Source organism: Sciurus vulgaris (assembly GCF_902686455.1).
Source record: "Sciurus vulgaris genome assembly, chromosome: X".
Classification (NCBI taxonomy): domain Eukaryota; kingdom Metazoa; phylum Chordata; class Mammalia; order Rodentia; family Sciuridae; genus Sciurus; species Sciurus vulgaris.
The window spans coordinates 32,331,947-32,475,282 of record NC_136471.1 but is presented as its reverse complement, the minus strand read 5'-3'; the positions used below and the strand labels follow the sequence as shown (position 1 = coordinate 32,475,282).

Genomic DNA, 143,336 nt, shown 5'->3' with positions numbered 1-143,336 from the left:
CCTCTTATACTCTATTTCCTCATCTGTAAAAATGTAGAATGAGGATAATAGTATCTACCTCATGTTGGCTGTTACTTTATGAAGCAAATTTCACCTTATTTTCCTCTGACTCACAGAGAGTGCTTTGTATAAGGATTGAGGAGTTAAAATAGTTGCTTGACTTTAGTTCTGATTGCAGGGAGGGAAGGGTCTTTCCATGTAAAGTAACATGTTCACTGCTGTCAGAAAAGGAAAAGTAGAAATCATTACAGATTATTCTAATATGGTGATTATAAGATTCAGTCCATTTCAATTCTGTATTCTTGCAATTAGAGAAATATGGGATGTGAAAACACTTGTTTTAATAACAGAGTATGCCATTCTGCAAATAAAGTACATGGTACATCTTTGATGGGAGCAGAATTCTCACATTCTCTCTTTTAAACTTTTTCAGGGTTTGGAGAACATTGATTAAGGAAGCATTTTCCCGATTGATGGAAAAAACTCAGTATGGTCATCTACCCCTGCTAGAACATTATTTGATATACTATGTAGCATGCAGTGTGTTATGTAATACATAATCAAAATAAAATGAAAACCAAAATAAAATAAAATGAAAAAGAAAAATCAAAGGCATTTCTTTCTTTAAAATATACTATATACTATACAAATTCAAGCAGTCTACCCAGTGTAGCTTTATTACTGTTAAAAAAACTAAGAAGTGGGCTAGGGTTGTAGCTTAGTGGTAGAGCACTCGCCTAGTATGTGTGAGGCACTGGGTTCGATTTTCAGCATCACATAAAAAAATAAGTAAAATAAAGATATTGTGTCCATCTACAGCTAAAAATAAAAAATAAAAACTAAGAAGCAACCAAGGCTTGTATAATTATAGAAATAATGTATACCAAGCACTATATCTGTGCTTAGAACCCAATACTTCATGAATGGTATCACAATTACCATTGTAATAGGTATTAATATATATTTTTAAAAAAATTTCTTCAAAGATTGCTAGGATAATACAGACAAAAAAAGTTTTTTTCCTAGTTCCTTTTCTGGGTGGGTCCTACAGTGTTTAAAATTTTATTTAGGTGGCTGGGGATGTAGCTCAGTGGTAGATCACTCGTTTGCAAGTGCAAGGCGCTAGGTTCTATCCTTTGCATGGCAATAAAATAAAATTAGGGTAGGTTGAAACTGATAGTGCACCTTCAACTTTTATGCATTTTGTATGGTATCTAACAGTAATATGCTTAAGTGTTGATTTTTGTTTTAGGATAGAACAGTATCAATAATCATTTGGTTTATTCAGATGAGTGTATTGATCCCTTGAAATAAAGAGTTGCATGTTTTAACATTAAATGGAATCAAATAATATAAAGATCTGACACAGTGAAGACAATGCTTCTCTTCATGTATACAAAAACACAGGTGATATCGGGACTTCTAGGTGAGAACACCAGTTCTTTCTTCATTTTTTGGTGGTGCTGAGGATGGAACCCAGGGCCTTGTGCATGCTAGGCAAGTGCTCTATCACTGAGCCACATCCCCAGCTCACTAAATTGTTTTTTGCCCTGACCTTTCATCCACTTATCCACTCTGATCTGATGATGATTTTATTTTTTATTATTATTATTTTTTTTTTGAGATGGGAGGATCTTGCTGAGTTGCCCATACTAGCCTCAAATTTGTGATCCTCCTGCCTCAGCCTCCTGAGTCACGGATTATAGGTGTATACCAGGGTGTCTGGTTTGAGGTGATCTTAAACACACCTATGCTGTGTAATAGCTACTGACCTCATTTTACAGGGCAGGAGTTGCAGAAGGAAGGAGGTGTCATTCACACTTGGTCTATATTGTGTTACCTTGTGGTAGTACAAGTGACCTTTTACAGTTCAAGGAAAGCCCCCATCCTAATGACAAATTTAATGTAACTGCTAGTCATTATTTAGTGTCTCACAGGCCCCATTTGATTGGCTGTTGTGATAGCTATTGCTGGAAAGGAAGAAAGAGGACAGGTAGTACAGATAGGGTGTTGCGGATGTTAAAGATTTAAAGCATTATTAAATCAGTTATTTTTCCATTTTGCCTCTGGGTGGGGATCATCCACTAAATATATCTCCTTAGGGGCTACAAAATGAAAAACGGGTTGTTCAGATTCAGTGTTAGAATCCAAATTTTTACCTCCTTTTTTGGAAGTGTCTTCTGTGAAGTTGGGTTTTATTTATTTATTTGTTTATAGTACTGGAAATTGAACCCAGTGCCTCACACATGGTAGGCAAATACTCTACCATTGATATACATTTCAGCCCTGAACTTTAGTTTTATATTTTACTACCATGGAATGAACTAGATTAAAACAGAAGCTAGATTATTAGATTTTGCTCAATTCTCTTTTTTTCCAGTGCTGGTGATTAAACTCAGGGCCTCGTGACATGTGAGTCAAGAGCTCTACCGCTGAGCAACACCCCCAGTCCTTTTTTATGGTACTTTGAATTGAATCCAGGGGCATGTAACCACTGAGCTACATCCCCAGCCCTTTATATTTTGTTTTATTGTTTTGGTACTGGGGATTGAACCCAGTGGTGCTTAACCACTGAGCAACATCCCCAGTCCTTTTTTATTTTTAATTTTGAGACGGGGTCTTGCCAAGTTGCTTAGGGCCTTGCTAAGTTGCTGAGGCTGGCTTTGAACTCGTGATTCTCCTGCCTCAGCCTCCCATGCCTCTGGGATTATAGGCATGTGCCACCATTCCTGGCTCCTTTTTATTTTTTATTTTGAGATGACGTCTCACTAAGTTGCTGAGGATCTTGCTAAATTGCTGAGACTGGCCTCAAACTTGGGATTCTCTTGCCTTAATCTCCCAAATTGTAGGGATTACAGGCATGAACCACTGCACCTACCTCCCCAGTCCTTTTCTAAATTTATTTTTTAGATAAGTTCTCACTAAGTTACCTAAGCTGGCCTCAAATATTCCTGCTTCAGTCTCCTGAGTAACTGGGACTGCAGCCACTACACCCAACTTGATTCTTTTCACATATAGTTAAAAGGGTTTTCTGATAGCCATTTTGACAGTTGTGGCCTGGCTGCTAATCACAGATCCATCTGTCACCTGCTGTTATGACATGTTGAAATGCTGCATTGGAAATGATGTCATTTGTTTTTATTCACTATCCCTAATTTTTAAAAATTAAATGCCATATTCACATAGTTTAAAAAGTCCAGTGATATAAGATATGCAGTGAAAAGACTTGTTTTAATTTCCTTCCCAGCACCTGCCCAATCAACACACTACCCTAAAAATAAATACATTTGTATGCCATGGTAGTATCTCACTTCATGCCACTTGTTCTGAGGAATGCTGCTTGTTTTACATTACAGCTGCTAAACTGTCATAGTATAATTATTTCTAGGGTCAAATGAAATAGTCAATAGGAAAAGACTTTGAAAAACCATAGAAGAAGCTATATACATCCAGAAGAGAGGAAGGGAATGGCCTTGCCCTTCGGGAAATGTGTTTTTGTTTTGTTTTGTTTTGGTACTGGGGGTTGAACTCAGGTGCTTAACCACTGAGCCACATCCCAGCCTTTTTTAGTTTTTACTTTGAGACAGGGTCTTGCTAAGTTGCTGAAGCTGGTCTTGAACTTACTCCTGCTTTAGCCCCACAAGTTAATGGGATTATAGGTGTGCACCACTGCATCTGGCTGGGAATTTTTTGGAGGGGAGCAGGTACTCGGGATTGAACTCAGGGACACTCCACAGCTGAGCCACATCCCCAGCCCTGTTTTGTATTTTGTTTAGAGACAGGGTCTCACTGAGTTGCTTAGTACCTCGCTTTTACTGAGGTTGACTTTGAACTCAAAATCCTCCTGTCTCAGTCCCCAAGACACTGGGATTACAGGCGTGTGCCACCATGCCCAGCTCTGGCTGGGAAATGTTTTAAAATAAGATGTGGAAAAGAAAATTATATAATCAACAATTCAAGCTTAGAAGGACCTGTTAGATACTTATTTAGTCTGAACTGATTCCTCAGATGAGGAAACAAACATTCAGGGATGCAAAGTGATTGATTAGCCAGTGGCAGAACTGGGACTGGGATTCTTTTTTTTAACAGAAGTTTTTATTTGTTCATTTCTTACATTTGAAGTACTCTCGGATTACATCCTTGTGATTCTTTGCCAATGGTCCTCAACCGCTACACAACTGCAAACAACCACTTTATGGGTTTTCTCTTGGGGTCAGTTTTACAGAGGCCTACCCTTTCCCCTAGTTTCTTCTTGTCATCAACTTTAATTAGGTTGATTTGGGGCTTAGCACAAAAGGCCTTCACCAACCTGAATACACAGGCTCATCACAGTTGGATGCAAGCACACAAAGATGGGCTTGGCCCTTGTCTAAGGCTTTGGCAGCTTTGCAAATTCCATGTGCTTAGGTCATGGTGGTGGGTTATGGGTGAAGCTGACTGCAGCAGCAAGGGAAGATAATTGATTTTTTTTCTTTTTTATCTTTCAAGCTTTTATTTAAGTGCAACAATCCAGGATGGATTTTAGATCTTGTTAAAAGCAGCCACGTCCATGGACTGCACATAGTCCTCAAAAGCGGTGATCTGTTCCTCCAGCATATCTGTTCCAACTTTATCATCTTCAATTACACACTGTATTTGAAGTTTTTTAATACCATATCCCACTGGAACTAGTTTAGAGGAACCCCAGACCAAGCCATCCACTTGAATGCTCCTGAAGTACTCCTCTAATTTTGCCATATCCTTATCATTCCAAGGTTTCACATCTAGTAAGGTGGAAGACTTGGCAACAAGTGTAGGTTTTTTGGCTTTCTTTGACTCAAACTGTGCAAGGCGTTCTTCCCTTAGCCTCTTTGCGTCTTCACTTTCCTCCTCCTCATCAGATCCAAAGAGATCAATGTCATCATCATCTCTGTTATCTGTAGCTCCACTCCCTGTGGTGTCTTCCACATTTGCAGGGCCATACTTGCCCAAAGCTTTCTTCACTCCTGGAATGCTGGCCATTTCCTTTTCATAAGACTTGACATGATTATACCAACGTAGGGCATGGCACAAGTCCACAGGTGGTGGGTCAGAGACTGCTTCAAATACTGCCACATCTGCTTCTGATGGCACATACCCCTCATTGTAGCTCTTGTCCGCCAGGTAATCATTGAGCACCTGGAGGCCAGCGGGGCTTTTCAGGTCTCTGAAACCCATGGCCTCATCTGAATCTGGTAGCTGAACAGCAGCGGAGGAAAAGAGCCAATTCTAATGTTTTGACTCCCAACCTGGTGTCTTTTTAGCTCTTCTCTGTGGTTCACATCAATAAACATTGATTGAATAAGCGCTACATGCCAGGCACTGTGCCTCATATTTGAATGGCACGATCCTACCCTCTAGGAGCAACATAGGGGTATGAAGGATAAGAATTGAGACAGAAATGTGCAGAATTTGCTCTGGGGGCATGGAGGTGGGGCATGAACCAACCTTGGGTTGGGAGGAAACGAAAGGCTTAGGGTAAGTATACTAAGCCAATTTTTAAAAATTAGAGCTTTATAGTTATACATAGTAGCTGAGTTCATCCCAACAAACTCATACATGCATGGAAATTTATTTCAATTCATGATCCTTCCCTTTTTCATCCCCTTTTTTCTCCAGTCCTCTCTTCTCTTTCCCATTGTCCTTCCTCTACTGTATTACACTTCCTTTCACTTGTATATTAATTTATATTTGATTGGTTCTTTATTATTATCCTATCCTTCCTTCCCCCTTTCCTTTATTTTGCACTAACTTCCCACATATGAGAGAAAACATTCAAACTTTGAGTTTGAGTTTGGCTTATTTCACTTAGTATGATATTCTCCATTTCTATCCATTTAACAGCAAATGCCATAATTTCTTTTTTATGGCTGAATAGATCTCCATTGTGTGTGTGTGTGTGAGACAAGTTCTTAATCCATTCATCTATTGATTGTTTTTTCTAATTCTGTGAAGAATATCACCAGTATTTTGATGGGGATTACATTGAATCTGTATATTGCTTTTGGTAGAATGGTCATTTTAACAATATTGATTCTGCCTATCCAAGAACATAGGATGTCTTTCCATCTTCTAAGGTCTTTAATTTCTGGGTTGATTCCATAGCTTAGCTATTGTGGATTGTGTTGCTATAAACACTGATGTGGCTGTATTGCTGTAGTATGTTGATTTTAGATCTTTTGGGAAAATACCCAGGAGTGGCATAGCTGAGTCATATGGTGGGTCTATCCCTGGCTTTTGAGGAATTTCTATACTTTTTCCAGATTTGTTATTCTAGTCTGTGATCCCACCAACATTTCCCCAACAACCTTGCCAGCATTAATTATCTTTTTTATTCATGAGCATTGCCATTCTGATTGGAGTGAGATGAAATCTTAGTGTAGTTTTGATTTGCATTCCGGATTGCTAGAGGTATTGAACATTTTTTCATATATTTATTGGCCACTTGTATTTCTTCTTTTGAGAATTTTCAATTTTCTTTTTAGTTCTTTTGCCTATTTATTGATTGGGTTATTTGTGATTTTTTGGTGTTATTTTCAATTCTTTGTAAAGATACTAATACCTTTTGGAGGAGTAGCTGGCCAAGATTTTGTCTGATTCTGTAGGTTCTCTCTTCATGCTCTTAATCATTTCCTTTGCTCTGCAGAAGCTCTTCAGTTTGATGGTATCTCACTTATTGATTCTTGATTTTATTTCTTGTGCTTTAGGGGTCTTGTTAAGGAACTCAGTGCCAGCATCTATGTGATAGATTACTGACTGCATGTTTTCTTTTAGAAGTTGTAAAGTTTCTGGTCTAATTCCTAATTCTTTAATTTGAGTTTTGTGCAGGGTGAGAGATAGGGATCTAGTTTCATTTTTCTACATATAGCTATCCAGTTTCCCTGGCACTATTTTTCAAAAAGGCTGTCTTTCCTCTAAAATATATTTTGGGACCTTTTCAAATATTAGATGTCTGTAGGCATGTGGTTTTATCTCTGTGATTTATCTTCTATTCTGTTCCATTGGTTATCATGTCTATTCTGAAGCCAATACTATGCTGGTTTTGTTACTACAACTCTGGATTATAATTTCAGATCAGGTATTGCGATGCCTCCTGCTTCACTTTTCTTGCTTATTATTTCTTTGGCTATTCTGGGTGTCTTATTCTTTCAAATGAATTTAAGAATTGTTTTTTTCTAATTCTATGAAGATGTCACTGGTATTTTAATGGAGATTGCATTGAATCTGTATATTGCTTTTGGTAGAATGGCCATTTTGACAATATTGATTCTGCCTATTCAAGAACATGGGAGGTCTTTCCATCTTCTAAGGTCTTCAATTTCTTTCTTCAGTGTTCTATAATTTTCAATGTAGAGTTCTATTACCTCCTTGGTTAGATTAATTCCCACATATTCAATTTTTTTAGGTTATTGTGAATGGGATGGTTTTCCTGATTTCTCTCTTGGCTGAATTACTGTTGAAGTATAGGAAAGCTGTGGGTGTTGATCTTGTATCCTGCTACTTTGCTAAGCTCATTTATAAGCTCCAGAAGTCTTCTGGTGGAATTTTTTAGGTATTCAAGATATAGGATCATGTTGTTAGCACACAGATAGTTTGACTCTTTCTTTTCCTATTTGTATCCATTTGATTTCCTTTTCTTGCCTGATCTGGCTAATGTTTTGAGGACTATATTGAACAGGAGTGGTGAGAGTGGACAGCCTTGACTTGTTCCTGATTTTAGAGGAAATGCTTTTAGTTTTTCTCCATTTAGCATGATGTTGTAAACCAAATCCTGGGGTTGGGTAGGGTTTAGAAGACATAACTCAGGGAAAACATTCCAAGCAAAGGGAAGAGCAATGAGGCTGGGGACAGAAACTAGTGCAGCTGTGTGGGAAAGCTCTACCAGCAATTTTGCAGAGCGAGGCAGAGTGTAAGGCAAGGAGAGGCACAGGGACTGGAGAGGTTGGCAGGGCTGCAACAGGAAGGACTTTTGTGTCTCCTTCAAGATGTTGGAATTTCTGAGGGCCCCTGGAAGGCTACGCAGAGCAGAATAGTCTTCCAGGCTGCTCTGCACAGGTTCGATTTAAAGCAGTGGTTCTTGGACACAGTGGCACCCACCTGTAATCCCAGCAAGTGGGGAGGCTGAGTAAGGAGGATTGCAAGTTCAAGGCAGCCTTAGCAACTTGGTGAGGCCCTAATGAACTTAGCAAGACCCTGTCTCAAAATAAAAAGGGCTGGGGATGTGGTTAAGTGGTTAAGCACCCCTGGGTTCAATTTCCAATACTAATTCAATCAAGCAATCAAGCAGTGACTCTCAGCAGGACCAATTTGCCCCCCAGGTCACACTCAGAATATCTGAAGATCTAAAGGCAGTCTGTATAGGAGTTTAGAGGAGGAGGTATTGCTGACATCTAGTGGTAGAAACCCATGATGCTTCTAAACATCCTACAATGCACAGGACACCACCCTGTCCCATGACAAAGTTTCTAGTGGCTCAAAATGTGTTGAGGTTAAGAAACCCTGAAAACAGGGCTGGGGATATAGCTCAGTTGGTAGAGTGCTTGCCTTGCAATTAGGCCCTGGGTTCAATCCCCAGCACTACAAACCGCCCCCCTCCAGAAAAAAAAAAAAAAAAAACAAAACCAAAACAAATAACCTGAAAGCAGTAGTAGAGACTCCACTAAAAAGGAAGTGGTTTTTGTTTTGTTTTGCAATAGATGGCAGTGTTCTTTTATTTTTCCCTTACATTTTCAATAAAAGTACAAACATACACATGGTAAAAAAATGCATGTAGTACAGAATGATCTCAAATAATAAGTAAATATCCTTTTCCTATAACATGGCAGATCTGATGTCTCCAAAATCCTTTAAGAGTCATGTGAGTAACACACCAACTAAGTCTTTTCAGGCCTTTGGAACGGTGTTGTCTGTCTCCTATAACACCTCTGCTACAGAGGAAACATGCGGTCTTCTCCTTCATACAGAAAATTTAAAGGGCAACATGCACACTCTGCTCAGAGACAGCAAAATCCAGGTAGCACCTCAGACACCACTGGGTCTAGTGTAGTTGTGGCTCCTGAGAGTCCCAGGTAACATCCAGAGACACTGTTGCAGGAGCTCAACCAAGTCCTTCCTCAATGCTGCAGATCCTTCTGGCCAGCTGCACATCCTTGGGGAAGAGAGTGACTCGCCCAGGGTGGAAGGAGAGGAGGTAGGCATCCTCAAAGAGGTGAACTAAAGATGCTTCTGCCACCTCTTGAAGGACCAGCAGGGCCTGGGCTTGCCAATTGAAGTCTACCCCACGTGTGAATTTCATACATATTTCTCTTGTCAGGCGGCCGGATGGGTATTGTGCTCTTCTGCAGTATTTTGACCTGCTTAAGCCAGACATTTCTCTGCCGCTTCGAGAAAGAACCTAGGGAGGCTCCCCACGGGGTATGGGGTGTCTCATTGGGGCCTCAAGCTTGCGGCTCCGGGTGGCCCGGGGCCCATGGCTCTTGGGTGAAATTCCCAGGCCCCCGGGGTACAGCTCAGGTAGGGACCCGGAGAAAATCTCGCGTGGCCCCGGCTGCCCAGGGTCTTTATAGGCCGGAATGGGCGGGGGTCCTGCTGAGTGACAGGTGGATGTTAAGGGTCAGTGGAATTTTCTAGCCCACTTGATAGGTCACCATTTGGTGCGCTGCCCTTTGACTCAGTTGCTCCGCTCTGCCCCCTACAGTCACCCAAATTCAGACCTAACATCCCGACCTTTTTGGTGATATGGGGTGCCGGAGTGCATCTGGCTACTTCCTGCATGTTAGGAGGCGTCATGGGAAAAAAGGTTCTGGTTCTAGGTCTGGTTCTAGGCGGCTATAAGAGTGTAGGAGCATCTGGTTGTGTGTCACCCTGGCAACCTCACTCATGCGGTTCCGGGCAAACCTGAGAAGACAGGGAGCATTCATTAGCAGAAATCCTATCACAAATATGGGAGTAAGGATAGGGGTCAGCCAGGTGACAAGAGTGGAGTTCAGCCATCCTGGCCAGGGGTCATTTGATTCTTCTTGCTTCAGCCTTTCATTTAGACGTCCGAGAGTTTCGGCATTTTTTCCATTAGACCGGTTTCATTGATGCAGCAACAACATTCTTCTCTTAGGAAGAGGCGTGTTCCCCCTTTGTCAGACCCAGTGCTGACAGTTCTGCAAGGAGACTTGAGCAATAAGTGTTATTCATCTTTGCAGGGATGTCAGGGGGCAGCAGATGCCTCTACTGCCTTCTGGAGTTGCTGTTCTAGCTTTTGGGTGGCAGTGACTGCATAACCAAGTCCTCTTGTTGGCATAACCTGTGTTTAGTAGAGATCTCTATATTTCTGTGACTTAGGGCTAGCTAATCATACTAGCATGCATAGGTTAAGCCTACCTATGTATCTTAGGAGGATCTGTAGGCCTTACACTGACCAAAAGCTCCTGATTCTGGCAGTTTCTCTTGATAGTTAGCAGGTACATCTGCCTAAGAATCTCTCTCTTGTAGCTTCCAGTCTTTATTTATTCTAGGGGGATTAACACAAGTGTACATCTTAGGTTGCATTTAACTATTGTTTCTTTTAAATGCCCAAGAATGGCTATATTTCGGTATTAACTGTTTCGCTAGGTGTCTAAGATCAAGCTGGTCAAATTGACCTGTTACTGGCTTTTCTTGACTTCTGTATTTAGTCTCAATCTCTAAATTTGATCTTAACCATCCAGCAAGCCAGTCTCACCAGTCATAAAGTAAGTGCTGGGCTTTAACTTCAATGTCTATGACCTTACAGTTATTCACCATCTTTTATTTAATTGGGGTTTACATTATCTGTCCTATAGGTGATGGCTTACTATTTCAAGTTAATTTACAGTGTTTGCTCTTGAAGCAGTACTTCTGCAAAAAAAAAAAATAATAATAATTAGGCAACAGTTATAGAGTTTACAAGGAAAATACAAAATGGAGTAACCAACAGTAAAACATGCAATAGCTATCTTGAATTTTGGCTGAGTTATTCATTATTTCCCCTGTGTGAGATCACAGTAATCTTTACAACAAACATCAAACTTTTGAACACAACTTGAAATGTATTAAAGTCTGGCTTACTTTGGAGCCATTCTAACATGCAGCAGGGTTGTGGCAGAGCCTTATTTCAGATAAGGCGGGGCTGTTCACAAAACATAGATTGTGAAGATTAAGCTGAGATCAGATGGAGCTCTGTTCTCCGATGGAAATGCAGTTCTAAAGAGTTACGTCAGCAATCTTTATATATGTCTTATTATCAGGTTAAAGATTATGTAAGCATTATTCTTTGTTTTCAGGAAAGTTACAGAGACTAGGATATCTATGTAACTTTTTCACAGCTGCAAAGTGCAATGGTAGGAGCTCTGTGTAGCTCTCAAGAAAGTCCACTGTCCAAAGTTACTGTAAGGCAGGCAGGAACCAGAGAAGGGAGCCGAGGAAACACTGGTTATCTGGCAAAAGAATTCCTTCCTGCCCAAGAGCTGTGTGCCTGAGATCAATGTCAGAGCTGATAGGACTCTTGCACAGAGCCTCCCCAGGGAGGGTAATGCCACAGCAGTTAGGCATCTTGTGCCCCTGCAGAGGAACACTCCCAGGCACCAGGCATGCCACAGCCATGAGGTCATCAGAGACCAAAATCTCAGTCACTGTTGTCCCATTTTTTTGCTATTGCGCATTACACTCTTTCTTAAATGTCATTTTAAGAAGCTTATAAAGAATAAAACCTAACAGATACAATGTCATTTTAACATATAGATTATCAGTACTTTAGTATTTGACCTTAGGGAAAATCTTAAACAGCTTTAACTGATTGTCTCACATATATATAACCAACTTAGTTATATGCAAACCTGTTGAAATTTTCCCTTTACTTACACAGACTTTCTAAGCACTTACTTTGACCCTCATATATTCCATCACACAAGAATTTTCTTACTTAGAAACATTCTTTTTCCTTCTACTGAATACATTCTCATACTTAGAACCTTCTGTTTTTCTTTCCTATCTGGTGAGTACTTCGTGGTGAAAAATCCACACTCCTTCCATATAGCCCAATGTGAGTGAGCAATCAAGAAGGCATATTTGGAATCTGTGTAGATGTTGACGTGTTTACCTTTGGATGGAATTAGAGCCCTGATCAGAGCAAAGAGTTTGGCCTTTTGGGAAGTGGTCCCTTCTGGGAGGCATTGGCTTCCGGAACTGAGGTAGTGGTGAACACTGCGTAAGCGGCGCTACAGCATCCATCAGGACCCAGCACGGAACTGCCATCTACAAAAATGGTTAGGTGAGGTGAGGGGAGTGGGTGATTGAAGAGGCCTTCACAAGGTGAACGTAGCGCCTCCAGCACCTGTGGGGGTGGAAGGGGTTTATGGTTTAAGAGGTGCTGCAGTCGATGGGTGGAAAACAGTTACTGGTTGAAGTAGGGTGAGTTTTAGAGCTTCCTTAGTTAATTCAGCTGCTGTCGCCAGTGCTCGGGAGACATGGTAGCCACCCACGAACCATGGAATCAAGCTGCTTGGAGAGAGATGCCACCGGTCTGTAAGAAGGTCCAGTTGGTTGTGCGAGGAGGCCGGTGGCAACACCCTGTTTTTCATCCATGAGGAGGTGGAAAGGATGGTTAGGGTTGGGGAGAGACAGCAGGGGAGGACGTGAGAGCTCCCTGAGCTTGTAAAAAGAGTTAGCTATCATCTCGGGGGAGGTAAGGGGCCCACGTGCAGTCTCCTTTCCTGCCTGATACAGGGGTTTGGCAAGAAGTGCAAAATCAGGGACCCAGTGTCTGAAAAAAACAGCCAAACTCAGGAAGGAGAGAATGTAATCTGCCATTTCTGGCAGTTTACGTACTGGCAGTATGGGGCATTACAAGGGAAGTCAGTAGGGATAAGGAGTTCCTGAGTAAGCAACTGGTCTATAATGGGTTTAAGTCCTTCCCTGTGAGTACGGGAAATTGGAAACTGGGGACGTGAAGGAAACTTAGCTTGAGATCTCAGTTGGATAAGGACTGGCTTGTGGTGGGAGGCTATGACTTGCTTGGAAGTGTCCCAGACTCGGAGGTTGACCAGGTCTGGGGGCAACAGTAGGGTAGGTGGTGTGGGGGCAGTAGAGAATGTATAAAACAGAGGTAGAAGAAGGTGAGCACTAGCAGTGTGCCTGGGAAGAAGCTGTAGGGTGGATCCTAGGGGTTGGAGAACATCTCTTCCTAGGAGGGGGACTGGACAGGAGGGGATGACTAGAAACAAGTGTGTAAAAGGATGTCCCTCCAGGGCACAGGCTAATCTAGCTGTTCTGCTTGGGAAGGAGGGTTTTCCTTCAATTCCCATAACCGAAACCTGGGAAGGAAATAAAGGCCCAGAGTGGGCAGGCAAGACAGAATAGATAGCCCCCCGTGTCCACAAGGAAAATTATGGACTTACCTGCTACCTGGAGCTTTACCCTGGACTTGGCAAGGGTGATGGGATTCCTTGAGTTCGGGCTCCTTCAGTCTTCTGCAAATCCCAAAAGCTCATGGGAAGGGACCACCTGGCTGACCACACCCCTGTGTAGAGATGCTGGGGAGGGACCGGCCATAGGGCAGTCACTCTTCCAGTGTCCTGCTTGTTTGCAGGTAGGACACAGCCTGGTGGGGACTGGTGGGTTTGGACATTGACAAGCCCAGTGACCTTCGCATCTGCTCTTGAAGCAAGCCCCTGGTGGAGAGGGTTGCTGGTTCCCCTTTGAAGCTCTCGCTGGAGCTGCAGGCCGCAGGGCAGCTACCAAGGCTTGGGATTGGAGTGTCTGTCACCTTTTTCTGTAAATGAACTTGCCTGGCCAATTTGGCTGATTCCTCTCGGGCATTATAGACGTTAAAAGCCATTTTCACCAGATCTCGGATAGGGGTTTGAGGGCCCTCCTCAGCTCGTTTGAGCTTTTTTCTTATATCAGGGGCTGATTGAGAAATGAAGTGGGTTGCTAGCACTGTAGCCCCAGAGGGAGATTCAGGGTCCAGTTTAGTATATCTAGTAAGGGCCTCGGTAAGGCGGTTAAGAAACAAGCTGGATTCTCATCTAGATTCTGGGTCATTTCCCTCAGTTTATCAGTTTACCACCTTATTGGAGACTGCTTGCATGCCTGCTGTGAGACATTGGACCATGCGAGCATACTAATGGTGGTTTTGCTGGCCTTCCTGAGAGTTCCAGTTTGGTTCAGTTATTGGAACCGCTGCCGCCCCTGTGGGTAAAGTTATGTCTGTTAAATGGGCTTGGTCAGCGTGGTCCTGTGCTGCCTGTTGGATACGGGGAATGGAAGAAAGAACAACATGAACATCATGCCAGGTGAGACTAAAAGTTTGGGAAAGATATTTAAATTCCTTAATATAAGTAGAGGAGTCAGCAGAGAAAGACCCCAAATGTTTCTCAATCTGGGAAAGATCCTGGCTCCTGCACCAGCTACCTCCAGAGAGGACAAAGAAGCTTTGTGTTAGGCAGTGGGAGGGTCTGATGAGATCGCCTGTGCGCTAACAGGGGAGGAGGGAACAGACTGGGCGGAGGAACATTCTGGAGGAGGAGAAGGAGGGGAGGTGGGAGGGCTCTGAGGAGGAAGCGGAGGAGGAGCTGCATCCGCAGGAGGAGGGGCGGGTTTGCAGGAGGACAGGAAGAGGAGGCGGCATTCTGGCCAGAGCATGGAGGGGGCGGGGTTTGGGACCAGCCCGAGAAGAACTTGGGTGGAGGAACAGGTAGAAGAACGGGCAGGGCGAGCACCAAATTCCAAAAAGAAAGCTCGCGTATGGTTGTGAGTGCCCTTTGGTGGCCATCTTGAGATCTAAAACATACTGAGGCTTGGCCACGGTCAAATAAAAAATTAGCCGCCTTTCTGCCTTGGGGCAATGGTTGCCTAAGTCGGTGAGAATTTGAAAGTCAAGAGTGCCCTTTGGTGGCCATCTTGAGCCATTATCTAGAATATACTGAGGCCAGGCTACAGTCGAATAAAAAACTTGCCATTTACAGCTTAAGTCTTGGGGAAGTCCCAGGTTAGTGAAATTACAGCGGAGACAGCCCAAAGGAGATTTGGGGCCCAATGAGCTCCCGGTATTTCCCATTAGCCGTCCAACTTTACCCAGCTAGGTATGAGGAAGCCAAAAAAGGCGTCCCGATTTCAGCTCGTGCACACCAGAAAAACGGCGTACGGGCCAAAAGCCAAAACGTCTTTCCACTTTTGGGGTCCGGAACAGAATAAACGGGGGGCTAACTGGAGGCCTGTACGTCTCTGTGGTGACCAGAGCCGAAATGTAACTGGTGGGGGGTCTGTGGCACGTGCGAATGGACAGATCCCTTGAGGAACAGAGGGTAAAAATGGGATCGGCAAATAGGAAAAAAACCCTTGGGAACTTACCCCAATCTGATGCCGGATAAAGAGAAGCGGAAGGGAGCAGAACGGAGCGGAGCTGAGCGGAACGGAAGGGAGTCTCCTGGTTCTTCTGAGGAGGGGGTGGGCCTCAACCCTGATGGGGGAAGCCCAAAACCCTCCCGGGTTCGGCACCAAATGTAAGCTCGGGGGCACGGTTAGCGGCCAAATAAAATCGGACAGAGAGCGGCTGAAGCAAGCTTTATTGGAACTTGGCTCTCAGGCGAAATTCCCAGCCCCCCAGGGGTACAGGTCAGGTAGGGAACTGGAGAAAATCGCACATGGCCCCGACTGCCCAGGGTCTTTATAGGCCGGAATGGGCGGGGGTCCTGCTGAGTGACAGGTGGATGTTAAGGGTCAGTGGAGTTTGCCTGTCCACTTGATTGGTCACCGTTTGGCGCGCTGCACTTTGTCTCAGCTGCTCTGCTCTGCCCCCTACAGTCGCCTAAATTCCGACCTAACAGTAAGAACTTCAATGATGAGACTAATTGTTCTAAAGTTTTTTTCTGAAAGCAGAAATAAAAATGCAGTTTAATGCTCCTGTGAGAACTGCATGCCTGTTTACCCTTCTTGGCTCTTGCTGCTTGCTCTGTTCTAAGGGAAAGTGGGTGAGTGGATGGGGTTGAAGCTGGCTATCCTTACTAGGAAGCTTCTAGATAGGGGTAACAGGTGGGGGTGAGAATTAAGCATCACTTAGTGTTCAGGAGTCCATATCACTTTGATTTTTTTTGTGGGGGGTACCCAGGATTGAACCCAGGAGTGCTTAACCACTGAACCACATCCCCAGCCCTTTTTAAAAATATTTATTTAGAGACAGGCTCTCACTGAGTTGCTTAGTACCTTGCTAAATTGCTGAGGCTGGCTTTGAACTTGCAGTCCTCTGACCTCAGCCTCCTGAGTCGCTGGGATTACAGATGTGTGCCACCATGCCCGGCTCACTTTGATATTTTTATGACCTGAGAACTCAAATTATTCTTTTGTACCTTTGTGAGAAACAAGACACATGGAACAGTTAGTTTTGTCTGTGCTAAGTATATAGATACAGATTTTAGGTAGCTAAGGAAAATGACATTTAGCTTATTGGTTTGGGTCTGTGTGTGTTTGTGTAATCTCCCCCGCAACACACACCTTGTCCACCCTTTACCCTCCTGGTCAAATATTTCATCTATGAGGTTTGCATGCTCCGAAATATTCTTTTTGGGTATTTATTTTCTAAGAGAAGCCTGAGCAGATCTTTGTAGCCTACAGCTTACTGGGGTTGAGAATCTTCTAATAACCTTCACATTTTGATGTATTTTTGATAAAAGAAGGAAATTCCTGTAAAGAATAAATCCTATGCTACGTCTTCATAATCTTTACTTGTTAAAGGTTTCTTCTGTGTATTTGTGTACCCCTCTGTGTCTTGTGCTGTGGATTGCAGTGTATCTTTCCCCACCTCAAAGACTATTCTGCATTGAGGATCCAAATTATTGCTTTGGGGATGTCCATAAATCTTTTTTTTTTTTTTTTCAGGTGCTGGGGATCAAACCCAGGGCCTTGTGCTTACAAGGCAAGCACTCTACCGACTGAGCTATCTCCCCAGCCCCTCCATAAATCTTGATTCAGGATTAGAGTCATAATTGTTCTGTTCAGGGCATCACTGAGAAGATGGCCTAGCACTTCTTGTGTAAACTCATGTAAGTGTTGCTTTATTAGTCTGAAAATATTTTGTACCATCTGTTGATTTGTTTCTTGGTAGGTACCTTACTCAGTTCTAGAAAACATGGAGAAGCCAATTATATTTGGGTTATAAAGTAATTAATCAGGTAATAGGACTTACAAATATGTAATTTTGACTATGACCCCAAAGAACTAAAACCTCAAAGGTAACAGAAAGAAGGTAAGGAAGACCTGGAGAATGCTGAGCATTATTGCCCCCAAGGAAACAAAAACTATTTTCCATGTGCTTAAGAGTTTTTTTTTTGTGTGTGGTGCTAGGGTTTGAATGCGGGGCTTCATGAGTGATGCTGCCAGCCCAAGAGTGTTTTTGGTATATTGTGCTTATCCCCTTGTGTGTCACTATTATGTGGTTGTGGAGTGTCTCACCTCTAAGAACTTAGTATTTGGGGTAGAGTTGTTAAGGTCTCTAGGGCAACCCTGGAGTTTCCATTGGGTGCTTATAAGAGCTGACTACTATATTTATAACTGTGGGCTGGAATATCAAAACATCACCATCAGAATTTGGTTAGTCAAGAATGTCTTTGCCATAGTACCTTCCTTCTGAAAATGTTTTAGCCAGCTTTTTCACTGCTGTGACTAAATGACCTGACCAACACAATTATAGAGGAGGAAAGGTTTATTTGGGGGCTCACGGTTTCAGAGGTCTTTGTCCATAGAAGGCCAGCTTCATTCACTTGCATCATCGGGAAGGGGAGGGAGAAGGAGAGGGAGAGGGAGAGAAAGAGGTTGGGTGGGGGGAGAGTGAGTTTACTCTCCAGATACAAAATATATACCCCATAGCCATGCCCCAATTCCCACCAATTCCCACCTCCTCCAGGAGGGCCTACCACTTCAATTAATTCCATCAGGGATTAATTCACTGACTAGGTTAAGATCATTAACCAATCATTTCTCCTCTGAACCTTCCTGCATTGTCTCACCTGTGAGCTTTGGGGGACACCTCACATCCAAACCATAACAGAGAAATGAGACACTTGTACTCAAGGATGGTCAGACTATTCTGAGAAGGGCACCATGGTATCCTCTCAGGGGCGCCTCCAGCAGGGTCTCAATAGCACAGTAGTCTGGTCTATGGGCTTTACTGTTGGAGGATGGGCCTCAGCTTGGGAAAGGCCCTGGGATCCTATCACCTTCTCTCCCTTCCCAGGGCAGTCTGGTGGACTTTTAGACTTAAAATGACTTCACTCAGCCACACTTGTTTAGAGCCTGCCCAAATCTAACATGCCTCATGTTTTGGGCCAGGAAGCATTTCACTGTCCCCTATTTTGACTCACTAGTTATCTTTTCATGGTAGCACATCTTTTTTTTGTGGTGGTGGGTACTTGAACCCAGAGCCTTGTGCTTATGAGGCAAGCATTCTACCAACTGAGCTATCTCCCCAGCCCAGCACATCTTTCTTCCAACTACACTATGAGTTCTTGAGGGTGGGTGCCATGTCTTAGCTTTACTTCTCCACAATTTCTGTTACCTGTGTACTTTACAGGTACTTAAATATATGTAATGGCTGCCTGGATTCATGTGAAAAGAAGAGAATGTCAACATTTGGTCTGGACTTCATTGCTGGCAATCATGAGAGTCATCAACCTTGCTAGGCACAGGCAGGAGAGGAAGGAGAAGGGAAAAGAGTAAGAAGATAGATAGGGAAGGGTGTGGGGGGCTGAGGATGACAGTGTAGGGTAAAGAGGGAAGAAACTTGTGGGGAGTGAAAATGCTGGAATTACACAGGTGGAAAAGAAAAGAATTTGAGGTCTAGGATGTGGAGTTCTGAAGAAAGGTCCATGGTGTTGGAGCTCTATCAACTCTTCCTTGTGCTCTGGCATACACCACCGCTGCCTAAGGCCCTCTCCCTGGATTTTCCTCAATTCAGGAAGAAGCTAACAGAGTGGGGACCTACAAGTGTCTCCAAAGCAACTCTCAGTAGTGAGCACAATATCCTTGATTCAAATTATCCCCACTTCCCACAAGTGGGGCAAGTGAGGCACTGGCCTCTCTCTGTGCTGGCATTGTGTCTAGCTCCAGGCAGTCCTGCCTGTTAGGTCCTGGGGATCCAACAGTATGCAAACTCACCTTGGCCTGACAGGCCATCAGCAAAGTCAGCTTCTCTCAGAATGATCTGGAAGGGCCCTTTGAACTTCTGGGGCATGATGTCTTTGTGCACAGGCTGTACTCAGGCAAATGTGGACATATGGCTGCATCCCCAGACCGTAAGCCAGCAGATGCACACCTCCAGCATGGTCCGGGACAGGAATGGGGGCCTAGGGTTCTGGGGAGACTGGATAACCTGATGCTTTGAGGCTCATGGGGTTGGGGGAAGGTGGAAAGGTGGGAGTTTGGGCTTGGGGCCTCACAGACAGCCAAGGGTGAGCTGGCAATCCTCTAGCTATCTCCTCTGTCTCACCTGCTGCTCTCACCACCGCTCTCCATCTTGTGCTTCTGTGCCACTTTGCCATACTTACCTGCACTAGTGTCTGAGGAGGGTGCAGTTTGGAAGAATCTGTTCCCAGCACTGCATGAGAATTCCAAAGTTTCCAGTCTGGAGAGCCCTGGAGGTAAGATGGTCCAGAATTTGTTGGTGTCTTGGCTGGGGATAGGGGGTAAAGTTTCAGCTATGAATTTAACACCTGCTTCAAAGAAGGATCCTTTTCAATCTGCTGGAAAATCTTTCCTTCTTCCTCCCACCCACTTACCCTCCCATCCAAAGCATTTTGCCTGCAAGGAGTCTCTTGTCACTTGCTGGCATGGCAATTAAGAGTCCAACTCTCCTGCCTCCACACCAGGTCCTCACCATGTGCTACTCACCAAGTGGACCCAGGGCTTCCAAGACCTTATTGCCCACCAAAGCTTGGCACCAAGGAAGTAAGAGTTCTGCCATTTTGGAATGTACTAATGTGGGGTTTGGCGATCCAGGCTGTGGTTCCCAGCATGCTGTGCACTAGAAGGTTCATAACATTTGGTCTAATGAGATCTACAGAGGCATGAGACCGATGGATAGGACTGAGGTCAGTTATTTTCATTGATAGTACTTGTAGTCCTGGAACTGGTGTACTCACTAGTGACAGTAACTACAGGATTCTCCCTAGCTTGGCTACTGGGCATTTTTCCCTAGTGCATGAGAGCTCAAATACAAGTTCCCAGCTTCAGGGCAATGGCACACTCTTTCTGTCTCCTCTGCTTTTTATTCTGTGATGGTTAGCCTCTTCCTCCTCATGATTGAGGTAAGTAATATTTATTGAGCACTTGCAATATGCCTGCCCTTGTTCAGAGTGCTCTGTATGAATCACTGCATTTCATTCTCTTCCTAATCCCATGTACTAAGACCCCCATTGTACACACGAGGCTCAGAGAGGTAGAAGGAACTGCCTGAATTCACAATGCCAGTGTGTGGCAGAGCTGGGATTTGAATCCCTTCTGTGTTCAGTCTGTGTTCTTCTTACACTATCCCTGACACTTTTCCCTGGCCACTCCCACTTGCCTATGTCACCACACCATCTCAGCAATGCCATCTGTGTGCAGAATCTCAAAATATGTGGTGTCTTCCAAGCAGAGAGCTCAGTATTTCCTCTGAATAAAGAGGACACCTAAAGCATTTTTCTTCCTTTGCTGGGATTGAGATCAATTGCCTCATGGTGAGCAACCTCTCCATATACATAGCATAATTGAGGGCAGGCATTCTGAGACTTGGGAATTTCATGGACTAATAAAATAAAAACAGGAGCTGGACATGGTGGCGCACTCCTGTAATCCCAGTGGCTTGGGAGGCTGAGGCAGGAGGATTGCAAGTTCAAAGCCAGTCTCAGCAACTTGGTGAGGTCCTAAATAACTTAGTGTGATCCTCTCTCTAAAACAAAAAGAGCCGGGAATGTGACTCAGTGGTAAAGTACCCTTGGGTTCAATCCCTGGTACCAAAAAATATAAAATAAAGTAAAATAAAACTGGGTCCTGATACAGTGTCATCAACTTGTTATTTCATTATTTTAAGGCCATTTAAGAGAATACCATTTATAATACACCTACTATTAATAATAACAGTAGGAGTAGTATCTAACCATTATAGAGTTTTTGATGTACCAGGCATTGTTCTCAGTCTTCACATTATCTGATTTAATCCTCACTAAAAAAAAAAAAGCCTAACTGGGAATGTAGCTCAGTGGTAGAGTACTTGCCTAGCATGCATGAGGCCCTGGGTTCCATCCCCAGCACCGTGAAGAAAAAAATGAAAGATTTTTCTGCCCATGGATGAAGAACCATTAAAGTCTCTTTTCCCAATGCTGTCATGTCTCCTAAAGAGCCCAAACAACTGCAAAGGCTCTTCATCAAAGGACTGAGCTTTGAAACAACTTATGAGAACCTGAGAAGCCATTCTGAGCCATGGGGAACACTCATGGACTATGTGGTAATGAGAGATCTAAACACCAAGTACTCCAGGGGTTGTCACTGAAGCCACTGCAGAGGAAGTGGATGCAGTCATGTATGCAAGGCCATGCAAGGTGGATGGCAGAGTTGTGGAACAAAAGAACTGTCTAAAGAGAAGATTCTAAAAGAATAGGGGCCTACTTATCTGTGAAAAAGAACTTTGTGGCAGTAAAAAAGATGCAGATGAACATCACCTATAGAAAAATGGAAGTGACTGAACTCATGTGAGTCAGCAAAAAGAAGAGGGGCTTTGCTTTTGTAGCCTTGGACAACCATGACTCTGTGGATAAGACTGTCATTCACAGATACTGTACTATAAATGGCACACTGGGAAGTGAGAAAAACCCTGTCAAAGCAAGAGATGGCTAGTGCTTCATTTAGGCATAGAGGTCAAAGTGGTTCTGGAAACTGGTAGTAGTCATAGAGGTGGTTTTTGGTGGCAATGACAATTTTGGTCATGGAGGAAACTTTAGTGGCTGTGGAGGCTTTGGTGGCAGCTTTGGGGATGGTAGATGTGGTGGCAACAGAGATGGCTACAATAGATTTGGTAATGATAGAAACAGTTTTCTTTTCTTTCTTTTTTTTTTTTTTTCTTTCTTTTTTTTTTTTGGTACCAAGGATTAAACCCAGGGGTGCTTAAATACTGATCCACATCCTCAGTCACTTTAATTTTTTATTTTGCTAAGTTGCTGAGGCTGGCTTTGAACTTAAGATCCTGACTCAGCCTCCCAAGCAACTAGGATTATAGGTGAGTGCCATTGTGCTTGGCTGGAAACAGTTTGGGAGGTGGTGGAAGCGACAAGGATTTTGGCAATTACAACAATCAGTCTTCAAATTTGGGACCCATGAAAGGAGGAAACTTTAAAGGCAGAAGCTCTGGCTCCTGTAGTGGTGGAAGTCAATACATTGCCAAACCACAAAACCAAGGCAACTAGGGCAGTTCCAACAGCAGCAGTATCTATGGCAGTGAGAGAAAGAAGATTTTTAACTACTGCCAGGAAACAAAGCTTAATAGGAGAGGAGGGCCAGAGAGGTAACAGGGAAGCTATAGGTTATAGTAGACAGGTCAATTCAACCAGTGGTGGCAGGGTCTATCTGTTATAAAGAAACCATATTCTAGACAGTATTCATGTGTATGGGCAAAAAAAGGAAAACCCTTGAGGACTATATTTGTGACTAATTGTATAACAGGTTATTTTAGTTTCAGTTCTATGGAAAGTGTAAAGCATTCCAACAAAGGGTTTTAATATAGACTTTTTTTTTGCACCCATATTGTTGATTGTTAAGTGTATTAGTGTGATCATGACACTGAATAAGTGTCTCTTTTTAAAAAAATATTTGTTTAGTTGTTGATAGACCTTTATTTTATTCATTTTACTTATATGTGGTGCTGAGAATCAAACCCATGCCTCACACATGCAAGACAAGTGTTCTACCACTGAGCCACAACCCCAGTCTCTAAATGTATTTCTTAAAAGACAAAAAAAGACATTCCAGCTGGGCATGGTGGCTCACTCCTATAATCCCAGAAACTAGGGAAGCTGAGGCAGGAGGATCACAAGTTCAAAGGCAGCCTCAGTAACTTAGTGAGGCCTAAGCAACTTAGTGAAACCCTGCCTCATAACAAAATATAGAAAGGCTGGGGATGTGGCTCAGTGGTTAAGTGCCTCTGAGTTTAATGCCTGGTACCAAAAACAAAACAACAACAACCAAACATACAGATGAACGATGACAAATAAAACCCACTCCGAAATCCTATTCTTTTTTAAAAAATGTTTTGGTTGTTGATGGACCTTTATTTATTTATATGTGGTGGTGAGAATCAGACCCAGTACCTCACACATGCTAGGTGAGTGCTCTACCACTGAGCCACAACCCTAGCCGTAAAATCCTATTCTTTAGGCATTATCATCATCCCCATTTTATAGATAAGGAAACTGAGAAAGATAAGTGTTAAGTAAATTGTTCCTGACTTTGTGCTGATAACCATTATAGTATACTCTCTCTCTCATCCTTGATTCACAAAAGACTTTTTTTGCAGTGCTGGGGATGGAACCCAGGGCCTCACACAGGCTAGGCAAGCACTCTACCATTGAACCACATTCCCAGTCCAAAAAAACATCCTTAAAAATCGTCAACTGCATAGGGGAAGTTCGATCCTTAGAATTTGGAAATGAAAAAATAAAACCTTGGTCAATGAAGCAGGCAGCTCTGGGTTTCAGTTTGGATAATTTATTTAACACTCTGGGCCTTGGTTTGTTTAATTATAAAATAAAAGTACAGATACCTGTCTCACGATGCTGTTGTGAGGTGTATGTGATTTATCGCTAAAAGGTTTAACACTGTGACAGGCACATCATCAGGATGTCCAATGCATACCAGCTGAGAGACGCAACATTTCTAGTCCTCCTGACACCATCCTGCAAGCTCATCTCCCGCAGGGAAGAAGTGGGTATGGCTTCTCTGTCTTTGTCCTGTTATGTGACTGGCCTTCCTCCTCCTCCCCTCTCTCACTCTTTATCTTCCTCTTTTATTAACAGAAGCAGCCAGAAACACGTGGATTTTCTTCTCATTGGTTAAAACTGGTGTTGCCTTGACAGCATTTGTAAACATTCCGTCTCTGAATCTTGGGGAAAAGCTGTTGAGAAATTCCTTCTAAGATTTCTCCAGCTACTGCTGCTATTGCTTCAAACAAAGATCTGCTTACTCAGGTATGGGGTTTCTTAAGGGGTGGGAGAGTCCATGAAAAGGACTTGCAATGATTCTCCCTATTCGTCACCTAGACCCTGTACTTGATCACACCCCCATTCCTTCCCACTCATCCTGCTCACCTTGCCTCTTATTAGGAAAGAAAAGAAAAAGAAAAGAATTAGAAGAAGCCAGTGGGAGGGATGGTCAAGAATGATATACAGATGTGTGAGGATAAAAACTGAACTTCTTCCTGGGTCCTGCTCCCCAGTTGCCCCCTTCTGTTGGAGCACATGGCTTCCTGGGGAAGATCTTAAGGTGGTCCTTCCATGTTTAAAGCCCCTGGCTCATTGCTCGGTGTTGGAGATCACAGATTTGGCTTCTAGTCAATCCCTTAAGAGAGAATTTGCTGAAAGCTAAGTCACCAAATGACCAATTCTCTGAAGGATCAAGATGCTCTATGACTAGCTCACCAAAGCCTACTCAATTGAAAAATTTACAAAAAAACTTTTGTGTGCTTGTCTTTAATTACAGAATTGATAGTAAATTGCTTTGGCTAAATGGGCATGGCCCAAGGAACAAGGTAAGCCAGTTCTCCAGTGTTGAGGGCTTTCAGAGCCCCTCAACACCCACCTTTTAGTCTCTTCCTGTTTTGGAATAGGCAGTCTGGAAAGATTCTATTTCCTCCAGCAAATGATTGTGTCTACCCACCAGCTGCAGCAGGAGGGAATAATGAGCTTAACATGCTAATATCAAGGTCTAAATGAACCCTGGTCAGTATTATGACAGGAATGTTTAAAGGCTGTTCAAATTATTGGTTGATAGCCATGGGAATCAGTTTGCCTTGTACAGTATCCACCACCCCTGATGACCAACAATGATGTCAAGAAAGGCAACAAGGATTTGCCCCCCCATGAAGGAAGCTCACAGGAGAATGGGTACATTCTGGATACCAGATGAAAATATGAGAACAAGTCCCCACCACCCATTCTGATTTCTGGAGAGAGAACAGCAGTATAGTTAACAGCACTGGCAATGAAGCCAGATAGGTTTGGTCTCCTCATTTCCACATGGTAACAAGAGTCCTTCTGTTTATGTCTCACGGTATCTATAGGAAACTGTTGGCATACTAAAATTAGAATGGGTAAGGTGGATGTATACAAAGGTGGCCAGAGTGCAGGGAAACAAGGGAACATTTAGTTTCTCCAGGGCTAGTAACAGTGGGATACAGTGGGAGTTGATGGGAAAGAATGATTACTCTTACCAAACCAAGAGGTTGTGTGAGACACTGGTCCTAAGTGAAGTTGGAGCCTTCTCCAGGAAGTTAGCCACAGGTGACCCTGTAGTGTGAGAGCCATCAGGGGATATATAACTTCCACCTCACCCTCCTTCCCTCAGCTTGAGCTTGGGTGGAATTTTCTGGAAGCCAGTGGGCAATAGAGAGGCCTTTCATGTGTCAGCTTTTCAGGACAGTGAGCAGGGAGAGATGGGAAAGGGGAGTGGATCTGGAATGGCAAATGGGAAGTACTCAGTGGCCAATCTCACAGGCCTATGGTAACGGCTAAATGAAATGTAGCACATCAGTCACCCCCACATTGGAAGCTAGTATTTATAGAAAAATAAATAGCTCCATTTGGAGAAAGACATGTACTGTCAGGCAGAACTTCAGTGCAAGAAGTTGCCTGCAAGGAATTTCTAAGTGTGTTAGAAATAAGTGATTTTCCAGAAGTGAAGAGACTTAAGCAGTGGCACAGAAAGAAAGAGAATCCAATACTTGAGGAAAAAGATATCCAAAAGACTAAAAATGTGCCAAGATGCTTACCTCTGTGACAGATGAACATCCATAACTCTGATAACTCCAATGTTCATGTTTTCAATAGATGTTGATGGCATTTGTAAAAATTTGGCTGTCATTTATGATAAAAATCTTTATAGAATAGGAGCAGACAATCTTGCTGATAAGCGGATGAGGACATATAATGGGGGGTGGGAGGGGTTAGCGTTAGGGTTAGGGTTTGGTTTAGGGTTTGGGATAAGGAGGGTGGTAAGAATGGAGGAAGGAAGGACTGTATAGAGGGAAAAGAGGGGTGGAAGGGGTGGGGGGGAAGGGAAAAAATAACAATGAATCAAACAATATTGCCCTATGTAAATTTATGATTACATAAATGGTATGCCTTGACTCCATGTACAAACAGAGAAACAACATGTATCCCATTTGTTTACAATAAAAAAAAAGAATAGGAGCAGACAAACTTTTCCTTGATGTGATAAATTTCAAATCCTATATAAGTGTCATCCTTAATGGTATAACACCAGAAAACATGCCCATGGAATTCAGAAACAAAAGAAGGTGGCTCATTATCTCCATTTCCATTTAACCTTTTTTTTCTGTAAGTGTCAAAGCTAATACACATAAAATTTTTTTTTTCAGGAAAAGATATAATAAAAGTGATAATTGCTTGGAGATGGTATAATTATATACCTGGAAAGTCCAAGAGAAAAAAAAAACAGAAACACCAACCCCTCTTCTGCTGCCTTGCCTTTTAATTGACTATTGTTTTTGTGTGTGTGGTGCTGGGGATGGAACCCAGGGCCTTGCACAAGCTAGGTAGTACTCTACCACTGAGCTATACCCCCAGCTCCTTAATTCATTACCTTGAAAGAGTCTGTGTCCACAGTTGCTCACAGCAGGGATTGAGGTTCTTTTAAAGACCCAAGAAATTATTATTTGGACTTCTAGAACTCCAAAGAACTTAAGAATCATTTTACTACTTTTTTTTAAGTACTGGGGATTAAAAAATTGAACCAAGGGTAGTTTACCACTGAGCTACATTCCCAGTCCTTTTCATTTTAGTTTTTTAAATTTCGAGACAGGGTCTCGCTAAGTTGCTGAGGCTGACCTCGAACTTGCAATTCTCCTGCTTCAGTCTCCCAAGTTGCTGGGATTACAGGTGTGTGCCACCTCCCCCAGCTGTACTATTTTTTGATGTAAATCTTCATGGCTTTAAGAATGTGGAAATCCTTAGTTTTCAGGAAAATTAGAACCAGGCACAAAGTCAAGAGTAAGGTCTCATTCCTACCCCTAGTCCCCAATCTTCTCCCTAGGGGCAACAGCTATTATCTGTGTTGTGATTCTTTAAGAGATAGTCTGTACTTACTTGAGCGCATTCTCATGCAAGTGCACACACACGCAGAGAGTAACTTCCTGAGTTTCTTTATCCAGGTAAAAGAAAATGGATGCAGATAATATACCCAAAAGTCGGAAGGTAATGTTTCTGGATAAGGGTCCTAAAACCGATATAAGCACGATGACAACAATGACTTCTACAACAACGAAGATGGAGGATACACAAGACAACAGGAGTGTGACTGAAGTAGCTCTGGCTCTAGTTGAGGATGTCATCGCTGTTGCTGCTCAGTTTGTGGAAGGCAATAATCTTGTTTGGTTGCCTAAAGAATTGTCTCATGTACTACCACACTACCAGGCAACTAACAAATTCATGTCTTGTTTGCAGAAGCTAGAAACCCCATCAAAAACATCAAGTGGATCACTCATGGTGAATTCACAGTGGAAAAAGGTCGTAAACAAATTGAGAAGTTTATTTCGGTAAGTTAGTTAACCTTTCCAGTTTGGTTCATGATGGTGAGGAACAATAAAAAGGCTCTTGTTTGATCAAAAGTCTGCAGTCCAGAAACTAGGTAATGACATCAAAGGTGACTAGATTAAGTAAGCATTGTCTCCACCTGAGTTCCAAAGTCCAGGTGGGTTAGTCTTTGAAGGTGAAAAGCCCAAGCATATTCAATCATATTGCCCTGTATTTGTATCATCCTAACCTGACATTGCCTTAGGGGGGATAAAAACCAAACTAGTATTTTCCATTAAGCAGATTGTTCCTGCTGTTGCATTCACTGGGGTCCTAGTGGTCCCCAACTTTACTATGCTCATAGTAACAGAGTGAATGTGAGTAGATCAAGTGTGTTTTTCCATGTGTGGAGCTGGGGATCCTACACAGGGCTTCACTCATGCAAAGCACACGTTCCACTACTGAGCTACATCCACATCCCCAGGATCAAGTGTCTTTTTGAAATAGCTTTGGAATGTATTGCCCAGATGGTAAGAAGTACATGCCCATCGGTTCCCTCTCCCCACTTGTATCCCCTCTGATCCCTTTGTATGTCTTTTCCTGGCAGATTTGGGGAGAAGACCTTGGGTTGCTTTGCTTATCTGGCAGGTACATAAAGAAAAATGGTTTGAAATCTTCTCTTATTGTACTTCCACAGTGGAGAAACCATTTGAAATTGATGGAGGTGAACTCACCTACTCCCAGGACAAGTTTCCAGCTGCATTGTTCCTCTGGCCAGCCCATTAGATTGGAGCAGTTTCCTAGGCCCTAGGGAGACTCTGGTGAAGTGGTACCAAGGAAAGGGCAGGAATTTCTGGCTCCATACCCTTCCTCTGTGCTCCAGTAGCACCCCTCACTGTTCTCATCATGAGGGGTATCTAGAGCATGGTGAGGAGGAATGGGGTGAAGTATTAGTTACTCTGGGCCTTCCTGCTCTGCAGCATGTCTCCATTTGAGGTTGGGCAAAGACCCCTGTCTGCTGCAGTCAGGAGTGGGACAGAGAAAGCAGGTGAACTTTCTTTTGGAAACCACACTGGCCATTCTGGTTCAAAGGCAAAGTGAGGTCTGGTGTTGTGGCTCAGTAGTAGAGTGCTTGCCTAGCACGTGTGAGGCACTGGGTTCTATCCTCAGCATCACATTAAAAAATAAAATAAAATAATAAAAAGAGGCAAGGTGAGTCCTGTTGATGGTCTACAAGGTGCAAAGTTATCTGAACCCCCTCTCCTTTCCCACCACTTATGACTCTGTCTCCATTGGCAACTACCTTCTCCCTTTTCACCTTCCCCACTTCAGTCACACCTGCCTCCTTGCTGTTCCTCCATTTCCAGGTAGGTTCCCACCCTGAGGTCTTTGCATTTGCTGTCTGCTCTGCCTGGAACTCTCTAGATATATTTCCATGGCTCACTGCTTTACCTGTCTTTAGATCTTTGTTAAAATGCCACCTGTTAAAAAAAAAAAGAAATATAAAATATTAACCCCACCCCCCAAAAATGCCATCTGTTCATTGAAGCCTTTCCTGGCCACTTCACTGAGAATTGCAATCTTCTCCCTTTCTCTGATTCATTCCTCCCTCGGCACCTATCTCTACCTAGAGTCTATTCATTTATCCTACCATCTTTCTTCCATCACCAGATCATATGGCTGAGATAAAGGTTCAGATCATTGTGTACCAACATCAGCTACACAGTGGATGCTCAATAAATCTGTGTTGAATATATGAGTGGATTTATTATCTCATTACCACTATTTCTGCATAGATGAAAAGTCAGGGGCCAAAACATTTGTCTCATCTACTTTGAGGGCTGTTGTGAGGCTAGAGACAATTAGAAAGGAGATAACTAAAAAGCTAAAAGCTCCATGTAACTAATGACATAAAATAACCCTGTTCCCAGCCCCACTAATGCAGTGAGCCTGAGAAGTGAGGTCTACTATCTAGGTGACAGGCATTTCTTTTTCTTCTTTTTTTTTGTATGTGTGTACTGGGGATTGAACCCAAGGGTGCTTAACCACTGAGCCACTCCCCCACCCTTTTTATTTTTTATTTCAAGACAGGGTCTTGCTAAGTTCCTTAGGGTGTCATTAAGTTGCTGAGGCTGGCTTTGAACTTGGAATCCTTTTGCATTAGCCTCCCAAGTCACTGGGATACAGGCATGTACCATATCATCTGGAAATGCCAGGCATTTCTTTTTAAAAAAATTTTAAAATGTTTGTTCTTTTTAGTTATACATGACAGTAGAGTGTATTTTGATATATCATACATACATGGAGTATAACTTCCCATTCTTGTGGTGGTACATGATGTGGAGTCACACTGGTCATTTTCTCATATATGAACATAGGAAAGTTATTTCTGATTCATTCTACTGTCTTTCCCATTCCAGTCCCCCCCTCCCTTCCCCAACCCCCCCCAACCTATCATGAGTCAGCATCTGCATATCAGAGAGAACTGGTTTCTGATTTTTTGGGATTGGCTTATCTCACTTAGCATAACAGTCTCCAGTTCCATCCATTTACCAAGTGCAAGGCATTTCTGATGGAGAGTTTTCTTAAACTTATTGTCAGTTTCTCAGGTCTACTACACAACAGGGGATGGTCAATTAGGTGATGCTCATTTGCTGAGCGTTGCTATGTGCCAAGCACTTGAAGCACTTCACCATGTGTTATCTCATTTAGTTCTCACAACAAACCTGTACATAGGGTACATCAATGTACCGTTTCACAGATGAGGAAATGTGAGGTATCCACAGTCCTTTCCATTTTTATTTTGAGACAGGATTCTTGCTAAATTACTGAAGCTGACCTCAAACTTGTACTCCTCCTCCCTCAGCCTCCTGAGACACTGGGATTATGGGCCTGTGCCATCTCATTTCCTGGTTTTCTGACATATTCTTTTGTTGTTTGCTTGTTTATTTTTGTGGTGGCGGGGATCAAACCCAGGGCCTTGTACACGCTACGTAAGTGCACTACCACTAAATTACACCCACAGCCCCCATCTCATAGATTCTACCATAGTAAGAAAATTATTTTTTGATGATAAAATAATAGTTTTATTATCAATGAAACTCCTTAAAATGCAAATTCAAAAGATTTCAAGGTATTGCAATGTGAATAAGAATGATTAGACCTGGTATCAGAAGGCTTGTGCATTTGTGGGGCTGGAATAGGTATATATTGTCAGTGGGTACAATGATTAGTTAATTCTGTTCAGAAACACAATCTGGCAACAAGAATATACGTGTGTGTGTGTGTGTGTGTGTGTGTGTGTGTGTGTTTTGAGACAGGATCTATGCTCAGGCTGGTCGTAAATTTGTGATTCACCTGACTCAGAATCCCAAGTAGCTGGGATTACAGGCATGTGCTACCACACCCAACTTTACAAGTGGGTTTTTTTTTTTTGCAGTCACTACCAACCAAGCTATATCCTCAGCACCCTTCAAGTGGGTTCTTTATAAGAAAAAAAGTAGAAAATTCCCGTCATCTAGTACAGTTATTTTTATAATAAAAATAACATTATTTAAAAAATCCAGTGAACAAAAAGATACAAAGTAGAAAATGAAAGCTCCCCCTCCACTGCCAGTATGCACAGTTCTATTTTCCCAAAGGTCACTTACCATAGATAACAATTTTGTGCATGTACTTCCAGGTGCCTATTGATTTTGAGGGTCCAATACTATGTTAATGACTAAGTAAGTCATCCATGGTAGAGTGGCACAGTGACATACTGTTTCCTGGAAGCAAGTATATGAAGTGGTATTATGTAAGATTACAAAACATGAGGATGACACACACATTCACTGGAGGTACATAAAAATCAGGGGCCTGCACAGTGATAAAAATGGGAAGAGACGGACCTAATGGGAATAGTTGAATTTAATGTCCATCTAAGGCTGCCTTAGTTCAAAAAAGGGAAAAAATACACAAAGAGCCAAGCTGAGAGGAAGAACTCTGAAAATTGAAGCATCCAGTGGGATGGAAAAAAACATTGAGCTTGGTTGCTCTGATCCCTGGGTACCAATCATTAGAATGTCTTTACTCAAGGTCACAGAATTCTCATCTGCAAAGTGAGGGGTTTTGTTAGATTATCTCTAGGGACCATTCCAGTGCTGTGAAGTCTGTGATCATGTGAAAGATTAAATTTTAGAGCTGAAAACATATATTAAGTAATATGGAAAGGTTAAGGGAAAAGAAGGTATGCTTCATTGGACTACGAGGTGTTGACTGTTGGGCTTCTTCATTAAAAGGCATATCAGGAGGCTGAGGCCCTAAGCAACTCAGTGAGACCCTGTATTTAAATAAAATACAAAAAAGGGCTGGGGATGTGGCTCAGTGGTTAAATGCACCTGGGTTCAATCCCTGGTACCAAAAAAAAAAAAGTTGGGGGAGGGGGATGATTTATGGAAGACAGTTTCTGATCTCAAGGAATCTAGATTCCCATGGTCCTCTCTGGCCTACTGAAGCAGACCAGCTTACTTTTTACAAAAGAGGGCCTGAAATCTTTTTGCCATCTCCTCCCCCACACTCCCTTCCCACATCACTGGGATTGTTAGACATCCTGCCTCCTGCTTTCTGTGAACTTTCATTTTAATTAAGATTGTTCTTTGATTCAGAAGCTTCCTCTACCTCAGTAGCCCAAGGGAATTCAGTTGAAGTTTTTTTCCTTTTTTTTCATGGTACTGGGGATGAACAGGGCTTCCTGCATGCTAGGCAAATACTCTACCACTGAGCTACATCCCCAGCCTGAATTTTGGACTATCTATTATATTCAGGACCTGTGCTAAGAATCAGGGCTTCATTATGATTTCTATACACTATTCCTCCCTATGTACACTATAGTTTTTTTAAATGGCATCCCACCACCTTGCCCAGGCTGGCCTTGAACTCCTAGACTCAAGCAATCCTCCTGCCTCATCCTCCAGTCCTGGCTGCACTCTTCCTTTTGTGGGATCCTTCCTCCTTTAAATTTTACTTTAAGACAACATCGTTATAAAGGTGACATTGGCCCTAAGAGTACATTTTTTTCTTCTAATTTTATTTTTATTTATTTTGGGGGGGGTACTGGGGATTGAATCTGGGGTACTTAACCACTAAGCCATATCCTCAACCCTTTTTTTAAATTTTGAGACAAGGTTTAAGTTGCTTAGGGTCTAGCTAAGTTGCTGAGGTTGGTCTTGAACTTGTGATCTTCCTGCCCAGCCTCCCAAGTCGCTGGGATTATAGGCATCGCCACTGTTCTCAGCTCTTCTGCTTTTAAAAGAAAAAAAGTTTTGTGGGCTTTCAATGTATTGTGGGTCCAAGGTACTGTGCCCATTATGTAATTTGGTCCTGCCAGGAATGTTTTAATATGGATACTACAGTGAACACTGCTCCTCATCACTGGAGTACAGAAGGGACTGTCAAGTGCAATAAGAGAGGCAGAAAACAGATCCTATGAGTGTTCAGAGGCAAATGGTGTAGAATCACATCAGAACAAAAGAGGGATCAAGGAAGATTTGGAGGTGGCAGTGTTAGAACAAAGGGCTGTCCCAAGTTAACATGAGAAGGAGAGGCTTCCCAAGAAGTGCTAATGGCCTGGTCAAAAGCACAGTGCAAATTGGATGTGCTGGCATACTTGCAGTCCCAGCTAGTCTGGAGGCCAAGGCAGAGGATTGCTTGAGTTCATGAGTTCAAGGCCAGCCCAGGCAACCTAGTGGGGGGCCATATATGTGTGTGTGTGTGTGTGTGTATATATATATACACATATATAAAATATGGGGGAATAGTGATTAGTTCTAGTTTGATAGAGAATATGAGCTTTTGTCAGGAAATGTGTGACATGAGTATAGAAAGTCATATCATTAGATCCAGACTGTGGGAAATCTTAGATGAAATGGTGAAACATTTTCACTTTCTTTGGCAAGCAGTGGGGAGCTAATGCAGGTTTTGGAGCTGAGCTGATACAATCAAAGCTGTGCTTAAGGCAATTAACTCTGGCTTCAGTGTAGGTGGTTGTCTGGAGAAGTGAGGTTGAGGGCAATGGAGTCTAACTAGGAGCTTGTTGCCTGGACCTGGGTGAACAACAATGAGAGCTGAAGTGGAAGACTGGCAGAGGGACTGGAGAAGAGTCAATAGATGTAGGACATATTTGAGGTAGAATAGACAAGACTAAAGGTAAACAAAACACATATTAATTAAGGAAGGACTGAAAGACTGAACAAATGCCGAGACTTTTGATAATACAGTTAACCTTAGTTGTGCATTCCCATCTCAACTCCAAGAACAGGTCCAGACAAAGCAGATATTCTAAGATCTTCTCTTTATTGATTTCACTAGTGCTTTGGAAGGGAGAAGTTTTTCCTATGGTGCAAACAGCATCATCCCTTTCTGAGGGATGTGGATTATGCTATTGCATGACTTCTTCTTCTGCTCTTATTTTATAAACCACTTCTGACTGTGATTAAGGGTCCAATTTTCACAAATGATTGAAACCAGCCTCATTCCTTTCTAGTCACACCTATAGGTCTCCTGGGATGGGGTGAGCAGAACACATGTTTAAATCACTCTAATTATTTTCCAATTAACCACAATTCTACGTACACACCCAAGTAAGGGTGTGGAGCAGCCTGTGTCTGGTGTTTATGTACATGTACACTTGGGAGGGTGTGCCCCTCCAGTCCAAAGCCCAATCTCAAGTGATATTTGCATTTTTTTTTTTTTTTTGTTTCACTTCAGCTTCACCTTTTTCTCTCCTCCACTGTGGAGATAACTAGGAGTTAACTCTAGTTTGACACCCAGTAAAAAAGGTCAAGACTTCAGAACAGGGCTGTAACCCTGACTGTTATGCACTGCTTTTATCAAAAGCACTTGAGTAGAAATTTGTCTTTCTTTTTCTGTGAGCTTTTTCTTTTTTCTATGAAACAGACTTGGGAGTACCAAAGCCGCTGGGTGCACTACACAGAATTTATAAAGAAGGAAGATTTAAACCACAGCACTCGCTATATCTACTGTGTGCGCTGGAGCATCCCAACAGCTCAGGTACCCATACCACGAGTCAGTGCGGCTGCCTACTTCACCATCAAGATCACCAAAACCAAACCTCCGGTAAGCTCTTTTGTACTCTCTTCCCTTCAGTGAAGCTTCAAGGAGAATGGAGACTTCTCTAGTCAAGTTTATCAATGACACCCTCTTTGCAAAATTTAATTATCACATTTCTGTCCTCATCTTCCTCGGCCCATCTGCAGCACTTGCCCTCTCTGATTACTCCCTCCTCCATGAAAGTTCCCACTTGGCTTCTAGAAGAATACACTCATCTGGTTTTTATCCTGCCTCACTGATGATTCATTCTACATCAGTCTCCATTTCTATCTCTGCCTCATACCAATTTCTGCATGTGACAGTGTTCCAAAACTCAATCCTGGGATCCCTTTTCTATACTTGCTTCCATAGTTATCTCGTTCAGTCTTGAAATGTCACCGAGTGCTTATGGTTCCCAAATTTACACCTTAAGTTCAGAGCTCTCCCACTTGGAGGTATAATAAACATTTCACTTATTGTGTCTAAAATTAAACTTTCAATTTTCCCTTTCAAATCTGAGCTACATGCAGTCTTCCCTGTCTCAGCTGATAGCCAAATTCTTGGTATCATCCTTGATTCTTTCTTTTCTCTCACACCCCTCATTCAATCCATTAAGAAACCCAGCTGGCTCTACCTTCAAAAATATACCCAACGCCCCACAATTTCATACCAGTCAATTTCAAGACACCATCCTCTTGCACCAAGATGATTTCAACAGCCTCCAAACCAGTCTCTCTGCTTCTGCCCTTGCTCTCATCATGTCTCTTTTCTATATAGCAACCAGTCAGTGAACCTTATAAAATGAATTTCTGTCACTCCTCTGTTTAAAACTTTCCAGAAGTGCTTTTTCAACTTTAATATATTTAATATTTAATATTACTTGGTAATATGGGGATTCTGGTTCAGCAGGTCTGGGGCAGGACTTGGGATTCTGTGTGACTAACAAGTCTCCAGGCAATGCTGACGCTGCAGGTCAGAGACATATTTGCGTATCAAGTGGCTATAAGGCCTCGTGTGATCTGGTCCCATGTTTTATCTGCTTTCCTATTACCCCTTCACCTAACTTACTCTGTGCTGTCACGCTGATCTTGCTACTTCCCCAATAAACCAGGTATAGTCCTGCCTCAGGGCCTCGGCACTTGCTGTGCCATTTGACTAGAACACTCTCCCCTAGGTGCACGCGTTGTCTACCCAATCACCTACTCTCCTGCACTTTCTATCCCATCCCCCATGCTTTTTCTTCATAACACTTTATTACCTCAAATATTCTGTATCATCAATTATTTTGTTCTTGTCTGTTCCACCAGAATGTAAGTTCCACAAAGACAGGAATCTTTATCTTGCTGAAAAACAAAGCCTGGTAAAAAACCTGGAAGGAATGACTGCTTGTAGCCACTAGGTAGACCATAAATAAAAAATACGTTGACTTGAGAATTGGTGTGAAAGGAGCCAAAATAACATCCACGATCATAGGGGAAAAGGCCTCAGAGGAGTAGAGCTGTTACCAAGCATAATACCTGGAACATAACAGACACGAAAAATGTCATTTTTCCTTTGCCTTCCCACCCTTTCTCCAAAGTTGTTTGAGCTCTGATCTGACTTTAAGGCTTTATATATGGATCATATCGTCAGTGAGCCAACTATGTCCCCTATTCATTCTATCTCAGAACACATGTATCTATTCAGAATTTGGAAGTTGGAGTAATCTAAACAGGTACAATAGATGGAGAGTTCACTTCTGGTCACATATCTCTCCATCAGTTGTCATGTTGACTGTCAAGGTCAGAGATTGTGAAGTAAGGCTAGTGGAGGTGATCAAGACCATGCGGGAGACAATATATAGACAGGCCTTGGGAAGAAGGCTCTTGCTCAATATTCCAAGCATCATTTTGGAGGTGAGAGTGGGAGGGGAACATTAAGACATTATAACTTATATTTTATGTTTTCAAACCTTGTTCATTTATATTATTTCCTTTGATGTAATTCTTCAGAGGCAGAAATTGTCAGATGAGTAAACTGAAGCATGTACAGAAGGTAAATGAACTCCTCAGGCTCCTATTAATGAACACACAATCCTCTGACAACCTGTCTCCAATTTTGTGGCAATTCTTAAGATACTTGTTGCCAAAAAGATCTTTTTCAGATAGGTTTGAAGTGACAAAGAACTACCACTTATAGGCTCCCAATTTAGGAAGATGAATCCTGGAAATTCAAGAGTACATATCCAGAGAAGTGTAGGGAGGGAATTAAGAGTTGGTATGTTTGGTCTAGGCTGACAGTTGTCCTTCTTTCTCTTAGGATACACCCATTGATGTCTCTTATATCTTTGAGGGCCATTCATTAGTTCTAAGGTAATGAATATTTGGAGAATTATTTTAAAAGGGTGGGGGAAAGGACATTAAACCCTAGGAATCCAGCAGGCCCATAGCCAGATAATTCATGTAATAGTCATTTATCTTCTTTGGATCTACCCTATTAGAATGGACTAAAACTAGAATACTGCCATTGGTCTAGAACATTTTTTTCTTAGTGTCAGTTTTTTTAGTAATTAGAAACTTGAGAATTATTTGCTGGAACAGGGTGGGTGAAAAGTAGATCATGTCTATTGTTTCTATAAGAAATTTCAAAATTACATGGAGTTAACTCATGTATTAACAATTCCTTTTATCTGTATGGTAGCTCTCCTAAACATCTAAACATGTAAGTTCATTAATCCTGTTGTTGACTGGGCCCCAACAATAGTAAATAGAGAGAACCCTGGCTACCCTCTCTCGTTGCTCTCTCCCTGCCAAAAAAGTAGCTTCTTGCTCACTAGGAATATAACAGTAAAGAGGGAATCCCTGGTTCAATGTATTTTTTAATTTTAAAAACTTTTGGTGTTTGTTTTTCTTCCTCTGTAGACCAGGAATGGCTCGCTTTCGAGAAAAATGGCCGAGGGACATTATTGAGGCCAAAAATATTTTAATGGAGTCAATCACCTTCTAATTCAATTGTCTGATTCTTACAGAATGTTTTAGGATTGTTTTTCTAATCCAAATATATTAAAATACAACACAGCACATTGAACCACAGAATATTTATTGAATAATAAACTTGTGGCACACAATCCAGCTGTAATTTTTTTGCATTCATTTTCCATTTAACTTCCATCACATTAGCAGAGTAACCAGTATGTTTTCTGTTTTCTAAAAGATTTTACTATCCCTCTATGCATCCTTTAGATTCTTGCAAGTACAGAGCCGAATTCGGAGGTGCTAAAATTCACCTCTCAGATCAAACTAAGATTAGTACTTGGCTTATTGTTTCTCTTCTGCACTTAAGCCTCCAGCCCAGACATACCTTTTATGAGCACAATTGGGGGACCAAAAAAATATGGCAAAAGTTTGACAGCCTACCGTATAACCAGTATGAAGGGTTCCCTTCCTCACAGGCCCATTCATTTACAGTGAGTTAAATCTCACTGCTAAGCAATACATTTTGAAACTCTGCCATCTGGCATAATGTCTTCCTCAACATACCATTTCACTTGTGATGGCACTGGGTGGCTTGAGGATGGGGCGGGGAAAATGACACAGGGACAGATTCAGTTACTACCCTCACTTATTTCTGCTCTTCCTATCGTCACACCAGATCATCACTTGTTTCTCTTTTTCCTGTGAGGCTACCTTGTCTGGTTGAGAAATTTTAAAACATCAAAGACAAAATTACATTATACTCTGAGTGACTACTTACAAGTATATTAGAATACATATTTACAAATACAAACACTGGAAACACAGAATACAAATGAGAACTGAAGTGGTAGAATTGTAATTTTTCTTCATTTTTACTATTATATCTGTACAATAAATTAAAAAGGAAGGATAATCCTATCAGAGCAATAGGTATGAGATGGGAAACTAGATAAGTCTTCTCCAAGAACAAAATATATATATATATATATATATATATATATATATATATATATATACATACACACACTTAAAATACACTAGCCTTACTCTTTGACTTATGGCTCAAGTGACTAAAAACAGTTTGAAGCATTAACTATAATAAGCTGACAATGAAATACTTTTAGCCCTTTTATTCTTTTCTTCCCCAAAGAATATGCTACTGAAACTATTCTTTGGCAGATCTTTCCTCAACAAACCCTGATGAAAGGAATGGTAAGGTTCTGAAATAAATATCTTTTCTTTCATTTATTCAACAAACAGTTGTTGAGCATCTGCTCTCTGGAGGACACAGAAGAATCAAATAAAAATTCATAATATTTATATATCACAAAATTGCTGCAATTAAAACTGTCTTGCCTCCTAAAAATAAACAAATATACTGAGTTTCTAGGAACCAGTAACAAAAAATAATGTCCTTAGAGAATAAAAGTTTTAAGGGAAAATTATAAAATTTAGGTTTTATTATATAAAGAAGTAGATGGATTAAGATGAGTTTGGGACTTAGATTTTTTTTTTCTTTTGTAATACTGGGACTGGACACAGGGTTGCTTTCCTACTGAGCTACCCAGTCCTTTTTATTTTTTATTTTGAGACAGGGTCTTGCTAAATTGCTGAGGCTGACCTTGAACTTGTGATCTTCCTGCCTCCGTCTCCACAGTTGCTGGGATTACAGGCATGTGCCACCATGCCCAGCTCTAGTTTCCTTTTAACTTTAGGAAACTACAGATTTATTAGGCTCAGCAATATGGATAAATACAAATCCCTTCAAGTTCAGGGGTCATGAATGTTGTTATACCCTGATAGTTATTTAGTTCAGTAGTTGTGGGTTAAAAGTAGACATTTTCCTAGAACATACAGAAAAACCTGTGTTCTACACTATGAAATACAACTGCTTTACTTAAAAATTCCCTAAAGAAAAACTATTTTAAACTATTATAAGGAGAGAGGGCATTTAAAAATAACACAGTCAAGATTTCCCCATCACCCAGTAATCTAAATTTATCCTATGTATATAATAACATAGATCAAACAATTTCCAACCTTAACAATAACAGTCAAAATTTCCACTGCCCTCTCCCCTTTTACACTTGTGACCTAACTAAAATTGAACAAAATAAGGGAAGGAAAAAGATTATGATCACATAGTCCTACAATTTTCACTTTTCAAAAAGAAGTGATAAAATGAGAGGCTTTTATACAAAGTTAAGGATTAAACTGAATGGTAGATATAAAAACAAACTGAAAGATTTAATAATGCTTAAAATGAAATCTGCCTATTACATAAAGGACAAGGTTAAAAAAGTTTAATATCATTTTGGCTATATCTGTATGAAACAACTAAGTTAAAATACTAATTCATTATATTTTTCCCATCAGTACTCTTGACCATAGTTGACACTCACTCTTTTTAGATGTTATCTTATCATTAAAATTACAACTTAGATAGAAATACTGTATTTATATTGGCACAGCAATAAATTTCCCAAGACTTTATATTTGAAAGAACTTTTTGTTTCTTGCGGTGCTGAAGTTCATATTCAGGGCCTTGCACATGCCAAGCACCTGCTGCTCTACCACTGAGCTACACCCCCAGCCCCTGAAATAACTATTTTTAAGTAACTTACTAGGAATTAAAAACACCTAATGTTCACATTTTCAATTAAACAAATCAGTGGGTTAGTATGCATTTTGGTTTGTTGGTTTTAGAGTGGAGGTAGGGACTTAAACCAAAATTACATTATTTCCTGGGCTGACTGTATACTGTATTATACAAGTCAGTTTTCAAATTCCAGATTTGCTTTAAGCAAAGCCTGCATTTTGTTAAAAAATAGCCTCCTATATAGCTTCTATCAAGTCCATTTATAACACATTCAACACAGAGGAATGATCATTTCCCACAAGGACAGTGGAGTGGGGGAGAGCATCATGTAGAGCAATAGTAGCACCGAACCATGGCATGTGATTAAGATTTCTCATCTCACTGACACTTCTCTCCATGCCACCTCCCCTAATACAGTAGGAGTTCATTCATATTTTGGATTTTTAAACCAGAAAGTTGTAGTCAATCCAAAAGAACTTACTAAAGATATATTAATAAAGCAGCTTTTTATTGAGGGACTGAAAGAGTTAAGTAGAAGGCACCATAGCACTGTAAAGCTTTTTCAGAGTATAATAATCTTTTTATGTATATGTGTGGAACCCAGGTTTTCTTTTTTGTTATTAAAAATGTCTGCTGAACAATCAGAAAATCCTTATTTGTCATCCTTTCCTTTGGTCTTTCTGTATACCATCTCTCGAAAACTGGCCAGAATCTTGTTCTCTCTCTTTCGTCTCTCTTCTTGGTTAAAGGATGCAAGGGCTCTCTTCTCATCAGCACTATAGATCTGGTTCTCTTTCCGCAGCCGCACAGCCTCCATTCGGCGATGCCTGGAGATAATTTTATTTTTGGCTTAATTTCTCAGTAATTCTTCTCACAGAATATCCTTGTTAATCTTTTCTTAATAACAGTAAATATTTTTTTTTTGTAGCAGGGGTGGAACCCAGGGGCACTTAACTACTGAACCACATCCCTCACCTTTATATATATATATATACATTTTTTTTTTTTAAATTTTGAGACAGGGTCCTGCTAAGTTGCTGAGGCTGGCTTTGAATTCATGATCCTCCTGCTTCAGTCTCCCAAGCTGCTGGGATTAGAGGCATGCATCATTGTACTCAGTTCCACTAGCAGTATTTAAGAGATCCTACAGATCCAAATTCTTTAAAATAGTATTGTTAGAACTTTGAACTTTTGTCCATCAAATGGGTGTAAAATGGTATTTTACTAAGTTCTCAATTTCTATTCCCAATGATAAGAATATCTTTTTATGTGTATATCAGGCATATGTATTACTTCTTCTGACAAATGCCTGTTTGTGTCATTTTCCCATTTTTCTTTTGGGTTGTTTACAGGTGTTCTTTAAATAGCCTCAATACTATCAGTTGTGTGTATTCCAAGATCACATTCCAGTTTGAAACATGTCTTTTTACTTATTTTAATGCATCTTTTCATAAATACAAATTCTTATTTTTAACCTAGGCAAACTTATCAATATGTATTATGGTTAGTGGACTTTTTATTTTTTTAAAAAAACACTTCTTCATCCCAAGGTCCAGAAGATATCTGCTCTTCAAGTCCTTAATCTAATGGTCCTGCCTTTTATATATGGTGATTTAGGGTCTTACTTTCATCTTTTTCCATATGTATAAGCATTTTTTTCTTTTTCTATTTACTAAATAGTTCCCTCTTTACCACTGATCTGACATGCCATATCTTTCATACACAAAAGGTCCATGCACATATGGTTGTCCTTGGGCTCTGTATTTTATTCCACTGAACAATTCAGTTGTTCTTCTATGCTTTCTAAAGTGCTATAAGTTTCCTACGTTCTCATCTCTGGCAGAGAAAATCTAACCTTCCCTACTCTTCTTCAGAAATGACTTAGCTATTCTTGGCCTTCTCGTTTAACAAATATATTTTAGAACCAGTTTGCTAAGTTTCATGAAAAACTGTTTTGATTGGAATTTTATCAAATCTATAGATCAATTTGGTAAGAACGGACAACTTTCAAATATTGCCTCCTATCTATGAACATGGTATCTCACCATCATTTAGGTCTTATTTAATGTCTCTTAACAATGTTTTCCTTGTAGAGGTTTTGGACATCTTTTGTTAAGATTTATTCCCCAATCTTTTGTATTCTCTGACACTATTACAAAAGGTGTTTCATTTTTAATTTTATTACATTTTTGTAGTTCCTTTTTGGTGGTATATAGAAATGTAACTTACTTGTGTGTAGTAACCTTATATACAACAATTTGTTAAACCTTCCTATTACTTATAATTCATCTGAAGATTCTTTGAAACTTTTTATATAAACATATCATTCACAAAAAATGACTGTGCTATAACATTCTTTCCAATCCTTATGCCTCTGGTTTCTTTTTCCTTGTCTTACGGTGCTAGGTCTCTAAAATGATGTTTCACATGTAGGTCCTCAGAATTCCAAGATTCTGGAGGTGCTTCAGGGGTTCTGCAAATATTTGCCTCCAGTGTCATTTCAAAATAGTTATTTACTTTTTAAATAAGTTAATAAAGTTTTAAAGAATCCAAATTTCAATTTGATTTTAGTACCACTGCCCTATTACCTTACTCTCCTTGTTCTTCCTGGTACTTTGCTTTCTCTTCCCTCATTTTATATTCATTTCACCATGCTGAACCTGACATCTTTCAAAATCCTTCTCTGCTATTAATTACCAGAAAACTGGGTACATTGACAGTTGGAGGCAAGTTCATAAACCAAGAAACATTTCTTTTTTTTTTTTTTTTGCGGTGCTGGGGATTGAACCCAGGGCCTTGTGCTTATGAGGCAAGCCCTCTACCAACTGAGCTATATCCCCAGCCCCAAGAAACATTTCTTATGTAAATATTTTTCTAACTACCAAAATGCCACATTCCTTGTGGAACTACGATAGATAGCTAAACCTAACTATTATCCAGTGGATAAAATATCTGTATCCAAAAATGAACTAGGGGGCTGGGGCTGTAGCTCAGTGGCAGAGCTCTTGCCTGGCACATGTGAGGCACTGGGTTTGATCCTCAGCACCATGTAAAAATAAATGAAATAAAGGTATTGTGTACATCTACAACTAAAAATATTTTTTAAAAGTTTTAAAAAATAAACTAGGAAAGGACACAGGAAATAGTGATTCTTTTAAGTTAGGGTTATAGTTGAGTTTGAGGCTAAGTTTTATATAAATTTGGAATGTTAGCTAAGTATGTTTATACCAATAAAGCCAATATCAAATCAGTATTTATACTCCAATTTCCATTAGGACAAGTCACATAATTAAAATCAATCACCAAAATAGTATTCTGGTAAAGGAAAAGAACTAATCATGGAAACCAAACTCAATGCCAAGAACATACCTGCTACCACTCATTACATAACCTGAGCATTCAAATGATGCAATTTCTTCACTTGTCAAGCCAATTTCACCTCTTCGTGGGATACGTTTTCCAGCTTTTACATATTCAGCCATAGCTGCACCTTCACCAGGTAAGAGAGCATGGCCATAGCTACAAAGTAATTCAGAATCAGAAAAGGTCCATTAAAAACCATCTCAATATAATAACGCTAATCATCTAAAGAAAGCGCAAAACATTTTTTTCAGACAACATCAGGAATAACAGTGCTGAACAGTAGTATGCTTGGAAGCCCAATGTGAATTACTTTATTTTAATTAATGAACAATGCACTATGACCTACATTATTAACCCAGAAATGCATAAATACTTTGAACAAAAGAACTGATATTAGTGAGTGCAGATATACAATTTATAATTGTGGGTTAATTTATCTCTACAGGTACTGCCATTTCTGTTTCTTCCATCAGCTCACTCCCTTTCTCTTTCCCTTACAAAAAACCCAAAATAAAGACTATCTTTAAAATTAATATTTTTAGACTTATAATAATAATGCTATTTAGAAAAAAGTGTCTATTATCTTTGATTCAAAGAGACTTTAAAAGCTATTATCCCTTTATCCAGTTCAGCAAATGTTTCTTGCATACCTATTAAACCCAAAGCTTGTAATATAAACATAATCTCTGTCCTTTTGGAGTTTACATATTAATAAGGCTATAACTGCAATACATGGTAAAAAATGCCTTCCATATAATAAATAGAATATGCTGTGGGGATTAAAGTGGGGAAGAAATTACAACTACCTGTGGAGGGGAAGTACTGGGAATCAGCATATGCTTCCTCTTTTTGAAAAGGGCTTTGAAGGATAAAGATTTTAACAGGAAGAAATTGGGGATAAGGAAGAAAACAGGGCAGGAAGAAGAAGGGAAGGCATGTTGGGGGAAGAAGCTAGCTGAATAAGGCACAAAAGTGGGAAAATGTACTGTAAACAAAGGGAACTTTTAGTAATCCAGTTCAGTTGGAACCTGGGAGTAGAAGGGGATAAGCTTGGCAAGGTAAATAGGGCCATACTCTTTGGAAGGTACATTAGATATTATAAATACACTGCTACTTACTTCAAAGGTTTATCATCTTGAGAGGCAAGTGTTTTTGGAGCCTCTGGGCCAATTAAATCTGAGGGTTCTTCAGCCTCTGCATGAAAAATGTTCAGAAACACATTCACATTTTGACTAAATGGTTACTTTAATTTGTTTTGTGTTAAAGTCTATCAGAAGAACCTACTTGATCGATCCTTCCAGGGATTCTCTAGAAATTCTTCTTGGGAATCCTTAGAGCTTGAATCACTAGACTCTTTTCTGTTCTTCTTAGACTTTCTTTTCTTATATTTCTTCCTGTAGGGATTATAATTTAACAAAAATTCACTTAATATTCCCATGTTAAAAGACATCTTAATTTTTCAAGGCAATTATGAAAATGAATTCCAAGCTTATGGAAACTTGTTAGAGAAGTTTAAGTTAAAAATCTTCTATTATTTAACCAAATCATGTTTTGCTATTTAAAAAGATTAAAGGGAACAATGATATACAGTTGTTATAGTGTAGAAAGACAACAGAAATAAAACAGTTTAAGAACAGCTCTTACCAATTTGAGCATTAATAATAACTTTGTAATGGAGTAAAATACATCAAATGTTTTTAAATCCTGAGTTCATAATACTAAAAAAATCCAACTCATTATTTTGAAAACTCATAAAACATAAAAACAAAGCAATTATCATGCCCTTCCTATACAAACTGTACTTCAGGATATTTAAGTAGTTGGTAAGGGCAGGATCTCTTACAGAATTATTCTACAAGGAAAGCCAGAGTTAGACTATCATCATTTGCAAACCCTAATGCAGTAAAGGATCTAGACAATAACAACTAATGGCTGTTCATATGGCAAAAAGAGACAAACAGACATTATTTCTCTCTTGATGGAAATACACACCACCACCTATGGAGTATTCCTGCCCAAAACTCAAATTAAGCTCGTCAAATCTCTATACCTATTATTGTATGGGAAATACAGAGGACAGAAGAACATGCTAAAGTACACAATACAAATATAATCATTGCAATTTATGGACATTATTTTGGATTCTGCTTTGACTAAACTGTAGAAAAAATGCTGAGAATTGAGTAGTTATTGTTAAATATTTTGGGCATGATAATAGCATTGTGGTTTTTTTAAAGAATGCCTGTCTTTTAGAGAAAGGTACTGAATTATTTATGGATGGAATGACATTTAGAATTGTTTCCAAGACAACAGGCAATAGTGGAGACTTCCCATGAGTTGAAAATTATTCAAACTGGGTGATGAGTACATACAGGAATCAAACTATTTTATGTAATTTTATACACATTTTAACTTTGCCATAAAATAATTATAGAAAAAACTGACGATCTGTGTTTCTTCTTCTTTTCCTTTTTCTTAGTTTTCTTTGCTCTCCTTTTTGTGTCTTCATCTGCAAATTAAAACACATTATAATTTAAAAACATTTGAAATTCTAAAACCCTGATACTTTCGAGTAAAGTCCTACTGCTGTCCCATTTGATGTTACAGAGAAATTAATTCATACTAGTATTTACTGCAACTTGCCAGAAACTATACTAAGCATTGGGGACATAAAATTAAAGTCAGACTAAGTATAAGGTGATATAGAGTATTATTAATTTCATTGAATGAGGTAACAGTTTTATGTTTAAGTAGAAAGATGTTTTTACTATTTAAAGATGCATACAGAAATATTTAGTATCCAAGTATATTTGTAATTTACTTTGAGTATCTCAACAAAAGACCCACATGTGATTGTGTTATGCACATGTACAAATATGGCATGAAGAATACCCCTATTATGTATAATTATAGTGCACCACCACAAAAACAAATTTGAAGCAATTATGTCAAAAATACTACCAATTTTTAAATCTGGATAAGAATATGATATTAATTATACAGTCAGTTGTATCTCTTTACTTTTCTGAATGTTTAAAGATTTTCATGATTAAAAAGGTGAAAATATGGTGGTGCAGTACAGAGGAGAATGTTTTCTAGTTAGTGACTCAGTGTGATAGAGAGAGATGGGAATAGAGATAAATATAATCCAGAGTGACAGAGGAATCTTGAAATCAGACTGATTTGGGGAGGGTGTTTGAAGAATGGCTGACTAGGAAAAGGTGACTCTTAAGCTAGTTTTTGAAAAAAATCAGTTTATTACAAAAGTACTGCATGCCCATGGTTGCAATGAGTGAGTGAAGCTGGAGGCAGGGACAGACTGGTGCTGTAGGCAGAGAGTCTCTCTGTGCCAAGTGATAGGGTCGAGAGAAAGAACATGAGGTTCCTTAGAAGGAAAGCGACTGAAAGATTTTAGATAGGGGACTGACATGCTCAGATTTGTGCTTTCTTTGGTTTTGTTTTTGTGGTGCTGGGGAGAGAACCCAAGGCCTTGCACATACTAGGCAAGGGCTCTACCACTGAGCTATACCCCCAGCCCTAGATTTTTGCTTCCAGCAGTGAGGAAGAAAAGTGACAACGGGAACAAGGAAACCTGGGTAATATCAGAGGAAGAGGCACCTGTGTGTAATGTGTCAACTTCAAAGGAGGCAACTTCTGGTCAATTATCAGCTATGAGAAGGCACAAAAAGGTGGCTTTTATACAAATAATTACAGGAAATTAGGAAAACAAAAAGGCAAGAATATAATTAGAAAAATAAGATATTACACTGCTGAATTTTAACACATTTTAAAGTATTTTTTTAGTTGCAGATGGACATGATACCTTTATTTTATTTATTTATTTTTATGTGGTCCTGAGGATCAAACCCAGTGCCTCACACGTGACATGCAAACACTCTACCACTGAGCCAAAACTCCAGCCCAATTTTTAACACATTTAAAAATAAAATGGATAAACAGTAAACTTTTTAAGAGCCACCTTTTTGGTGGCCTGTTGTGAAGTACCAGCCCAGATAGGGTACCATGCAGTCAATCTGAAGAGAGTACTTTATGACATGCCTTTTAAAAAATTATACAGAGATGGAGCCCACTGGGCATGCGAATTACACAAAAAGAGCTTTCCACTGGGCTGATGTAGCCCTGTATGGCTTCCACACATCTTGGAGCCTAACCCCAAGTTGGTTTGGGTTCCTTTTGCTATGTACAATCTGGAGTTAGTTTACCTTTCTTTCTTTTCTTTCCTTTTGCTTTCTCTCTATCTCTCCCCCTCTCTTTCTTTCTCTCTCTCTCTCTCTCTCTCTCTCTCTCTCTCTTTCTTTCTTTTTCTTTTTTGAAGGGGTGGTTACCAGGGATTGAACTCAGGGGCACTCATGGTGACATCCCCAGCCCTATTTTGTATTTTATTTAGAGACAGGGTTTCACTGAGTTGCTTAGTGCCTTGCAGTTGCTGAGGCTGGCTTAGAACTCACGATTTTCCTGCCTCTACCTCCTGAGCCATTGGGATTACAGGCTTGCACCACCAGGACCGCCCAGTTGGTTTACATTTCAATCCCAACTATGACCTTGGGTGTGGTACTTATAACCTGTTCTGTGCCTCCATTTCCTCATCTATAAGATGTTATTATGTGGACTAAATAGCAATAATGAATATAAAGCACACAGAAGGGTGCCTGCACAAAATCAAGGAGCATTCAGAACTTTTTGGCTATTATTGTTTAACAACCACCTAAAATAAGTTTTAAGAAGAAAAAATAGTTTTGAAGCAAGGCTTGCAGAATGATGTTGGTTTCTTACCACTGGAGTCTGTTTCAGAATCAGAGTCACTGTCACTATCTTCAGAATACTTCTTATGTTTTCTTTTGGATGATTTTTTCTTTCTCCTTTTCTTAAATCTTTCTTTTGAATGACTAGACTTCTTCTTTTTCTTCTTTTCATCTGTAGGAAACACAAATAAAAATTAATTTCTTTTTTTCAATCATTTTACTGTTGTTTATTTTTTATGTAGAGATGGGGAATGAATACAGGGCCTCTTATATGCTAGGCAGGTCCTTTACCACTGAGCTACTCCCCAGCCCATAAAAACTAATTTCTTAAGAAGTATTTCTGAATATCAATTTTATTATATTTGAAATACTGAAAAGGAATAGATGATTGGCAATTTGAATAAAAGCAAAGTCCAATGTTCAACTATTTATAAACTTACTTTTTAAAATCAATTAAAAAGGTCTATATTCAAAAAATACCTTCTGAACTAGATGCTGAAGTAGTACTTTTCTTTGGCTCTTCATCTTCTACTGGTGTATGTTCATCAGAGCTAATTTAAAGAAAATGGTTGTAAGAATTAGAAAAGTGATGAAATATGGACCACAGGAGTATTACACAGGGGCTTGAAATTTTCAGTAACAACACTGATTGCCTAAGTACCATAAAAGGAAGCACAGGAACATCTTTGTAAGAGCATATTTCAAGGGTATGCTACCTTCATAATAAAAAAATTCTTGCATTTGCATAATGCTTCAGAGTTTATAAAGCATTATTCAAACAAAACACAGATGATTTATAATTTCAGAAGAAACCACAGGGCAAAAGCAACAGGAACCATAGGAAAGATGAAAGAAACAGGAGATAAGGCTATGGAAAGACTTCAGGATTTTATTCTTACTTTGTTTTTTGGAAGGGCTGGGGATCAAATCCAGGGCCTCAAGCATGCTAGGGATGCACTCTACCACTGAGGTACCTCCCCAGACCCAGGAGTGTGTTCTAAGTGTGTAAAGGATATATAATAGAGCAACAACTGTTCTGTCTCCCCAGAGCAAGAAGAATCTAGCAAACTAGTCTAAAGAGATTTCGTTCTTTTGCAGAGAATTCTGAAAGTATTAAAATGTTATAATACTTCAGAAGGAGTCTGCACATCATATAATCTTTTCCTCTGAAAATCAAACCCAGAATAACTTGGTTATTGTCTAGAAAATTATTTTTAGGGTTTTTTCCAACTCTAATTCTCTGAATTCAGGTTTTGTTTTTTTTTTTTTTGTTATTTTTGGTACCGGGGTTTGGAAACAGGGATGCTTACCCACTGACTCACATCCCCACCCCTTTTTTCTATTTTATTTAGAGACAGGGTCTCACTGAGTTGCTTAAGACCTTGTTAAATAACGGAGGCTGGCTTTGAACTCATGATTCTCCTGCCTCAGCCTCCCAAACTTCTGGGACTACAGGTGTATGCCACCACACCTGGGTTGAGTTCAGATTCTTTAAGCCTTTTCCAAAGGTATCTATAAGAACAAGTTTCAAGCTATGTGTGGTGGTACAAAACTGTTATTCCAGCTACTAGGAGGCTGAGGCAGGAGGATCACAAGTTTGAGGATAGCCTCAGCAGTGTAGTGAGATCCTGTCTCAAAATAAAAAATAAAAAAGGCTGAGGATGTAGCTCAGTGGTAGAGTGCCCTGGATTCAATCCCCAGTACCCCACCTCCCAAGTTTCAGGTAATAAAGCTTTTTATCCTGCCACAAATTATAGGTTTATCTGTCAGGCAAGTTGAATTCAACTTAAAGTAGACACAGAAATATAGAAGAGAGAAGAAACTTATGAGTAGTACCAAAAGAAACGAAATAAGGGGAAAAAGCACCACACCTCCAGATAGTATTAGATATAGGAAAATCAGCTGAACAAGTCCATACTACTATTCATTTTTTAAAGAAATCTCTTTGTAATGCTATTAACTGCTATGCAATCTGCAACTGGGTTAGTTGAGAACAAAAATTCAAAATAATATATATCAACATTGAACCTTTCTATGAATAGGAAATTAGACCCATGGGTTACAATTTAAAGAGAACAATTTGCATGCTAAAGTCCACTAGCAACATGTTTAATCCTTAGATATGTTCTATGTTTTTATTTTTATTTATTTATTTATTTATTCGCCAGTACTGGGAATTTAAACCAGGGGCACTTTACCATTGAGCTACATCCCCAAGCCCCCCACCTTTCTTTAAATTTTGAGTCAGGGTCTTGCTAAGTTGCTTAGGGCCTGGCTAAGTTGCTGAGGCTGGCTTCAAAGTTGCAATTCTGTCTCAGCCTCCTGAGTCACTGGGATTACAGGCATGGGCCACCATGCCCAGCTTGTTCTATGTTTTTAAAATATAAGAGTAGAATAGCACAAATCACAAGAAAGAAAAAAATCTGAGATGTAAAATTCTTTGCTCAACCAAAATGTTCACAGTGCTGGGTGTGGTGGTGCATGGCTTGGGAGCTGAAGCAGAAGGACCATGAGTTCAAAGCCAGCCTCAGCAACTTAATGAGGCCCTAAGCAATTCAGCAAGACCCTGCCTCTAAATAAAGTAGAAAAAAGGGCTGGGGATGTACCTCAGTGGTTATGTGTCCCTGGGTTTAATCTCTAGTACCAAAAAAAAAAAAGTTCACAGTAGACTCAGGATTTAAATTAATATTATAACATATTTTTAAATCACTTACTCAGGTTCAGGATTCTTTGGAGAAAGTCCCCATACTTCAGGAGCTCCTAATTCTCCAATCCTCTCTCTCTCACTTAATCTCCTAGAGGATATAAACATTTAAATTATAAATCAACAGATGAATTATTTCCTAAATATATAATGAAATTCAACAGCAGTTCAGTTAAGTCTTATTTTCCCAATGCTTTATTATATATTTTTTCTTTTGAGGCAGGGTCTCCCTATGTTGCTTAGACTAGCCTCAAACTACTAGGCTCTAGTGATCCTTCTACCTCACCTGAGACTATAGGTGTCTGCCACCACACCTGACTTTCCTTATGTTTTAAAAGTTAATAAAATCTTGGCTTAGGTGGAAATTCATCACTTAGGATTCAATGTTCTCATAATACTATCAAATGTTAAAAACTACAGATAGCCTCAGTGGCTAGATCAGAAACAATAGCTTGGAAGACTGTCAAGAGCATCCCTTATGCCAAATGCATGGCATAGTTTCTAATTGGTCACTTCATTGCAATATGTGACGGGACATTTTACATTTAGAAATAAATTTCTTTATGCATGATTTAAAAAGAAAGAAGTCTCTTGATTTAGTCAAACCTTCAGTTGTCAGGAACCTAAGAATTAATTAAGAAAATAAAAATAAAGAATTAGAAATAGAAAATAAAGGGAGTTCTGAAAATAAAAGAAAAAATTTATTTGACAAAAACTGTACTCAATGAGATGTGAAGTTTGTTCTCTCAGTTTTCCCTTCAGTTCTTTTTTGGAAAAGGAGTACATTCTCTGCTCTTTGGAAGATACTGAAATTGTTTAATTCTTCTGTTTTATGATATTTGTGATTTCTTCTGTTTAAATTTTTGCTATTTTTCATAAACTGAAAAAAACCCCTAAGGTTCAGTTCCTCAAAGTTTAGCTGTTTTAGACTCCATTTGTTTTTAAAAACGCTTCAAAAGAAATACAATTGGTTTAAGTTTTCTTACTTCTTTATTCAGAGGAAAAGGTATTAGCTATGCAGAATCAGTCTCAAGGGTTTGCCACTTTAAAGAAACAGTACAAAAGGGGACATACTTGTAACTGTACTTAGAATACACATATATAGGGGAAAGAATGCTACTGGACTCTGAAGAACACAAAGTCCTGTTCTCACACCTGTTGCCAGCTGGCTTCATCTGCACTGTTAAGATAAATTATTTATCTTCTAAATGTACAAATGCAAATTTCACTTAAGCATGGGGCTGGGGTTGTAGCTCAGTGGTAGTGCGCTTGCCTAGCACATGGGAGGCACTGAGTTCAATTCTCAGAGCCACATTTAAAATAACTAACTAAATAAATAAACGTGTTGTGTCCATCTACAACTAAAAAAAATATATTTTTTAAATTCACTTAGGCAATTCTGACATCTTTTGGTGAGGAGTCACCAGTAAGAATCCATTTTTTTTTGAATGGTATATTCTATAGACACTTTTCTGAACAATTAAACTTGGGGGGTCTTTAACCTAATTCAGGACTGTTTTTACTTTTTGCTTCCATGCATGATGCACTAATAGCTAACAGTTATGGAATATTTATTATGTTCCAGGCACTAAATTATTACAATCCTAAAAGACTTGGTACTAATTTTATCTACCCTTCATTCCCCCACTCCAATTTCTTTTTACAATGCTCAGGATGGAACCCAGGGCCTCAGGTATGCTCTGCGAACACTCTACCATTGAGCTATATCCCCAGCCTCAGCATCTTTTTAATGGTGAATGAAGTTCACAGAGGTTAAATAACTTTCACAAGGCTACACTGCTATTAAGTGGAAAATAAGGGCTTCAACTCAGGCCGTCTCAATCTGGAGCCTGTCCTTCTCATCACTATACTTTATTAGTTCCCACTGCTGGAAGAAAAAGAATCATGAAGTCATCTCCCAACTGTTGGAACTTTAACCTCTCCCTCAATGTCTGTAATACTTTCAAAACTTCTCATTTTTTGAACACATAGTGCATGGCTTAGTGCAATGCCCAACACATAATACTTAATAAATATTAGATACTATGACTCACACAGCAATAATATAAGCCTCTCTCTCCTTCTTAAACCATGCACGTTCCCACTCCAATATTCATTCTCATTAGAGGAGACCTGATCTCACCCTAGCATCATTTTTCATGACCAAGATTGAGACCACTTACCCAGATCTTTTGTAAGGTAACTACATCTACAGCTAAGCAGATCACTTCCCCTACATTGGTGTGATCATCTTCTGCAAGAGGAAGGATTTCCTCCTCTCCAATATAAATCCTTAATTTCAACTCTTTCCAATTCCGTACAAAACATTTCCATTTATACATCCCGTTATATATCTCAAACTTGTCTGTTCCTTCACTCCACAACCAACGATTGCATGTCTACAAAGTGGTAGGCACTACGAACCCTGTAAACAATAGAACAGTGCTCCTCCTTCCATGAATTCAATTTCATGAGCAATAAAATCATGCTCACGACTGTTAATGATACAACCAAGTAAATGTCATAATTCCGATAGATCTGAGGCTCTTGGCGATGTCTGCTAACAAGACAGGAAGGGGTAAGGGGATAGCGATAAAATAGGGCGCTACATGAAGGGGTCGGAGGACAAGTGACAATATATGGGAAATAAAGGTACGATAAGAGGTTGCCGTGAGCGGAATGAAGAAAGGGACTAAAATGAGTGCAAGGCAGGCAGAACGAAAAGCGAATAGTCAGAAACACAACGAACGATAAATCGGACTCGAAAGGCAGGGGCGGGGGGCTCAAACAAGAAAAGATGCCGCGATCCCACTCACTTCTGCCGCAGGCTCTCTTCCCTCTCCTTGTCCAGAAGGCTAGGCCACGGCTTGTCGCTCCCGTACGGGCGTGAGTAGCTGCCATAATAGGCGGACGAGGAGGCAGAAGCAAAGGGGGTGCTCCGTGGTGCAGAGGGCCGCTCTCGAGAGCGCGAACGCGAGCGTGAGCGGTAGGACTGGCTTCGGGAACCTTGACTAAGGCCACCCAGCTGATGACTGAGGCCATTCCTGTCACCAGACCGAGAACAAGAGCGCGAGCGAGACCTGCGACCCCGTGGGGAGCGGGAAGACTTGCTGGGTTTGGGGCTCTTCGACGAACTGCGGCGTTTTCCTCCGGAGCCTGAGGCCTCCCCTTCAGGGCTGCGCGAACTGGACACTGGAGCCATTACCGCAGCTGTGCCCCCGAAGAGGCGGGACAAGGGGGCGCTCTTGTGACCCCGGGAAGATTCCCGGTTGCCTTGGCTCCCAGAACCCGCCGCCGCGCAACCTGCCAAACCTGAAGAAACCTTGGAAACAGTTCCGGGTACGTCGGCAAATACCTTCCCAAGGCCTACGGGGCTCTAGCCAACCGGAAGGGACTTGTACCAGTATAAATAAGCCGGTCTGGAAATCGGGTCCGCACATCTGTTCAGTTCCGACCGAGGTTCATCAAATCTAGGGCGCGTAGGAGACCAAATCCTTTCTCAGACTCGAACTCGAAATACCTGAAGGGGAAGACCACGGAACACAGATACATTTCACTGAGTAACCATATGAACACCACACAATTGTGCATGTGTTTTGTTGTGCTTCCTCTGTATAATTATATAGGCATGTGTATGTGTATGAATATACTTTATACATACGTATATATGCTCACACAGAAAAATACGATATTTTTTTCTTTTTTGAAATCCCAAGCAAAATAAGGAGGGTTTATCGCGATTAGTGGGGAACTATGACGTCTGTGTCCCATATTGTCCAGTTAACTTAGAAAGCACAAATTCTGATAATGACTTGAGCCTGATGTTCTCCAATTAAGTTAGCAGCCTAGAGAAAAATTGCATATTTAACCCCCAGCCACACATCTTCACCAATGTGCTCCAACTAGAGGAAACAGGAACCCACATGTTCTCCAGCTCATTGAACTATTTAATTTACTAGAGAAGCAATCGGGTTAATGATCAGTATTTACATTGATTTTATAATTTTTTGTACTACTGGAGATGGAACCCAGGAGTGCTCTACCACTGATCTACATTCCAGCCCTATTTACTTATTTATATGTATTTTTTAGTTGTAGGTGGACACAATACCTTTTATTTTATTTTTATGTGGTGCTGAGGATTGAACCCAGGGACTCACGCGTCCTAGGTAAGTGCTCTACCACTGAGACACAACCCCAGCCCATTATTTACTTTTAATTTTGAGACAGAGTCTCACTAAATTTCTCAGACTGACCTTAGACTGCAAGCCTTCTACCTCAGCTTCCCAACTAGTTGGTCTCTTTGTACTTATCAAGATCCTTTTTGGGAGGAAGGAAGGCAGGAAGGCTACTGCCTAACTTTTGTGTACACATTTTTTTTTGTGGTACCCGGGATTAAATTCAGGGGCACGTGACCACAAAGCCATATCCCAAGCTCTATTTTATATTTTATTTAGAGACGGGGTCTCACTGAGTTGCTCAGCGTTTCGTTTTTACTGAGGCTGGCTTTGAACTCGCCATCCTCCTGCCTCAGCCTCCAGAGCCGCTGGGATTACAGGTGTGCCCTCCAGGCTGTACACTTTTGTAGCACCATTTTTAAAACTTGATTTCAATCCACATCCCCCCCCCCACTTTTCCTCCCCTTATCCCTCCTCTACTCTGATGATCTTCCTTTCACTTCTTTATTTATTTATGTTTGATTGGTACTTTTTTTGTCCTATGAATTTATAATTGCATACCAGAAAGCAAAGAATAAGATAAACGTTTTTTGTTTGTTTTTCACTTTCACAGAAACTCCATTCTTATATGCTTTTTAATGTATACATAAAGATGAAGTTACCTTTGGTATATTTATAAATGTGTATCACATGATTTTGTTGAATTCATTCCATATTTCTTCCCTTTCCCTTCCTCCCTCACCTCCTTCTTCTCCTCTACTCCACTGATGTTCCTTATGTCTTTATGATGTCTGATCCCCTCCCCAACTACCTTCTTTCTCTTATTCTGCTCTTGCTTCCACATATGAGAGATAACTTTTAACCCTTGATTTTCTGAGTCTGCCTTCTTTCACTTAGCATGACGTTCTCCAGTTCCATCCATTTATCAGCAAATGCCATTGTTTCATTCTTCTTTATGGTTGAGTAAAACTCCAGTTTGTAAATATACCACATTTTCTTATCTATTCATTTGTTGATGGGTATCTGGGTTGATTCCATAATTTGACTATTGTTAATTGTGTTGCAGCACTATTTTATAATGTTTTTAAATGACCTGGACTTTTTTTTTTTGCCATGCTGGCAGTCAAATCCAGGCCTCACACATGCAAGTGGTCAACCACTGAGCCACATCCCCAGGCTAACTGACTTGGATATTTGAAGACACATAGATTTCCTGTAAAAATTCCAAATCAAGTCTATTAGTAGTTTAATGGCCTCTGGAATTTTCCTAAAAAGTAACACATCAGACTGAAAACTAATGTGAATTGATTATGGGAAATCTTTTCTTTTTTTTCTTTTCTTTCTTTTTTAATTTTTAAAGACTACATTTTGATTCATTGTACACACATATGGGGTACAACTTTTCATTTCTCAGGTTGTGCACGATGTAGATTCATACAATTCATGTAATCATATATGTACATAGGGTAATGATGTCTGTTTCATTCCACCATCTTGAAATCTTTTCTTTTTGAAATTTAAGGGTCAGTTTTATGAAATAATGTTAAAGAGAAAAAGTAGACAACAATATTGGATATCAATGTCTTCTATGTAAAACTAATTGGTCATGGGGCAAGATCCAAAAACTGAATTGAAACCAGAGGTGGTAACCCATGCCTGTAACCATTTACTCAGGACCCTGAGACAGGAAGATCCAAGATTGAGGCAAGCACAATGTAGCAAGACCCTATCTCAAAATTTAAAAAAATTTTAAAAGGGACAGGGATGTATTCATTGGCAGAGTACTTGCTTAGCATGAGTAGAGGCCCTGGATTCAATCCTCCATACTGCAAACTAAAAAGAAAACAAAAACAATACGAAAAACAAACTGAATTGAGTCAGAGAAATTATGTGATTTGGAATGGGAATTTTCTAACAAGATCATTTTCAATGTAAAAACTACTGCCTAGCTGGGCTCTGTGGGGTGTGTCTATAATTCTAGCTAGCCAGAAGGCTGAGACAAGGAGGATATCTTGAATTTAGGAGTCCAGGGTCAGCTTTGGCAATATATAGAGACCATTTAAGAAAGAAGAAAGCCTACTACCTAACTTTTGTGATACCAGATTGTGCACTTTTGTATCAGTTTTGCAATAGTGACCTACCTGCCCCATGGCTGATGGCCATATGCTTCCTTCTTTTCTCTGGTGGGGGGGGGGATTGAACTCAGGGGCGCTTAACAACTAAGCCACATCTCCAACCCTTTTTTGTATTTTATTTAGAGACAGGGTCTTGCCAACTTGCTTAGGGCCTCACTAAATTGCTGAGTTTGGCTTTGAACTTGAGATCCTCCTGCCTCGGCCTCTGGAGCCACTGGGATTACAGGTGTGCAGCACCAAGCTTTTTTTTTATACCAGGGATTGAACCCCAGGGTTGTTTTACCACTGAGGCACATCCCCAGCCCTTTTATCTTTATTATTTTTATTTTGAGACAGGGTTTCACTCAAGTGCTTAAGTGCTTAGGACCTTGCTAAATTGCCGAGGCTGGCTTTGCACTCGAGATCCTTCTGCCTCAACCTTCCCAGCCACTGGGATTACAGGCATAAGTCATCATGCTGGCGGCTTCCTTCCTTCTTAATAGGATTGCAGAGGGTGGGTCCTATGGAAGACCAGTCCAGCCCAGACAAAGAATGGTTACACTGAACACAGACCTGTCATTCTTTACAGGAATCAAATAGTGTCTAATGGGGTATGGGAGCCTTCAGTTTCAATACACTACTCCACTTTGCAATATGAGACCCTGTGGCTGCCTAGAAAGGTGCATGGTTGATACCCACAAGAACTGAGGCAGGTATTGGGGTTGTGAAAATGGGGGTTGAAGAAGTGATTAGGGAGACTTTTCTGATTGATGTCCATTTGAATTAGTAGATACTTTATAATTATAACAATAATTGTTTAAGAGCTTTCAAGACTAAAATTTATTGATCACTCATTTTATTTTGTACTAGAAATTGAACCCAGAGGTGCTTTAGCACTGAGCTACATCCCCAGTCTTTTTTTTTATTTTATATTTTGAGACAGGGTTTTGATAAGGTGTTTAGGGCCTTGCTAAATTGCTGCAGCTGGCTTCAAACTTGTGCTCCATCTGCTTTGGACTCCTTTGTTGGGATTACAGGCATGTACCACCATGAATTATCATGCTCATAATGTGAATTGCATATTTCTTTTAAAATGTTCTTATTAATGCATCATAGTTATACATAATAGTAAGGTTCATTTTGACATAATCATAATGCATGAAATATAATTTGCTCCATTTCAACCCTTAATGCTTATTTCCTTCCCTTCCTCCCTCCCCTTATTCCCCTTCCTCTATTCTACAAGTCTTCTTTCTTTCTTTTCAAACTGGTGCTTTATAGATACACATTAAGGTGGAATTCATTGTGATGTGTGTGTGTATGTGTGTGTGTGTGTGTTTGTGATAATTCTGTCCATTTCATTCCTCATTTCCTCCCTTTTCCTGTCCCTTCTCCCTACCCCTCAATCCTCTTCTTTGACTCCACTGACCTCCCCTCTGTTTTGTTAGATCTGCCCCCTCTCTTTTGTCCCTTACTTTGTTCCAGCTTTTGCATATGAGAGAGAACATTTGACCCTTGACTTTCTGAATCTGGCTTATTTCACTTAGCATGACGTTCTCTAGTTACATCCTTTTACCAGTAGATGCCATAAATTCATTCTTCTTTATAACTGAATAAGACTTCATTGTGCATATATACCACATTTTCTTTATCCATTCGTCTGTTGGCAGACACATGGGCTGGTTTCATAATCTGGCTTTTGTGAATTGTGCTGCTATAAACATTGATGAGCCTGTTATCACTTGATTTTAGTTATTTTAGGTAAATATCAAGGAGTGTATTATATTCTTTTGAAGACTCTCTGCACTGCTTTCCAGAATAGTTGTACTAATTTGTAGTCCCACCAACAATGCGTGAGTGTACCTTCCCCCCCCATTCTCACCAGAATTTGTTATTTGTATTTTTTTGTTCATTGCAGCTTTATTCATAACTGCCCAAACTTGGAAACTACCAAGGTGTCCTTTAGTAGATTAATGTATACATAAAGTATGGTAAATCTTGGTAATGGAATATTACTCAGCATTAAAAAGAAATCAATCCATTATGATGTGGAGATATCTTAAATACATATTTCAGACGATCAGAAAGACTACATGTGATATGATTCCAAATACATGACCTTCTAGAAAAGGCAAAGTTATGGGGACAGTAAAATATCTGATTTACAGAGGATGGAGGAAGGGAGAAACAGGTGGATCATGAGGGATTATTAGGGCAGTAAAACTATTCTACATGATGCTATATGTTGGATAAATGTCATCAAATATTGGTCAGTGACCATACCCATAATCCCAACTACTTGGGAGGCTGAGACAGGAGGATTGCAAATTCAAAGCCAGCCTCAGCAACTTTTTTTTTGGTATAGGGGATTGAACCTAGGGAGACACTACTGAACTACATCCTCAGTCCCTTCCATTTCGAGACAGGGTCTCGCCAAGCCACTGAGCTTGATCTCAAACCTGTAATCCTCCTGCCTCAGCTACCCAAGTCACTGGAATTACAGTTGTGCACCACCACACCTGTCCAGCCTCAGCAACTTAAGAGATCCTATCTTAAAACAAACAATCAAAAATTTAAAGGATTGTGAATGTAGCCCAGTGGCAGAGTGCTCCCAGGCTCAATTCCCAGTATCACACACACACAAAAATCAAAATCCATAAGATGTTCAATACATAGAATGAAACCAAATATAAACTAGACTTTAGTTAATAATGTACCAGTATTGACTTATCAGTTTTAACAAATGTGCCACACTAGCAGAAGATGTTAACATTGAAGCCAGGTATGGTGTTGCATACATGCAACCCTGGTTCATTGATCCTGTATAATGTATTTTTATCTTCAATTTCCTTAATTTTGTCTCTGATCTTAATTATTTCCTGGATTGTACTGATTTTGGAATTTGTTTTTCTTTTGGTAAGACCTTGAGGTGAAGCCTAAGCTTATTTATTTGGGATCTCTCTATTTTTTAATGTAGGCACTCAATGATATAAATTTTCCTCTTACAACTGAATTCATACTTTCCAGAGATTTTGATGTTTTGTGTCTCTGTTCTCATTTGTTTCTAAGAATTTCTTGATTTCTTCTATGATTCATTCTTCATTTAAAAGAGTATTGTTCAATCTCCATGTGTTTATGTGGTTTCTATTACTTTTCTTGCTGTTTATTTCTAGTTTCATTCCATTATGATCTACTAGAATGCACAGGTTTGTATCTTTTTTTTATTTATTAAGATTTACATTATGACCTAGAGTAGTTCTATTTTGGAAAAGGTTCCATGAGCTTCTGAGAAGAAAGTAAATTCAGCTGGGGTTTTTTGTTTATTTTGTTTTTGTCTTTTCTTTTTTGGAATTAGTGATTGAACCAGGGCTTCACACATGTGAGGCAAGTGCTTTACCACTGAACTATATTCCAGTCCAATTCAGCTGCTTGGGGTGAAATATTCTGTAGATTTCTGTATTAGTCAGGGTTCTCTAGAAGAATAGAAACAACCAGATCTATATCTATATACATCTATGTATCTATCCATGAGAACAACCAGAAACTGGATAGTCCCACAATGGCCCTCTGCAGGCTGGAGAGCTGGAGGAACCAATAAAAAAGATGCTGAAACCTCAGAACAAAAGGGAGCAACAAGGCTACCCCAGTCTGGCCTGAAAACTCCCTGGAGAATCACTGGCAGAGTCTGCTTTGGAAGAGTGAAGGAGCTGGAGTCTGATGTCCTCAGTTCAAGAAGAATCTCGCTTGCATCTGCTGCTGCTTCCTTGTTCTTCCAACTTTTATTCCATCCAAGCCTCCAACCTATTGGACGGTGCTGCCCACATTCAGGGTGGGTCTCTGCTTCAGTGCACTGTCCCACATGCCAGTCATTCCTAGACCCACCCGCATTGACACACCCAGAAGCCTCTTAGGTGTCTCTTGATCTAATTAAGTTGACAATTCAGATTAGCCCTTGTCAATTTGATATCCAAACATGACTCTTTACATCATACTTAATCTCCAAATAAACACAATAACAAGGTCATAATTCTGCCTAACAGGATATAACTATCCTTCACATAACCAAAACTGCACTAGTTCTTTCCCCAGAAAGGAGGAAAAAAACAAACAAACAAAAAAACACAAAACTTTTTTGATGCTTGCTCTTCTGACATCCCACAACTTAAATATTCTATTGTAGGTTTTTTTATTTTGTGGTGCTGGGGATTGAACACAGAGCCTTGTGCATGTGAGGCAGGCACTCTACCAACTGAGCCATATCCCCAGCCCTATTGTAGGTTTAATATCACTTTTTAAATACTGATGTTAGGTCAATCAACATTACATTGCATAATTAATGAATAACAGGAGAGTAACAAGCATGTCCTCAATGCATGTGTAATAATGCACAAACATATTCTTAACAGAATAGGAAAGATATTAATACCAATTACAATCCTCCTTTATGTAACTGGTCACATGGCCATAGTTGGTATTTATGACTACTTTCTTTTACTACCTGCAGAGACATGTTTGGGTAGCCCTAGGACGGCGGCTGGCGTTGAGCCAAGAGGTGGCGCATAGTTAGTGTTAACACGGCATGATCTACTTTTGCCTGATTAGTTAATGTCTCTTTTGTGCTAGTGGTCAACAGATATTCCTCATTCTTTCTTGATTGGTACCGAGGGGCATGCTTCAATTGTGCTAATCCTAAGCTGATTGGCTGCCTTAGGTATATAGGACATTCTCTTCACCTGGGCGGGGGTCGCAGGTTGTAGGACATAGGCTGCATGCCGCACCTCTAAGAAGCGACCCACCTTTAAGAAGCAGTAGACCTTTGATAAGCATAGCCTCTCTGAAAGAGTAGCATTCTCTAAAATTAAGCAAAGTCTCTTTTCCTCTAAGCAAAGTCTCTCTTCCTCTAAGCAAAGCCTTTCTTCCTCTCAAAGCTTCTCTTCCTCTAAAACTAAAAGTAAGCAAAGCCTCTCTTCCTCTATAAACTAGAGAACAAGCAAGTAAGCAAGGAAGCAGCTCAGATAAAGAAAATAGAAGTAGTTCAGTTCCAGTCCACCTCCGATAAATTACTGCAAGATTGTTGCTGCGGGTGGCAACAACTACCCATTCTGTATTCCCTCTACCTTTAGCAAGCATCTCAGCAGGTTTTGGCTCTTTATCTGAAGGTGTGACCCACACCTTCATTCCTGAAGGGTCTGAGACATTTGTCATACAGCCTGGATTGAGTTTTTGTAGTTCCCCATTGAACTTAATAACAGGACATGGTAATACCAAGAGGCGCCCTAAGGAATCTCCTGCACTCCAGGAGTATGCTTTCTTACTTTCATTGTGGAGTAATAGTCTAATCTCCCCCTGTTAATCTGGATCCGTCACCCCCACCAGTACTGTAACTCCCTTTTTAGCCTGCTGACTCAGAGGTATGAGGAGCCCAAAGTGACCAGGGGGGAGTCTAAACTTCCAGTTTGCTGGGGGTGGCAGCATACTCCTGTAATCCCAGCAGTTTGGGAGGCGGAGACAGGAGGATTACTAGTTCAAAGCCAGCCTCAGCAACTTAGTGAGGCCCCAAGCAACTCAGTGAGACCCTGCCTCTAAATAAAATATTAACTAAAGGCTGGGGATGTGAGTCAGTGGTAAAGTGCCCCTGGGTTCAGTCCCCAGTACCAAAAAAATAAATGAATAAAAATTAACTTCCAGTTTAATGAAATCATTGTTGTACCTCCTGGAAGTATTCCTCCCTCTGGAACTAAGACTTCTAGGCCAACAGAGGATAAGGTTGCAGGGACAGGAAACAAAAACTTTTCTAGTGGGTCACTAGGGGTAATGGTGAGTAGTACCATTCCTGACTCTACCCCTTGATTCCTGGACCTGTGAATTCTAGCAATAGGAGAGACAGTACCACCTAGTGGACACTGATTTATAGACAGCCTTCTGGAGAACCTTGCTCTAGCCCTGCAAGGTATTGCCATTGAGCTGGTGCTGTAACTGTATTTTCCAAAGTCTGCTCCACCATTCTATCAAACCAGCTGCTTCAGGATGGTGGGGAATATGGTAAGACCAGTGAATCCCATGAGAATGAGCTCCTTGCCTCACTTTCTTTGGCTGTAAAGTGAGTTTCTTGATCAGAAGCCATGCTGTGCAGAATACCATGATGATGGTTGAGGCATTCTGTAAGTCCACGGATTGTAGTTTTGGCTGAAGCATTACGTGCAGGGAAAGCAAATCCATACCCAGAATAAATGTCCATTCCAGTGAGGACAAATCGGTGCCCCTTCCGTGGAAGTGGTACAATATAATCAACATGCCACCAGGTTGTTGACTTATCTCCCCAGGGAATGATGCCATATCAGGGGCTTAGGGTTGATCTCTGCTGCTGGCAAATTGGGTACTTAGTGGTTACTGTAGCCAGATCACCCTTGGTGAGTGGAAGTCCATGCATAACCACCCCATGCATAACCACCGTTCCTGCCACCATGACCACTTTGTTCATGAACCCATTGGGCAATGACAGGGGTGACTGTGGAAAGAGGTTGACTGCTATCCACAGATCAGATCATCCTATCCACTTGATAAAATCCTCCTCTGTTGAGGTCACCTTTTGGTGAACATTTACATGAGACACAAATATTTTCACATCCTTTGCCCATTTTATCCACATACCTCTTCCCCAAACATCTTTGTCACTAATTTTCCCATTATGTTCTTTCCAGGTCCCTGACCAGCCAGCCATACCATTGGCTACAGCCCATGAATTGGTATACAGTCACACATATGATCATTTTTCCTTCCAGGCAAAATGCACAACCAGATGCACTGCTTGAAGCTCTCCCATTGTGAAGATTTCCCTTCACCACTGTCCTTCAGGGTTGTTCCAGAAAAGGGCAGTAGTGTTGTAGCTGTCCATTTCCAGGTTTACCCATGTTTCGTGCAGAACCAGCTATAAACCAGGCCCTAGTTCTCTTTTCCTCTGTCAATTGATCATATGGTACATCCCATGAAACGATTGGTTCATACCGAGGGACTGAGGTATTGCAGCAAGAGTAGGAACCACTGACGTTTGGGCAACTTCCTTATGTAACCCACTTGTGCCTTCAGGGTCCACCCAGACCCTATCGCAGATGTACCATTTCCACTTGATAGAGTGCTGCTGTATACGTCCAACTTTATACCTTCGTCTGTCAGATAATACCCAGTTCATGATGGGCAGCTCAGGTCACATAGTAACTTGGTGGCCCATGGTCAAGTGTTCAGTTTCCACTAAGGTCCAGTAGCAGAACAAGAGCTGTTTCTAAATGGGGGAAGTAGTTGTCTGCAGATGATGGCAGGCAGTCGCTCTAAAATCCCAATGGCCTCCTCTGATTTACCTGTGGGGGGGGGGGTCTTCTTATTAGGTCCATTTGATTTATAGTATTTTTTAGGTCAGAAATATCTTTATTAACGTTATTTTTGGATGATTTGTCTTTTGGTGATACGGGTGTGTTGAAATCATTCAGTATTCTTGTATTAGGGTCTGAAATTTAATGACAAGAAGGTTTTTTTTTTGTTTTTTGTTTTTTGTTTTTTTAACGTAAATAGGTACACTGATATTTGGGCTTATCTATTTACTATCATATCGTTTTGTTGGATTGCTCCCTTTACAAGTAGGTAGTGACCTTCATTGTCTCTTCCAATTAATTTTTGCTTGAAATCAGCTTTTTCAGATATGAGAATAGGTACTCCTGCATTTTTTTCAGACTCCAGCTGTGTGGAATATTTTTTCCATCCTTTAACTTTCACCCTGTGGGAGTCTTTGCCTATGAGACCAGTCTCTTGCAAACAACATAGAGCTGGATTTTGGTTTTTGATCCATTCTGCTAATCTATGTCTTTTAATTGGGGATTTGAGACCCTTTACATTTAATTTTATTATGGCTATGTGTTTCTAGTTTCCTGCCATTTTTGGTATGTTTGCTATATTTAAATTAGTCTTGATTTTCCTTTAGTTAGTTGCTCTTCTAGTGATCTTCATCTATTTGAGAGCTCTGGGTTTGTTTTTGGGTTCCTGTGTGTGCAGTATATCTTTGAGTATCCTTTGTAGTGTTGGCTTAGTGGTCATGTATTCTTTTAGTTTATCTTTGTCATGGAAAGTTTATTTCCTCATTGATAGCTTTGCTGAATATAGCAATCTTGACTGGCAATTGTTTTCTTTTAGAGTTTGGGATATCTCATTGATATTTCCTCCTTGATTTTAGGGATTGAGTTGAGAGAACTCAGAGTGAGCCTTATTCATTTGCCTCTAAACATGACCTGATGTTTTGCTCTTGAAACTTTTAATATTCTTTCCTTATTTTGTTAGGAATTTTGATTCTGATTTGTCTTGGACAGGTTTTTTTTAAATATATTTTTTAGTTGTAGATAGACACAATGCCTTTATTTTATTTTATTTTATTTATTTTTATGTGGTGCCGAGGATGGAACCCAGTGCCTCAAACTGCTAGGCAAGTGTTCTACCACACAGGTTGTTTTTTGTTTTTTTGGGGTTCTATATGCATCCTGTATGTGGATGTCCATCTCATTTCTATGGTTAGGGAACATTTCTGCTATTATTTCACTGAAGAGGTTCTTAATGCCTTTAGCCTGTATCTCCTTGTTCCCTTCTGTCTCAAATGTCTCTCAAGTGTTTTCTCTTGATGTTGTCCCAGAGTTCTTCTACATTCTGATCATGGTCTTTTTTCCCCCCTTTATTGTACACTTAATGTTCAAGTTCATATACTCTGTCTTCAAGACCTGAAGTTCTATCTTTGAGACCTGAAGTTCTATTTTCTATGTAATCTAATCTGTTGGTGATACATACAAGTGAATTTTTGTTTGATTCATTGTGTCTTTCATTTTCAGGAGTTCTGATTGATTTCTTTTCATTATCTGTATTTCCTTATTGAAATGGTCTTTCATCTCCTGTATTATTCTCTTAATTTGTTCCTTAGATAGAGCTATTTGAACATTTTAATAACCAGTTTTTTAGAGTCTTTCTCTGGGATTTCATCCACTTCCATATCTGTGGGTTCCTTTGTGGGGGACTGTAAATTTTGTGGGGAGGCTTGCTTACCTGTTTACTCATGTTTTCAGAGGAGATGGACTTGTGCATCTGTTGAAATGCATTCCTCATTCTCTTTTATGCATTGTGTGTTATCTTTTAAATATAAGGTATACCCCAAAAGCTCATGTGTGAGGAAATAAAAGAATGTTCAGAGGTGAAATGATTACATTATAAGAACTGCAACCTAATCAGCAGACTAATCCATTTGATGGATTAATAATTTGAAAGGACTACTGTACTGGGTGATAACTATAGTTAGGTAGGGTGTGGCTAGAGGAAGTAGGTCATGGGGGGCAAATTTGGGGGGGTTTATATTTCGTCCCTGGCGAGCGGAGATCTCTCCCTGCTTCCTGGTTGCCATATCCTGAGCTCTTTTCATCTGCTACCTACTTGCATCATGATATTCACCTCACCTTGGGCCCAGAGCTATGGAGTTGGCCAATCATGGCCTGAACCTCTGAACCATGACCCAAAATAACTTTTTCCTCCTGTAAGTTGTTCTTGTCAGGTCTTTTGGTCACAGTAATGCAAAACTGATTACAACAGTGTGAAGTTATCTTCACACCTCAACAATCCTAGGTTGTTGGTATCTTCAGGAAGCCATCCATGATGACTCATGTGAAAACTGAGTGTAGTTGGAGCCATTAACCAGGAATATCTGACCTCAGGAACTCACAGTTGGATAATGACTGTTCAAGAACACCTGAGTCACGTGGTTATCCTGAGTTATCTCACCGCTCAAATTCAAATACAAGGATCAGATGTGGGAATGACAAATGGCTTGCTTACCTTCACCCCCACCATCCTGTTTTTGTCCAAGAAGCTCCTACTGGTCCCCTTTGATCTGTACCACTATAAATAAAGCAAGTAGGGACTCTTTCCTTGGTTAGAGCCAGACCCTCCTGGATGGCTCAATCAGTCACTCCCTGCTCTTAAGATAATTTTGCCTTTTGTCTTTATTTTGGAAAAATAAATTTCTTAGCTTTCATTTCGCAGCCAACCCATCCCTCCCATAGGAACCCTTCACCTCGCCCATGAAGGATGTGTATGAGAGGTATCTTTTAGCTTCACCACCTAGGCTCAGCATAATCCAAGTGTTAATTTCAACTTTCCATTTTGTAGAGTTTGCTGCTATAGAATCAGTGATTTAATTCATTTTTGGAGAGCTGCTGCAATACTATGGTTTTGTGTGAGCTATAATCTTAGGACTTCTCTCTCTCTTTGTTTTACAAGTAGATGTCTAGGAGTGGAACCTTAGGTCCTACCATAACATATGGTGCCTACCATAACATATGTTTATTGCCACACAACAGGTATCAACTTTATTGTTCACTGCATTAATAACCACAACAACATGATTTTGGTGGGGGGTAGAGATTATATAAACTAAACAGTTCTAACAGTAAAATTACAGTGAAAGGAAAATGGGGTAGAAAGGCAAGAGAAAGTTTGAAATATTTAAAAAGTGAACAGAGGGGAGCAGAGAGAGATAGCAGATGATGGCTACAAAGAAGGAATGAAAAATAACTACAAATAATAAAATACATTAAAAGAAAGCAAGAGGGAAAAAGAGAATTCTGCAACTAGTGGGGGAAGAAAGTGAATAAGGAGCCATAAAAGGAACAAAAGCAAAGGTAGGAACAAATTAAAAATCAAACCAAAACAAACATGCATAAAATTCTACCACTCCCAAGTCAAAACAAGGCAAAATAACTAATGGATGAGGAAAAAAAATGATTAAAATGAAAAAAACCCACATGAACATATATATAAATTTATATTTTTAAACCTATCCGCACAGTGAGAACACACACGCACACATGCACATGGAATAGGAGCCAGGCATGATGGTGCATGCTTGCAATCTGAGTGGCTTGTGAGGCTGAGGCAGGAGGATTGCAAGTTCAAAGCCAGTCTCAGCAACTTTGACCCTGTCCCAAAATAACAACAATAAAACAGGGGTTATGCACAGTGGTGCACATCTGTAGTCTTACCTATGCAAGAGGTTGAGGGAGGAGGATCACTTGAGCCCAGGAGCCTGAGACCAGCCTGGGCAACATAGTAGGACCTTGTCTATAAAAAATAAAATAAAAGGACAGGGGTAAAAATTGGAAATAAACTGATTTCAAGATCATCTGGTAAGGATGGTGATGGACATGTACAGGTGTATTCTTAGATGTTCTTCACTCCTCCCAGGGCCTGGGGCCTCTGGATAGTTATGACCTTTTTGTACAAAAACGCCACATTGTGTGCAAGTGCTTTCCTGATGCTTGATACCCACAGGTGTGAAACTTGGAGAGAAAAAAGGAGTTAAAATAGTGGACAAGCTGGGTGTGGTGGGGCACTCCTGTAATCCCTGCAGCTCAGGCTGAGGCAGGAGGCACAAGTTCAAAGCCAACCTCAGCAATTTATCCCTAAGCAACTTAGCAAGACTTTGGCTCTAAATAAAATACAAAAAGGGTGGGGGCTGTGGCTCAGTGGTTAAGTGCCCCTGTGGAATGAAATTGACCAAATTGTGCTATATACATATATGAATACACCACAGTGGATTTCACCTGTATGTATATCTATAAAGCATGAATAAAAAATAAATAAATAAAAGGACGACCAGTAGAAGAGGGGGAACAGAGATAGGGAGGAGGAGAGCAAAAAGGAAGAGCTGGAAATTGAAGTGGAACAAATTATATTCCATGCATATATGATTATGTAAAAATAAACCCTGACATTACATATAACTATAATGTACTAATAAGAATATTAAAAAATAAAACAGTGGATAAATGGCAAAAAATGCTTTAGACTCTTTACAATAAGAAGTGTAGTCAAATTGTTTTTTTTATTAACGCTTGTGAGAGGAAATTCTGATGTAACCATAATACCTTATGTTAGTAATTATTTCATAGTGCAACCTAGGTGTTCACAATTAACTACTTTTTTTTGGTAGTGGAGACTGAACCCAAGGGCACTTAACCACTGAGCCACATCTCCAGCATTTTTTATTTATTTATTTATTTAGAGAGATCTCACTAAATTACTGAGGCTGGCTTTGAATTCACAACCCTTCTGCCTCAATCTCCTGAGCCACTGAGATTACAGGCCTTCACCATGGCACCTGGCACAATTAACTACTTACAATTAACAACAAACTATCTTAAAGTGTCCTTGAATTGCTGAGATTGCTCAAAAGCAAAGATTGTACTGAGAAAACCTTAATGTGTTTTAGAAAGTGGACCTGACACTGGGCATGGTGGCGCATGTCTGTAATCCCAGCAGCTCGGGATGCTGAGGCAGGAGTATGTGCAAATTCAAAGCCAGCCTCAGAATTTAGGCTGTCTGAAAATATAAAAAAGGGGCTGGGGATGTTGCTCAGTGGTTAAGCACCTCCTGGGTTATAATCCTGATACCTCATCCCTGCCAAAAAGAAAAGTTGTCCTGGCCTCCTGCATTATTCTGAATTTATGTATGTATGTTTGTACCAGGGATTGAACCCAGTGGCCCTTAACCACTGAGCCACACCCCCAGCCCTTTTTTGGATTTTATTTTAGAGACAGGGTCTCACTGAGTTGCTTAGGGCTTTGGTAAATTGCTGAAACTGGCTTTAAACTCTTGATCCTCCTGCCTCAGCCTCCCAAGCTGCTGGGATTACAGGCCTGTGGCACCCACCGTGCCTGACCTGAATTTTCATTTTTGTTATTTTCTACTCTGGTCGTTTCACATGAAGATGACAGACTGAATGAATGATTGGTTCTTTCCCAGGGTTCTCTCAGGGTTGATCAAAGAACATTCAAAAGTATGATTACCTGTTTTCAGTATAGAAGGTACAATAATATGCTTCCTTGGGTTGGGGATGGGGATAAAAGGGAGAAGAGCCTCACCCTGGCCCTGGAATCTTCTGTTATGTTTCTTTTGAAGCTGCAGGATCTCTGGGTCAAAATGGCTGCATTCCTCATGCTCTTCACAAAGAGGGAGGGCAGTAAGCATAATTTGGAGTGTACTAGATGAAGATTTCACTGCTACCTTCCCATGAAGCTCTGAGTAGCCTCTTAAGAAATTTCCCTTATGAGTCCAGGGTTGGGCCTGAACATTCATATTAGCACAGACAGGGTTCTGCTCTGTCTGGAAATACAGTTCTCTCACTTAGGGACTCACCTTGCTCCATCTTGCACATGTATGTGGTCCCAAAGGGTGAGAGTGAGGATGAAGTGATGGAAGGCAGAGGAGAAAAGGTGGGGGTCAGTGTAAAGACAAACTTCGTGGGTGCATAGGCCTACTGACGGTGATTCAGGGATGTCACTTCACGAAAAGAGGTTTCCTTGCCATTCTGTTTCAATGGTATTCCCATTCATATACTATTAACTGCATTTTATACACAAAAACAATCATACTGAGAATTCCCTTATTTACTGAAAAATACAAAAACATGTCCTATCAAATGGTATGCCTTTACGCCATGTACAAACAGAGAAACAACATGTATCCCATTTGTTTACAATTAAAAAAAATGGCATTGACTCTGTTGAATTTATTAAATTCATGGAACAGGAATTTGGTGACATACTCTTTTTTTTTTTTTTTTGGTGACATACTCTTAATATGTCAAGATATGTTTGGAAAACGTTATGTTTTCCAAAGTGGCAAAAAAGGACTTTGGAAAAACTGTCATGAAGACAGACCTTAGAAAATAGGTACTACAAAATGACTGCTGTCAATAGGAACCCATTTCAGGGTAAAAGAAGGCAAGAACAGAGGAAGCATGGATGACATAGGTGGCCTGGGTGACTGACTCCAAATGAATCCATATCCAATCAGAATCCAGAACAAGGGTGGATTGCATTCTAGGGCCTATCCGAGATTATACCCACAGGGTGACCCAAGGTGATGGGGAAAGGAATATTTCTGAACATTATTAATGTCCTCTGACATCTCCTTCACTTGACCCTCTGTGTTTTGTAAATTTTTTAAAAAATATTTTTGTTATTGATGAACCTTTATTTATTTACTTATATGTGGTGCTGAGAGTCAAACCCAGTGCCTCATGCATGCTAGGGAAGCGCTCTAGCACTGAGTCACAATCCCAGACCCCCACTTGACCCTCTTATTCTTAAACCAAACCTTCAATCAGAAGGGAAGAAGGGGATTGGCTTATTATGTCGAGCAGTTACTGTCATAATAAAAAAACTCCACAACATGCAACTCTTTACGCCATTGAAATTTTAGATTCCACTAGGAAAAGCTATTTCCTTATTGATAAAATATTTTAGTTCCTTCCCTTCAGTTCAGGTTGGGACTAGACTTACTGCTTTGTCTATCTCCTCTCATCTGTAATTTTTTTTTTTTTTTTTTTTTTTTTTTTTTTTTTTTTTGCGGTGCTGGGGATTGAACCCAGGGCCTTGTGCATGCAAGGCAAGCGCTCTACTGATTGAGCTATCTCCCAGCCCCATCTGTAATATTCTTTAGTGACTTTTTCCTATTCTTGGATTCAACCCAGCTGACAAACTGCACTCAGTCCCAGCAGTTAATGCTATGCCTGGTAACATACTGAAGAAATGGATCCTGACAGCTGACTGTTGACTATCAGGTGTTCAGATGCTTCTGGTCCTTCCTATCACCGTGGCTGTGGGAAAGAGCATGGTATAATGCAGGCCCCATTTAAAGTGGTGAATGCCTGTAATCCTAGCACCTTGGGAGGCTGAAGCAGGAGGATTGCAAGTCTGAGGCTAGCCTCAGCAACTTAGGGAGACCCTGTCTCAAAATGAAAAATAAACAAAAAGGGCTGGGGATGTAACTCAGCAGTGAAGTGCCCCTGAGTTCAATCCATAGGACCCAAACAAACAAACAAATCAAAGTCATACTACAGGGAACAGCATATGCAAAAAGCCCAACTTTAGTCTGAAGTAAGTAAATAGAAGTGGGATGGATTTTTACACGGGTTTTCTCAAGGATGCCTAAGGAGCCATTTATCCTCTGAAACCTTGAGTGTAAAAAAGATAGTCTGACAAGGAACGCTGTTCATGGGTGATCTGGAAAGTTTGTAGCTTGCCTTACTTCTGATAGGAAAAGGGTATTTCAGCTTATAGAGTTAAGGAAATTTGGCCAAAGTGGGTCCAAATTCACTAAAACTGAACACTGCCAAATCTGCAGTTCCTTTCCATTGCTGCACTCACACATGCACTGTGGAGCAAAGCTGAAAAAACTCACCCTGGAGTTTGCTTTTGGTTTAGAAATATATTCTCTTAATACAACTGATGGCTTTCTATGGTTTCATAGTAATATTTTGGCCCTTTGACCTACAAATTAGTCATCGCTGCCTGAGCCACTGCAAAAGTATTTCAAATTAACATAGGTAACAATCCGGTCTGAATTAGGGGCCTCTACCCCTCTCTATCAAATGAATTTCACAGAACTCATTCTTTAAAAATAATACCTCCAGGGTTGGGGGTTTAGTTCTGTAGTAGAGCCCCTGCCTAGCATATTCTAAGGTCCTGGGTTCAAACTCCAGTGCAAACAAAACAAAAACCACTCAAAATTGAACAAACAAAAACAAAACCACAACAAAAAATATCTGTTGTGTGGGGGCTCTGACCCAGGAAACAGATTCGGGGTCCAGCAGATGGAAGAAGATGGGAAGCATGGTGGGAATATTGGTCATCCTTTATTTGAAGGTGGCCATAGCCATTAGCCAGCCCCCAGCTTCAGCTTCAGCAGCAAGCTAGTGACATTTTAGCCCCTCTAAGCACATTTCCATAAGCCCCCCCTTTATTTTGTGGTGCTGGGGATCGAATCCAGGGCCTTGATGCAGGTCAAACAAAGAAGGCAAACTGCCAGCGGGTTACATGAGGTGGGGACGCATTCTCACAAGTTCATGTTTATGACCTTGAGTCTATTGCTGAACGTTTCTGGCCTCGACTAGCCCTGGCTACATGTACAGTAAAAACACGACAGGCATTGGAGCCTAACTAAAGCCATTTTGTGGCCTGCTCCCAAAACACCTTTTTTCCCCCAAATTCAAAACCTTAATCTTATTAGACACTAAGAAAATAAAATAGTACACACTAGGAGAAAATACCTTAAGAGCATATATCTGACAAAGGAATTATATGTAATACATATAAATGTTCTTACTGTCCAATCAAAAAAATACCCTCTGACATCAGAAATTCCTCAAGAGTATTTGCTCATAAAGTTAAATGTGTGCCATATCTTCAAGGTATATATTTAGAGTGTATGCAATTTGTCTTTAACCTTTTGGCTTTTTTTTTTTTTTTTTTTTTTTTTTTTTTTTGGTGGTGGTGCTGGGGATTGAACCCATGGCCCTATGTAAGGCAAGCACTCTATCAACTGAGCTATATTCCCAGCCCCATCCTTTTTGCCCTTCTTAAGCCAGTGGAACTTTATTCTAGATTGTTCTTTTTTGGTTTCAATTTTAGACAAATTTCCAGTTTGCTAAACCTTTCCCCCTCCTCCGACAATGTATTTTATCAATGTTTTCAGGCTGACACGTCAAACCACTCCAGAAAACTAAAATTCAGGGCTTCCATTTTCTACATTGCTTTATTATAGGATAAAAACAAAACAGCCAAGCACTTAAGACTTTTAAGCTATCTCCCTCATTAATCACAGCATAACAAAACATACTAAACCGCTCATTTAGTGTGCTGTGTGGGAATTATTCCTTTACCCTGTTGCCTAAACATTTATGAAGTCACCCTTTAGCCAAGAGCCTACACCCGATTTAAACCGTTTTAAACAATAGTGAACACTCTCATGATCTAGCTCTTTGGTGCATTAATTTGCATACTTCCCAGATCAGACTGAGTCTCGACCTGACTCCTCACAGAAGTATTTCTTAAAAAATATCATTGTTAGAGCCAGATGTGGTGCTGCATGCCTGAAACCTCAGTGGCTTGGGAGGCTGAGGCAGACGATTGCAAGTTCAAAGCCAGCCTTAGCAATTTAGCAAGGCTCTAAGCAACTTAATGAGACCCTGTCTCAAAATTTTTTAAAAAGGGGGAAAGGCTAAAAAAGAAAAGGTCCTGGGGACGTGGCTCTGTGGCTAAAGCACCCCCAGAACCTGGTACTGAAAACAAACAAACAAACAAACAACAGCAACAACAACAAAAAACCACAAGTGAATAACACTGTTAGAAGCTGAACTTTATATTTTATTGATATGTGGAATACTCAGTTTGAATTTCATTTTTATTTCTTTCACGAGTAAGTCATATTTCTTTTGGTAACGAGAACTACCCATATGCTTAGGTTTACTTATCTCATTTCTCACTCCCCAACCCCCAACCCCAATTCAAAACTCATTTCACAAACATGGAAAAGGCAACAAAAACACAGCAGCTTGAGAATGCCTAGAAAGGTGCCTGAAGTCTTGAAGCAGGTTTTAGAATGGCTTCTATGGCAAATTGGTTTTTTCAGGTTTATCGAGCTCCGCTTTGCCTTCAGTAGCACTCAAGGGTATTGCAAGTTTCTTTCTGAAGGGGAGAAAACATCAAAAGTTCAATATCTGGATTTGTGAATGCAGTAAAATATGCAGATGTACACTTCTTATTTCAAAATGTCTATCCTCCCATAGCCCCAGTTCATTTTCTTTAATACCCAGTTCCAGGCTTGCTTTAGGGATGGATTTTTCTTTGTAGAATTTAAGGGGGCGCTAAAAAAATCAAGATTTAATATTAATTATTTTAATTCAGCATTTTAAACACAAAAATTAATGAAATATTTCTATAATGATCAAATGATCCTCACTCTCGTTGCACTGTTATCTAAAATGTTATTTAGAAAAACAGGAGTTCAGCTAAAAGTTTCCCGAGTTGACTGAATTTATATATGGCATGGAAATGTGAACCTTGATTCCCAGTAAGCATCTCTCCAACCTGGCAGGCAGACTCAGTGGCCTTGAGCCCCTATGTAAGCCTTCGGTTCTGGAGGGAAGGGAAGGAGAATGGAAAAAAGCCAAAGTCGTTCTGTGATGAGACCTGTCGCCCCAGAGAACTAGGCGCTTCCAGGGCAAGCCGCTTACCTTGCGAACACGTCGGGGTATTGAGTGCGTTGGAAAACGCGCTCCAGTTCCTGCAGTTGCAATTGGCTGAACTTGTTGCAGAAATCGCCATGCTCCTCGTCCCCGGCCTGGAAACCCTCAGCGGCCTCGTGGCCTGGCTCCTTCAACTCCTGCAGCCTGGGCTTCTCGTCGCCACCGCCGCCCTTCTGGTTCTCATTGTCGTTCACAGGGCCGAGGGCGCCCGCGCCAGCATCGCAGCCTTCTGCTGCTGCTCCCTGCTCAGGTTCGGGCCTTATCTTCTGCCCGTGGTCATCTCCTCCCACGACAATAACCGAGCTATCAGTCGGCTTCTTATCTGGAAAAGAGGGAAGTCGCGGTGACGGGGGGATTGGGACAGATCTTGGTGCTCAAACCCTGGGCTGGCACCCGTGAAGCAGCGGCGGTGGTGGCGGCGGTGCAGTGGCATCCCATCCAGTCACCTCTCCCAGACGGATTTTGTCTTTTGGGAGTTCACGCCAAAGCGTGGGTCCTGACCCAGACACTGACCCTGAACTTCTCCCCTGAGCTCACCAATTCCCAGGCTTTGGTTGCTGGCGTCCTCGCGGCTGCACTCCTGTGGACGGTCCATGATGCGAGTGCCGTCGATTAAGCTGTGAGCCACCGCGAAGTCTGCAAAGTAGCGCTGTCTCGTGCTTAGTCTGAGTTATCGCTTGTTTGCACGCTACTGGCTAGACTACTACTTCTTGTAATCTCAAATTGCACTGCGATTGGTGGATTGGGCCCGGGGCACGGGGCTAGGGCGTGGCCACAAAGCTGGGGGAGGGCGTGCCCGAAGGGCGCCGTAGTGCGCGTGACTGTATGGTTATTGGGAGCTAAAACTTGCAACTTAAGAGAACTCCTGACCCGGGTGGGGTGTCTGTCTCGAGGAACGGGCTGTACTGGATTGTGCAAGTCGATTTGGTGCAGGGGGAGGGGCAGACGAGAGAGACCTCACACTACCCCCACCCCAGGGTACTTGGAGGAATGTTTGAAACATTTCTCTGCCCAGACGTCGAGGCAAGCTCACTGGGGCATGGCACAGTATCCTAAGCTCTTCAAGAGCGAGAGAGGCAGAGATAGGGCGAAAAACCACGCGGAGCACATAGCAGCTCCAGCACGTGGAATGGAAAGGCAGTGAACCTTGTGACACGTGAGGTCTGTAAGCACCGCTCTCTCTTCTAGGACTCTGATTCTGTTCCGTTTTCTCCCCAAATCCCTAAATTGGACTAGTAATTAAAGATTAAACGAACAGGTAGCAGACTACTTGCAAAATTTTTGCAATCACGTACTGAAAGCTTAGCGCTCCAAGCTCTCTACGGGGTCGGGAGGAGCGGGAGCTTGAGACTGGATTTGCAGAGCGTTCAGGATGCTCAGATGCAACCTGCAGGAAACCCAGCACGCCCGTGTGCAAGACCTTGCCCAGTGCATCCAAGAATGCTTAAGCTGCACTTGACCTTTCTTTTGGATGCAGTTGTGGAGCACGCAGTATCTGCTAATTTATGCTGCGCTTGCTCCCTTTGCTGGTCGGGTGCTGTAGATCTGGGGTAATCCTCGCCTTCCACTCTGCGTCTACCTCCCCTCCCCCTCCTTATTCTTTTCTCCCCCGTCTGGCCTTCCACCCCCCCTCTTTTTCCTATTCCACCCGTTAGGTCTAGAACTTTCTAAACTCTTGCTCCCCACTGATAAAGATAAAAAAGCGGGGGTGGGGCTGGGGATGTAGCTCAGTTGGTAGAGTGCTTACCTTGCAAACACAAGGCCCTGGGTTAAATCCCCAGCACCCTTAAAAAAACAAAAATAAAAACAAAACAAAACAAAACAAAACAAAAAACCGGGGGTGGAGGGGAGTAGATTCTCTTTAAAAAGTGTTTGGCAGAACCATGGGTCGTGTTAATATTCCCTATATTGAGAATAGCTCCTAATAATGGGCCCTATGCTTGAAAATGCACATCATTTACCTCATCTTTACTTTCATAACCATGGTTGTTATCAGACTCATTTTACAAAATAAATTAACCATTTTCATTAGCCCCTAAAAGTAAGGTGGACCCTACTCATCTGGCCTACTGCGATTAACAGATGAAAATAAATGTTTTCTATTTTGTGTTCTCAGAGGGTGATTAGGAAACTAGCTATAGGATGATTGGCTGATTACTTTATTCTGAAAAAGCTGTCAAGTGATTTCACCTCCCCCCCAGCCTCTCCCTGACTTTAACCAACCTCCCCAGGCTGGCTCTTACTGGGTTCTGCAGGCCTCTTGGAGCTAGGTACCCTGCAATGAATTTTGGCGTCAGATCAGTTGTTACCCAAGAGAACTGCAATGCTTTTAATCATGGCATGCGTAAGCCTAGGTAATACATCTATCAAAATTTGAATCCTATGGTCTCTCACATCTGAGATTCCTATGATTTATTCCAGTGCTTTCTAAACTTCAATCATGTACCCCTTTGTTGACCCCTGTCTGGGTGCTAGCCAAGTTAGTATTTATTTAAAATCTTTAGTTAAATTGATTCAGGCTTGAAAACATTACATACCTAATTTAGCCTTATCCAAGTAAAAATTGGCATGAATCACACATTTTTTTCATATCCTTTGTGGTCTAAGTGATTGGTTTATATTAATACATTTAACCCTCTTACCACCCCATAGACATAGATGTGTTATTACCCTCATGTTACAATCACAGAGACGTTAGATAACCTGCTCATAGTCACCCACTTGGGAAATGTCCAGAGCTGGGATTTGAACCTGTCCTCTGAATACTAACTCTAATACCAAGGATGTGCTCAGTTATGTTTGCTGTTATGCTATATACCATTATCATCATATTTTGTAATTAATTAACTAGAGATAACCAGGGATAGATGTATTTTTTCAACTGAAAATTCTCTTTACTGGTTTAACTAGCAAATTAGTGTCATAAATATCTAATGGAACTTTGTATATTAGTGAGTAACCAAAGAATAAATGGTGATATCCAGAAAAAATGAGTTGAAAACAAGACACAGAAAAGTGGTTGAATTTAGTAAGTTAAATACCCATTCTTCTCAATAACATTACATTCTTGTCTATTGTTTGAATATTTAAGAAAATATTTGAAGCCATAAAGTTGAAAATCATAATTCACCATTCTGATTTCATGTTTATTATTATAATAGTGATCTAATATGATAGATCACTGGTGACACTTATTTAGTTAGACAACTAAAAATAATTAGAACATTTATTTGAAGTCTGGAAATTGGAAAGCATAGTCTTACATACTATATTCATATTCCTTCTTGGGATGTTGCCTTAGAACTACAGATACGTAATGATACTATAAAGAAATCTAGATATCTAGGGAAAACTGGAGATAACTAAAATGACCAGCATAAGCCAGGAAGTGAAAAAGCATCCTTCTCAACTCTGACACCATATTTTTTATTAGTATAATGTGTTACTATGATGGATAAGTCACAGAACCCAGGGAAAAAGTCGACTACAAATAACATGACAACTAGTGTTATTGCTTAAATCTAAGAAGATGAAAACCATATTCTTTAAAAAATATTTTTAGTTGTAGATGAACCCATGCCTTTATTTTATTCACTTATTTTTTATGTGGTGCCTGAGGACTGAACCCAGTGGCTCACATGTGCTAGGCAAGCACTCCATCACTGAGCTACAACCCCAGCCCCCCATATTCTCAGTTCTACCTTTTAATTTCGTGTTAGAATAAGGAGTTAATACTACTGACAATTGGGAATATCCAGGGAACTAGTTAACTAGAAATAAGCAGAGATAAGTAGAAAAATACATAGGAATACAGAATCTGAAAAACACATTTTTCTTAAGCTTAAATTCTTATTATAGTGGAATAATGAGTGAATAGTGTGGTCATCTAGTGGTATACAGGTGATTAGTTAGAGAAAGGTGACTGGAAAACAAAGAATGAATATTTGACACCAGAAAGTTAATGAAGACTTCATTCTCAATTCTTTTATGTATTATAAAATAATGAGTTAATATTATTTACAAGTAATGGTACCTATTTATTTAATTACAGGGAATTAGGTGTACCTAGGACAACAATTTGAATCCAGGAAGTTTAAAAAATCCATCGTATTGACACATAAATTTAACTATTGTTGCAATCATCTGTTAATGCCATAGGTGAATATTGGTACCCAGGTAACTAGTTTACAGGGGATATAGATAACCAAGAAATCTGTTTGAATACAGAAGTTGAAAAACTGTTCCTTTACCACCCTAATCTTATGTTGGAATGAAGATTTAGTTCTATGGATAATTAGTAGTAACATGTTCTCTAGTTAACTACAGATAGCTAGTTGAAGCAAGAATGTGAAATCAATCTTTTTAAAGATATTTTTAGTTGTTGACGGACCTTTTTAAAAATTTATTTATTTGTGGTGCTGAGAATCGAACCCAGTGCCCCACACATGCTAGGTGAGTGCTCTACCACTGTGCTACAACCCTAGCCCCAGAAATCAATCTTCTGAATATGAAATTCTTATTTCTGGTTGAAAAAATGTAACAGAAGTATAGATAATTAGGAGTAGCCATTTACTAGATACCTACAGGAACTTTGAATTTAGGAAACTGGGAAACACTCTTCCCAATTGTTAATTCTTTTTTGGAATGTAGAGTTGGTAATGTAGATAACAAGATGAATGTGGATAGGAGTTGAATTGAAATAACCATATAAAAGCAGAACAAACAGTTGAAGGCTGAAGGCTACAAAAATTCTTTTCAAATGTTAGTCTGAATTTTTGTTGGAATAGGATGTCATTTGTACTATAACTAGTGGCACCTAGATGTTAGTAACATAGAGATGGCTGGAAATAGCTAGAATAAGTAGTTGAGGTTTAAGCGCTGAAATAAAATTTGTCTGAGATGCTACATTCATTTTTCCTGTTGGATTAATCAGTTAGCACTGTAAATAAATAGTGCTTAGGTAAATTTTAAATAAAGCATATCTAACAGAAACCATGAGTTGAAAGCATATCTACTATGATTTGAATATGGTTTACCCCCAAAGATTTATGTGCTGGAATTTTAGTCCCCAATGTAATGGGATTGAAGAGATGGGGCCTTTGAAATACGTCAATTAGATCTTTGAGAGAGTTTCATATTCTTGTGGCAGTGAGTTAGGTTTCATGGAAATGTGTTCTCACTCTCATTGGACTGGAGGTGATCTCTTGTCACGTGATCTCTCTCTCTCTCTCTCTCTCTCTCTCTCTCTCTCTCTCTTTCTCTCTCTCACACACACACACACACATGCACATGCTCCCAACATGGGATGTCATCCACCATGTTATAATGCAGCATGAAGGGTTTACCTCACCAATATCCAATACCAGTGTCATGCTCTGTGAGCTAAATAAACCTCTTTCCTTTATGAAGAATCCAGTCTTAGGTATTTTCTTATAGAAATGCAAAATGGACTAAGATAACATTCTTCTCAATCTCACTTATTTTGTGATGAAATAATCCATAAATCCAAGAGATGAATAGTGGGACCTACCTAGGCTTATAGGAGGTAACTAGAGATAAGCAGAAATACTGGTTGAAGTCAGGAAATAGAAAAAGATGTCAAATTTAAATTCTTATTTCCTATTGAAATAATAAGTTAGTACCACAGATATGTAGTGGTATCTAGATAATTAGTTAAATATAGATAACTAGTGATAACTAAAATAACCAAAGTCAGGAAGCTGAAAATCATGATAATCTTACATTTATCTTCTTATTTCCTTGTTGGAGTTATGAGTTGATTGGAGAGATATCCGGTGGGATTTAAGTAATCGTTAATCTAGAGAAAATCAGAAAAACAAGTTGTGCTCACCAAGCTGAAACAACTCTCAATCCTAAATTCACATTTCATAAGCCAATCCCCAAAAAAACCAAAGGCCAAATGTTCTCTCTGATTTGTGGCTGCTAACCCAAAACAAGGGAGGTTGGTGAGGGGAATAATAGAAATCCACTGGATTAGACAAAGGGAAACAAGTGATGGGAGGGGGGAGGGGAATAGAAAAGCCAGTAGAATTAATCAGTCATAACTTTCCTAGCCTTGTATTTGTATATACGACCAGGGTAACTCTACATCATGTATAGCCACAGGAGTGGGATCCTAAGTAGAATAAGTTTTATGCTGTATGTATGTATATTCTGCCAAAATACAGTCTACTGTCAGGTATAACTAATAAAATAAAATAAAATAAAAAATGATGTACAAAATCCTAAAAAAATAAATAAATTCATATTTCATCCTGGAATAAAATGTTAATGCTCTACACAAACAGTAGTATCTATGTTAACTACATTCTTAGAGTTAGCTAGGGGTGACTAAGAAGTCTAGGGAAACATACACATTTACTCACACTAACTTCTTACTGCTTGTTGGAAAAATGAGTTAATTCTAGGAATAAGTAGTGATTTTTTGGCAATTGCTTAACTGGCAACATAAAGCGCCCCTCACATCTGAATTCCCAAATCTTGTTGAATTAATGAGTTCACCCAGTATGTATTAGTCACACCTGTGTAACCATTTTACCAGCGGTAACTAGATGTAACTAGGTATGTTGACTGAATTTTAGATTTTGAAAAACCCTTTCTTCTCATATCTAAGTATTCATGTCTTCGTAATGTAAGAATAGTGCTATAGTTACTTAGGTAACTATTACGTAGAAATAAGTAGAGGAGCATGTAAAGGCACAATGCTATAAAACAAATCCAACTTTGCAGTCTCATTTAAAAAAAAAAAAAAACTTGTTAGTAGTCAGGCACAGTGGTGCACGCCTACAATCCCAGCGGTTTGGGAGGCTGAGGCAGGAGGATCATAAGTTCAAAGCTAGCCTCAGCAAAATTGAGACACTAAGCAGGGCTGGGGAGATAGCTCGGTTGGTAGAGTGCTCGCCTCACAAGCTACACGTCCTTGGGTTTGATCCCCAGCACCGGAAAAAAAAAAAAAAAAAAAAAAAAGGGAGAGAGACACTAAGCAGCTCAGTGAGACCCTGTCTCTAAATAAAATACAAAATAGGGCTGGGCATGTGGCTCAGTGGTTAAGTGTCCCTGGGTTCAATCCTGGGTACTTAAAGAAAAAAATCCACACTTGTTAGTAATATAAATAACTGTTAGGTAAATACAATCTAGAAATAAGTAGGAAAAACACGTGAAGCTAGGATGTAGAAAAATACATTTATTCAAACCACTTTTTATTTCCTCTTCATAGATGGTATTGAAAATATACATAACTGATGGTAGATGTGAAATATTTCATTAGAGATAACTAGAATTTGCTGAAAAACGACATAAAACTTCAAAGCTGAAAACATAGCTTATCTTATGTAAAAACCTTTGTTTTGGGAATGTGAAAGTAGTGCTATAAATAACGAATACATAAGTAAATTTTATATAGCAATAATTAGATATTACCTGAGTGACTAGTTGAATACAGATTTTAAAAACCTCTTTCTCAATCTAATTTCTTTTTCTTTTTGAATTAATGCTTTAGTGATATAGATAGTGTTACTTAAGCAAGCACTTATCCAGGAATAACTGGAAATAATGAAAACTAACTGAAATCAGGATGGTGAAAACATTTTTCTCAAGTGCAACTTCTTATTTCTTCTTTTTAAAATTATTTTTATTTGATCTTTTTAGTTATACATGGCAGTAGAATCTCTTTTAATATATTTATACAAGCATGGAATATATCAATTTATTTCTTCTTAAATTAAGGTAGTAGAAAGGTAGATAACTAGTGGTATATACATAAACATTTTAACCAGATTAACTAAAAATAACTGGAAAACATATTACTGCCTCCAAAACAAAAAGGTACTTTTCTAAAAAATTTTTGTGGTACTGGGGGTGGAATACACTTTTCTAAAACTTTTTATATATGTGCCATGACTACAAATAACAAGTAGTAAATAGGCATTTGTTTATTTATAACTAAAAATGATTAGAAGAATAAGTTAAAGCTGGGAACTTGCAGGAATCCATCTTGACCTGATTACAGCTATCTTGAGCTGTTACTAGAATGGCCTCGAACTTGTGATCCGCCTGTTAGAATTACAGGCACCTGCCACCATACCTGGTTTGAGATTGTGCAAAAGATCTACCTGTATGCTGTCTACAAGAAAATCATCGTAGCTTTAAAGATTCATAGGCTGAAAGCAGAGATGGAAAATGATGTTCCATGAAAATGGTAACCCAAAGGGACCAGAGGTGACTATACTTATATCCGATGCAACAGAAAATGTTTCACCTATCCAAAGAGAAAAATACTATTACAAGATAATGGCAAAGTGTCAATTTATCAAGTGTATATAACAACTGTAGATATATCTGCACCCATTATTGGAGCACTAAATATGTAAAGGAAATACTAACAAAATAGAAAAGAGAATAGACAGCAGTACAATACTAAATAGGAGACTTTTATGACCTCATTTTCAACAATGGACAGATCATTCCAACAGAAAATCCATGCAAGGAATCATTGAACTTGAATCATAACTTAGATCAAATGGAACACACACACACACACACAACAAACAAACAAACAAACAAAAAACCAGTCTATCCATGAGCACAGAAAGCACATTTGTCTCTAGCACACACAGAACATTCTCCAGGATGGCTCAGATGTCAGGTCAAAGAACAAGGCTTGATACAGCCCTCCTTTTTCCAGACTCCTTGATCAGGGATCAGGTAGAGTGAGCACATCAGCTCCTCAACAGACATTGTGTGAGGGACCACTCAGGGTCCCAGACAAGAAGTCAATGTGCAACTGACTTTCCCTACCTGGTTCCTTTTGCTACTGGGTCTGGCTCCTCCCCTGGGGGACTTTCAGTCCACTGGGCAGCACCTCCTCTCCCACTCCAGCTGCCTGTATGTTCTCTCATGACTCCCATTTTTTCCTCTGTCTCTGACTTCACTAAGGATAAGTTGGAACTGCACTGGGAAACTGGAGACCTCTCTGGCTGGCTCCTCTGAGGTCTCTCCTGTCCCATCAGCCCTCTCCTCCTCTTCCTTCAATATCCTGGATCTTCCCTTTGCCTCCCTGAAATCCCTTGATCTGTGCCCCTTCAACACCCTCATCTCCCTACCCTGCTGTCCGCCCCTGCAGACTCTTCCCTCCCCCACTGCAGCCACTTAACTCCCTATGGTCACCATAGCTTCTGCCCCTTTCCTCATTAGGGGTATCAGGATCTCAGGGACTCCCAAACCTGCCATGTGACACAGAAAAGCTTCTTGGAAAAAAATGGATTTTTCATCTACTCTGATGAGTTTGGGAGTCACTCTGAGACTCCCTTGATGTACCCTTGGTCCCTCACCCAAACTGCAGTGCACAGCAAAGAAAATCAGCCTCCTCCAAAAACACTGGCAGGAAGCTTAAGTCCTCACATTGAACCCGTAACCTTAGCTTGTCCCATCTTCCAGAAACACATTCCAAACAGAATTACAAAGTCTAGTAAAAGCAATGGTCAACTCTCTTTATATCAGTCAGTGAGTTTTGTACTTTTGTGCTTCTGCCTGACTCTTTGCTAAAATTAGAGAATGACAGGCATAAGATCTGTGTCCACACACCTATGCAGGTATATGTTTTACATACGCAGAGGTGTGTGAATATGTGTGTTGTGTGTAATTTTGTAATTTTCCTATCTCAGAATGATATTCTCACAATGTATGATATCCCTTAAAGAAACTCTATGCTAATTGGCTGAAAAATAAGTAAGTGTTTATATAAATAAAATATACTTTATACTCCCAGAAAAAAAAATTTGGGGTACTGGTAATGGAGCCCAGGGGTGCTTCACCATTGAACTACATCCCCAGCCCTTTATATATTTTTAAGTTTTGAGATAGGGTCTCACCAAGTTGCTGAGGCAGGACTCAAACTTGCCAATCTCCTGCCTCAGTTTCCTGAATCATTGGGATTACAGGTACACCACTGTGCCCAGCTAAACTCACACATTCTTAACTAAAACCGGACACAGCTACTCATTGCAATATGCAACAAGAACTGTGAAGAGATTCACTGTCACATATTATTTTGGTCCTGGAACCTTAGCCTCAGAAAACATTTAAAGGAGAAAACCCATGCATATGCAGATGTTCATTTATTCCAGTGGCAACAGGGAACAGCCCTATGCATACGAAAGATAGGAATGCATATAATTAACTACGAAGAAAATGATGAAATGTCCCAAAGTACTTCTGAAATACAGTTAAGTAGAAAAAGGGGAGCACATTATTGGATATGGAAAGTAATTGTTGAAGAGCCAAAGAGCTGAAGAAAAGGGGATGGGGACCTGGGGAGTCCCCATCTGCTCCAGGCCCCTTCTCTCCTCCTCCCTCCAAGTGGCAAGATTTTTTCTTTTTTCTTTTTTTCTGGTTGTAGCAGGGATTGAACCCAGGGGCATTTAACCACTGAGCCACACCCCAGTCCATTTTGTTTTCCTTTTGAGATAAGGTTGCTCAGGGCCTCCCTAGATTCCTGAGGCGGGCTTCGAACTTTCCATCCTCCTGCCTCAGCCTCCAGAGCCACTGGATGACAGGTGTGCACCACCATGCCCAGCACAAGATGCTTCCCTTCCTTCCCTGGGAGCAGCCTGGGATTCTGGAATGGGAAGTGAGGAGAGGCCAGGCTCACCAGGAGGTCAGGCAGTGTGTGGGGTCTGCCAGTAGAGGGCAGCTGCTGAAGTATTCCAGTCCAAAAGAAGGGCTCATGGTCACTTCTGGGTGATTGTACTGAGCCCCTCTTTTCAGTAATTCAGTCGTTTGTGGGTTCCAGGGTTCCAGGGAGGGGCACTCACCTTCTACTCACTGTCCCTCTGTCCCATCTGTGACCCCGTCGCCGTGGCATTGGCAGGGGCTTGGCTGCCACCTAGAGAACCCGGAGGCAGCTCTGCACAGGAATGTAGGCTCTCTGCTTGCTGGGTTTCATAAGCTATTTCCAATCGTGTCAATAACTGCCTGGGAGATTTCAAGAGGAGTGATTAAAAGTTTTCTTTTGGAATCTGTTTTTGTCAGGACCTGAACTAGCTACTTTAAAGGTGAATTTTCCTTCTGGGGACTTTTGAGGCAATACAGATTTGCACATTGTGACACTCTATTGAGGGGGCTGGCTTTGTGGGTCCTGCCAAAACCCAGCTTGACGTGCTTTTTTCTCTAACAATGTATTTGCTACAGTTCATATGGGAAGCACTTTGATATTAGGCTGCCATATGTATGAAAAATTCTCCAGACTCCTGTGTCAGGCGACTGCAATTTCACACTGCAGGAGCCTCCCATAAATCCACAAGTGTTTCTTGTTCTCTGTCTGGAAGCAGCTTCAGAGCTGGGCCTGCCAGCAGGTGGAAATGTGGTTGTAACTTGCAGGCATGTTCTGATGACCAAAGGAAACTCGGGAGAAATGGGGTGGGGTGGCCATTCCAGGATGTACTCTCAATAAAGACCCTACACGTGTGTTTGTGTGCCCACGCTCATGTGTGTGCAAAAGAGAGAAGGAATAGCCAAAGCGGGGGATCCCGACTCCTGGCTTGGAGAAAGAATCTGAGGGCTCGGCTGTGCACCAGGCCCTACCAGGTGACTGGAGAAAGAGGCCATTTGCCACCTGTCCTTCTGGCTACTGCTGAGTGTGGGGAAGCCCTCCTCAGCACCTCCCAGGGGATTGGAAAGGGAAGCCTCAGAACTTGGGCACGTGCCTCCTTGTTTCTGAGATACTACCAAATGTAGTTCCAAATGGGAACGAAAGCTAACGAACAACATGAGGTCCATGTTGGAATATTCCACAATGAATCATATATATATATATATATATAAAATACACATATATATGGTTAAAATACACTATTGAAATAATAATAATTATAATAGAAATGGAGCTAATAGATGAGGGGGAGGAAGGAGGGAAGAGAAAGGAAAGGTGCTGTGGAAAGAAATTAACCAATTATGTGCATATACAAATATGCATAATGAATCTTTTCATTATGTCTACTTATTATATACCAATAAGTGTAAAAAAATAGTTTCAAAAAAGGGTATTGTTCCAGAGGAGTCTTTGTAAGCTACGTGGCATAATGAAGGCTTTCCAGCTATTAGCCTGCCTTCCTAAAAGCATTCATTTGTCACCTGCACCAAGCTGGCATTACCTCACAGGCTGTGCAGCCAGCTGGCAGGCTGGGCTTTGCAAGGACATGGGAGGGAATGATGGCCATTGCACTGCAGCCCCCCTCAGCCTTGGATGAGCAGGGTGCAAACTGCATCTCTCTCTCAAGGCTCTGAAGTGTCACATGCAAGAGTGGACATCAGGACACTGCAGTCCTTGAGGGGAGGAAGCTTAGTGTTGAGTGTGAGTGAGAAACCTGGAATCTGCGCCCTTTGAAGGAAAGTTCTGGGCACTACGGTGGTGCTAAGGAGTGAGCAGCTGAAGCTGGGTGTGCACTCCAGAGTTGTGTGAGCTGCCCTCCCAGTACCTCATCTCCTCCCAAGCCCCTCAGGGGCTTGGGTCCTTCTTCTGTACCAGCAAGGGAGTGGACAGGATGCCAGTGAAAGCCACCCACACTGTAGAGAAACTACCTTGTTCTCTTCCTTTTAACAGGGTGTCCCCAGAAGACAAAGTACTCTGTTGGGACAGGCAGCACGAAAGGAAGGGACTACTTGGCGGTCATTGCCATCTTCTTGCTGCAGGGCCCGAGATCATTTGCTAATGTGCTGTTCTTGTGTGGGAGGAAACTAAGCATGTGTCTGTGAAAAGGAGGCGGCTGAGGCAAGGATTTGCTCTCCCGGGGACATCCCTACAGCCTTGGCTTACAGGGCAGGAGCATAAGAAATCTGGGGTGAATCCCAGAGTAGAAGTGATGGGCAGCCTTCTTAGGATGAGGGCCATGTGATGAGGCAACCAACTCTGTGGGGGAGCCAGGAAGCAATGAGAACCCCAGCCCCTGCCAAGTCAGACCAGAATAAGGGAGCCCATGAGGGGTGCTGTTGTAACTCCCTTACTTGACTTGCAGGATTGCACCCTTTCTTCCAGGAGTCACATCAACACCAGACCAAAGTGTGGACAACGGTACAACCATATGTGTGCACGGCGACCAATTATCAGACGACACCCATGATCAGAACTGAGGTTGTGGAGTCCTCGAGTCTCCCCTGCTATCTTTCTGTGTCCTCACTGAGAACCAGAGTGCCTGTATGGCTCTGTGACCTGGACAGAAGCTTGTTGTCCCTGGTAGACCAGAACAAAGCTGGAACCTTGAACATTCCCAGGCATGGGTACACGTGTGTGGTCATGGCCTGAAACAGGGAAAGATACAACATGCTGGCAAACCCAGAGACCAGCCCTAGCTCTGAGACACAGTCCTGAAACCCTGTTTAAGCTCCATAACCGACACCCTTCATTTGGAACTAGCTAGGAAGAACATCTCTCCTCTGGCTGTTCACTGTGCGGAAGCAGAGGCCCCTCTGACTGCTGGAATTCCTAATCAGTGCTTTGGTCTGATGGGCCTGCCCTACAGTGTTCCTTTCTTGGGAGTCCTGAGTGGCCCCATCTGGGATGGTCAGTCCTTTGGGGAAGTCCCCCTACCACCACCCCTGGGAAGAATCCAGCCATGGCTCAAGCTGAATGGAACACAGATAAATGTACTTTGGCTCTCGTGAAAACAACTCAGAACAAACTTCATTCCCTACTTTGTATACATTCAGTAATTCTTCTCTTTATTCAAAAGTTCCTTTCCACATCTACGTGGAGACCACATCCTTGTCCAATAAAGAGTTTTTGGTGTCCTAGCCTTTCACCTGCCCTTTGGTTCTAAGTAATTGTAGTTAAAATAGAGGTCTGGAAGTTTGATTCTCGGCCACTTCCGCGTTAGCTCTCCCAGGTTCTGATTATATTATACCTGTCTCAGTGGAGACAGGCACACTATATATGAATGACATTCACTTCTTTTGCCTTTTTCCAGGCAGCTGGAATGTGAAAACAATATTCTCTGCTGTGGTGAGTCAGACCGGATGTTGAGGATTAATGGATTTATGCTGAGCACTCTTGGGCTCTCAGTTTCAGCTGGGGGGCCAGAGTGGATAGGATGTCAGGGCTGGGTCTAACAGTGTCCTGGACTTATTTGTACAGGCCTTGTAGTACTGAGGCTACTTAAAGCACTGAGAAACCTCAGTGTTAAGGGAAAAAAGAGTCCACACTGGGCAATAAGAGTATCAGCTTTCAAAATCATCCTGTGGGGTGGGGATATAGCTCAGTTGGTAGAGTGCTTGCCTTGCAAGCATAAGGCCCTGGGTTCAATCCCCAGCACGGAAAAAAAATATCATCCTGTGAGGCAGGGGCATACACATGTGTATTCTTAGATTTTTTCGGCACTCCCAACTGGGCAAGGAGCCTTCAGGTAGCAAAACCAGTCTTCTTTTGTGCAGGCACCACACTGCACACACCCACTCTGCTGACACAAGCAAGTGTTCAAAATGAGGGAACACAGATAAATGTAACAGTCAGCGTGAACCCCCATAGCATTTAGGAAACTGTGATTTGCAGGGCCTTCTGATGGTGACCCAGGCATGTCACCTCATTAATGCAGAGCTCCTTGTTATTATGCTGAAATGTCCCTTCTGGAAAAATTAACCTCCATATATTAAATACCCCAGTATACATGAAGACAACTATATTGATAACTCACTTCTTTATTGCCATTATAACTGCTGAGGAAATAAGTGCATGTTGGGCATCAGTGCCAACAGATAAACATAATCAACAATCTTGTTCCAGAAGAAGGATGGCATTCTAGGGCCCCTCCATCATGGCATCATCATCATGCTGGGTAGAAGTAGGTGCATTTCTCAGGAGGGTTTCCCTCATATATTTCCTATGCTTGGCTCTCCTATACTTAAACCAAGCCTAAAATCAGAAGGAAAAGGGATTGGTTTAGTACATTGAAGTTAATGTCATAATGGTAAAAGAGACATCATGCAGTTCTATAGGTCACTTGGATTTTTAATTTGCACAGCAGAAACTTTTTTGTTTCTGTTGCTTTAGGGTTTCGAAGTTCTGGTAATGGAACTCCAGGCCTCACACCTCCTAGGCAAGTGCTCTCCCACCAAAAGCTATTTTCTTATTGCTCAAATGCCTCAGGGGGCCTGGGTTATAGCTCAGTAGGGAAGGACTTGCCTAGAGTGCAGGAGGACCTGGGTTCCATCCCCAGCACCACAAACAAGCAAACAGAACAACCTTAGGAGACTAAACGCCCTACCCCCTCCTTCAGCTCATCCTTGGTGAGCACCAGGCCTGTGCCCTGCTCTGGAAAAGGCCAGGTGCCTTACTTTCCTCCTTCCAGTCTTATGTTCTTCACTGCTTTCTTGCAGGTGTTGGATGCAGGTCTAACTTGTGAGTGGCTCTTGGTCCCTCATGCTAACCCCACACCTGCACAGTCTGCATCCTGGCAGCTGTCCCTGGGCCATGCTGCCTCCTGCTCCCTCACTAGGGATAGTTTCACCCTGTTTGTGGGGATGTTGGCCATGACAACATGTGGGCCCCATCAAAGTCACATGGAGGAGTACAGCTCCCTGTTTGAAAAGCCCCTGCTCAGGGTGAAGTCAATATTCAAAAGGAAGGAGCATGTGGGACTTTGGCAGGGGGTTCCCTTCAGGGTGGCCACTGCATCATTTACCTCTGAAACCTCGTGAGAACTGAAAGGGATCTGGAGTGGAGGCCTGGACGCTGCTTTGATAGTGTCAAGGGAATGAGAGCAACACAACCCATTGTCAGTCTCGCTCCCTGCAACCTGCCACCGCCTCCCAACCTTTCTGGAGACTGGACAAAGTCAGCTCACAGTTTCAGCTACATTTCCCAGATCCTGGACAGTGGTGCCATTGACCAGCATGGAGGGGCACCCTTGGCCCCACTGTTCAACCAGGACATGCAAAAGCTGTCCCTCATTCCTAAGGCACAAAGCTGCAATCAAAATCGCAAATATTAAAATACAAAAGGAAAAAATCCTGTCAGGTGTCATTATCCTCTCAGCCTCCTGCTTGATGAGCTTTCCACTGTATTTAATTCTTTGGTAAGTTCTCCACTGCAAATTGTAAATGACCCAAATGGCCTCCCTGCCCTCACGCCTCCTTCAGCTACATGAATGTATAATTTAAAGAAGGCATGTGTAAGAAAGCTCGGGCTGAGGGGGATCCAAAGGTTCTGCCCCTCAAGTCTACGTAAACATGAAGCTTACAAGGGACTGATGGTGTGGGCTGATATTAAGTCTGTATTCCCAAGACTAGTTTCCTAAAACACTTCTATTATATTTGCAAAAGAGAAGGGGAATTTGCATGTTAAGTTTCTTGGGAAATTCTCCCTAGAGAGTTTGGAAGTAGATGAGAACATCTGGACTTTCCCTCAGTTGTGTCCTGTGGCTCAAGTTCCCTTTAGAACTCCATAGAGAGACATGTGACCCAGGGAGGGCAAAAGCAACCCACCATACTTTCAGATTTTCTTTTCCTCTGACTTTGCCTGAACACCTAAGAAATGCTCCAAGCTGCTTCCCGACTTCTCCCACCTGGGCCAGGCCTGACACTGGAGCCTGGCATGTGGCATTAGTACACCAGGGCTCAGTGGCTTGCTTTGTGGGGCTGCTTTTCTGGGCACCCACCATCATACTCACAGCCTGTTTCCATCACTGCACTCACACGTGCATGCTGCAGCAAAGCTAATAATAATAGTAAGGTCATCCTGAAGTTTCTTTCCTTTTTTGTTGTTGTTTTGAATGTATCACTTTGGTTTTTGGTCTCAGGGAGTCACTGTTTGATCCTATGACCTGCCTACATTTTAGTCATCACTGCCTGAAGGAATGAACAATCCATAATTAATACAGGTAGTTATCTACCCTGAAAAGAGGGCTACACCCCAAACACACACCTATTCCACAAAACCCAACTCTTTAAAATAGAACCACCAAAATAGAAAAATAAATCTTCCCATGTTAGAAAATATTCAAGAAGACTTATATATGCATTTAATGTGGAATCTTCAAGGGGTATTTTGATCCCAGATAAATTTTTCTTACCCTTTCAATCTTCTTGGTTTAAGTGAAATTAATTCAATATTATTCTTTTTGCTGGTTTCACTCTGTATACAAATTTCCAAAGTTTTTGCAAACATTTGTTATATATTTCAACCATGTATGTTCCAACTATAATGTTACTATGTTTTAGCAATGTTTTTAGGTGGACACATCACAGTATCCTGAAAAAATTAAAATTAAAGGTGGTCACTCTATTATCTTTACTCTAAACTGACAAAGACTTGATTCACATCAATACTGTATGAAAATATTGACCTTGATCTCTACAAGGAAGCCCCCCAACCTGCAGTCCAAAGGCAGGTGAAGACCCAGTGATGTTGTTCAAGAGGTGAAGGCAAAAAAAAAAAAAAAAAAAAAAAAGGTGAAGGCCAGGGCAGCAGACAGGAGAGAGCACCAGGTACTTTTGCTTTTCAGGTTATGTGGTCATATCAGCCTCAGTTTAACTAAACATATATCAGTTACACACAGAATGTGTTCTATGGGTCAATTATTTCCCCCTCATCCCAATATGTATAAATCCACTCATTTAGTGCTTATGCTTAGTTTAAATAACTTAGTACAAGCCTGGTGTGGTGGTGCATGCCTGTAATCTCAGTGACTTGGGAAACTCAGGTAGACTCCAAGTTCAAGGCCAGCTTCAGCAACTTTTTTTTCTTTGTTGGTACTGGGGCTTGAACCCAGGGGCACTTAACCACTGAGCCACATCCCCAGCCTTTTTAAATATTTTATTTAGAGACAGGGTCTCGCTGAGTTGCTTAGGACCTTGCTAAATTGCTGAGGCTGGCCTTGAATTTGTGATCCTCCTGCCTCACCCACCCAAACTGCTGAGATTACAGGCATGCACCATCATGCCTGGCTAGTTTCAGCAACTTAATGAGACCTTGTCTCAAAATAAAAAAGTAGAAAGCGCTCAGGCTGTTGCTCAGTGATAAAGCTCCCCTGGGTTCAATCTTTAGTACCAGAAGAAGAAGAAATAGTACAATTCAAACATCTTAAATACTTGTTCCTCCCTGCATCAATTTGAATACTTCCAAGGCAATCTGAGTCCCAATGTGAATCAGCACAGAGGTGCAGCTTAAAATATATCCATGATAGAAGGAATTGAACTTTATTTATTGAATATATGCCCATACATCTCTGTATTATATATTTTTATAATTATTCAGATATATATGTACATATATTTAACATTGTACATAGAATTGTTTTGTTTGTTTTTTCCTTTAGGAAATTTGCTTTCCCTTGGGCAATGGGAAAGAGACCACAAGTTGGAGTTTACTTACTTCATTTTCCACCCATGACTACACCAAAATCCAAAACTTGTTTGCAAATATAAAAATACAATAAAAACACATTAACTTGAAAACTTCAAGCACAAAGCTGTGCATACCCTAAAGCAGGTTTTAAAATAACTGTTCAGGCAGAGTGCCATTTTCAGACTTACTAACCTGCACTTTGGTTTCAGCCACATATACACGTCTTGCAAGTTCCCTTCTGTGGAGAGAAAACCACAGATATTCAGCATTGGGTGTTATGGATGAAATAAATATAATTCTGGGCTTGTTTGAAATTTACAATCTCACCTCACAACTACCCAAGCATACTATTATGTAATCCCCTGGAAAAGTCTGCTTTAGAAAGGGTTTTACCTCATCACAAAATTTAAGGTGACACTAATTGTTCAGTAGTCCAAACAGATAACTTGTCTATGTTAAAAAATAACCCAAACATCTGAGGAACAAGTTATACAAATTTTAAATACAGGAAGGCTATAGTACTGAAGTTGCATGACAGTACCTCATTCTTCTGATCCCAATAAAATTTAATTTACAAAAGCAGACCTCCAGAATACACAATAAAAGAAAAATAAAGTGGACTATCAAAAGTAAAGACTTCTATGAATCAAAACACATAATCAAGAGAGTGGAAAGGTAACCACAGAATGGAAGAAAATATTCAAAAATTATATCTGGCAAGAGATTTTAAAAATAGTTGATAGTTCCATATACTAGAATATCACTCAGCCTCAGAAATGAAGGAAATTCTGGCACATGCTACGACATGGAAAAACCTTAAAGACATTACACAAAAAGATATAAGGCGATTGCCAAAGACACCAAGACAAACACCATAGGATCTCACTTATATGAAACACCTAGAGTAATCAAATTCATAGGATAAAAAGTAAAATGGTGTTACTGGGTTCTGAGGCGGGCGGGGGATGAGGGGGCAGGGAAAGGAAATTGTTTAATGGATTTTGAGTTTCATTTTGGTCAGATGAAGATGTTTTTGGAGTTCTGTCCCGCAACAACATGTAAATATGTAAATCCTTAATACTGCTTTTGTCCACACTTCAAAAGTGGTTTGATAATAAATTTCAAGGTTTTGTGTATTTTACTACAATTTTGAAACAAAACAAAACAACCACCAGCCACCAACCAGTTTCCAGAACTAATTCATGACAATACTGCTCAAAAATGTTGACGCGATTCCCACAAGGCAAACCCCACATAGCAGAAAGGCAGGCGAAGACCCTACAGGCTTCTGCTCAAGACGCGCGGGGCAGGGCGGGGATCGGGAGAGGGAAAAGTGACCCAAAAGAACCTGAACCCCCCGGAGCCCGAGCGCCTCCCAGAGCCGGCCACTTACCTGCTGAGGACATCAGGGTACTGAGATTCTTGGAAAAGACTTTCCAGTTCCTGCAACTGCCACTTCGAGAACTTGTACTGGATTCGAGGACGCCTGCGTCGGGGCAGCGGAACCACTGCAGCCAATTCTTCCCTCTCCATAGGCTGCGGCTGTCGCCGGGGCTCCAGGCTACTGCCGTGACCCACAAGGCCTACATCGCCTTCCTGGATCATGTCACTCTCGAGCTTCTTGTTGTCGAAGAGGCCTACATTTTCACCAAAGTGGCCACTTCCTGCTTTTGCGGCTTCCACTGCCACACCTTGCTCTTCAACATTCATATCCACCTCATACATTCCCAGGCCATAGTAGTTGGAACCACAGTATTGGTCCTCGCCATCCATGGCTGCTGCTCGAGAAGCCTCGCAGTTTCTGTGACCGCAGTGCACTCTGGGAACACAGCCGGGGTAACAGCGTGGTGTTCCCCCTCGATCTGCAACTTCACAATGGTTTCTAGGGTTCTGGGGCAACTTAGGCCCGGGGACAGCTCAGGCTCTATTTCAAAGGATTACTATCGGCTCTCCATTCATAACCAGTGGCTGTGGGTGGAACTTGGTTAGGCAAGCAAGTAATGGGGTGTGGCCAAAAATAAGGGTCTTGTGGAGAAAAATCGTGCCAACAGGGGGCGTGAACAGAAAAGGGGCCAAACGTGCAACTTAACTGAATACTCCACCTGGTTTCCAACTAGGACCCTACAGAAGGGACTCTGCTGAATTGCAAGTTGATTTAGGGGTGGAGAGAAAGGGAGGAATTGAGATACCACACTGACCACAGGACCCCTTAAGTGAACATTTGGAGAACATCTCATCCCATCCTCCATAATTCCCAACCTGTACATGTCACAGGCTAGGAATTAATCTGACCTGATCCACTAAGGGACAGCTTGCTCTCAGGTCCATCAAGAACACTGAAAGACAAACCTGCCAACTCCCATAAGGGATGCAGCTGCACATTGGTGCTGTGATGCTAGAACATTCTGGGTGTTGAGACACACTCTACAAGAAGCCCCATTAGTCCCTTGAGAATGCCCAAACACACCACAATTTTGATACTCAATTCACATAAAGGTTGTAAGGAGCAAAATAAATGTGTGACAACTTGTGTGATGTGTATTCTGCAAAACATAACTTGTAAAAACAACTTGAGTGCTGTGATGATGTAATGTTTACCCCTAGTAAGATAACCATATGTGACTGACTCCCGCCAAGACTGGCTGGCAGAATTCGATAAGAAAGGATTTATGAAGACTGATGACCGAACCTTGCTCAGTCTCCAATCGATGATGCCAGTGCTGCACCAAGCCTGGAGGATTCTCACTGACTTGCTCGCATTGGCCTGGAACATCTGTCGTCCCGATTGTGACCAAGACGTGGAGCTAACCGTGGAGCTGCCTCGCCCTCGTCTTCCACGACAGCGTTGCTACCCCGTGTGTGTACCCAGCGTCGCTCTGCCAGAGACATCTCTGCCCAGCGTGCCTGCCGTGACCTCGTTGTACTCCTTCGCCATCCAACCATCCTCACCGATCGGGACTCCGGCTGAAGGGAGTTCCTCAGCAAGATCTCCTGGGCTGTCCTCCTGACTGATCACTGGAAGTCGCTGCCCTTCGACTTAAGACACGTTGCATAGGAGTGGACCTTAGGAACGGGTCTAAATAAGGAGTGAGTCTTGCTTACTCGGGGCTTATACTATTCTAACTTATGGATTAAGTAATGTGTGAAGAGTTAAGATAATTATAATACTTGTGTGATTAGCATTAAATAAAAGTCAATTGATTTGGACCAAAATTATTCTCATTGACTCCTCCTTGCCGCTTGTGACAAAGGTCCAAGTGTGAAACCCTGTTCAAAGCTGATCACAAACAAGAATGCTTACACTGCATGAGGTCCTTCCTGCTTCCATTTGTAGTGAGATTAAAATTTAATATTTTAAAAAGCATTTAGAAAAATATTTTTACAGGAAGAAAAAAAAAAGGAAATGGAGAGAACTACTGAAATTCAAGAAAACATTTCTTGATCACAAGAGACTGTAGTTTCATAAAATCCCCTTTTCCTCTCTAGGATGCCCTCCTCTTCACATTCTGTTGCCTTGAACCTTGAGCATAACATTTCTTAAAGCTCCCCCAAGCACCCTGCTTATCTTAAGAAGAGCTACAAAATGTCCTAGAAAGATCAAGTCAGCCCTGACTGGGACACTTGTGATGCTTTGGTGTTTAGTTCTCAGAACTTTAAGATCAGAACTAGATAAGGAGTGTGAAAGATAAAGAGAAGAAACTTCAGGCAGGGATGCAGGGCAGAGAGAAAGTATATGCAGAAGCAGGACTGACAGTTAAAACTGTCAGCACAGAACAATGGCAGTTGAGGAGTGTTGGCCTTAAAGTGCTTTCAATTAACTTCTGTTCCATGGAGTGAAAATGATTTGCAATGGGCATCTCAGGCAGTTTGCAAATTGGCAGCTGTGACCTGAGTCTGCTCTGTAGACCTGATTTAGATGACCAGTGTACTTTTTGATCAAACATACTTCAGTTCGTGGTCAATGTTTAAGGAACTGAAGGTTTTATGCAAATGTTTTGCTATTTGACCATCTTGAAAGATGGAAAAATCTGGCAGTCCTGGCCCAGCATTCCTAGGCAGCAGCACTGAGCTGGAACTGAGTATTGGCTATCCCCTTTGTAAGAGGCATATTCTTCCCCACTATGCCCATCTCCACCCTGCTTGCTTCTCTCATTGATGTTACCTGCCTGGCCTTGGCAGCATTTGAATTTGCTACCCTGATCATTACAGGTGTTTAATGCCATCAAGTGTCAGGCATATAAAAGCAGAGAGAAAGACAAGATGAACCCCATGTTCCCATCACCCAGTTTCAACAATTATTCCTAGACAATCTGGTTTTATGAATCCCTATGCAACACATTTGCATCTACATCTGGATTTCTGGGATGTGAATCTAAACATCATCAATTCATCAGTAAATATTTCAGTGTGTATCTCTAAAAGAGCTGAGTGAGTGCCTCCCAATCAGACCTCTTTTTGTTATGCCACACATGCCAGGTCTTCTAGTGATAACAGGAGGGGTGTTTGTATGTGTGTGTGTGTGTGTTGTGTATTACTGAGTAACAGTAGTGAATGTTTCTGATGGCTTATTCTGTGACTAGGTATCATGTCAGGTACTTATGTATACTGTGTCATTGATTGTGCTCATCAATTCAATGACAGAGATAATGCATTTATTCCCACCTTACCGATTTTCTTCACATGGAAGCCTTCCCTACCCAAGAGGGCACACTTGTAATCCTAGCTACTCAAGAGGCTAAGGCAGGAGAATCCCAAGTTCAAGGCAAGCCTGGGAGATGTAGTGAGACCCTGTCTCAAAATAAAAAATAAAAGGACTTAGCCTGGCACAGTGGCACATACCTGTGATCCCAGCCACCTGGGAGGCTGAGGCAGGAGGATCAGAAGTTTGAGGCCCGCTTTGGCACCTTAGCGAGACCCTAAGCAACTCAGAGACCCTGTCTCAAAAACCAAAAAGGGCTGGGGATGTGGCTCAGTGGTTAAGCACCCCTGCATTCAATACCTAGTACCAAAGGAAAAAAATGGGCTGAGGATGTAGCTCAGGGGTAGAGCATCCTGATTTCAATCTCCAGTACCAAAAAAAGAAAAAAAAGTCTTCCCTGATATGTATATAGGTTTGTGTATGTGTCCCTGCACATGTACGCAAGTATATATAGACCATATACTGCTATTGTACATATATATTTAATTATACATAGGGTCTGGAAGATTTTGTGTTTTTTTTGTTTTGTTTTTTAATGATGAACCCTCTCACAATGAGAAATTTCCTTAAGCTGAGGATTCCTTATGTCCTTTTACATTTACAAAGCTTCCAAAGTTCAAAAATGCCTCCCTAAACATGGAAAAGACAACAAAAACACGCCAACCTCAGACTGTCTCAAGAGAAGCTGTCCACATCCTGAAGCAGGTTTTAGAATGTCTGCTCTGCCAAATAACTTATTTCAGCTCTGGTGACCTGCACACGGGTTTCAGTCACATGCATGGTGCAAGCTTCCGTTTTGGGGGAGAAATGCACAAATGTTCAACATCTGTAGCTGCAGATGAAACGAAGTGCTGCACTTTCAAGCTCGCTTTCAATACCTGTACTGCCACACAGCTTCCTCTGTACACTGTGCTGTTATGTCAAGCTTGAGGGATGGATTTCCCTCCACACTCAATTGAAGGAGGCAACCTCAAACTCAGACTTCCAGATGAACAATACTTTTTGCACTATTTTGAAAAATCACAGTTAAGTATTATGAACACATTCTTTTTTAAAATTTTTTTTAGATGTTGATAGACCTTTATTTTATTCATCTATTTATATGTGGTGCTGAGAATCGAACTCAGTGCCTCACACATGCTAGGCAAGCACTCTACCACTGAACCACAACTCCATCCCCTATGATTACATTCTTAAAAACTTAAGAGCAGAATCTGACCCTCCACTTCTACCACCAGCCATGCCTTACTCTCCTCACCCTCATCAGGCCCTGGATCAAATCAAATTGTGTTCCCAGAAGGCTAACGTCAGGGCAGTTTCCACACTATTGACTGAAAGGCTGCATGAAAATATTTACCTTGGTGCCCAGAAGGCATTGCCCCTGCCCTGATGCCCAAGGGAAGGTGGGTCCCATCGGCCTTGGATCCAGGGTGGCCTTTGCTCAAGAAGGGTGAGAAGGGGCCCCAGGGGACAGGAGGCCTGCACCCAGCCCCTGTTCCAAGGAAAATGGGTGCTGCCTTGAGCTTGGGTCCTACCTCACAACCAGGTATGGACATGGAATACATTTGAAAACTCTCTCCCAATCCTGCAGGAAGCATGTGGTGAAAGCAGTAAGGTAGAGGGACTGCTGTCTGTCCCCAGACTGTCTTAGTTCCTGGCTGGCCATTCCTGCCACCATCTCTCTTAGTCCATGGGGCTTTGAACTCTGACGCCAGAATGACCTTCCACTACTGCTCCTGGGGCTGTTGTTCCTCGCTAAGTTTTTTTTTTTTTTCTTTTTTCCAATTCTCGCTAAGTTTGAGGCAGTATTTTGCCCTCCCTGTCTTCTCCCAATAAAATCACCAGGTGCAAGGGAGCCAGGGTGGGGGTGCATTGGGGGTTGGGATTGCATTTCTCTGGGAGTGAAGAGGCAGAGAGAGATTAGAGCATTGAAGCCCTGGCTGTAAGGCAGGAGGAAGCCAAGTGCTGGGAACTCACAGTAGGAGAGACAAAAAGGCTTCCAAGTCCCAGGAAAAGGTAGCTTCCTGGAGTTCACTAGAGCCTGGATCATCATCCTGGCACTGGCCATATAGTTCTTCCCTGTCCTGGTAGACTCCCATGCTGCGGTATATGGTATCATCAGTGGCTTCAGCTGGGCTGAGGCTCCATGCCCTGGTTGCTGTGGTCAAGTTGTGTGCCTCCACAGACTCTGGGTAGGGACAGGAGGAGTACTCAGCATTGGGATCTGATCATGTTGTGGCGACTCTTTCCAGTGTCAAGCATGCCTACCTAAGGTGGGAAGCCAGGTACTAATTTTTAGTCAACCAACTATTGGCTTTTTTTTACAACCTGTCCCTGGGTGTGTAAAACGCTGTCGCATGTATACGCAAAAAGCAGGCCCTGAAATAGGCACGAAGCATGCCAAAAGGCTGTGGATGAGGTGAGGGGGTGCATGCCTACACAAAAGGGTCTCTCTGTTGCAGTGCAGCTGACTGCACTCACCTTGGTCAGGAGCCTGAGCTGAGAGGGACTTACCTCTTTTTTTTTTCTGCCACTTTGGCTGTGGGAGGTGGATATAGGAAAACCTCATAGCATCACTTAAGTAAAGTTTTATACTGACTTTAAAAAAATTTTTAAAGTTGTTGATAGACCTTTATATTATTCATTTATTTATATGCATTGCTGAGAATCAAATCTAGAGCCTCACACATGTTAGGCAAGCACTCTACCACTGAGCCACAACCTCAGCCCTCTGCTGACCTTTAATTTAGGCAGCCTTCCATATCCAGCAGCCAATAATAGAGTAAGGGTCAGAAAATAAGGGGAGATGACTTGTTAGCTGGCAACTTGCTTTGAGTATTTGCAGTGATGCTCAAATCAGAGCACTCCACACAGCCAGGAGCTCTGGGAGTAGAATCTTAGGACTGGGTTTGCCCAGCAGTTAGTTATAGGGCGCTCAGACATCCTGTGAAAGAAAGTCAAAGCACCTCTTGAGAAAGTCCAAGTACTCTGGGTTTGTAGCAAGGAATCCAACACCACAAGGGGCAAGTGTAACCCCTGCCCAGTGCTTAGTGCATGGAGAATGCTCACACCGCCTGCACTCTGGATGCAATAGTGCACGCGCATCCTGTGCTGTTTCACTGAGGCGCTTCTGCTTGCAGGTCCTCCGCACTAGCTCACGTGTGCCCTGTGCTGGGCTCCTGCACAGGGACCTGGGTGAGAGTCCACCCTCCCCTGCCTCCTTCCCCTTCCACCCTCCCTTCCTTGCTCTAGAAATAGCGACTTGATCTCTTGTTCAGACATAATCCAATTTTATTGCCAAATAGCAGAGCACCAGGACAGATGGAGGGTGTTGTGGCTCTTCCTTCCAACAGTGATTTGTGGGTGTGGTAGGAGGCGTACGTATCCCGAACACTGAAATGACTTCTAATAATGGGTTCTGTGCACAATATCATAGTTTGATAGGGATTTCTCCTGTTTTCCCTTTCACAACTACCTTTGTCTTCAGCGCCATTTTAGGAAATAAAATGAACCATTTTGAGGAAGCCTAAAGTATCATGGGGCTTAGGGACCTCACCTACTGTTCCTCATGCCTAAGTGTCCACTGCCTCACGTTTCTCCGGTCTGGCTAAGAATTCTTACAAAACAAGGTGGCGACTGACCAAATCAGCTCAAAAAGAGGTCACGGGCTGGCAGTCCCACAGCCTCTCTCTGACTGTCAGCCAGGTGCCTCCTCCTGAGCCTGGCTCTTGCTGGACTCTGCCTCCTCCCACTATCTTGGCTGCTCAGTTCATGATCCATCTGTAGCTTTCAATCAGTTATGACATGAGAGACCTCCAGGGGTTCTAATCATGGTGTGCAGTACACTAGCTGGGACATGTGTGACAGCTCAGTGTTCCCTCACATCTCAGACCTGCATGGTGCACTCTGGAGTTATCTAACCTTCAGTCAGTCTCAGGTGCCTTAGGTGTGTGTTGCTCTGTGGGCACCAGGAGTGCTAGGATTCACCAGAATGCTTAAGTTGAATCATAATGTGTATGTGAAATTTTAATTATTCTTTCAGTGTGTTAAAGACTCAATGGAGAGCAGCAGTTCTGGCAGTGGTGGCGGTCGGAAGTCCAAGGGCTCTGCCCCTCTGAAAAGCATGCTGCTGTCCAGACAGGTTTCAGTTCATCCACGAGCCATCAGGAAAGTATTGCCAGCCAGAGAAAGACGACAGCTGAAGTCATAATGCATAGATCAGGACCCAGTTAAACCACCAAGAGGAGCTGATCACCATTTGCTACCACTCATCGTAGTTGGGACGACTGTGAGAGCTCAGGAACCAGCCTGATTGTTGATAATGAGGACTATTCCAGTTATCCGCCAAGAGAGTACAGGGCTTTGGGTGGCAGAAGAGGAATGGCTTCTGGACATATTGACACTTTTGGGGCAGATGATAAGAGGACGGCCTGGGTCTGTTGAGCAACCGCCACTGAGAGGGAAAACTGGCAAGTTTAAGGATGATAAGCTGTATGAGCCAGAGAAAGGGGCGAGGTCTGTGGCGGGGGTGCCTCCCCAGTTCTCTAGCTTTAACCACGGCATGCGAGAGGAGCTTGACAAGGTAGACCCAACCCCTCTGGCAAGATGCTCTGCTAGCAGAGCAGAGTTCCCGAATCAAGATAGTGTGGCCTCTCAGATGTCTTCTGCTGAAGGCAAGGTGGCTACAAACGGTGACAGTATGGAGAGGGAGAGAAGGGGGCAGAACTTAACTGCACGTCCCAGTAGGGCTTCTGTGAGTATTTGTGGTGGTGGGGAAAACCCCTCAAAGAGTGCAGAGGAACCAGCGGTGAAGCCCAAAGTCCGAAATCTGGCAAGTCCAAACTGCGTGAAACCAAAAATATTTTTTGATAATGATGATGATGATGATATGCCACACAGTACTTCCAGGTGGAGGGATGCTGTCAATGCTGATGAAGGCCACTCGGATGGCCTGGCAAAGAGAGGCAAGAGGTGAGAGTTCAAGTGGCTACTGTGAGCCGAAGTACTCTGAAGACAAGAGGGAAGCGAGGAACGACCAAGTGAAACCAGAGAAGGTGCCAAGGAGGTGACGAACCATGGCTGACCCTGACTTCTGGACATACAGTGACGATGACTACAAATACTGTGATGAAGACTCTGACAGTGACAAAGAATGGATCGCTACTTTGCTCAGGAAGTGTCGAAGTCAAGAGCAAAACCTCCAGTGGAGAAAGTTGGGAGACTCTGCCGGGAAAGGAAGAGCGGGGAACCTCAACAAGCTAGAGTGAGTGTGAGCGTCACCGACACCAACCCTGGCATGGGCGCTGGAGCCAGTGCCAGCACCATTGCTAGTGCTAGTGCCAGTGCCAGCACCAGCGCCAGTGCCAGTGCCAGTGCAGGTGCTGTTAGCAATGGCAGCAGCTATCTCGAGGAAGCTCAAGAACCATTGCTTCAGGAAGAGGAACAGACATCCCTGGAAGAAGGAGAAATTCCCTGGCTCCAGTACAATGAGAATGAGAGCAGCCATGAGGGGGACAACGACTCTGGTGCTGGATGGCAACGACAACCTTGAAGATGACTCCAGCATCAGTGAAGATCTAGAAGTGGATTGGAGCCTCTGTGATGGATTTGCGGATGGTTTAGGAGTGGCCGAAGCCATTTCCTGCGTGGATCCTCAGTTCCTGACCTACATGGCACTCGAGGAATGCCTGGCCCAAGCCATGGAGACTGCCCTAGCACACCTGGAGTCTCTGGCAGTGGATGTTGAGGTGGCCAATCCACTGGCAAGCAAGGAGAGCATTGACGCTCTTCCTGAGATCCTGGTCACTGAAGATCATGGTGCAGTTGGCCAAGAGATGTGCTGTCCTATCTGCTGCAGTGAATATGTGAAGGGGGAGATGGTCCCTGAGCTTCCATGCCACCACTATTTCCACAAGCCCTGTGTGTCCATCTGACTTCAGAAGTCAGGCACATGCCCCGTGTGCCGCTGCATGTTCCCTCCCCTACTCTAAAGACCAAGGCATTTTACTCCTGGTCTGTTTATTTTCCCCATAACTGAAACCCACAATACTGCAGGAGCCCTCTGAAAATTAATAATGAAAATGAAACCATTTGGTCAATTAGACTAAACCTGTTGATTCCTTGTGATTATTTCCAATGTGAAAATGGTTGTGTATGGTTGCATTAAAAATCATACAGGCGGGGCACATGCCTGTAATTCCGGCAACTTGGGAGACTGAGGCAGGAGGATTGAAATTTCAAGGCCAGCCTCAGCATCTTGGCAAGACCTTGTCTCAAAGTAAAAAGTTAGAAAAGGGCTGGGGGTGTAGCTCAGTGATAGAGCACTCCTGGGTTCAATCCATAATAATACACATACACACACACACACACACACACACACACACACACACACATCATACTGCCTTTTAGAGGTTAGAAAGGGAAAACTAAACTTTCTAAATGCTACTTGAGTGGGCAGTAAGAGCATACATTTTCTAACCTGAAAGTTGGAATAAATGGCATTTGTTTTATTCAGTAGAATATGTTGCTGTTAATTGTAATGTCAAGTTTATCTGTTAACTATGTCCAAAAGGCAAAATAATTTTTGTTGCATGTTCTGGGTTAATGTTCCTATAATTGCAGTGCCATAAAAGCTTATTAAAGTACTTTTGGTTTTACACAGTTAAAAAAAAAAAAAAAGATCCAAGGATGGGCTGGGGTTGTGGCTCAGTGGTGGAGCTCTTGCCTCACATGTGTGAGGCAGTGGGTTCAATCATCAGCACCACATAAATAATAAAATAAAGGTATTATGTCCATCTACAACTAAAAAACCAAAACCAAAAAAATACCCAATGGATGTCCATCCTAGGCAAAAATCACTGCAAATCACAGTCTGACAGAGAGGTAAGTGTGCTCTGTATCCAGACTGCTACTGTCTCAATCCTGACTTTACGCAATACTTGCTGCATGGCTAATCTGGTGGGTATCCTATTCTAATTTTGCCTGAATTTGATTTTTTTTTTTTGTACTGGGAATTGAATCCAGGAGTGCTCTACCACAGAGCTACATCCTCAGCCCTTTGTATTTTTGTAATATTTTTGTTGTAGATGGACAAAATACCTTTATTTATTTATTTATTTATTTATTTATTTTTATGTGATGCTAATTATCAAGCAGAGTGCCTCACACATGCTATTCAAGCACTCTACCACTGAGCCACAACCCCAGGCCCTGTTGTTTTTTTTTTTTTTTTTCTGAGACAGGGTCTTACTAAGTTGCTGAGGGTAACCTCAAACTTGGGATCATCCTGCCTTAGCCTCCCAAGTAGCTGCAATTACAGGGGTGTACCACTGTGCCTGGCTGAGTTTAATAATTTTTAAAATGAGATTAACATTCATTCCTCATTAAGGGGTGTGTTGTGAGTGTTAATCAAGTTGATAATTACAAATCTTTACAAATGACCATATCATGCAGCCTTGCATTTCCTACTTTAGCCATTTTCATTTTCATTTATTTTATTTATTATTTTTAACTCATAAGGGCTCAAGAGAGGAGAGAAGAGATTATGTTCCTCTGGCAGTATATGATTTTTTTTTTTTTTTTGGTACCAGGGATTGAACCCTAGGGTGCTTATCTACTCAGCCACATACCCAGTCTTTCTTTTTGTTTTTAATATTTTTTAGATATTGATGGACTTTGATTTTATTCATTTATTTTTATGTGGTGCTGAGAACTGAACTCAGTGCCTCACACATGCTAGGCAAGCGCTCCACCACTGAGCCACAACCCCAGCGCCCCCCAGTCCTTTTTTATTGTTTGTTTAGAGACAGGGTCTCACTAAGTGGCTTAGCGCCTTGCTAAGTTGCTGAAGTTGGCTTTGAACTCACTACCCTCCTGCCTCAGCCTCGGAGCCACTGGGATTACAGGCGTGCATCACCACGTCTGGTGAGACATTTCCTTGTGAAAATGCCACATGGACCTGTCTGTGCTTCAGTCAGGAAGCCTCTGTTGGCTGCTGCATGTCTGAGCCCTGTGCAGCAAGTGTGCCAGGACAGCGTGTGTCCCCTCAACAGATGCACCTTCTGTCTTGACCTAACCCACGGCATTCCTAGAAAACAGAAAATAATGCCAGTTACCAAGTATGAAGTGCCTTCTCTGGGCCCAACCCAAGCAGCAGCGTAGAAAAGTTGGAGCAGGGGCATGGCAGGGGCCACTTCACACTCCCACTGTTGGGTTACTGGCTGCTGAGTGGAGAATGGTGCTAGGAGGAAAGGTAGGAAGAAGAGGGACGGGAGGCTGGTGCAGGATCCCAGGCTTAAGGTGGTGGTGAGTTCTGAGGTGTGTTGCAGGAAATGGGAAAGGTGCGGGGAGGGGTTCTGAGGTGGAGTCGCAGGGTTTGCTGACAGGTTGGATACGTGGAGTTAAAGGAGACGATGGTTTATGATCTCCTGGGCCCTCAGAAACACCAGTGAGGTGGACACTGTAGATATCCCCGTTTTGTGGATGAGGAGGTCGAGGGTCAGACCCCTTCATCCTGTGTCCAGGACATACGGGGATGTAGGCTCTAGACCTGTGCTCCTACCTGCCACCTCCCTCGGCTGGTGGTCCTTTCCTGCTCCTCACAACACGCACCTCTTCCTAGTGTCCTTTTCTCTTATCATTGTTCTTTCTTTTTCTCCTTCCTCTCTCTTCCTTGCCTAGGGATACAACCCAAGGATCTCACTTGTCCCATCTGGTGGCATTCAATTGATTGGCAAGAGGCTGAGTCCTGTTGTCCTGATACCCTGTGTGCTGCAATGTGCAAAGACCTGTCCATGCTCAGAACCACCGTGAAGATCAGAGCTACCCTTTTTGCTACTGTTATGGTCCAGGGATATTGCATTCATTGTCTCTGCTTAGCAAAGAATTGAGGATCATGACCCAGGAATGGTAAGCAAGCAGCAAGTTTATTGCAAAAGCGAGTTAACAAACTTCTCTGAAGAGACTAGGCTCCAGAGCCAGGAGTTGGGTGAAGAATTTTTTTTTGGGGGTGCTGAGGATCAAACCCAGGGCCTTGTGCTTACAAGGCAAGCACTCTACCAACTGAGCTACCTCCCCAGCCCCGGGAGAAGAACTTTTGATGTTCATTTTATGGTCCCTGGAACATCCTCATTTCCTTATCTCCACCCCTTGTACACTCTCCTCACTATTGTTCATTGGTGCCTCCCTGTGTCCATGCATCTATTTCCATTTTTCTATTGGATCCCTACTTAGTATGACTATAGAAGTGTCTGTCAGATTGGGTACCCTGCTTGTGTCAGCAGGCCTGTTGGTCAACCAGGAAGTTAACCTCATTATAGGACCCTTTCCCTGTTCCTTTGGTCTCTGTCTCTTCACTTCCATCTTGCCCTGGCTGCCTCCACCCCTCTACATCTCTCTTAGTAGCCTATAGACCCCAAGGTTCTGCCTCTTTCTATATACTGCCAAAACTTTTTTTTAAATCAAATGTCCATATTTTTTGTACATACATCACATTAAAAAAGAAAATAGCTGGGCATGGTGGTGCACACTTGTAATCCCAGCAGCTCAGGAGGCTGAGGCAGGAGGATCAAGAGTTCAAAGCCAGCCTCAGCAAGAGTGAGGTCCTAAGAAACTCACTGAGACCCTGTCTCCAAATAAAATATAATATAGGGCTGCGGATGTGGTCTAACTTTAGAAAAATCTCTACATCCCTCCTTATGACAGACTCTTTAGCGTTTTTCTTGGCTACTGAAGTTATCAGTTATCAGGGTCATGGCTAGGGGAGTCTCTCAAGTTATCAGGTGGTGTGGTGCAGAAAGTGTTAAGGCGATTTAAGGTGACTGAATGGGGGCAGGGCATCAAACAGCTTGTGCATGCACAGAGAAACAATGTAGCCTATGCATGCCTGAAGGAGCAAGGACCCCTGCAAATCCCAGGAGGATACCCAGTCCTCCAGCTTCTCCTCCCCCATCCCGGGTTGTGAAAACAAAGCCCCTGGGGGCCACATGCGTGGGGCTTCTCCAGCCCAGCACCTGGTGGACCAGTGCAACTTGCCCGGGAGCCATCCCAATAAAGTTTTCTTTTTGATTGACATCTGGCCTGTCTGTTCTCCAATTACCATCGTCTGATCAGGTTACCCCAGTCTGATCAGAGAGAAGTTACCCCAAGTCCAGTAAGATTCATATCCATACATATGCTGAGTACTCATTGGTTTTTGGTAGATACTGCTTACTGGGTCTCTCCTTTACCAGCCCCCTAGATTTTTTCCTCCAGGGCCAATCCTGTGCTTGAAGCCCGCTTTGCTCATCCTAACGGCACTGCATTTCCCATGACACAGGCCTCTCTTCCCTAGTCGAACATAGTCAGTAGTAATGGTGGTCACTCCATGATTTGAGTACGAACTTGCTGCTTGACCGCTGATTGCTTATTTCAAAACTGACATAGGTTTTCCCCCTTCTTTTCTCTCCTTCTCTGCCTCCATAACCTCAGGGAAAGCAAGATTAATTTTCATCAAGTCCCATGCTGTGTTATTCATGTCCTTCAGCTCAGTGGCCACAAGAATGAAAGAAGCTGTATCAGTAGGATGTGCTGACCTGGGAACTGGTATCTGCAGGTCTGAGCAACCACTGTTTCAAGGCATGGGAATCGTATCTGCAGACAGTCATACCCAGAGCCTAGTCCCATAATTTCCCTTTAAAAAACCTTTGTTCCCCCTGGTAAGGGGACAGTAGCTCTTGAGACTAGTCTGCTATTCTCCTCATTTACCAGCAAATCACTAAGACTTCTTTCTTCTTTTTGTCAAAACCTCGTCCTCATTGTTGCACCAGGGACAAGGGTCAAGCTTTCAGCAACATGATCTTTGACTAGCAGATTAAATCCAGTACTTATTTTCACCCAAAGTTCTTCTACTTATTTAAAGAACACCATCATTGTGCTTACTCAAAGATAGTCTTTGAGAACCTCAGAAGGCCTGAGATACTCAGCAAGTAGCTCTGAGCATCAGACAAGTCCTCTATTTTTCTGGACATCTGTGCTCACATCTGTAAGATGAGCTAGGAACACAAGAATATTCTTACAGGAGTCATCCAAGCTGGGCTCTAAGTCCAGGGTTCTAGTAGTCTATTCTCAAAGTAAGCTTCTCAAGCTTATAATAGTTTCCTTCCTCAAAGCACAAAGGTTTCTTTGCCTGTTCTGTTGCTGTTGTTGTTAGTATTATTACTATCATTATTATTGGTACTGGGGTTGAACCTGGGGGGGCTTTACTACTGGGCTATATCCCCAACCCTTTTGTTTTTTATTTATTTATTTTTGAATTTTGAGACAGGATTTTGCTCAATTGTGAGGCGCTTACTAAATTGTTGAGGCTGGCTTTGAATGATCCTGTTGCCTCTGCCTCCCAAGTTGCTGAGATTACAGGTGTGTGCCACTGTACCTGGCTGAATTTTTCTTTTACAAGATGGGATCTTACTATATTGACCAGGCTGGTCACAAACTCCTGTACTGAAGTGATACTCCCACCTCAGCCTCTGAAATAGCTGAGACAATAGGCACGTATTGCCATGCTTGACTTAAAGAAAAAAAATGTGTTTTTTTGGGGGAGGTTGCTGGGGATTGAACCCAGGGGTATTTAGAAGTCAGCTATATTCCCAATGCTTTTTTAATTTTTCACTTTGAGACAGGATCTTGCTAAATTGCTGAGGATGGCCTTGAACTTGGAATCCTCCTGCCACAGCCTCCCAAGGCACAGGTATTGTTCTAGGTATTTTCTGAATATTAACTAATATATCTTCACTATGACACATGCTGCATAAGCAATCCAGTGTAAGCAACACCAGGCAGCGTTACCTTTTAGGTTTTTTTTTTTTTTTTTTTTTGGTAGCAGGGATTGAACCCAGGGGCACATTTCCAGCACTTACTTTTTCATTTATATTTTATTTTGAGTCAGGGTCTCACTAAGTCGCTCAGGTCCTCGCTAAACTGGCGAGGCTGTCTAAGTCTCCCAAGCTACTCAGATTATGCGTGTGCGCCCCACGCGAGTCACAGCCTAAGCGTTCTTGCAAGTGATCAGCACTGCTCAGATTTTACACTCGGACTCTGAGGTGGATTCAGGACTGAAAATGGGGAGCACGGAGACTTCCTCAAGGGACTCACAGGGTTTCCCACGATGCCCCTGGGACATTTATGGGAGCTTGGCCTTGCTGTCAGTTTCCTTGCAGGAACTGTGAGCGAGCAACCTCCTAGGGGGTCAGGTCATGTGAATTCCTCTCTCGTGCCACGTGCAGGCTGTCAATTATGGATGGCGGGTCCTGAGGTATTCTCCGAATGTTCCCGCGGGGGCCTGTGGTCAGTGTGAGTTCTCACCCCTCCCCTTCTACACAGTCCCTCTGGAAGCCGGAGGTAGTTCAGATACGGGGTGGTCAGCTAAGGGCAAATCCCGCCCCCATTCCACGCGTGCCCCTGTTGGCACAACCCCCGACACTGCCACCACTTTTGGCCCCGCCCCATCACTTGCGCGCCTAACTAGCTCCACCCCTCGCAACTGGCTAGCAACTGGCGCCCAACAGACAGCCAATAGCAATCCTCGAAAGAGTAGCGTGTGTACGTAGAACGTGCCGTAAATCTGTAGCCAATACCTCTAGGACTAGCTCCACCCTGTGGCACAACTATCTTGCCAGCCAGACCGCTCTCGTGGACGCCACGCGGCGTCTGGTGCGTCGTCGCAGTCATGGCACACTGGTGCCAGTACTGCGACCCTGACTACTATGGTCTGGGGATATATGATATGGAGATAGCAGCTGAAGCAGAGGAAGGTATAGCAGCGGTCGCCGCAGAAGAGGAAGCGGCACCTGCTGCAGGCGGCCACTTTCGTGAAGGAGCTGTAGGCCTCATGGAAGACGTGATTCAAGAGGCTAACCTCAACCACGAGGGCGCTGTGAACCAGGAAGATGATGTAGATCACGAGGCCGGGGGCGGTGATCAGGGGCCTGTACAGCAGCCCGGGCAGGATCAACAGCTCGGGCAGCCTGCAAACGGGGCCGCTGCGATTCCACAGCCGCGTCGCAGGCGTCCACGAACCCAATACAAGTTCTCGCAGTCGCAGGTGCAGGAACTAGAAAATGTTTTCCAAGAAACTCAGTACCCTGATGTGAGCACCAGGTAAGTGACTGGTGTGGGAGGCGTCGGGCTCCAGGGGTTCAGGTTCTTTTTGGGGTCACTTTTCCCTCTCCGGATCCCTGCCCTGCCCCGCCCTGCCCCACGCGTCTTGAGCAGAAGCCCGTAGCGTCTTCACCTGCCTTTCTGCTATGTGGGGGTTGCCTTGTGGGAATCGCGTCAACATTTTCGTGCAGTATTGTCATGAATTAGGTCTGGAAATAGGTTGGTGGTTGCTTGTTCTGGTTTTTGTTTTCAAATTGCCGTAAAATACAAAAACAAACAGTATTTAAACTAGTTTTGAAGTGTGCACTTCAGTCATATTATGTATTCGCACATTGCTGTGGGACAGAACTCCAGAAACTTCTTTATGTGGCCGAAATTAAACTCTATACCCATTAAACAACCACCAGTGTTCTATAACTACCATTCTTTTTTATTTGGTGAATTTGATTACTCTGGGTACCTCATCAAGCATTTGTCTTAGTGATTGTCTTATATTTTTTTGTGTAATGTCCTTAAGGTTTATTCATGTTGTATCATGTGTCAGAATTTCCTTCCTTTTTAGGGCTGAGTAATATTCCATTATATTCCTATTTTCCTTTTTTTTTTTTTTTTGGTACCAGGGAGTGAATCCTGGGGCACTTAGCCACAGCCCTTTTTAGTTTTTACTTTTTATTTTGAGACTGGGTCTCACTAAGTTGCTTACAACCTCACTTATTTGGTGAAGCTGTCATTGAACTCAAAATCCTCCTACCTCAGCTTGCTGAGCCACTGGGATTACAGATTTGCACCACTAGACACAGTTTATATTCCATTTGTTTAAGCATTCATGTGGAGAAACGGATGGGGTGCTTTTGCATGTGGCTCTTTTGAATAGGGTTGCTATGAACATAGGTGGACAAATATCTCAAGTCCAGGTTTTCATTTCTTTCAGTTGTATACCCAGAACTGGATTTGCTAGATCCTATGAAAATTCTGTTTAATGTTTTTATGCTTTTGTGAGTGCATCATAATAATATATAATAGTTGGGTTGATTTTGACATACTCATACATGCATGAAATTAATTCACTTCATTTAATTCCCTGGTGTTCCCTTTTTACTGTCCCTCCTTCCTCCATGTTAAGTTTTTAAGGAACCACCAGACTCCTTTTTCATAGTAACTACATGATTTGACATTTCCACCAACAGTGCATGAGGTTCTCACAACAGTTATTTTCTGGGTTTTAATATTTAGCATCCTAATTAGTGTGAGATAGTATCACTGTGGTTTTGATTTGTGTTTTCCTAGTAGTCAGTGGTATTGAGCATCTTTTCATGGGCTTCATGGTCATTAATATATCTTTTTAAAAAGAAATGCTTCTTTTTAAATCTGGGAGGGGTTTTTTGACTATGGAACTATCACCTGTTTCTAAAAGTTACCCTCATCAGATATTACAATTTTCAAATATTTTCTTCCATTCTGTGGTTGCCTTTTTGCTCTCTTGGTTGTGTCCTTTGATTCAAAGACAATTTTATTCTTTACATAGTCCACGTTATCTGTTTTTTGTTGACTGTTTTGGTGGCGTGCCTTTATATTTGAAGTCTTATTGAAATCAGGGTTAGGAGAATAAATTTCTGTCATGCGACTGCATTCCCTCAGCATTCTTGTATTTAAAATTTGTATATCATGTTTATTATATATCTTGCAGTCATTTTTATTCTTTAACAACAGCAGGTTAAAATTATGTCTTGACCACTGAGCTGTTAGTGTCACCTTAAATTTTGTGAGCGGTAAATCCATTTCTTTTTTTTTTTTTTTTTAGTTGTAGAGGGACACAAAACCTTTATTTTATTTATTTTTTGTGGTGCTGAGGATCAAACCCAGTGCCTTGTACATGCTAGGCGAGTGTTCAGTCATTGAGGTACATCAGCAGCCCTGGGTAAACCCATTTCTAAAGTGAGACTTTCCCAGGAAGTTACAGGAAGTATACTTGGGGAGTTGTGAAAGGAGACTATAATTTTAAAACAAGCACAGGTTGCACATAATGTATTTCATCCATAACACTGAATACTGAACATCTGTTGTTTTCTCTCCACAGAAGGGAACTTGCAAGATGCATGAATGTGAGTGAAGCCAGAGTGCAGGTCAGTAAACCTAAGAAAAGCAATTTGTGAGGGCAGTCATTCTAAAACCTGCTTCAGGATGTGCACACCTTTGACCTAGACTTTTTTGATAATTTAAAAAATATTTTTATTAGTGCATTATAATTATATATTAGTGGCATTTTTTGACATAAACATGTATATTTACATTGGTGTTATTTTAATTGTCTTGTTGAAGTAGACTAATTTTGAGCTTTGGAGGATCATAAATGTGAGCTTGTGTTTTTTTCCCATTACCAGAGGAAATGTGATTTCCTAAAGGAAAAAACAAAACAAATCCAAAAACTACTTCTGCATTTCTACATACAAAATTAAATACGTAAATAAAAATATATATACATAATTACATACATAATAAATATGTATAAATATATATTCAAAAATAAAGTTCAGCTTCTTCCCTAGGTATCCGTTGGCACCTCTGTGAGGAGTAAGGATGGGCTTGGTCTGACCTAGGAAGTATTTCACATTTATGGAGAAAGAGTAGAATTAAGAGAGGATTGATTTGTATTAACTTGCTTACACCAAGTGTAAGCACTGAGTTAGCTGAATGAATTTATAAATGTGTGATGAGAGAGTAATTCATTGAAAGTACATGCTCTGCGTGTAAGTAGCATAGGTTAAGCTGAGACTCGTGGGAAGATACCTGAAGAGCACAAGTGCCTAGTCCTCCTGCTTGTGTTTGTACATATTGTTAAGGTGACAGAAAGGGGCGGCCCTCCATTTTAATTTGCATACTGTGACATATCTACCTGAAAACATTGCCAAAATGGTAATGTTATGGTTGCAGTAGGGCAAAGGTTTGCAAAAGTTGGGAAATTTGTCTAAAGAGTGACCCAATCAAAAGAATATTAAATTAATTTTACATTATGTTTACGTAGACTTGAGGGGCAGAACCTTTGGATCCCCCTCAGCCCGAGCTTTCTTACACATGCCTTCTTTAAATTATACATTCATGTAGCTGAAGGAGGCGTGAGGGCAGGGAGGCCATTTGGGTCATTTACAATTTGCAGTGGAGAACTTACCAAAGAATTAAATACAGTGGAAAGCTCATCAAGCAGGAGGCTGAGAGGATAATGACACCTGACAGGATTTTTTCCTTTTGTATTTTAATATTTGCGATTTTGATTGCAGCTTTGTGCCTTAGGAATGAGGGACAGCTTTTGCATGTCCTGGTTGAACAGTGGGGCCAAGGGTGCCCCTCCATGCTGGTCAATGGCACCACTGTCCAGGATCTGGGAAATGTAGCTGAAACTGTGAGCTGACTTTGTCCAGTCTCCAGAAAGGTTGGGAGGCGGTGGCAGGTTGCAGGGAGCGAGACTGACAATGGGTTGTGTTGCTCTCATTCCCTTGACACTATCAAAGCAGCGTCCAGGCCTCCACTCCAGATCCCTTTCAGTTCTCACGAGGTTTCAGAGGTAAATGATGCAGTGGCCACCCTGAAGGGAACCCCCTGCCAAAGTCCCACATGCTCCTTCCTTTTGAATATTGACTTCACCCTGAGCAGGGGCTTTTCAAACAGGGAGCTGTACTCCTCCATGTGACTTTGATGGGGCCCACATGTTGTCATGGCCAACATCCCCACAAACAGGGTGAAACTATCCCTAGTGAGGGAGCAGGAGGCAGCATGGCCCAGGGACAGCTGCCAGGATGCAGACTGTGCAGGTGTGGGGTTAGCATGAGGGACCAAGAGCCACTCACAAGTTAGACCTGCATCCAACACCTGCAAGAAAGCTGTGAAGAACATAAGACTGGAAGGAGGAAAGTAAGGCACCCGGCCTTTTCCAGAGCAGGGCACAGGCCTGGTGCTCACCAAGGATGAGCTGAAGGAGGGGGTAGGGCGTTTAGTCTCCTAAGGTTGTTCTGTTTGCTTGTTTGTGGTGCTGGGGATGGAACCCAGGTCCTCCTGCACTCTAGGCAAGTCCTTCCCTACTGAGCTATAACCCAGGCCCCCTGAGGCATTTGAGCAATAAGAAAATAGCTTTTGGTGGGAGAGCACTTGCCTAGGAGGTGTGAGGCCTGGAGTTCCATTACCAGAACTTCGAAACCCTAAAGCAACAGAAACAAAAAAGTTTCTGCTGTGCAATTTAAAAATCCAAGTGACCTATAGAACTGCATAATGTCTCTTTTACCATTATGACATTAACTTCAAGATATTAAACCAGTGCCTATTTCCCTCTGATACAGGTTTGGTTTAAGAATAAGAGAGCCAAATTCAGGAAACAGCTGAGGGAGTCATTGCTGAGAAATGCACCTCCTCCTACCCAGGATCACCTTGAACTCCAGGTGTTGGAGGGGCCCTAGAATGCCATCCTTCTTCCGGAACCAGATCATTGATATGTTTATCTGTTGGCACTGACATATGGGCTGCTGTTGATGCCCAACATGCACTTATTTCTTTAGCATATTTCCTTAGCATATTTCCTTAGCAGTTTTATTGGCAATAAAGAAGTGAATCATCAATATAGTTTTTTTCATGTACATACTGGGGTATGTAAAATGTGATGTAATTTTTTCCAGAAGGGACATTTCAGCAAAATAACAAGGAGCCCTGCCTTAATGAGGTGACATGCCTGGGTCAACATCAGTAGGCCCTGCACTTCACCTTTTCCCAAGTTCCATGGGGGGTTCACACTGACCCATATATTCAGCTTTGTTCCCTCCCCCATCTTGCCATGCCCACCTCCGCTCTGCCCCTTTGGGACTTCCAACATGTGCAAGGAGGGGCAGGCCAGGTCTCTAGCAAGAAAACAGTGTGTCTTCACACAGGGCTGAGTTCCAGCCACGATGGTGAGTTCACTTGTGAATCCTGGACTCTTGAGAGAAACTCCCTAAAAGGCAACTCGCAGGATTTATGGGAAGGTGATAACTGAACACTCGTGTCCTTAGTTCGAATCTCAGTTCACTGCCCTCCATTTTTGTGATGCACATGGCCACATAGCAGCTGTTCTGCCCCGGAGGTCCTGCTGCTTGCAAAGAAACAATACCATCGAAGCAAGAGTGTCCAATGAGCACTTTTAGGAAAGCAGGCTGATAACTGGAAAGCCTTCATTATGCAAGTAGCATACAAAGACTCCTTTGGAAGGACATTATTTCTTTAACTGTTTTTTCACTTTTAATGTTGTATAATAAGTAGACATAATAAGGGAATCCATTATGCATATTTGTATATGCACATAACATAATTGATCAGTTTCCTTCCATAGAACCTTCTCTTTCCAAACTTCACTCCTCCTGCCCCCTCATTCACTAGCTGTACTCTACCCTTTGCCTTCTGTTATTTCAGTAGTGCACTTTAACTATGTATATGTACATTTTAAATATATCTAATATATACATATATTTTACATATATATACACACATACATATGTACACACACAAACATTGTGGAATATTTCCAACATGGACATCATGTTCGTTAGCGTTCGTTCCCCATTTGGAACTACATTTGGAAGTATCTCAGAAACAAGGAGGCACGTGCCCAAGTTCTGAGGCTTCCCTTTCCAATCCCCTGGGAGGTGCTGAGGAGGGTTTCCCCACACTCAGCAGTAGTCAGAAGGACAGGTGGCAAATGGCCTCTTTCTCCAGTCACCTGGTAGGGCCTGGTGCACAGCCGAGCCCTCAGATTCTTTCTCCAAGCCAGGAGTCGGGATCCCCCGCTTTGGCTATTCCTTCTCTCTTTTGCACACACATGAGCGTGGGCACACAAACACACGTGTAGGGTCTTTATTGAGAGTACATCCTGGAATGGCCACCCCACCCCATTTCTCCCGAGTTTCCTTTGGTCATCAGAACATGCCTGCAAGTTACAACCACATTTCCACCTGCTGGCAGGCCCAGCTCTGAAGCTGCTTCCAGACAGAGAACAAGAAACACTTGTGGATTTATGGGAGGCTCCTGCAGTGTGAAATTGCAGTCGCCTGACACAGGAGTCTGGAGAATTTTTCATACATATGGCAGCCTAATATCAAAGTGCTTCCCATATGAACTGTAGCAAATACATTGTTAGAGAAAAAAGCACGTCAAGCTGGGTTTTGGCAGGACCCACAAAGCCAGCCCCCTCAGTAGAGTGTCACAATGTGCAAATCTGTATTGCCTCAAAAGTCCCCAGGAGGAAAATTCATCTTTGAAGTAGCTAGTTCAGGTCCTGACAAAAACAGATTCCAAAAGAAAACTTTTAATCACTCCTCTTGAAATCTCCCAGGCAGTTATTGACACAATTGGAAATAGCTTCCCAGCAAGCAGAGAGCCTACATTCCTGTGCAGAGCTGCCTCCGGGTTCTCTAGGTGGCAGCCAAGCCCCTGCCAATGCCACGGCGGCAGGGTCACAGATGGGACAGAGGGACAGTGAGTAGAAGGTGAGTGCCCCTCCCTGGAACCCTGGAACCCACAAACGACTGAATTACTGAAAAGAGGGGCTCAGTACAGTCATCCAGAAGTGACCATGAGCCCTTCTTTTGGACTGGAATACTTCAGCAGCTGCCCTCTACTGGCAGACCCCACACACTGCCTGACCTCCTGGTGAGCCTGGCCTCTCCTCACTTCCCATTCCAGAATCCCAGGCTGCTCCCAGGGAAGGAAGGGAAGCATCTTGTGCTGGGCATGGTGGTGCACACCTGTCATCCAGTGGCTCTGGAGGCTGAGGCAGGAGGATGGAAAGTTCGAAGCCCGCCTCAGGAATCTAGGGAGGCCCTGAGCAACCTTATCTCAAAAGGAAAACAAAATGGACTGGGGTGTGGCTCAGTGGTTAAATGCCCCTGGGTTCAATCCCTGCTACAACCAGAAAAAAAGAAAAAAGAAAAAATCTTGCCACTTGGAGGGAGGAGGAGAGAAGGGGCCTGGAGCAGATGGGGACTCCCCAGGTCCCCATCCCCTTTTCTTCAGCTCTTTGGCTCTTCAACAATTACTTTCCATATCCAATAATGTGCTCCCCTTTTTCTACTTAACTGTATTTCAGAAGTACTTTGGGACATTTCATCATTTTCTTCGTAGTTAATTAAATATGTGCATTCCTATCTTTCGTTTGCATAGGGTTGTTCCCTGGTGCCATTGGAATGAATGAACATCTGTATATGTATGAGTTTTCTCCTTTAAATCTTTTCTGAGGCTGTTTCCAGGACTGAAATACAGTCATGAGAGTGAATCACTTTACAGTTCTTTTTTTTAATATATATATATATTTACATATACATTTATATTTTAACATATGTATATATATTTTGTTGTTGCTGTCACAGATCTTTATTTAATTTATTTATATGTGGTGCTGAGAATTGAACCCAGTGCCTCATACATGCCAGGCAAGTGCTCCACCACTGAGCTACAACGCCAGCACCTGTTCACGGTCTTTTTGCATATTGCCATGAGAGGCTGTGTGTGGTTTTGTTAAGAATATGTGAGTTTAGGGCTGGGGAGATAGCTCAGTCAGTAGAGTGCTTGCCTTGCAAGCACAAGGCCCTGGGTTCGATTCCCAGCAATGCAAAAAAAAAAAAAGAATATGTGAGTTTAGGGCTGGTGCTTTAGCTTAGTGGTAGAACACTTGCCTAGCACATATGAGGCACTGGTTTTGATCCTTAGCACCATGTAAGAATAAATAAAATATAAAGATACCGTGTCTATCTGCAACTAAAAATATATATACATAAAAAAAGAATAGGTGAGTTTAGGTGGCACGGTGGCACACGCCTGTAATCCCAGCAACTCGGGAGGCAAGGAGGATCAAAAGTTCAAAGCCAGCCTCAGCGACTTAGCTCAAGCCCTCAGCAATTTAGGAAGATCCTGTCTGGAAATAAAAATTTTTTAAAAAGCGCTGGGAATGTGGCTCAGTGGTTAAGCACCCCTGGGTTTGGTACAAAAAAAAAAAGAAAGAAAGAAAAAGAATGTTAGTTTGAGCTGTGGATGGTGTTGCATGCCTTAATCCCAAATGACTCAGGAGGTCTGGCAGGAGGATCTTGAAATCAAAGCCAGCTTCAGTAACTTAGTGAGACCCTGCCTTAAAAAAATTAAAAAGGGCTAGGAATGTTACTCAGTGCTTAAGTACCCCTGGGTTCAATCCTGGTACAAAAAAAAGGTGTGTTTTTTTTCTTTTCTGAATTAGTACCTGTGGATATACATATTGATGAGATTCACTGTGGTATGTTCATAAAAGTACATAGGGAAGTTAGGTCAGATTCATTCCACTATTCCTCCCTTACCCTGTCCCTCCTGCCTCTCCCTCAATCTCTTTCCCCCACTCCATTGGTCTTCTATTTTGATGGAATTCCACCTGTGTGATGTGAGTTTTCTTTCCCCTTATTTTGCAATAGCTTTCACATATCAGAGAAAACATCTGACCTTTGACTTTCTGGGTCTGGCTTATTTCACTTAGCATGATGGTCTCCAGTTCCATCCGTTTACCAGCAAATGCCATAATTTCATTCTTCCTTATAACTGAAACTCATCCTATTTTAACCAGATTCAATCACATGTCCTCAGTCTTCCCACAAATGTTCCAGGACACACCCTATCCATTCAGGTTTTGTCCTACATTTTTCTCTGTGTCATTTTGGGAAAAATGTAATGGTGGTCCATTCACCTTTTGATTATAATTCTGAGCTTATTTTTTTTAAAATAAAAATCCAACTTTATTGAACCTAGAAATAGATGAATTTTCAAATTTTTTGCTTAGTAGTTATTACTTTTATATGCCATCTAATCCACAGCAGACCTTACTAATTGCTCCTAAAAAAGATGCTTATCTTTGTTTTGATTTAGTTTCAATTTCAATTCTGTAATTATTTAAATCTACACACAAACATGTGACTGGATTATTAGTGCATGGTAATGCACTGGTTAAGCCGGAAATAAGCAATCACTCTACAGCAACTTTTAAGCACAAGTACAACTGCATTTTATGCAAAACTTCAGTTTTTACTCATTACATTGGTGGGAGCTGATGTTCTAACTTACAGGCAAGCAAATATTTCTAGCTGAACAAAAATACACATAATGTACCATTTTCATAGGTAAGACTCGCTTTTTACATTTCAATGAAAATACCATATAACCCTTTCTTGGGGGAAAAATAATGACCAGGTACCAATGAAACCATCTTTGGAGTAAGTATTTAATAAGCACATTTTATTTAAATAAATCCTCCAGTAAAGAAATGGAGAATTTACTGCCTTTACTGTGTAAATATTTACGTCAAATTTATATGTGCAGCTCTCCAACATTCCCTTCTTGGAAACATCCATATTTCCACATCACAGTTCCTAGAAAAACTTATTTTAAAAAGTCTCAAAATTCTGTATCCCCTTTGGCTTGCTTCTCTCTTGATTCCACCCAGGCTTTATTAATGGTTCGCTTCATATCATCATCTCCATCTTCATAAATTTTCTTTAGAACATTCATTAATCCCTCACTAGGATCTGTTTCAGTGTCGTACGAAGGCTTTTCTTTCTCTTTACATTCCTTTTCAACCTGAGTCAAGTATTCCCACCGCATGTTTTCTGTTTTCTTTCTACATAAAATAAGAACTGTATCAGTCTTGACTTTTTTTGAACTGCCTTCCACAGAGATCGGTTTCAAGAGATTGTTCACAATCATGGAGTAACTCTTCCCATTTAGATTCTTTACCAAAAGATCAAATGACCTCTCTGTGAAATGCACCTGCACATTCTCAGTGGGAACCTGATGAACTCCCGTTAGAGTAATGTAGATTTTCACAAACTTATCTGACTGATCCCATCCATAATTACTGATTTTCACGGTATATCCTGTTGTAATGGGAGCAACCACAGCAGCTGGCTTTTCTTTGTCAAGAAGTTCTGGTTTCTTCTGTGATTTCTGTTGCATCTTGTTCTTTATTTCTGTCTCAATCTTGTTTTTTTCTGCTGTGAGGGCATCACGTACTCTTTTCCTAGTGGTCTTTTCCAGCAATACCTTTACCTCTTCTAGATCTTTCTGCAGCTCGTCCAGAGCTGAAGCCATGGTGGGGCTGGGTCCGGCCGCGGGCCCGCGCTGCAGTGCACCAGGGACAGGAAACGCCGCGCCGACGCGCAAGCCGCGAGCGTAGACCCGACAGGCGCAGCCTCCGCGAACACCGACCCTGCGCCAGGCTTATTTTTTAAAAGGACATGTTTTCCTTTTCCTCTTCTCTCTCCCACTCCCTAACCTGGGCAGGGAACAAGATTACCTTGCTCCACAGGAAGAAGTCTGCCAGAGGATCTAGGAAGTGAATCTTAACACACCATCAAGGGTGCCCAGGGACACCTGTCAGGCCACACCTGAAATGTAGCCTTTGAATTGTTCCTTTCAAAGCCCTCTGTTTTCCCTGATGGGCAGAATCACAGCCTCTGGGACAGGAGTCCCCTGTGTTTCTCCTTTCCTAGCAAAGCTATAAAACGTTTCTCCTTTTTCTCAAAACCACATCCTCGTTATTGAATTGGCATGGGGACAAGGACCAAACTTTCAGTTACAAAGCCACTCATTTCACTTTAGGAAAAAAACTTTTATTTCTTAAAAGAAAAATGTATTTGCAATGCATTGCATAAAACCCGTTTACTTTTGCAAGTATTTTTATTTATGTGTGTTCATGATAATTTTCAACCAGTGGTACCCTTTATTTTCCATAAAAAGCTAGCAAGTAGATCATTGTGTCTTGTGTGGTACATAACAGCATTTTGTAGCAGATTAACAATCTTCTGAATGAAATCTCAATTTTTATAGGTATATGTTTCCTGATAGCAAAATTTCTCAGTGTGACAGGAACTTAACATATTTCTTAACAGACCGAGGTGTGTTTTTAGCCTCTGTAACTTCTGAGAATAAGCACAAATTATATAAACTTAAACTTACTACCCTGTGCTTAGTAGTTAACATTTAGCAGGCTATTACTTAGAAATGATCTAGATGTGTAGTGAATATCTATTATTTAACATAATTTAGCACAAGTCTAAGGTAATCTAAATGACCAAGATTTTGGAACCTAATTTTAGGCAGATATAAAACATCTTTGATGTGAAATAAAGTTTGTCAGGCTGACTCAGTTTGATTAAACATCAGTTACATGTTTTACAATCTTAAAACCTCTAGACCATATACTACTTGTTGTTTGACTAATATACCATTGTATGTTTAGGAAGAACATGTGAAAATAAAATAAAAATGTATGCTTGTAATTATTACTGGTAATTCAGAAGACATAGCTGTTTTCATTATACCAAGAATATCAAGCCAGTCTTTTTTGCCAAAGATTTGCCTAAACCACATGAACATGAATGTTTAAACATTTGGGTTTATTTATTTGTTTTTATGTGATGCCAAGGATCGAACCCAGTGCCTCACACATGCTAGGCAAGCGCTCTACCCCTGAGCCACAACCCCAGCTATTTGGGTTTACTTTTTATACAAATACTGTTTCCCAATGGGATACATTAGATGTTAGGGTTGTTTTGTTAAATTTCAGGGAATATAGCCAGGCATGGTGGCGGACACCTATAATCCCACTGGCGCAGGAGGATGGCAAGTTTGAGTCCTGCCTCAGCAACTTGGTGAGACCCTATCTCAAAACTTAAAAATATACAAAGGGCTGGGGATGTAACTCTGGTGAAGCACCCCTGGACTCCACTCCCAGTACCAAAAAAATTTTTTTTCTGGGAGTATAAGTAATATTTTACTTATATAAACACTTATTTAGTTTTCAGCCAGTTAGCATAGAGTTTCTTTAAGGGATATCATACATTAATGTGAAAATATTCTGAGATAGGAAAAGTACAAAACTACACACACACACACATACACACACATATTCACACACCTCTGCGTATGTAAAACATGCACCTGCATAGGTGGGTGCATACAAAAACAGACACGACACAGATCTTATGCCTTTCATTCTCCAATTTTAGCAAAGAGTCAGGCAGAAGCACAAAAGTACAAAACTCACTGACTGATATAAAGAGAGTTGACCATTGCTTTTACTAGACTTTGTAATTCTGTTTGGAATGTGTTTCTGGAAGATGGGACAAGCTAAGGTTACGGGTTCAATGTGAGGACTTAAGCTTCCTGCCAGTGTTTTTGGAGGAGGCTGATTTTCTTTGCTGTGCACTGCAGTTTGGGTGAGGGACCAAGGGTACATCAAGGGAGTCTCAGAGTGACTCCCAAACTCATCAGAGTAGATGAAAAATCCATTTTTTTCCAAGAAGCTTTTCTGTGTCACATGGCAGGTTTGGGAGTCCCTGAGTCCCTGATACCCCTAATGAGGAAAGGGGCAGAAGCTATGGTGACCATAGGGAGTTAAGTGGCTGCAGTGGGGGAGGGAAGAGTCTGCAGGGGTGGACAGCAGGGTAGGGAGATGAGGGTGTTGAAGGGGCACAGATCAAGGGATTTCAGGGAGGCAAAGGGAAGATCCAGGATATTGAAGGAAGAGGAGGAGAGGGCCGATGGGACAGGAGAGATCTCAGAGGAGCCAGCCAGAGAGGTCTCCAGTTTCCCAGTGCAGTTCCAACTTATCCTTAGTGAAGTCAGACATGTTTGGAGATAGGAAAGAATGGGTCCCCTTTTAGTATTGAGACATCCCCTATTAGTATTGTATTGCTATTTTGTGTTCTGTCAGTATCTTTACATATTTAGGTGCTCCAAAATTTAGTGCAGCTATATCTACAGTTGTATGTCCCTATGAATTGACACTTTGCCATTATCTAGCAACATTATTTTTCTATTTGCATAGTGAAAACCTTTTTCTTTTTTTCCTTCTTTCCCTCTTTTTTCTTTCGTTCTTTCTCTCTTTTTCTTACTTTCCTTCCTTCCTTCCTTCCTTCCTTTCTTTGATTGAACCCCAGGATGCTCTACCGTAGCTCTTTTTACCTTTTATTTTGAGATAGCATCTAGCTCATTTGCTGAGGATGGCCTTGAACTTGGAATTCACTTGCCTCAGCCTTCTGAGTCACTAGGAATATGGAAGTGCAGTACTACACCAGCTAAAACCTTTTCCTATCTCCATTATGTATAGTCACCTGTGTTTTCTTTGGGTTACCAATTTTATGGCACATCTTTTTCTATCTCTACTTTCCACCTTTATCAGTCTTTATAGCTACAGTGTGTGCCTTCTAGACAGAGTGTAGTTGGACCTTTTTCAAAATTCAGAGCCAAGTGTGGAGGGTGCCTGTAATTCCAGCTACTTGGAAGGTTGAGGCAGGAGGATTGCAAGTTCAAGGCCAGACTCAGCAACTTAATGAGATTCCATATCAAAAATAAAAAATCCATTCCGCCACAGAATGTCTTCTGATTAGAGAATTTAATGCAATGTCATTCAATGTAGTTATTGATAAGTAAGTACTTAGCATTGTCATCTCATTGTTTTCTGTTTGTGTTGTAGAGCCTTGCTCTTTTTCTCCTCATTTTTTTTCTCTTCTTTTGTGATTTGGCAATTCCTAGAGTTATAAGCTTGAATCCCTTTCTCTTTCCTTTTTAGTGTACCTATTATAGATTTTTTCCTTTGTGGTTACCATAAGGATAACATAAAAAAATCTTATGACAGTCTATTTTATACTGATAACAACTTTGCTTTGTTTGCATACAAAACGCTACATTTTTATTGTCGCACACACATTTTATTTTTTAATATCACAATTTACATATTTTTGAATAGTATCTGCATACATTTTATTTTAAGGGATGCTGCCTACATAACTTGCCTAGCCTTGTCCCAAACTCATGGGCTCAAGAGATCCTCTTTAGTAATTGGGACTACAGGACTGTGAGACCATACCTGGGTTTTGTATTATTTCTATTACTAACTCTGTAACTTGGTCCAAGCCACTTAACCACTGTATCTCTTTTCTTATTGATAGGATCTTTATGGTAAGAACCTATACCTTGTGTACAGTTATCCTTGGGGTCAGACAAATTCAGAAATATTTCAAAAAAATCTGAAGATGTAAAGGAGTTATGCAAACATAAGGAGTACTTCCATGCACTGTTACCTAAGTTTCACATTTTCCCATTTGTATTTCTATTCCTCGCCTTCTCTTCCAGACCAATCCTTCCCATTTGTCCATTATTAATCAAGACAGAGAAAGGAAGTGAGGTGAGGGCAATAAATTGAAGAGGAATTTTTACAAATGAAGAGGGTAGAACTTCAATGTGTATATAAAAATATTATTTTCTATACCTTAAATTTATGGAATAAAAGAAACCAGAGAAAAGAAATGTTCATGATTTGGCTTTGCTAAGGATAATACAGTTATGTTTATTGAAAATGACCTATCTTTTAGAAATGGTTATGGAAATGCTTATTGATGAAATAATGTGATTAGTGAATTTGCCTCAAATATTCCAGGGGTAGGTACCAGAATGTTGAAGATTTAGTTAGGGTATTGATTGAGATATGTTGGCTATAGTATGGAGATCCTTAGAAAACTTGGAATGGAACCACCATTTGACCCAGCTATCCCACTCCTTGGCCTGTACCCAAAGGACTTTAAATCAGCATACTATAGTGACACAGCCACATCACTGTTTATAGCAGCTCAATTCACAATAGCTAAACTATTGAACCATCCTAGGTGTCCTTCAACAGATGAATGGATACTGAAACTGTGGTATACGTTTGCAATTGAATATTACTCAACCTTAAAGGGAATAAAATTATGGCATTCGCAGGTAAATAGATGGAGTTGGAGAATATCATGCTAAGTGAAATAGGCCAATCCCCAAAAACCAAAGGCCAAATGTGGGGCTAGGGATATAGCTCAGTTGGTAGAGTGCTTGCCTCATATGCACAAGGCCCTGGGTTCAATCCCCAGCACCACACACAAAAAAAGGCCAAATGTTTTCTCTGATATATGGATGCTGATCCATAATGGTGGGGGGCAAGGGAAGAATGGAGGAACTTTGGCTTGGGCGGAGGGGTCATGGAGGTGGGAAAGATGGTGGAATGAGGTGGACGTTATTACCCTATGTATGATTGCATGAATGGTGTGACTTTACATTGTGTACAACCAGAGAAATGAAAAGTTGTGCTCCATTTGTGTATGATGAGTCAAAATGCATTCTGCTGTCATGTTTAACTAATTAGAACAAACAAAAAAATGTTGGCTATGTATAGTAATTATTAAAACTGGATGATGGGTATATGAATGTTCATCTCATATTTTATTTTTATATATGCTTTCCTTTTTTCATAATTTACAGAAAAAAAATGACCAAGGGCTGCAAAATCAAATGCCAACAGGGCTAGGCATGTAACATGCAAGAGAAACAAGATGGGTGGAGACCATGGTGATCTGGGAAAGACTGTGTCTCCTGCAAGGGGATATAGCCAACATTCAGCCCCAGATCAGTGTTGCAGGGTGGGAATGTGAGGTCATGGCCGAAAGATGTTCCAGTTTTTCAAGATAAGTCAGAAATAAAAATATTTTTATGAAATCTTCCATTCTATAGATGTTATCAACTAATTCTACTGTTTTCTCAAAAAGTATGCTGTTCACCTAAAACAGGTCTGTGGACCATAGTCAGCCAGTTGCTGCCAATTTACAACTAGTTTCTGAGAAATTCATTTTAGGCTACTACTCTAGGACAGTAGAATGTAAAGGAAAACCCTTCTAAAGATGTCAGTTCTAAAATGCCTTCATTCTGCCCTGTTTGTCCTCTTCATAAGTCTTGATCCAATATATACTTTGTTCTGCAACCTCCACCCCTGCCTGTGATCTTCTCTAACTTTATATATATTTTTTTCTTTTGCACTTCCTGGTGCAAAAGGAAAACTCAGGGGCACTTACCATTGAGTCACATTCCCAGCCCTTTTTATTTTTTATTTTGAGATAGGTTCTTGATAAATTTCTTAGGTCCTCGCTAAATTGCTAAGGCTGGCCTTGAGCTTGCGATTCTCTTGCTTCAACCTCTGGAGTTGCTGGGATTATAAGCACAAGCACGCTTCTTCTTCTCTTCTTATCTAGTCCTGATTTAACACCTACTGGACAGTCTCATGCTATGAGATATCTTCCCACCTCAAATCTGCCCCAGCCTCATCCAAGTAAATTTTGTGTGTGCCACTTTGTGGTCAAATTTTTTTCCTTGATCAGCACAGGAATCCCTTCAACACCTATAATTCATGCTTCTGGTTTACTCTAGGTAGCTCTAGTTAGCAAATTACCTCAATCCTACTGAGTCTCTGTACAATCAACTCATAAGAACAAGCAAATACAAAATTGGACGTAAGACTATTGTTGTTCTCAGTTTCCTAGCATGGACAGATTATGCCAGTTATCACTAGCTATATGTAGTGTAACTCATCATCTAGGCCCACCTACATATGGTACTAACTCACTATTCCAAAATAAAACTAGAATTTATGTTTGAGGAATGTCCTTTTCAGTCTTCTGACACCAATAGGTATTAGCAGTTATCTTTAGATATCCTATAATCCTATTAGTTATGTATTACTATTCATCTCAGATTAATAAGTTCTTTCAACATGAAATTCAGAGTTAGAGTAAAAAGGATGTTCTCCTATTCAATTCTTCAGTTACATCTCACAGTGTCAACTGCATTCAGTCTACCTCTAAGAGTCTTCATAGTCTCAAGAGTTCCAGCATTGCTTGAAAGCCCAAGTCAGAAGTCCTCTCTGAGACTCAAAGCAAAGTCCTAGCTGTGAGCACCTGTAAAATTTTTTTAGAAAGTTACATATTTCCAACACACAATAGTGGGACAGGCAGAGGGTAAACATTTCCATTCCAAAAGAGAAGAATGAGGACATAAAAAGGAGGGCTGGGAGGAAAGCCAGACCAAAATCCAGCAGTATAAACTTTAAATTCTGTAGCTCCATCTCTGGTGTCCAGAGTACATGGTGCTCTGTTGGACCCGTATATGGGTCCAACGGGCTTGTGCAGCTCCCTATGGCCTTGCTGACTTCAGCCCACATGGCCACTCTCTTAGCTGTCTCTGCTTGCTGCCTACAGTTTCCTTGGTCCCTGTTTCCAGCATCTCTAACTTCCTGTGGTCTCCACTGCAGCTTCAGCTTTGGTCTCACAGCTTCACATATTGCCCTTTCAGGAGCTGTCTGCAGAGATTCTGACCCTGCCACACACTGCTTGGCCTCCCAGGCCTTCCTCTGAAATTTCAGTGGAAGCCTGCACAAACCTGCAACTCTTACATTCTGCATGCCTGCAAAACCAACACCACGTGGATGATGCCAAGGCCTGCAACAGCAGGAGCAGTAGCTGGGCTCCCTTGGACCGCAGCTGTAGTGGCTTCTGAGAGCCTGGATGACTGAGCATGGTAAAATGATTCCTGGGGAAACAACTTCCTAGGTGTCCGTGTGAGAACAGGGGAATTCTGGGGGACTCTCTTAGTTAGCAAAAAAAGACTGGGCAAAATGCAAACCTCATGAGTCATCTCAGCTGTTTTCTCAGGAACACAGTTTCACAGGAGATACAGGGATGAAATGGCACCCATGGAGCCACTTTTCTGGTGGAAAATGAGCCACTGAAGAAAGACAGGGACTGGGTTTATACAGGTTATTTTGAGGGGTGGTCTAGTGAGCTTGTCAGTTTCCTTGAGCACTCAGGAATTTGAGCTTTTTGGGACGGGCGGTCTCTGGGCAGTGTCGGGAGAGGAGTTACTTTGAAGGAGACTAACGCCGCCTAGAGACTGTTACTTTAGGGGTGATAAAACACCTCCCTGTCTGCAGCCGGCACCAGGGAAACATTTGTCTTGGGAGATGAAGGCTGTCAGTGTGTGGCCTTCTTTTTCACTCCCCTTTCCCAGGTCACATTACCTCGGGGATTTTTTTCATTCTCCATATCTATTATTCTTCTCAAAGTGAAGTCCTTAAAAGAAGTTTAGAGTTTAAGCCCCACCTTGAGCCTGCAAGGAGTGGGTTGTAACTGAATCAGTCCTTGTCCCCAATGCCAATTAATGTCAATTCAATAATGAGGTCACGGTTTTGAGAAAAAGGAAAAAGAAGTTTTATTGCTTTGCTAGCAAAGCAAAACCACAGGGGACTCCTGTCCCAGAGGCTGTGATTCTGCCCATCAAGGGAAACAGAGGGCTTTGAAAGGAATAATTCAAAGGTTGCATTCCAGGTGTGGTCTGGTAGGGGGTCCCAGGATGCCTGATGGTGTGTAAGGATTCACCTGTTAATTTGGGAGACATTCACTTCCTAGATCCTCTGGCAGACATCTCCTTCCTGCGGATCTCAGATAACTCAAGGTAATCTCATTCTCTGCCCCTGGTTACAGAGGGATAGAGGGAGAAGAGGAAAATAACATGTCCTTTAAAAATAACACTCAGAGCATATATTCAGAGCTTATATGCAAAAGGTGAAGTGGGTCACCGTTACAAGGTCTGGCCAATTCCTGAGGTGCTCTCCAATTATCTTTCCTATTGTCTCCATGCAAAGTTTGACTTCTTTTTAATATTGCTGCTCTCTTCAATAACCACAAATTTCTGGGCTCAACCTTTTTTTTTCTTTCTAGGAACCAATACAGTAGATTTTATTTTATTTTCAGGGGGAGTTAGGCTTTATTGCCATTAAAGGTCATCTTGTTGGAGTCAACTGCTCCCAAAGCATCAGGGGCTTTTTCAATCTGGGAATGGTCGTTACTCCAGGAACACTAAGTACGACAAGGAAAGAACCCAGTTTCTGTTGGTTCCCTGTGGCATCTACAAGGCCAAGTTTTCTGAATCAATGGATGAAATAGCATAGTCCCAGTTCCTCAGAGATATGTCACCCTTAAGCTGGTCATCATTGCTTACCTAAGTAACCAGCAAGAACAGACCAAGGCTCAGCTGAGAAAAGAGTAACCCAGCAGACATTTCCCCACCCCCCACACCAAGCATGAGGGCTGATGGCTGGCAAAAGCCTGCGAGCCCACTACCTGGTATACTGCCACTTTGGGAAGATACCAGATTCCAGAGGAGTCCATCGGTGTCTTCTAAAAACCAGCACAATGTTTACAGCACTCTGAGTTTTGAACAGCCCTCAAAGAAGAAGGTGAAGCCAGTTTGCTGTGATGTTTCTGGGGGAGCCACAGAACTTTTAACTTGTCTCCTGCCCCTGGCCTGATACCTTCTTCTTCCCACCACAGTAACCAGGTGATCCTGCTGACTGGGATAATGTTACTTCTTTACTCAAAGTCCACCCAATGTAAGATGGCTGTGGTTAGGTCAAGTTGGATCCCTACAGATTTCCAGTTTTAACTAGTTATTCTAATCATATTTAGTTACCTGCAGTTAACCAAATGCCTATTTACTACTAGTTATTTGCAGTCATAACACATTCAAAAAAGTTTTAGCAAAGAGAAGTACTTTTTTGTGGGGGGCCAGTAGTTTGTCAGCTGTTTCTAGTTATCTCTAGGCAAGATGTTCACCCATATACCTCTAGTTATCTACCTTTATAATACCTTGCTTCAAGAAGAAATAAGTCACACTTGAGAAAAATGTGTTTTGCAACATATTAGGCTCAATTAGTTTCCTAGTTATTTCCAGTCATTCCTTGACAAATAGTTACCTACTATTTGATTTGACTATCTAATCTGATTTGATGACTTTCCCCCCAAGTCTTATAAAACAAAGTCATCACATTTTACCTAGTTTCAACCATAGGTTACACCTTCACTTGTCCATTTGTTCTTAGGCTGAATTTATAGTTTCAATACTCTTAAATATCCATAGATATAACACTATCTATTTGACTAGTAAAACCCAATATAATGAAAATATACACTCACATTATACTTAAAACTGACAACTCAGAAGACATTTTATTAAACCAACAATATTAAACTAATCTTATTTACAAAGATTTACCCATCACATTAAGTTGAAAAGTATTTGGGTTTGTTCCTATATTCCTGGGAGTTGTAAAAATATTTAATTTATCTAAGTGTTCATTTATTTCTAAGCCAATTTGAACAGGACTCCCCTAAGGGATTTTATGGATTCTTTAGTTAATACCACCCAGAGTTGAGAAAATGTCACATATACATAATTTATATTCATACATAAACATAGAGACAGATACACAGTTTTTCGAGCTTTAATTTTAAAATTTTATTCATGTATCAGTAATACAAAAATCATTACTTTCAGCTGAGAATGGTGGCTTATATCTATAGTCTCAGTTATTCAGGAGGCTGACACAGGAGGATCACAAGTTCAAAGCAAGCCTCAGAAACTTAGGAGACCCTAAAGTAACTTAGCTAGACCCTGTCTCAAAATTTAAAATAAATAAAAAGGGCTGGGATGTAGTTCAGTGGTAAAGTGCCCCTGGGTTCAATCCCCAGTAGCTAACAAAAAGTCCTTCATTGGTTTATACCCACTTTATATATATGTGATCATCCAATATTTGTGGAGTAGACTTTTAACATTTATTTTGCCCTACTATACCATTTTATGGAGACTGTGGAATATATTTTAGATGGGAGGCTGAGGAAATATCTACCACTTATCTGAATGTCTCCAAAACCCATGTAAGTGGGTAAAATGTTGAGGCTATTTCCAATTTGCCTTTATCCATTTGAGCTTCATGCAGTTACTGCTGGGGGATCCTGAGTCCTTTGAAAGCCCCCAGTGGGAACAAAGGGTCTAAAGTGAAAGTGACTATAGAGATCTGAGAGGCTGAATTGGAAAGGAAAATGTCTGGCAGGGGCAGAAAGAGGCATAAAGGTGTAGGAGCTTGTATGGCACCTATTAAAGAATTCAAGGCTACTGAAGACAGGATTGAAGGTGGTAGGAGAAGGAAGAAGAGGCAGAACCAGTGGAAAGGGAAAGGTCCTAAATTTGGGGAGGTTTTAAGTTTCCCCAAGAGCCCAATGATGTTCCAAATTATCCTCTGCAAAATCATGGACAGAGTTGGCAGAATATATAGCCAGTGGGGGCTCAACTGAAGGATTTAACTTAGCTTGGACATTCCTATGGGAGAAACAGGATCATATAGAACAGAAAGGCCTCACAAAGACCAAGGGAAGATATTTTCCAGCTCAAGGAATTTTCCCACTTGAGACAGCTAACGAGAGGCCTTCTAGTCCAGGAGGTGCCTTTCAAAAGAAGCCTGGAACTCTAACCCAGCTTCAGAAAGTACTCAAAATCTTAGTCGTCAAATCTCTCCTTTCCGGCTTTAACACAAGCTTGTCTGGAGCAATGATTCAGGACTCTGATGCATCACTGGATCCCACACCTCCAGCAATGGAGGAAAAGTCTTCAAATGTGCACCCTTAGGGTCCTGGGTGAGAGGTTCAGGAGTCTAATGATCAGTCTGATTCTATTCAAGTCATGGCACCTGTTAAATTTTTAAAATTTGCATTTGAAGGGTTTAATCAAGGGGAAATAACAAGATAGGTATAGGGAGAGAGGAGGAGCCCAGAGTCAGGGATGGGCAGAGGCTGCAGCAGAGCCACCCCATGGGTCCAGAAGCAGTGAGCTCCTAGGGTCCAGTGGAGTGGTGTGGGTGAGAAAACAGATAGCTATGCAGGTTGCCCCAGTGGGGTCTTGCAGTGTGAGGAGAGATTGGGCTCAGCTGTAATGCAGCATGACCAAGTGGGAAATAATAGCAGGGTGGAGCTCAGTGGATGGAAAATTATTAAGAGGAAACACCTGGGGTAACGGAGAATTCTGGCCAAGTGGACCAAATAGGATTCTTGCCCATGTCAGGCCAAGGTGATCAGATATCACCTGGAGATGGTAAAGCATGAAGAACCAGATCAGATACCAAGAATGAGTGACTAGGTATGGAGGATGGCTCAACTGAGTAAGAGTTTTGCTAAAATTGGACAATGCAGAAACAAAGTCAGAAGCCCAAAAGTCTAACCCAGTTGGTGCAAAAGAGCTCAGGGGAGCCTTTGTAGAGTTTGGTGAAGGAGAGAATCTCTGTCAGCATGGTGAATTTGGAGACATAAAATAGGGCTCCTCGTCCATGAGCTCAGTCCAAGAAGGAATAGAAACGCGCTCTCCAGTGATAACTTCAGGCAATTCCAGTGAGTCCGACAGGGCACTTGGCCATGTCAACTCCAGCCAGGAGGTGGAGGGGAGGAAGGAGAGGAAGGAGACAGGGCACTTAGGAAGGGACGTGAGGAAGAGTAAGACTGTAAAGACGTAGGATGAAGAAGGGAATGAAAATGGTTGCAATGTGGGTAGAATGAAATGCTGAGTCAGATGCAAGATGTCAGGGCCTCTGCAGGCAGGTGAGCTGGCTCCCCTCTGGGCAGGCTGTCCTCATCCTGGGGGAAGAGGTTAGGCACTTGTGGCTCCCACAAGGGGGTGAGCAGCCACCAAAATAGGCATGCTGTGAGGGGGGGGATGCGAATGGGGTGCTCCAAGGCACCAAGGGCGATTATGCAGAGGAGGACCCGCAGGACTGCTTTAGGCAGCCTTGGCTGAGGCCATTCAGGTCCCCAGACCTGGAGTTGGAACACTAATGTGAGTTGAGGGCCTGTGGGGAGCACACAGATTGTCTTTGGGACACAGGAGCAATTGCTCCCTCAGGGTAAGGGGCTCTCAAACAAGCTGGCACCTTGCCTTATAGAATGCTGCTGCTGCACCACTGTCCCAAGCTGGGGTTACCTTGGATTCCAGGAATGTGAAGGAGGCTCCTTCTTGTTCCTCCAGTGGACTAGTGCTGACAGGTAGGGGTGGGAACATCATCGAAAAGAATCTAATGGGACAACTGGGTTCCTGTTTCCTTCCAGTTCCTTCTGGGACTTAATCTAAGAAGAAATGGAGATTTCTTTTCTCTGCCTCATCCTGAACTGACTGATGGGAAGGACCTGGTTCACAAGGCATATTTCAAAGGGCAGTGTTTTCAACAATACAGACAAGCTTGTATTTAACATGTTTGTAACATATGCTATATAGTATAGGGTAAGGATTGTCATATATATATGAGTATAATTGTACATATTATATATGACTCTATATAATATAGAAATGGCTTAAGTTGAAGCACATAACATTTTTCTGAATCCCCCCTGAATTAAAACAAAAATATACATGGGGTGAATGTGTAAGAGTGGTCCACTTTACATTTGGAATATAGCCCTTGCTGCTTATTTTTAAAGGGACATGTTTTTTTTCCTTTTCCTCTTTTCCCTCTCCCCCTCCCTAACCTGGGGGCAAAGAACAAGATTACCTTGAGTTATCGGTCCTCCACAGGAAGGAGATGTCACCAGAAGAACTAGGAAGTGACTGTCTCCCAAATTAACAAGCGAATTTCAACACACCATCAGGGTGCACCTGAGATGCCCTGCCAGAGCACACCTGGAATGTAGCCTTTGAATCCTTTAAAAGCCCTCTGTTTTCCCTGATGAGCAGAATCAGAGCCTCTGGGACTGGAGTCCCCTGTGTTTCTCCTTTGCTAGCAAAGCAATAAAACTTCCTTTTCCTCTCCTCAAAACCTTGTCTGCTTATTAAATTGGTATGAATTGGCATTGGGGACAAGGATGGAACTTTCGGTAACAAAATTGGCACCCCAGATGGGACTCTACTCTGGCTTTCTTGGGCAGGCCTGGCCCTCCAAGCAACTGCACTCCCATGCTGAGGATATAAGGCAAACTTTCTGAGAGCTGACTGCTGGAAAGTTAGGAGATTGGCAAATGTGCCTCGAGTTGAACCAGAGGAGCTATTCCTATGAGTAAATGGAGGGACTGAGAGACTTCCAGCAGCTGCTGAAGCCCCCTTTGCTTCAGGGAATGCCCACCTTCCTTCCCTGCACTGTAAGGATTGCTCCATCTTGGTCTACTTTGAGAAAAAGGAAACTGAATGCAGTAAATTCGAGACACCTTGGCCATTCAGTAAGCTCCTCTGGTGTGCACACTGAGACCCTTGATTCTACACATCTGGTTCCCCTTTATGGGAACATCTGTCCCTTTGCATGGGGACATCTGTGGTGCTGCTGATGTAGAAGTCATGGTTAAGTGGGAGTTGGGAACTTGGGGGAATTTGCCCCATCTGGTCTGTCTGTTTTAAAGGTTCCCTTCTGTTGGCCATGGTTTGGAGATCCTCTGTTTGTCTGTCTCTTTGTTTTTTGTTTGTATTTTTTTCTAGTCCTTTATGACACGGGCAATATTGTGTTGATCCTATAGATTGTTTCTTGGGAAAGATCTTGGCTGAATGGGCCACCTATAGGTATAAAGCTGTCTAAGAAAAAGATGTTTTACTGTAGCAATCTGGTCTTTGAATGGTTTGCTGAATAACTGTGATCTTGTAGCTGGGAAAGATTCTGTATGTAAAGGCATGTATGCAATTATATAATAAGGAGTCTAAACAGTCAAAAACTAAGTTGGATGCAAAAAGGTGTTTCCTCTAATGTGCGAATATCGCAGGGTACCAAAAGAGAATTTTAAAAAATTATTTTTAATCCTTTCAATCCTGTGCTGACAGTCTGAGTACTGCCTTTCTGCCTGGCCCCTGGCAGCTGCAAATCTTCCTACTGTGGGTCAGGGACACCAGTCCCGAGATAAAGGAGAAAAAAGAAAATCCCAGGAAAGAAGCTGGGTCTGTAGAGAAATGGGCAAAGAGGATCTGGCGTGTGCCCTGATTTCCAGCCACTCTGCCCATGGGAATTAAATCAGAGTTTGAGAACAGGGCCCGGTTCACTGCTTCAGTAGACAAATGAAATCCATGTGAGCTATAGGCCTCACAGATTTTCTTTCTGGGTTCTTGTCTCATGGGTTCAAAGTATGAAAATCATGGATGGTGGCAGAGGACAAAAATAAAAAAAGTAAAATTAGTTTGAGAGGAAAAAAGATGGAACTCCCTGTGATATGAGGGGGAAACTTGCAGAAAGCTTTTCCACTTGAGTATAGTAGTTCAGGGACTTAGGCTTCTGGATAAAGGCATTGATCAGAGTCCATGCTGAACAGACATTAAAAGCATTGGGGCTAATTGTTGGAATCTATGCTGTACAGGTGTTGGGAAGGTACCAAGGCTATTGACTTGACCCACGACTTTCTATTCAGCTGGGCAGTTTTAGTCCTTAAGTCTGAATTTTTTGTAACCTCCATTTGGATTCACCCCGTTTGCATTTTCCCACCACTCTGGGACAAAGGAGTAGACTAGAATGCCTAATTTCACTGTGAAAAAAACCTTATTTGGGAACCATTAACCTCATTGTCTGATTAACTATCCTATCTTATGGGGGTGGGGTGGGGGTAAAAACCACCAGTCACAAAGAATGGGGCACTGGGTTCTAGTACTATTAACTTATGACTTGGGGACAAAATAGTCTCCCCTTTTAAGATCTGACAGGATGCCTCATTTGGCCAGGGGACACTTCTGGTTGCAGCCCTGCCTGTTGCCTACAGAGCTAAAATACAAGGGCCTCCCTAGTCCCCATGTATGCAAGCGCCTGTGTCTTGGCTCTGCTGATTTCTGCAAAGAGAGGTCCCTAACAATTTCTGTACGTCAATGTGATCTTCATTGCACAGAGTGCCCTAGATGTATGTGTATATAAAGAGAGAGTCTCTGGGTACAATTGACAGTGGGGAACTCACTTGTTGATGGCATTATGACGATGATAAGGGAGACTGGTCAAACAGCAATACCCTGTGCTCCAACCCCTTGAATGCAAACTGGAAGGAGAAAAGATTAAGGCACAGATTTTGTATATGCCAGACTGTTGGATCACTCTCCTGGGATAAAATTTGTTGTGTCAATTAAAGGTACAGATAACATTCTCACTCCAAAAGCAACAACCTCATTTGAAAGTGCCTCCAAGGAAAAGGAAATAGAGCCTGCTCTGTTCGAGGTCTACTAAAAGTGAGTAAGGCCTTTTAGACCAAAGGGACCCTGAGAAAGGTGATCAATGTTATCTTAACCAAGATTTTGTTTTAGGAGAAAATAACTTGCCCCAGGGGGCAAAAAAAAATAACCTCTTAAAAAAGAGAAATTAATTGGAATTCATTCTCTTCTGTACTGTTGTTTAAAATGTAATTTGAGTTGGCTTTGCCAGATATCCTCCTCTGCCTGTTCTTCCTGTTAAAAAACCTCACACTGATAAATACCAATTTGTGTAAGATTTGAGAGCTATACGAGAGATACGTGTATATCTGAAACTCATTGTTTGTCTGAGCCTTATCTAAATGTTCTGTGAGAGTTTATAAAATGAAAGTTCATATAGGTTTAACCAATAAGTGCTATCTTTTATACATTAGATCTGGCCAAATGTGCCACACTGCATTTGAGAAACTGTCTTATATCTGTCTGCTTGACTAAGTTGTGTTCTCATCATTAGCATTGTTCCCTAAATGTATAAGAGATTTTTGCTAGTACTGCTAAACTCTACAAGCCTGTAATCATCTGTGGATTCTGAATTTTACTGTGGAAATTAAACCTAGTTATAGGAGGATATATGTGTAATTGTGACACTAAATTTTAGCTTTTCTTTGTATATTAAATATGTTCATGTTCTTCTAGTATACAAGTTTTAAAATATAAAGCTTAGGAGAGCACTTTACCAAGCTGGTGTTCTCCAGACTAAAGTTGTCTGTAATGGTAATTTTGAACTTAAATCTCCAAATAAATTTGTTATGTATATATGTCATTTAATGTTATGTAACTGGAACTGTTATCCATAAGATGTATGTAAAATTTTATGTTACTTTTTATGCTGGGGTGGAAATTTAAATGTATTTTTACATGATAATGAAAGCCTGGTCAGTTTAAAGGTTAACATTGTGAAACATGAAAATATTTTGCCACTTTCCCACAAAAGGGGGTTTAGAGCTCTCTTAGCTTTTCTTTGATTCGTGTTTCAGATGTAATATTGTATTGCATTAACTAACATTCATATAGACTCAGGAAACAATATATGGGAACCTGCCAGAAGGAGCATTCCACTTCAGCCATCTAGGAAAGTACATAACTTCCCCAAGTTGACGTCAGTGTTACCAAGGGAACCAAAGGGCCGGGCTTGAGAGACCTAAGAAAAGGATGTCAATTCAGATAGGACAAAGGTGTAACCATGGCAAATGATGATTAGTCAAAGGTGTAACCATGGCAAATGATGATTGGTCAAGGTGTAACCATGGCAAATGATGATTGGTCAAGAGAACTATAAAAGTTTTGTGTACTTCTGCAATAAACAAGTTTGCAGGCTGCTCGCCACATGCCTGCTTCCACCCAACTCCTGGAGTCTGAGTCTTGACTCCGCGTGCCACTTACCCCAGGTCCAAGCTAGCCCAGCACAAGAAAAGCAACACAAACTGAATACTTTTTTTTTTTAGGTTTAACAAGTATTTTAATTTGGGGAAATGGGGAAATGAGAGATATGTTAAGTAGCAGCATGATGCATTCTTTCTTACCTGTGATTCAATTTTTCTTTTTTTTTTTAGTCTGAGACTACAATTTTTACTATCTTTAGCAGAAATAATTGAAATCTTGCTTGTCTGCTACAAAGTCCCTTTACATTTAAGAACATTCTCTTTTGGGAAATGGAATCCCGTAGGGTAATTTTTTCTGCTTTCCATATTGAGATGATCTGAGCTCATAAAGGGTATCACCTGGGCTCAGGTACACTCACTGCCTGGATATTTTGTATTATAGCAAGCCCTAGAAGTGATACCTCCAGAATACAGCCTATCCTGGGGTTTTGTTTAAGTTAGTAAAAGCACCTCTTCAACCTCATTCAATTCTTTTTTTTTTTTTTTTTTGCTTGTTCCATTTTATTTTTTTAAAATTTTTTTTTATTGTAAACAAATGGGATACATGTTGTTGTTTCTCTGTTTGTACATGGCGTAAAGGCATACCATTTGTGTAATCATAAATTTACATACAGCAATGTTGTTTGATTCATTCTGTTATTTTTTCCCTTCCCCCCACCCCTCCCACCCCTCTTTTCCCTCTATACAGTGCTTCCTTCCTCCATACTTGCCCCCCTCCCTAACCCTAACTCTAACCCTAACACTAACCCATCCCTCCCCCCCATTATGTGTCATCCTCCACTTATTAGCGATATCATTCGTCGTTTGGCTTTTTGAGATTGGCTTATCTCACTTAGCATGATATTCTCCAATTTCATCCATTTGCCTGCAAATGCCATAATTTTATCATTCTTTATGGCTGAGTAATATTCCATTGTATATATATACCAAAGTTTCTTTATCCACTCATCAATTGAAGGGCATCTAGGTTGGTTCCACAGTCTGGCTATTGTGAATTGAGCAGCTATGAACATTGATGTGGCTGTATCTCTGTAGTATGCTGATTTTAAGTCCTTTGGGTATAGACCAAGGAGTGGGATAGCTGGGTCAAATGGAGGGTCCATTCCAAATTTTCTAAGGAATCTCCACACTGCTTTCCAGAGTGGCTGCACTAATTTGCAGCTCCACCAGCAATGTATGAGTGTACCTTTCTCCCCACATCCTCGCCAACACCTGTTGTTGCTCGTATTCTTGATAATCGCCATTCTAATTGGGGTGAGATGGAATCTTAGGGTGGTTTTGATTTGCATTTCTCTTATTACTAGAGATGTTGAACATTTTTCCATATGTTTGTTGATTGCTTGTAGATCTTCTTCTGTGAAGTGTCTATTCATTTCCTTAGCCCATTTGTCGACTGGATTATTTGAATTTTTGGAGTAGAGTTTTTTGAGTTCTTTATAGATTCTGGAGATTAGTGCTCTATCTGAAGTATGATTGGCAAAGATATTCTCCCACTCTGTAGGCTCTTTCCTTGCATTGCTGATAGTTTCCTTTGCTGAGAGAAAGCTTTTTAGTTTGAATCTATCCCAGTTATTGATTCTTGCTTTTATTTCTTGTGCTATGGGAGTCCTGTTAAGGAAGTCTGGTCCTAAGCCGACATGTTGAAGATCTGGACCTACTTTTTCTTCTATAATCTGCAGAGTCTCTGGTCTGATTCCGAGGTCCTTAATCCATTTTGAGTTTAGTTTCGTGCATGGTGAGAGATATGGGTTTAGTTTCATTCTGTTGCATATGGATTTCCAATTCTCCCAGCACCATTTGTTGAAGAGGCTATCTTTTCTCCATTGCATATTTTTGGCACCTTTGTCTAGTATGAGAAAATTGTATTTATTTGGGTTTGTGTCCGTGTTCTCTATTCTGTACCATTGATCTACCTTTCTATTTTGGTACCAATACCATGCCGTTTATGTTACTATTGCTTTGTAGTAGAGTTGAAGATCTGGTACTGCAATACCCCCTGTTTCACTCTTCCTGCTAAGGATTGCTTTAGCTATTCTGGGTTTCTTATTCTTACAGATGAATTTCATAATTGCTTGCTCTATTTCTGTAAGGTACGTCATTTGGATTTTAATTGGAATTGTATTGAATATGTATAGCACTTTAGGTAGTATGGCCATTTTGACAATATTAATTCTTCCTATCCAAGAACATGGAAGATCTTTCCATCTTCTAAGGTGTTCCTTAATTTCTTTCTTTAGTGTTGTATAGTTCTCATTGTAGAGGTCTTTCACCTCTTTTGTGAGATTGATTCCCAAGTATTTTATTTTTTTCGAGGCTATTGTGAATGGGATAGTTTTCCTAATTTCTCTTTCTGAAGATTCATCACTTATGTATAAAAATGCGTTGGATTTATGAGCATTGATCTTGTAACCTGCTACTTTACTGAATTCACTTATGAGTTCTAAGAGTTTTCTGGTGGAATTTCCAGGTTCCTCTAAATATATAATCATGTCATCAGCGAACAGGGATAGTTTGAGTTCTTCTTTTCCAATTCGTATCCCTTTAATTTCTTTGGTTTGTCTAATTGCTCTGGCTAGAGTCTCAAGAACGATGTTGAATAGAAGTGGTGAAAGAGGGCATCCCTGCCTTGTTCCAGTTTTTAGGGGGAATGCTTTCAGTTTTTCACCATTTAGAATGATATTAGCCATGGGCTTAGCATAAATGGCCTTTACAATGTTAAGGAATATTCCCACTATCCCTATTTTTTCTAGTGTTTTGAGAATGAAGGGGTGCTGTATTTTATCAAATGCTTTTTCTGCATCTATTGAAATAATCATGTGATTCTTGACTTTAAGTCTATTGATATGGTGAATTACGTTTATTGATTTCCTGATGTTGAACCAACCTTGCATTCCTGGGATGAAACCCACTTGATCATGGTGCACTATCTTTTTAATATGTTTTTGTATGCGATTTGCTAAAATTTTGTTGAGAATTTTTGCGTCGATGTTCATTAAGGACATTGGTCTGAAATTTTCTTTCCTTGATGAGTCTCTGTCTGTTTTAGGTATCAGTGTGATATTGGCTTCATAGAATGAGTTTGGGAGGGTTCCCTCCTCTTCTATTTTACGGAATACTTTGAGAAGTATTGGAATGAGCTCTTCTTTAAAGGTTTTGTAGAACTCGGCTGAGAACCCATCTGGTCCTGGAGTTTTCTTTGTTGGTAGGCTTTTGATGACTTCTTCTATTTCAGTACTTGAAATTGGTCTATTTAAATTGTTTATGTCCTCCTCGTTCAGTTTAGGCAATTCATATGTCTCTAGAAACCTGTTGATGTCTTCGAAATTTTCTATTTTGTTGGAGTATAGATTTTCAAAATAGCTTCTAATTATGTTTTGTATTTCAATCCTGTCTGTTGTGATATTTCCTTGTTCATTCCGAATTTTAGTGATTTGGGTTTTCTCTCGTCTTCTCTTTGTTAGTGTGGCTAAAGGTTTATCAATTTTGTTTATTTTTTCGAAGAACCAACTATTTATTTTGTCAATTTTTTGTATTGTTTCTTTTGTTTCAATTTCATTGATTTCAGCTCTGAGTTTAACTATTTCCTGTCTTCTACTACTTTTGGTGCTGTTCTGTTCTTCTTTTTCTAGGGCTTTGAGCTGTAATGTTAGGTCGTTCATTTGTTGAGTTTTACTTCTTTTATTAAATGCGCTCCATGAAATAAATTTCCCTCTAAGTACTGCTTTCATAGTGTCCCAGAGATTTTGATATGATGTTTCTTTGTTCTCATTTACCTCTAAGAATTTTTTAATTTCCTTCCTAATATCTTCTGTTATCCATTCATCATATAATAGCATATTGTTTTTTCTCCAGATGTTGGAATAGTTTCTGTGTTTTACTCTTTCATTTATTTCTAACTTCAATCCATTATGATCTGATAGAATACATGGTAGTGTCTCTATCTTCTTGTATTTGCTAACATTAGCTTTGTGGCATAAAATATGGTCTATTTTGGAGAAAGATCCATGTGCTGCTGAGAAGAAAGTGCATGTGCTTTGGTTGGATGGTATATTCTATAAATATCCGTTAAGTCTAAATTATTGATTGTGTTATTGAGATCTGTGGTTTCTTTGTTCAATTTTTGTCTGGAAGATCTGTCCAGTGGTGAGAGAGGCGTGTTAAAATCACCTAGTATTATTGTGTTATGGTCTATTTGGTTTCTGA

At 41.4% G+C, this 143,336-nt stretch overlaps 8 protein-coding genes and 1 pseudogene across 12 annotated transcripts in view; 4 read left to right on the top strand and 5 right to left on the bottom strand.

Annotated features, from left to right (window-relative positions):
- The window catches only part of NDUFA1 (NADH:ubiquinone oxidoreductase subunit A1), a 3,878-nt gene extending 3,301 nt beyond the window's left edge, over positions 1 to 577 (top strand). Inside the window, exon 3 of the mRNA XM_079123454.1 lies at positions 434 to 577. Coding sequence (XP_078979580.1) covers positions 434 to 454 — 21 coding nt within the window. The 3' untranslated portion in view covers positions 455 to 577. The remainder of the gene's footprint in view (positions 1 to 433) is intronic.
- Positions 578 to 4,134: 3,557 nt separating this feature from the next.
- Positions 4,135 to 5,844, bottom strand: LOC306650938 (elongation factor 1-beta-like). The gene has a single exon (XM_079123437.1). It carries the CDS (start codon positions 5,194 to 5,196, stop codon positions 4,522 to 4,524), a length of 675 nt encoding a protein of 224 aa, XP_078979563.1. The 5' UTR covers positions 5,197 to 5,844; the 3' UTR covers positions 4,135 to 4,521.
- An 18,068-nt stretch (positions 5,845 to 23,912) lies between these two features.
- Positions 23,913 to 107,554, top strand: AKAP14 (A-kinase anchoring protein 14). Of its 4 annotated transcripts, XM_079123439.1 has the most exons (6): positions 23,923 to 24,233; positions 27,434 to 27,639; positions 27,726 to 27,817; positions 34,731 to 34,910; positions 37,182 to 37,234; positions 37,784 to 38,438. In XM_079123439.1, the coding sequence occupies exons 2-6, from the start codon at positions 27,444 to 27,446 to the stop codon at positions 37,866 to 37,868; spliced, it is 606 nt and encodes a 201-aa protein (XP_078979565.1). In that variant the 5' UTR covers positions 23,923 to 24,233; positions 27,434 to 27,443; the 3' UTR covers positions 37,869 to 38,438. The 4 variants fall into 4 exon arrangements, with proteins under 4 accessions (XP_078979566.1, XP_078979567.1, XP_078979568.1 ...); XM_079123440.1 differs by lacking the exons at positions 37,182 to 37,234; positions 37,784 to 38,438 and adding an exon at positions 88,287 to 88,485 and having other exon boundaries at positions 23,913 to 24,233; XM_079123441.1 differs by lacking the exons at positions 37,182 to 37,234; positions 37,784 to 38,438 and adding an exon at positions 107,398 to 107,554 and having other exon boundaries at positions 23,914 to 24,233.
- Positions 38,839 to 54,610, bottom strand: NKAP (NFKB activating protein). Its single transcript, XM_079123435.1, has 9 exons — positions 54,083 to 54,610; positions 51,277 to 51,357; positions 49,043 to 49,113; positions 48,594 to 48,734; positions 46,245 to 46,308; positions 45,084 to 45,193; positions 44,918 to 44,993; positions 43,806 to 43,955; positions 38,839 to 41,263 (listed from the first exon to the last, which is right to left on the bottom strand). The coding sequence occupies exons 1-9, from the start codon at positions 54,466 to 54,468 to the stop codon at positions 41,089 to 41,091; spliced, it is 1,254 nt and encodes a 417-aa protein (XP_078979561.1). The 5' UTR covers positions 54,469 to 54,610; the 3' UTR covers positions 38,839 to 41,088.
- LOC306650945 (rhox homeobox family member 2-like) lies at positions 74,778 to 76,636 on the bottom strand. The gene is made up of 3 exons (XM_079123449.1): positions 76,205 to 76,636; positions 75,656 to 75,989; positions 74,778 to 75,107 (listed from the first exon to the last, which is right to left on the bottom strand). Exons 1-3 carry the CDS (start codon positions 76,260 to 76,262, stop codon positions 75,029 to 75,031), a joined length of 471 nt encoding a protein of 156 aa, XP_078979575.1. The 5' UTR covers positions 76,263 to 76,636; the 3' UTR covers positions 74,778 to 75,028.
- LOC306650946 (rhox homeobox family member 1-like) lies at positions 93,958 to 97,182 on the bottom strand. Its single transcript, XM_079123450.1, has 2 exons — positions 95,413 to 97,182; positions 93,958 to 94,257 (listed from the first exon to the last, which is right to left on the bottom strand). Exons 1-2 carry the CDS (start codon positions 95,790 to 95,792, stop codon positions 94,167 to 94,169), a joined length of 471 nt encoding a protein of 156 aa, XP_078979576.1. The 5' UTR covers positions 95,793 to 97,182; the 3' UTR covers positions 93,958 to 94,166.
- LOC306650921 (E3 ubiquitin-protein ligase Praja-1-like) lies at positions 102,853 to 105,079 on the top strand (annotated as a pseudogene). The gene has a single exon. The product of its transcript is annotated as an E3 ubiquitin-protein ligase Praja-1-like (transcript).
- A 3,439-nt stretch (positions 107,555 to 110,993) lies between the features above and the next one.
- On the top strand, positions 110,994 to 116,297 carry LOC306651070 (rhox homeobox family member 1-like; the record flags this gene model as incomplete). Its single annotated transcript, XM_079123603.1, has 3 exons — positions 110,994 to 111,852; positions 113,930 to 113,975; positions 116,181 to 116,297. Exons 1-3 carry the CDS (start codon positions 111,422 to 111,424, stop codon positions 116,295 to 116,297), a joined length of 594 nt encoding a protein of 197 aa, XP_078979729.1. The 5' UTR covers positions 110,994 to 111,421.
- A 4,796-nt stretch (positions 116,298 to 121,093) lies between these two features.
- On the bottom strand, positions 121,094 to 122,086 carry LOC306650937 (calcyclin-binding protein-like). Its single transcript, XM_079123436.1, has one exon. The coding sequence runs from the start codon at positions 121,963 to 121,965 to the stop codon at positions 121,273 to 121,275; it is 693 nt and encodes a 230-aa protein (XP_078979562.1). The 5' UTR covers positions 121,966 to 122,086; the 3' UTR covers positions 121,094 to 121,272.
- Positions 122,087 to 143,336: the final 21,250 nt, after the last annotated feature.

Coding starts and splice junctions, on each gene's coding strand:
- LOC306650938 (XM_079123437.1), bottom strand. CDS start 5,196: ATGGGTTTCAGAGACCTGAAAAGCCCCGCTGGCCTCCAGGTGCTCAAT.
- AKAP14 (XM_079123440.1), top strand. CDS start 27,444: ATGGATGCAGATAATATACCCAAAAGTCGGAAGGTAATGTTTCTGGAT. Junction 27,818..34,730: donor AAATTGAGAAGTTTATTTCG/GTAAGTTAGTTA, acceptor TCTATGAAACAG/ACTTGGGAGTACCAAAGCCG. Junction 34,911..88,286: donor TCACCAAAACCAAACCTCCG/GTAAGCTCTTTT, acceptor TCCTTTTAACAG/GGTGTCCCCAGAAGACAAAG.
- NKAP (XM_079123435.1), bottom strand. CDS start 54,468: ATGGCTCCAGTGTCCAGTTCGCGCAGCCCTGAAGGGGAGGCCTCAGGC. Junction 49,114..51,276: donor CCAAAGAATCCTGAACCTGA/GTAAGTGATTTA, acceptor TCTTTAAATTAG/CTCTGATGAACATACACCAG. Junction 43,956..44,917: donor CAAGATGATAAACCTTTGAA/GTAAGTAGCAGT, acceptor ATTACTTTGTAG/CTATGGCCATGCTCTCTTAC.
- LOC306650945 (XM_079123449.1), bottom strand. CDS start 76,262: ATGGACCGTCCACAGGAGTGCAGCCGCGAGGACGCCAGCAACCAAAGC. Junction 75,990..76,204: donor CAACCAAAGCCTGGGAATTG/GTGAGCTCAGGG, acceptor CCTCTTTTCCAG/ATAAGAAGCCGACTGATAGC. Junction 75,108..75,655: donor TACCCCGACGTGTTCGCAAG/GTAAGCGGCTTG, acceptor TCTCCCCTTCAG/AAAGAAACTTGCAATACCCT.
- LOC306650946 (XM_079123450.1), bottom strand. CDS start 95,792: ATGGATGGCGAGGACCAATACTGTGGTTCCAACTACTATGGCCTGGGA. Junction 94,258..95,412: donor TACCCTGATGTCCTCAGCAG/GTAAGTGGCCGG, acceptor TTCTCTCCACAG/AAGGGAACTTGCAAGACGTG.
- LOC306650937 (XM_079123436.1), bottom strand. CDS start 121,965: ATGGCTTCAGCTCTGGACGAGCTGCAGAAAGATCTAGAAGAGGTAAAG.